The 144,179-nt window shown below is 47.3% G+C and overlaps 3 protein-coding genes and 1 gene segment (V, D, J or C); 2 read left to right on the forward strand and 2 right to left on the reverse strand.

Annotated features, from left to right (window-relative positions):
- Window positions 1-6,138: 6,138 nt before the first annotated feature.
- On the forward strand, window positions 6,139-30,888 carry stap2 (signal transducing adaptor family member 2). Its single transcript, NM_001292843.1, is given in 12 exon segments — window positions 6,139-6,358; window positions 12,557-12,628; window positions 19,415-19,531; window positions 19,940-19,996; window positions 22,868-23,037; window positions 23,427-23,558; window positions 24,162-24,231; window positions 25,181-25,283; window positions 26,245-26,334; window positions 27,611-27,667; window positions 29,321-29,389; window positions 30,526-30,888. Coding segments are annotated over 12 exon segments (1,128 nt in total). The 5' UTR covers window positions 6,139-6,253; the 3' UTR covers window positions 30,612-30,888.
- A 4,617-nt stretch (window positions 30,889-35,505) lies between these two features.
- Window positions 35,506-51,466, reverse strand: fsd1 (fibronectin type III and SPRY domain containing 1). Of its 2 annotated transcripts, none has more exons than XM_042342703.1 (13): window positions 51,250-51,466; window positions 46,771-46,866; window positions 45,411-45,542; window positions 44,719-44,820; window positions 43,830-43,852; window positions 42,282-42,403; window positions 40,894-41,103; window positions 39,771-39,869; window positions 38,791-38,950; window positions 38,091-38,173; window positions 37,367-37,618; window positions 36,967-37,055; window positions 35,506-36,273 (listed from the first exon to the last, which is right to left on the reverse strand). In XM_042342703.1, exons 1-13 carry the CDS (start codon window positions 51,265-51,267, stop codon window positions 36,163-36,165), a joined length of 1,497 nt encoding a protein of 498 aa, XP_042198637.1. In that variant the 5' UTR covers window positions 51,268-51,466; the 3' UTR covers window positions 35,506-36,162. The 2 variants fall into 2 exon arrangements, with proteins under 2 accessions (XP_042198637.1, XP_042198638.1); XM_042342704.1 differs by lacking the exon at window positions 51,250-51,466 and adding an exon at window positions 49,267-49,295.
- A 5,857-nt stretch (window positions 51,467-57,323) lies between these two features.
- LOC103183582 lies at window positions 57,324-63,638 on the forward strand. The segment is given in 3 exon segments: window positions 57,324-57,382; window positions 62,977-63,330; window positions 63,544-63,638. Coding segments are annotated over 3 exon segments (498 nt in total).
- Window positions 63,639-73,896: 10,258 nt separating this feature from the next.
- LOC103183581 (SH2 domain-containing adapter protein F) overlaps window positions 73,897-144,179 on the reverse strand; it is an 84,246-nt gene continuing 13,963 nt past the window's right edge. The window contains exons 2-6 of the mRNA XM_007901150.2: window positions 130,526-130,649; window positions 110,414-110,629; window positions 95,583-95,760; window positions 90,573-90,692; window positions 73,897-74,083 (exon numbers count right to left, since the gene is read on the reverse strand). Coding sequence (XP_007899341.1) covers window positions 73,897-74,083; window positions 90,573-90,692; window positions 95,583-95,760; window positions 110,414-110,629; window positions 130,526-130,649 — 825 coding nt within the window. The remainder of the gene's footprint in view (window positions 74,084-90,572; window positions 90,693-95,582; window positions 95,761-110,413; window positions 110,630-130,525; window positions 130,650-144,179) is intronic.

Below are 144,179 nucleotides of genomic sequence, written 5' to 3' on the forward strand. Positions count from 1 at the left end.
AAGCGAACGATCAATTTAATTGGAGGATTGTTGGCCGGGGGACTGGGAGAAACTCCCTTCTCTTTCCAAATAGTTATTCGACGGCTCAACCTGAACAGAAGATGGACCTTCAGTTGAGCATCTCGTCCAAAGGATAGCACCTGCAACAGTGCATTGCAACCCCACTGAAATATCAGCCAAGACAGTGAGCTCAAAGTCCACAGATTAAACCCTCAACCAGAAGGGTGGAGCACAACCGACTGAGGCACGTTGATACTCGATATGGCCGCTGTTGTATTCGCTGCTATATGTTGAAATTAAATCCTGTGGGGAGTAGGAGGAAGTGGTGAATTTACGACCAGTGGACTATTCATGGGCAGTAAAGTGTGTTGATTGTTGGCAGTAATAAATAGGCAGGAACTCAGTCAGCAACAGAGTAATATCGGGGGGGGGTCAGTGTCCAGTTGGCAATGAGGTGCCGGCTGGGGTATCTCCTGCCCCTCACTGGGTGGGTCTGGGACTCCAGTACTGGCTTCATAACAACAACAACTTGCTCTTATAGATGTTGAAACTGATGGATTTCCGAGATAATAATATAATAATAATAATCCTTGCATTTGATATAGTGTCTTATCACGTCTTCTCGATGTCTCAAAGCGCTTCACAGAATATGCTTAAAGTGAATTGACCGTATATTTCTGGGCGAAACGGGGCGGCCAATTACAAACAGCAGTGGATTGAAAATGACCAATTTATTATTGTTTTGTTTTGGAGGGATTATTATTAGGTGTGTGGAGTAAGGAAACTTGCCCAAGGTTGTGAACCCAGGTCTCTCGCTTGCAAAGCGAGTGCTCTAACCACTGAGCTACAGGACTCCAGCGCGACTCTACTACAGCAATAACAACTTGCATTTATGTAGCGCTCCTCATGCAGGGAGGCATCCTAGAGCGACTCAACAATAACAACAAATTACATTTGTATAGCGCCTTTCGCGTCAGAGGGACGTCCCAAGGTGCTGGTCAGCTAACGATTTGCACACTTAACTGGACGTCTCGTGGAGTCCTGTAGCTCAGTGGATAGAGCACTTGCCTCGCAAGCGAGAGGACCCGGGTTCGGGCGAAACGTTGGGAAAGTTTCCTTACTCCTTTGTTCAAGTAGGAACCTGGTTGTTAGTCGATTGGCGGATCGCTTTTCCAGGGGTAATAATTCCTTCAATAAAGAAATAAATAAATAAGTAAAAACAAATTGGTCACTTCAGCCCACGACTGTTTGTGGGGACGCTGCGGTGCGCAATTGGCTGCCGCGTTTCGCCCATAAATACGCAGTCAATTCACTTTAGAGTATATTCTGTGAAGATCTTTGAGACGTCTCGAAGACGTGATATGGCGCTATATCAAATGCAAGGCTCATTACTATTATCTCATTATTATTACCTATGTTAGATATACTTCATCTACAATATCTTAGTTTTTTTATATAAAAGCATTTTACCGAGCCTGACTGCAGTGCCTGTCGTGCCCAGCAGTGGGCGCTCTAATATTGCCATAAAATAAGAATAAAGCAGAGATTTTTTTTGATAGTCATATCTCTGGATCTCTTCTGTCTCCAGACACGCATCTACAACAACAACAACAAGATTCCATTTATAAAGCATCTACTTGCTCTTTACACCCATTTAACCACCCCTGCTTTACAGTAATGACCATTGCTGGTAATTTGTTTATTTTTCTTTCCCTTCTTCCTCAAACCTGCCTGGCTATTCAACTCTTCAATACACGGAGCAATTTGCCCGGATCAATCCTCTTCATTATCTTCAGAACGTCATATACAGAGCTCTGGTCAGACCACACTATGAGTTACTGCGTATAGTTCTGGTCACTGCAGTGCAAATGCACCGTAAACACAAATTGTTGTTGTTGCACATTGCTTGATGCTGGCACTGGGTACCAGGATTAACAGGGGGGTTATACGCAGTACAACTGCGACCATTCTGTGTAACTCATTTGCTGATATGAGCTAAGTGCTGCTCCGCAGGATTTGGTGGAATCGTCTCTGTGATCTTTTGATGTCAGTCTAAAACAATATCCAAAGTATTAATAACAATAATGGATAAAAAAACGTCACGTTTCTTAACAGATCAGATAACACATCGAATGTGTCAAGGACCATCGTAGGGGTTGGGGTTGGGGATCTTTGGGACATCCTGACGACATGAAAGGCGCTGTGTAAATGTAAATTAGTATTATGCTTTCTTGTACGAGGAAAATCTCAGTCAATCATATGCGACAGCTATTCACAGCAATTCATTCATTACACAATTTGCCCGGAGCAGAGAAGCCGCCTGTGTTATTGTATAAACCCAAACTGTAAATGTCACAGTGACACACATCCTCATATTTGGCATTTGGCACAACAGCCTCAAGCTCGAACTTCCCAGCAATGCCTTGACAGCAGCAGCAAACACTGCCAAAAAGTATGTCTTTGAGACGTCTCAAAGCTCTTCATAGAATATACTGTAAAGTGAATTGACTGTATATTTTGTGGGCGGAATTTCTCTTTATAATGGTTAAGGGGGTGGTGGGGGGGTGGTGGAGAAGGGCAAGAAATCGTCAAGGTTGAAAGGACTTGGAGAAAGAATGGGATAATTGGAGAACCGGTGGATGAGTAATAATAATAATAATGCTTGCATTTGATATAGCGCTTTTGACGTCTTCTCATCGTCTCAAAGCGCTTCACAGAATAGACTGTAAAGTGAATTGATTGTATATTTATCTGCGAAATACGGCAGCCAATTGTGCACAGCAGTGTCCCACAATCAATCGTGGTTTGAAGTGACCAATTTATTATTGTTTTATTTTCTTTAGGGATTATTATCAGGCGTGTGGAGTACGGAAACTTGCCCAAGGTTTCGCCCTGACCTGCCGGGAATCAAACCCAGGCCTCTCACTTGCAAAGTGAGTGCTCTAACCACTGAGCTGCAGGACTCCACGGAAAGCTTGGGTTTTAAAGGGTTGGAGATTTGGGGGATGGAGTAGAAGACTGAGCGAAAGGAAGAGTTTGGTAGTTTAGATTTCCCGGGGAAGAATGAATAAAGTAGGAGAAGAATGCGATGAGTTACCATTTTAAAGCAGCAAAGATACAAGGAGGAAGGGTGTGGTTGTGTGTAATGTAATTTTGTTTTTGTTCTGTGTGGGGGTGTGTGTGTGGGGGTGTGTGTGGGGGGGGCTGTGTGTGGGGGTGCGGTGAGGGAATATAGTGAGATCTGCAGTTCAGGACATTCATGGGCTAATCACACGCTTCCTTGCCACTCTTCTCCTGGGTGCTCAGCTGATAACAAAAATCGATTTAATGTGTGATGGCTCATGTCAGGCAAGTCAGCCCCACAGCAAACATGAAGACGGTGTTGCAATCACGGCTGGTTTCGACTCTAAATTTATTTCCTTGACTTCAAAGTTATTGCTGTGGAACTTTGCATTTGCTCTAATGGCTATAATGTTGAAAAATCTCAAAAATCCTTCACTGCTAATTGCTGTAAAATGCATTGACTGTGTATTTGTAATCACTTTGCTTTTTGAGTAACGCCAAGGGGGGTTTTTAGAGTCTCGTCTGACCAGGGAAACAGAACTTTGGTTTAACGTTTTATCTCAATTTCTCCACCTCGCCCCATCCTCGCCCTTCTTCAGATCGCACCTGAAGACTTTCCTCTTCGATCGTGCACACGGTTACCTCCCCTCTCTCCCTGCCTTGGAAGAAACTCCCAAATTAGCAGGCAGGTTGGTTTTATAATAATGCCAGTTTATGAGCCACTTAATTCTTTCTGTGTGTGGGGTTTTTTTTTTGGTCAGCCAGAGATGTCTGCTCCCCCCCAAAAAAAAAACCACACGCAGAAAGAATGGAAACCCAGCACGAAGCTTAAGTGGCTCCAAATCAAACGCTGAGAATTCCACACTTGTACCATCTACTCATAGAAGTTTTCCCTGGATCTGGAATAGAATGTGCACTCATTCCCCTTTGACTTGCAGGATTAACAGGAGCTGAACTAGGAGTATCCCTGCTCCCAGTGACTGGTCTGCCCTTCCAAGTCCTACCAGTGAGCCAAGGCTGACTGGTCTGTCATCAGCAATGCCCTGGAGTCTGCCAACCTGAATCGGACTTCAGAGACCACTACGGAGGGCGCACTCAATTCCGACATTCCATTGCCAGACCTTTGGAATCAGTTCAGCTCCAAGGAGGACAGTCGTGTGATACCTGTCCCTTAAAGGATGTGTTTTATTGCACATCCTTTAAAAGCTCGGTGGTTTAGAGCGTTCGCCCCACAAGTGAGAGACCTGGGTTCGATTCCTGGCAGGGTGAAATGTTGGGCAAGTTTCCTTACTCCAAATGCCTGTTTACCTAGCAGTAAGTAGGAACTCGTTTGTTAGCCGATTGGTGGATCGCTTTTCCGGGGATAATGATTCCTTCAAAAAAAAATTGGTCGATTCAATCCACGACTGTTTGTGGGACACTGCTGGCTGCCACGTTTCGCCCACAAAATATACCATCAATTCACTTTACAGTGTATTTTGTGAAGCCTTTGAGACGTCTCAAAGATCTGATAAGGCGCTATATCAAATGCAGGGATTATTATTATTAATGCCATGTCTCAACCAAGGGATGCGTCCTTCAGATGAGACGTTAAACATGGGTCTTGTCTGCCTATTCAGGTGGATGTTAAAGGTTCCATGGCACTATTTGAAAAGAGAATTTCTCCCGGTGTCCTGGCTAACAAATCCCCAAGATAAAATTAATCACTCACTCCATGGCTATTTGTGGGACACTGCTGTGTGCAACCTGTCTGCCACGTTTCACGCGCACAATACAGTCAATTCACTTTACAGTAATTCCTGCGAAGCACTGTGAGACGTCTCGCCGACATGAGGTGCGAGGATTATTATTATCATTTGCTTGACAGATAAGAGCAGGGAAGAATGAGGATGTTATAGAAACAAGATCAGATCTTGATCCTTAATGATATGCCAGATATGTGTGTCACATCCCCTGAAAGTTATTCAATGGTATCGAATGAAACCTCTATAATAATCCTTGCATTTGGCATTGCGCCTGATCACATCTTCTCGACGTCTCAAAGTGCTTCATGGAATATGCTGCAAAGTGAATTGATTGTACATTTGTGGGCGAAAAGCGGCAAGCGGCCCCGAAAACAGTCGTGGATCGAAGTGACCAATTTCAATATTGCTTTTTTTTTTCGGGAGCGATTATTATCAAGGCATATGTGAGAGTGTGTGTGTGTGTGTGTGTGTGCGCGTGTGTGGGGAGTAAGGAAACTTGCCCAAGGTTTCGCCCTGCCTTGCCAGGAATCGAAGCCAGGTCTCTCGCTTGTGAGGCGAACGCTCTAACCGCAGTACATAAAGTAAATTGACCTCTGAACGGGGTGTGGAGTGCGAGTCAGGAGGAAGGCGGTGGGGGGGGTGTGTGTGGGGGGGAAGGGAGGTGAAATTAAAGGTACTTTCCAAGAAGCCAGGTTAAACTTGCGCAAGTTTCCTTACTCCGCACCCACACGCCTCTCTGATAATAACCCCTCCAAAACCAAACAATAATACACCGGTCACGTTCAATGACGTTGAACGTTCACGAAGCTGTTCGTGTGGGGACATTGCGCTGCGCAATTGGCCGCCGCGTTCCGCCCACAAATCCACAGTCGATTGACTCGACGGCGATACCCTGCGAAGGGACGTCGAGAAGACGCGAAAGGCTCTATATCGAAAGCCAGGATTATTACTATTAGATTATATAAGTCAATTCACTTTACAGTGTGTTCTGTGAAGCGCTTTGGGACGTCCTCCCGACGTGAAAAGCGCTATATCAAATGCAAGGATTATTATTATTATTATTATTATTGTTATTGTTATTATTATTACTATTGTTATTATTATTATTATTATTATTGTCATTATTATTATTATTGTCATTATGATTATTATGATTATGATCGTTAAGGCGTTTGATTGACAGGGGATAGGTGGGGGGGTGGGGGCGGCCGGTGATTGACGTGGACACCGACCAATCAGCGGAGGCGGCCGGGAGCCTCCCGCCAATCAGACGCCGCAGTGGGCGGGGCGCCGGTCGCCCTGTGGATACATTTTCACAGCTGTTCCCTTCATCAGCACTGACACTGCGTTGAGTGGCACTGAAGCCACAGGTGCCATCCTCTGCCCCCCCAGTCCTGTCTCACTCTCTGCCCCCTGCCCTGCCAGCCCTGCCAGCCCTGCCAGCCATGGCATTGCCTAAGGTTACCCTCGCCACACCAGCACGATCCAGAGCCAGCCACATCCCAGGCTACTACGAGGGATTTGTGGAGAAACAGGACTCAGAAACCAAAGTAACTACAGATTTTTTTAATATATTGGTGACTTTGTTTTTTTCCCCCTCCTCCCCCCTGATACACCTTTGGAGAGCTCGATTGTTCCATTGTTGTACTGCAGTTGTTTGTCTCCCCCTTCCCCCCCCCCCTTCATCTTCCCCCCTCTCCCTTCATCTTCCCCCCTCTCTCCCCTTGTTTTAGTAACTGTGATTTTGTTCTGCAATGTGATTTGTTATGATTTGTTATGCCATTGACTTTTTTTTTATGCGCTGTGGAGGGGAGTTGGTCAGGAGTTTTATTGAGTTGGCGATGGGTTTACCTTTTGCGCTCAGGGCTGCCAAGTCTCGCAAGAATAACGTTTTGTAGCATAACCGTGCTTTAACTTTTTTTAAAAAATCCCTTTTTTCGGTTCTCAACTCGGTCTTTTTGGATTGATCGTTATTTTTTTCGACGCGGCGTTCACTTAACAAAAAGACGACGTCTCTGGAAGTTTGTTTGAAACGAAACTCCCGAAGAAACAGTCAGCCAGCCAGGGACTGACTCCGATTGAAAGTCAGCGATTAAACTTTCTTCCTTGGGTGTAGTTTTACAGAGAGAGTGAGTGAGAGAGAGTGAGAGAGAGCTTGGGGATAGATAGTTAAATGCAACGTTAGGATTTGGAACGGCAGCCAAGTCACTGGGGCAAGGAATCCTCCCACTCAGCCCCTGTTAACCCAAAATGCTTAACAGGTAGGGTGGTCCTAGCTGGACAAGCGGTGGGAAAGCTTGTCAGACAGTGCTTTCAATGGCGAGCTTTGTGGTTTTAGTTGGTTAGACTCCAGCAATAACACCAACTTGCATTTATATAGCGCCTTTCGCACGGGGCAGTGTCTCGGAGCTCTTAACAGCGAGAGACGGAGGGAGGAGGTGACCATAAGCACGGTCGAAAAGAAAGGTCTTTAGGCGTGATCTAAAAGAGGGGAAGGAGGGGGCAAAGCGGAGGGATTGGGGGTAGTTACCCAAACGCAAACTCTGGGATTCCCAAGCCTTTACTTTTGCCAACCTGCGCCTAATACTTTCTGGAATTAGGAAAGCAGGATACATACCTCCGGGGAGAGAGTGCGCATTCTATTCCAACAATCTAGTGCCGGAGTTTCCATGTACAGGTGGGCTGCATGGCAATGGTAATATAGTACTTGGTAATGACCAAATGTAGGATCGAAGACCGAGGTTTCCCTAGGGGGAGGGGGAGGAGAGCACAAGGCAAAAGCATTTTGTGGGAGAGCTTGAGAGGAGGTTGAAGGCTTGGCTTCTGCTTGTGGGACAGAGGGAGTGAGGAAATGAGATGGAGACCAGAGCTGGAAGGAAGCAGCATGAGTGAGGCTGGGGGAGATGGTGTAGGTGAGATGGTCAACAGATTTGAAATAATGGATGAGGACCTTCATCAATCACATCAGGACTTGGGACTCATAGTCCAGGCTGACGCCCCAACGCAGTGCTGGGGGAGCGAGTGGGGCATTGTTGGAGGAGCCATTGCTTGGATGAGATGTCAAACCAAGGTTCTGTCTGCCTGTTCAGACGACTGTTTAATGATCCCACGCAGCATGGGCAGAGACAAGGGAGTGTCTCTCTCTCTCTCCCAGCTCTGGCCAACAATCCCCCAGATAAAATTGATCACTCAAATGGGCTGTTTGTGGTACAAAACGGTGCCGTGGCAGATGTGGCCCCACCTACAGCCTGAGTATGATTTCATCAACAATAATAATATCATAAAAAAAATCCCTTTTTTCGGTTCTCAACTCGGTCTTTTTGGATTGATCGTTATTTTTTTCGACGCGGCGTTCACTTAACAAAAAGACGACGTCTCTGGAAGTTTGTTTGAAACGAAACTCCCGAAGAAACAGTCAGCCAGCCAGGGACTGACTCCGATTGAAAGTCAGCGATTAAACTTTCTTCCTTGGGTGTAGTTTTACAGAGAGAGTGAGTGAGAGAGAGTGAGAGAGAGCTTGGGGATAGATAGTTAAATGCAACGTTAGGATTTGGAACGGCAGCCAAGTCACTGGGGGCAAGGAATCCTCCCACTCAGCCCTTGTTAACCCAAAATGCTTAACAGGTAGGGTGGTCCTAGCTGGACAAGCGGTGGGAAAGCTTGTCAGACAGTGCTTTCAATGGCGAGCTTTGTGGTTTTAGTTGGTTAGACTCCAGCAATAACACCAACTTGCATTTATATAGCGTCTTTCGCACGGGGCAGTGTCTCGGAGCTCTTAACAGCGAGAGACGGAGGGAGGAGGTGACCATAAGCACGGTCGAAAAGAAAGGTCTTTAGGCGTGATCTAAAAGAGGGGAAGGAGGGGGCAAAGCGGAGGGATTGGGGGTAGTTACCCAAACGCAAACTCTGGGATTCCCAAGCCTTTACTTTTTCCAACCTGCGCCTAATACTTTCTGGAATTAGGAAAGCAGGATACATCTCTCCGGGGAGAGAGTGCGCATTCTATTCCAACAATCTAGTGCCGGAGTTTCCATGTACAGGTGGGCTGCATGGCAATGGTAATATAGTACTTGGTAATGACCAAATGCAGGATCGAAGACCGAGGTTTCCCTAGGGGGAGGGGGAGGAGAGCACAAGGCAAAAGCATTTTGTGGGAGAGCTTGAGAGGAGGTTGAAGGCTTGGCTTCTGCTTGTGGGACAGAGGGAGTGAGGAAATGAGATGGAGACCAGAGCTGGAAGGAAGCAGCATGAGTGAGGCTGGGGGAGATGGTGTAGGTGAGATGGTCAACAGATTTGAAATAATGGATGAGGACCTTCATCAATCACATCAGGACTTGGGACTCATAGTCCAGGCTGACGCCCCAACGCAGTGCTGGGGGAGCGAGTGGGGCATTGTTGGAGGAGCCATTGCTTGGATGAGATGTCAAACCAAGGTTCTGTCTGCCTGTTCAGACGACTGTTTAATGATCCCACGCAGCATGGGCAGAGACAAGGGAGTGTCTCTCTCTCTCTCCCAGCTCTGGCCAACAATCCCCCAGATAAAATTGATCACTCAAATGGGCTGTTTGTGGTACAAAACGGTGCCGTGGCAGATGTGGCCCCACCTACAGCCTGAGTATGATTTCATCAACAATAATAATATCATAAAAAAAAACCTTCAATCTAATATCAACAACAACAACTTGCACCCTTCACCCAGCCCAGCGTCCCGGAGCTCTCGACAGTGGCGGAGTCTGACAATGAGCCAAGGGGAGAGGGAGGGAGGGGGGGAGGTGACCGTAAGCACGATCAAAAAGGAACGTCTTTAGGTGGGATTTTAAGGTGGGGGGGGGGGGGGGGGGAGGGGCAAGGCGGAGGGATTGAGGGAGAGAGTTCCAGAGTTTCAAGGCGTTCCACACCTTCTGCCTTTCAAGTCGGAAGGTGTGTGTCAGTGTCGTATATTTCTGTAAAGTTTTTGGACACTCTCGGATTGCAAACGAATTGTCCCAATGACTGTTGGTCTTCTTTATTGCTGACACATTCCTTTGAGACTCCGAGTATGTGGATCGACCTGATTTATGACATATTCTGGCTGTGGCCCAAACATTGTGTTTTTGTTTCTGATCTCTCATTCCTGAGGCATTTCAGCCTCTCCAGAACATTCTTTCCCATGCCATTTGTTCCTCTTTCTGCCGACGATACCTACCTCTTTAACTCAGCCTTTGGCGCCTTTTCACTTGCTCCTTTCCACCTCACTCAGTATCTCTCACTGTCCAAAGGAAAACTCTATAAGAAAACAACAACCTGCATTTGTGTAGCATCCTTCATGCAGGGCAGCATCATGGAGTGCTTATTCCTCTGTGAAACACAGGTGTATGTGCGTCAGCCTGGTTCATGATGGTTGTGGGTTAAAGCCTCATATTGGTACTCTGATCTCATAGTCTAGAATGACACTCCAATACAGTGACGGGGGAGTTCTGCGTTGTCGGATGGTGGAGTTGTTAAACCGAGGTGGGGGGATTGTTATTCAGGACCCCCGGAGAATCTCCTTTCGAGTCGTGTCGTGAAGTCTTTAATGTCCGCCTGAACAGGCATCGGGGACCTCAGTTTAATGTAACAATGAACCGGGAAAGGAACAAAAGCGCCTCATATTCTGGCTTCTCTCGATAGTCCAGGAATGGACAATTGGAATGTCAAGCGACACACACAGACACACACACAGACACACACACAGGCACCCACACACAGACACCCACACACGATGCTGTTTGTGCAATGACTTCACAGCCCGTGTGCGTGAAAACGTTTTTCAAAATATAAAATCCCAGCTTTGCTCGCTTTGGGGTCAGAGGATTTTGGGGTCGAACCTCGCTGAGACCCCGAAGGTTACCAAGCAAAGCTTGGCTGGTTCACAGAAGCCAAGAAACTAAATTAAGATAGTGATTAAGATTAAGAGCACTCATCTCTCTCTGGAATGTACGTACATGTTGGCAGGTTAATCGGCTGAATATCAGACCTCAGGGCATTTTCAGTGTGTGATTTCCCGAAATCCATTCAAACCGACTTGTTTATTTATATATCAGAATCACTTTGTTTAACATAGTTGGGAAACTTGAAATGATTTGTCAGCGACCGAATCGCAATGCGACACAAAGAACAACATAACCAGAAACTGTCTCCTCTGAGCCTTTTGTTGGGGCCGATTACTTTCTACATTTGTGTACATTTGTATAGCGCCTTTCACGTCAGGTGGACGTCCTAAGGCACTGGATTCTATCTTAATTCTACCGAATTCCTTGCGCTTCCTCCTGTATTTTTGTGACATTTAATGATAATAAAACAAAAATAATAATCCTGATCCCAGCTCAGGTCCAAATCCTTGACTGTCCAGCGCTTTGGGACATCCTCCCGATGTGAAAGGCGCTATGCAAATGTAATTTGTCATTGATGATGATGATAAATTTTCATTTGATAAAGCACCATTACAATACACATTTACATTGTAAAATGTCTTTCATGTTGGGGGCATGTCTCAGAGAGCTTCATATCAATGCTTGATGGGTACCTGAGCTGAGGGTGGGGTAGGGAGGAGAAAGATGACTGAAAGAGCCGTCAATGAGACGAAGAGATTCTGAAACGGAATTGAAGACAGTCGAGACGGAATGACTGAAAGACTGTCCCCCGATGGGTGTGGGACACAAAGCTCTCTGAGTGAAGGAAGTGGCTGGAACAATGTGGTAACTGCAGTCAATGCAGTGATTGTATTTTGTAGGCGGACGCAGCAGCCAATTTGCATACATCATCATACCACAAACAGCCATAAACTGAGCGACCAATTTTATCCGGAGGGATTGTTGGCCAGGACACCAGGAGAAACTCCCGTCTTTTATCTTTTTTTTGAGCAGTGCCGTGGGATATTTTAACGTCCACCTGAACAGGCAGAACTTTCAACATTGATCTGAATGTTAGCACATTTGGTATTACGTGTTGGCGATGATAATTGATGAGGGTATAAACTATCAGACGTTGTTACACTCGACTCATCTGCACCAGATAATAAAAATTCATTGTAAAAGAGAGAGGAAATAAAGGGGGAAACAAGACCTTTGTGGACACCCTGGAGACCAGGCAGTGAAGACCAATTGCACTCCCGACTGAGATAAGCTAAGCACAGCCAGGTGTTTGACCCTGGAATCTTCCTAGACTGCATGGCTCGGCTTGTTAACTTAATTCATTCCAGACATGAAGGAATGGGCTTGGGTGTTTTAGCCTCTTATGTTGGAACACATCAGAGGCTAAAATATTCCTGTAGTTTAATGGTTAGAGCACTCACCGCACAAGCAAAAGGACCCGGGTTTGATTCCCAGCAGGGCGAAACCTTGGGCAAGTTTCCTCACTGCACACGCCTCTGTTTACCTAGCAGTAAATAGGAACCCAGTTGTTAGTCGATTGCCAGATTGCTTTCCGAGGGTAATAATTCCATAAATAATAATTTGGTCACTCAATCCGCGATGGTTTGTGGGACTCTGCTGTGCGCAATTGGTTGCCGGGTTTCGCCCACAAAATATACAGTGAATTCACTTTACAGTATACTCTATGAAGTGCTTTGAGACGTCTATATCAAATGTAAAGATTATATATCAAGCGTTCCGGAACGCTAACCTGTGTGAAGGGCACTATACAAATGCAAGTTTTGTTGATTATTATTATTATAACGTCTCACATTTCCAGTCTGTGTTTGATGGCCAATTTTTTCTCTTCTCTGACAGGATTACAAAAAGTTCTGGACGGTGCTACGAGGAAACCACCTGTGTTTCCAGGTGACCAGCAGGGAACCAACGGTAGGTCACAACCACCAGGACCCGGCCTTCTTACGAGAGGTTCAGGTGAAGAATTCCCTTCAGCCCATCTGATCTCATCCATCTAGAACAGTCACCCTACCACCATCCTCCCATCCAGCTCTTTTTTAAAATGAGTCCAAGTGTCCTGCCCTCAACCATCCCTTCCTGGCAAACCTGTTCCAGTCATTAATTATCCTGTGGCTAAAGAAAAACGTTCTGGGTGTCTGCCCGGAAATTGGCCCTTGCAACTCTCTTCCCCCCAATCCCTCCACCTTGTCCCCTCTCTCCCCACTTTCAAATCCTGTGTAAGACCTTTCTTTTGATCAGCTTACGGTCACCTCCCTTCTTCCCTCTCCAACTGACTCGGGGTCAACTCCGCCATTGTCAGGCATTCTGGGACTCTACCTGGCACTATATAAATGCAAGTTGTTGTTGTTAACATGTCTCCTCTTGTTCTGATGTCTCGGTGCGTCCGAAAGTGTTCTGAGTTGACTTTCTCAATCCCATTTCAATCCTTGTAAACCTCTATGAGGCCCCCTCTGAGATGCCTCTGTTCGAGCCTAAAGAATCCCAGCTTATCTGATGTTTGTTCGTAGCTCATTGAACTAACCCTGGAGATCATCCTCATTGCACTCCACTGCATGGCCTCTCGGGCTTCGGAAGTCCGCTTATGTTACTGTGACCAGTACCAGCGATGACACTTTGAGATGTCTTGACGTGATTGTTTGCCTATTGCTCCTGCTATCGGAGCCAGCTGCAAGTCACCCACCCAGGCTGCACTGATCTCCTGCACGCACTATTTATCTTCAGTTACCATCAGCATTTGCCTATATGCTTCTCTATTGCAAATGAAGGTTCGCCCATTAGAATGGAGGCACTGTATTGCACGAGCAAAATACCTACCTCTACATCAGATCGTATTTCTCTGCTCTAGTCCACCACAGAGGATGGTCAGATAAAGAAAGGCCCTTTGATCCATTTAATCTCCTCTTTTCAGAACACCCACTTTACTGTCCTCCGAGCTGCTTTTTAAATGAGTCCCAGGGACCTAGCCTCAACCAGTTCCGGTAGTTATTTACCCTCTGGATAAACAAAAATCTTCATGGAATCAGAGCTGCAATTGCCCTTTGCAACTCTAAACCTGTTCCTCTTGTTCTGTCGTCTCAGTGCATCTTAAAGGTTGTTACGTAAGATTAGGATTCATGGAATTAAGGGTAATATATTAGCATGGATCAAAGAGTGGTTAACAGGCAGAAAACAACAACAAGATTACATTTGTATAGCGCCTTTCACGTCGGGAGGACATCCCAAGGCCCTGAACAGAGTACAGCATTTCAGACCCGAGCTGGGGTCGGGGGGGGGGGGGAGGGGGAAGGGGGGTGGCCGATGGGAGGGTCTTGAGGCGGGACTTGAAGGAGGCTGAGGAGGGGGTGAGGTGGAGTGACGGGGGGATCGAATTTCAGAAGTTGAGGGCAGAATGGTTGAAGCCTCTCCTGACAATGTTGGGGCGGGTGGGTCGGGGGACATGGAGCAGCCAGAGCCGGCTGAGTGGAGGGAGCGGGCGGGTTGGTAGGGGGTTAGGAGGTCGCAGAGGTAGGATGGGGCGAGGCCATGGAGGGCTTTGTAAGTGAGGAGCAGGATCTTGAACTGATCCTCTGAAGGATAGGGAGTCAATGCAGTCGGGCGAGAGTGGGGGAGATGGGGTCATGGCGTTTGGTACGGGAGAGGACACGGGCTGCAGAGTTCTGGATTATCTGTAGCCTGTGGAGGGAGGAGTTGGGAAGGCCGACAAGCAGGGGGTTTGCATAGTCGAGCCTGGAGGTGATGAAGGCATGAACAAGAGTTTCAGCGGCCTGAGGGGTGAGATGGTGGCAGAGTCGGGCGATGTTACGGAGGTGAGGGAAGGCAGAACGGGTCATGGCTTGAATATGGGGGAGAAAAGACAGTTGAGGGTCGAACAAGACACCGAGGTTCCTGACTGGCTGGTGAGTTGTAGTGAGCAACCATGGAGGTTGATGCTGCCAGAGCCTGAGGTGCTGAGGCGCTGGGGCGAGCCACTCAGGAGGGCCTCAGTCTTGTTCACATTCCACTGTAGGAAATTTGCCCTCATCCAGGACCTGATGTCCGACAGGCAGTCTGTCAGGACAGCAGTGGTCCTGGAGTTGAGGGTGGGGGCAGAAAGATAGAGTTGGGTGTTATCCGCATACATGTGGAAGTTGACCCCATGTCCCAGGGGGAGCATGTAGATATTAAAGTGGAGAGGGCCAAGGACAGAGCCCTGGGGGATGCCAGATGTGACAGTGCGGGGGCTGGAGGAGAAACAGTTAAAGGCAACGAAGTGGAGACGGTGAGAGAGATAGGAATCGAACCAGGCAAGGGCAGGACCGTGAAGATTGAGTAAAGCGGAGAGGCGGTGTATGAGGATGGAGTGGTCGACAATGTCAAAGGCGGCAGAGAGGTTGAGGAGGACAAGGAGGCAGAGGGAGCCCCGATCACAGATGTTCAGAATATCATTAGTGACTGTGACCCCGGGGGCTGTGTGCAGCGTGGGAGCCGGATTGGAGGGGTTCAAAGAGGAAATGGTGAGAAAGAAAGGAGCGGAGCTGGGACGCGACAACTCATTCCAGGACCTTGGAGAGGAATGGGAGGTTAGAGATGGGGCGGTAGCTGGAGAGGACGGATGGATCCAGGAAGGTCTTTTCGGGAAGGGGGTACTGACGGCTGTATTTAGGGGGGTGGAAGAGGTTGATGACATTGGACAGGAGGGGGCCCTGAAGGTGGAGCTGGGTGGTGGGTTTGAGTTTGCGGACAGTCGTGGTGAGGGAAGAGGAAGAGATAGGGTCGAAGGAGTATAGGAGAGGATGGGTGGGGGGTGGGAAGGTGGACGGAGGAGACGGTTTGTGGTGGAAAAGAGAAGCCGGGGGTTGTCCTTTGCCTCCAAGATAAACTTGGAGTAGAAGGAGGATTTGGCGGAGGCAAGAGCGCAGCGGTAGATCTTGGTGTGGTGAAGCCAAATCTGCTGATGAATCGTTAGTTTGGATTTGGTCCAGGCACGTTCGGCAGCTTGCATTTGTGTCTTGAGGGAAAGGAGATGGCTGGTGTACCAGGGGGACTTACGGGAGTATGAGGTGGGGGCAAGGGAGTCCAGAATGGAGGAGAGGGAGTTGTGGAGAAAGGAGAGTGAGGAGGGGAGATCGGTTAGTGAGGGCCAGAGGTGTAGGCATTCAGATGACTCCAGGGAAGTGGAGAGGGAGAGGGAGGAAATTTTTTTCCATGGACAGTGTGTAAGGGTTGGGAAGGGGGAAGGGGTACTGAGGGTTTAAGGGAGATGAAGTGGTGGTCCGAGATGGCTTTATCGACGATGGTGATGTCCGAGACGGTGAAGCCCCGGGTTATCACCAGGTCAAGGGGGTGGCCACAGACGTGGGTGGGGGAGTGGATGAGGAGGGAGAGGTTAAGGGATGAAAGGAGGGAGGAAAAGTCGACAGAGGTAGAGCAGGAGGGGGTGAAGTGGGGGTTGAAGTCGCCCAAGATAAGGAAACGTTCAGAGCAGAGGGAGAGGGAAGATAGCAGGGTGGAGATGTCCGAGAGGAAGGTGGTGAAAGGCTTGGGTAAACAAGGAGGATTTTGGGGGAAAGCCTGGAGGGGTGGTAGAGGGTAAGGTGTTCAAAGGAGGGCAAGATTCCGGAGGAGTAAGGGGAAAGGCCGAGAGGGGACCGGGAGATGAGAGCCACAACACCGCCACTGCGATTAGGCCGTGGGGTTTGGTGAAAGGTGTAACCTGGAGGTGTGGCCTCAACTAGTGGGTGACCCAGGTTTCGGTGAGGGCGAGGATGTCGATATTTTCCTCGACAGTGAGGTCATGGATTGTGAGGGACTTGTTGGTTAATGAGCGGACGTTCTGCAGACCGATACGGAGGACAGTTAGTGGTGGAAGTGTGGGGAGGATGAGGGGCGGGAGGTGGTGGGCAGGCAGGTTGGATGGGGATGTGAGGGAGGAAAGCTTGGCTCCCGTGAGTGAGGGCCGGTGAGTCTTGCAGCGAGACTGGGGGAAGGGGCAGTCAGGATGGCTGTTGTAGGACAGCCGAAGATGTCTACCACGGTGGGCACGATGAAGAATGTGAAGGGAGGAGCAGAGGGAGGCCGTGGGAGACTCGAGGAGGGATAGGAGTCGGGGGAGGCGGAGGGAGAGGAGGGTTGAGCGGGAATAGTGGAAAGAAGGGGACGGGGTTTGGAACATCTTGGGAAAACAGCTTGGGTCAAGAGAGTAGTGGACTAGTGGAGTCCCGCAAGGATCAGTGCTTGGGCCTAAACTGTTTACAGTCTACATCAATGACTTAGATGAGGAAATAGAGCTTAATCTAAATTCGCGGACGATACAAAGCTTGGTGGAAAGTAAGCTGTGAGGAGGACACAAGGAGGATGCAAAGGGATACATACAAGTTATGTGTGTGGGCAAGAATTTGGCAGATGGAATATAATGTTATTCATCTAGGTAGAAAAAAATATAAAATCAGATCATTTTCTAGAGGGGAAGAGACTAGATAGTGTCAGTATTCAGAGGGATTTAGGTGTCCTTGTACATCAATCACAGAAAGTTAGTATGCAGGTACAGTAAGCAATTAGAAAGACTAATAGCATGTTAGCATTTATTGCACAGGGGTTAGAGTACAAGAGTAGGGAAGTCTTATTGCAATTGTATAGGCCTTGGTGAGACCGCACCTAGAATATTGTGTGCAGTTTTGGTCTCCTTATCGAAGAAAGGATATACTCGCCTTAGAGGGGGTGCAACTAGTTTGGTTCCTGGGTTGCGGGGGTTGGCCTACAAGGAGAGGTTGAGGAGACTAGGCCTATATTCTCTAGAATATAGAAGAATTAGACGTGATCTTAGAGAAATCTATAAGATTCTTAAGGGTCTTGACAGGGTAGATAGTGTGAGACTGTTTCCCCTGGTTGGAGAATCTAAAACTAGGGGTCATAGTCTCAAGATTAAAGGTCAGCCTTTTAGAACTGAGTTGAGAAAACATTTCTTCACTCAGAGGGTAGTGAATTTATGGAATTCTCTACCCCAAAAGGCATAATCAAGACTGAGATTGATAGATTTTTAAAAATTAAAGGGATTAAGGGATATGGGGATAGGGCAGGTAAATGGAATTAGATTAGAAGATCAGCAATGATTTTATTAAGTGGTGGGGCAGGCTTGAGGGGCCGAATGGCCTGCTCCTGCTCCTATTTCTTATGTTCTTAAAGTATTGTTCTGGGTTTACTTTTTCAATCTCATTTAAAATTTTATCCTGTGCAACTCTATAAGGTCCCCTCTGAGATGTCTTCTCAAGACTGAAGAGCCCTAACTTGTCTATTCACTGCTCGTTGCTCTAACACTGGGAATCAACAACAACTTGCATTTATATAGCGCCCCTCACGTGGGGTAGCATCCTGGAACGCTTGACAGTGGTGGAGCACGACAAATCATTCTCGTTGCTCTCCTTAACATTGCCTTTAGTGCCTGGCGAGGTCCCTTATGTCACAGTAACCAGAACTGAATACAGTACTCAAGGTGGAGGTTGTCCAGAGCAGACCATGGCATCTGGGCATCGAAACTCAACTGATTTAGCAATATAGTCCAGCAATGTGTTAGGCTGGTTTGCTGAAGACATCCCATTAATCACATGGAATTGCTGGGGATTAGCCTTGGTGCTCTGCCTCTAAGGCCTGGACAATAATAATAATCCTTGCATTTAATAAAGTGCCTTATCACCTCATTGAGATGTCTCAAAACGCTTTACAGGATATACTGTAGTGGATTCACTGAATTTTGAGGGTGAAACGCAGCAATCAGTTGTGCAGAGCGATGTCCAACAAGCAGCCATGGGTTGAGTAACCAATTTCATTTTGGGGATAGTTGTCCAGGACGCTGGAGGAAATTCCCTTCTCTTCTCAAATAGCGCCGTTGGGATGTTTAACACCCACCTGAACAGGCAGACAGGACCTCAGTTTAACGTCTAGCATTGAACAGCCCCCCCCTCACGTCGTGATTGGATAAAATTGACACAGTTCCTGAAAGACTTGGCGTGGGGTTTATGAGTTCTGTTACATTATTAGCTTTGTATATTGGTTTAAACACTGAACCGTACACATGTGAGTTACACTCCCCGCACACTGGCACGAGTTAGGGAATGAGGAATCCAGTTAGAATTCCCTTCGGCCTACACGTGTTCCCTGGTGCAGATATTGACCGGGTTGGGGCAGAGCTCTGGTGGGTCAGCATAATGTAGCCTGTTAATAAACACTGCAAATTTAGAGTGTAGCTCAGTGGTTAGAGCACTCGCCTCGCAAGCGAGACACCTGGGTTCAATTCCAGGCAGAGGGTGAAACCTTGGGCAAGTTTCCTTACTCCACACACAGCCTAATAATAATCCCTCAAGAAAAAAAGCAATAATAAATTGGTCACTTCAATCCACCGTGGTTTGTGGGACGCTGCTGTGGCAATTGGCTGCTGCATTTTACCCACAAGTATACAATTAATTCACTTTACAGTATATTCTGTGAAGCGCTTTGTGACGTCGAGAAGACGTGATAAGCGCTATATCAAATGCAAGGATTATTATTATTAAATTTCAACATTCCAAATTAGTAATGATTCCACCGCCCCCCCACCCCCCCAACAATCCTGCACCCCCTTAATATAAAATGACCTGCAGGCTAAGACCAATGGCTTAGTTCAAGGCGCGTCGCCCTGCCATGCCTGTGGATGCTCAAACTCTCTGATGGTCTCTGTCTTTTCAGTACCTTGAGAGAGTGGATCTCGATGAGTTTATTTCAATGGAAGATGACAACAAGGACAAGAGTCAGCCTGGAGCCAAACTCACATTGAGGCTGAAACGCAGAAAACTGAAGTTAAGGGTAAGACTTAGGAACATAGAAATCTACAGCGCAATCCTCTCTCTTGAAAGCTATGATGGACTTTGTCTCTACCATCCTACTCAGCAAGGCGTCCCACACCGCAACTATTTTCTGGGTGGAAAATCCCTCCTAAATTCCCCTTTCGCTGTTCTTGTGGCTATCTTATCACTATGTCCCCCAGTTACTGACCCCCCCCTATCAACTTGGCTAAAAGCCTGTCACAAAATCCAATAGGAATCTAAAAATAATCTTTACATTTGGAACAGCACCTTTCACTTTGAGAAGAGGGTCACAAGATATACTGTGAAGTGCAGTGACTGTGTTTTGTGGGCGAAGCTGCAGTCAGTTAGGTTGTGACCTTGAAGAACGTTGAAGGTTTTATACGTCTGCCTGTCTTTTCTTCTGCAGATGGATAGTGTGGAGGCACGAGAAGAATGGAAAGGGTTCATTCACACAGTCGTAAAGGTAAGCTTGCTTTTTGGGGGGAGAAGGGGAGGGATCAGTCAGATGTTGGATAGCTGAGATGCTGATATTGCTTGAGAGTAGTGCAGTCCTGTAGCCTATTGGTTGGAGTCCTTGCCTCTCCTCACAAGCCAGAGGAGCTGGGTAAAGATTCCCTGGCAAGGCGAAACCCTAGGTAAGTTTCCTTACTCCATACGCCTGCGTTTACCTAGCAGTAAGTAGGAATCTGGTTATTAGTCGATTGGCACGGATTGCTTTTCCGGGGATAATAATCCCTATTTTTAAAACAAATGTGGTCACTCAATCCACGACTGTTTGTGGGACGCTGCTGTGCGCAATTGGCTGCAGCATTTCGCCCACAAAACGTACAGTAACTCCACTTTACGGTATATTCTGTGAAGCGTTTGAGACGGCTCAGTGACGTGGTAAGGCGCTATATCAAACACAAGGATTATAGTATTACTAAAGAGTATCCATATCAAACAGAGTTCCGTGTATCCCACCTACACATGCCTCTATTATCCCCTCGGGCTCGTTCAGACGCGACACTTGTGACCCACGCTGAGTGAGGGCTGCGTCTAACATTGTACATTTAATTAGCTTATTTTTCAAAAATGCCGATAGCATGAATGAGTAAAGGTTTGAAACGGGCTTTGCTCTCGTATAAACTCCGGTTTGCATTCTGGTCCCATATGTAAATAATTTCAGTAAATCCCCCCTGGTTTATTTCCCCCTGAAACCCTCTGCTGTTTTATGACGTGAACGAGGGTCATATGCTTATCTGGAAAAGTAACTTATTAAGGTTCAGGGAGCTGACATTGTCCCTGGCACGTCCGCCTGATGTGAAAGGCACTATGTAATCTCAGTTTACTGTTGTTCTCAAAGTGCTTCATAGAATATACTGTAAAGTGAATTGACTGCATATACTTTGTGGGCGAAACGCGGCAGCCAATTGCACACAGTAGTATCCCACAAACAGTTGTGGATTGAAGTGACTAATCTATTATCATTATTTTTTTTCTTGAAGGGATTATTACCTTCAGAAAAGCGATCCGCCAATCAACTAACAACCAGATTCCTACTTACTATTATCACACTCCTCCTCAAAAAAAACTACCTTGATCCCTCTAATCTCGCACACTCCAACCTGCCCTTCCTTGCCAAAGTCCTGGAATGCACTATTGCAGCTCAACTTCGTTCACACCTCTTCCCCCACTCTCTCCTCGAGCCCCGGCAGTCTGGTTTTCGCCCCGACTGCCCACAGCACAGAGACAGTGCTTGGCAAACTTACATTACACGACATTTCTCTACCTGTGACCAGGATCCCTCTGCCTCCTCGTCCTCCTGGATCTCTCTGCCACGTTCGACACAGTCGACCACGTCATCCTCCTCCACTGCCTCTCCTCCCTCTTACACCTTAGTGGGACTCCACTCGCATGTTTCAAGTCCTACTTAACCATCTGCCTCCATTTCATCTCGGCAAATGGTTTCTCCTCCTGCTCCCGCCTGGTCACCTGCGGGATACCCCAGGGCCCCATCCTTGGCCTCTTCTTTTCCTCAACCATATGCTCCTTCTGGGCGATGTCATCCGCAGACACAAGGTAAACTTCCACCTGTTTGCAGATGACACACAAATCACATTGCCTCCTCCAGCACCAACTCCAGGTCCCCCCGATGTTCTATCAGCTTCGTCTGGCAGACATCAGGGCCTGGATGAGTACAAACTTCCTACAGCTGAATGTGGACAAGACGGAAGCTATACTCCTTGGCTCCCGTCAACATCTTCACTCCTGTGGATCTACACTCCTCAACCTCCTTGGGCTCTCCCTCACACTCACCGAACCAGTGCGCAATCTAGGCGTCCACTTCGAGCCCCAGGTGTCCTTCCTCCCCCACATCTGGTTACTGACCAGGATCGCCTTCTTCCACCTCTCCGACCGTACCTTACCCCAAAGCATGCACGAGGTTTTCGGCTGGATTACTGTAACGCATCCCTTGCTGGTCTCCCCAGCTCCACTATCCAAAATATCCAGCTCATTCAGAACTTTGCTGCCCGCATACTGACCCGGACCAAACTCCGTTCCCACATCTCACTAGTTCTGGCCCAGGCTCCACTGGCTCCTCAGCACCACTTAATGTAGAATTTTTTTTTGTTCAAGAGAATAAAAACTGGGCTGAATTCTGCGCTGGAGATTTCCACTGGATCTTTCTTTTGGGGGGTCAGCCGGGCGTCGTGAAACACATGGAACACCGAACGGATCGACTTCAAGACATTCAAATCCCTTCACTCTCTGGCACCTCACTACCTCTCCGACCTCCTCACTCCCCAATCCACCACCTGGCGCCTCCGCTTGACCTTCACCGGCCTCCTGCTCGTCCCTCGTACCCTTTGCTGCCCCACCATTGGAGGTCGCACTTTCAGCCACTACGCCCTGAAACTCTGGAACACTCTCCCTCAATCCCTCCGCCTTGCCCCCCCCCTCTCCCCTCTTTGAAGACCCGCTTGAAAACCTTCATCTTCGACTGTGCTTACGGCCACCAACCCTCTCTCACCCTGGCTCGGAGTCAGGCTCCGAGACTGTTAAGTGCTCTGAGACGCTACCCTGCATGAAGGGCGTTATATAAGTGCAAGTTGTCGTCGTTACTGCGAGGTAAACGGAGACGTGTAAAGTAGGGAACCTTCCTCAACATTTCATCCTGCCAAGAATCAAACCCAGGTCTCTCGCTTTCGAGACGAGTGCTCTAACCCACTGAGCTACAGGACTCCACAAAGCGCTTCTATATAAGGATTATTATTGTTTGTTATGTCGCTGGTGGAGCTGAGCCGAGGGGAGTGGGAGCATCTTACATTAATTGCATACTGTTTTTTTGCAGTTGGAAATCCCCAAACTGAGTCTCCTTCCCGGACAAATCCAGAGACTCCTCGCCATGAGAGACGAGGAGATAGACCGAAGAGCCAAGTTAACCATTAGTTCTCCTCCACGAAAGCAGGAACAAGAATCCAGCCAGGACTTCTACGATGATGTGGAAAATACCCTCCCCAGGTACAGACATGTGGCTGTTCTTCCCATTCTTTTCATGGAACTGTCCAGTAGCTAAACTTAGACAATGAGTTCAATTCCCGACGTGGGGCTTGAACCCGGAACCTTCTGACCCAGAGGGAAGGGTGTTACCAACTGAGCCAGGCTGACACGTCAGCAAGTGGAGACTGGGGAGGGTGGTCAAAGCAAATTTCAATGTGGTGTACATACTGGGGTCTTGCGTTGGTTAATTTCATATTCCAAAGTGGAAAATAAAACATTGCTACATGTATCAACGGACACATGTATACTGGACGCCCCAGGCTCGAGGGGCTGAAAGTTCCTACAAATGAACCTGAAGCTGTTGTTCAACTACCTTAGTGAGTGACGCATGGACAAATGCTCTCTTCCAGTTGTTACCATAAAGTCTCGAGGGTGGAGGCCGAGATGGTTCTGGAGAGGAACTCTGAGCTCGGGAACATCCTCCTGAGGCCGGGAAGTGATAACAAGAACTTCTCAATTACAGTGCGGCAAGTGGTCAATGGGTAAGAAAAGAGAGGCTTCAATTTTGGATCAATACCTACTGTTGGGGGTGAGGATTCTGCTGTCATGAAATGAAAATTGCTCAGAATCGGGGAATATTCTGAAAGTCATTCTTTTTGGAGAAAAACGAATTTAAGAATTTTCGATTTTTGGGGTTTTATATTTTGGCTTTTTTTAAAAAAAAACTAATTTTAAGACAAAAAGACTGAGAATTAGTTGGGCCTCGGAGTAGATGGTGACACCGAGAATAACAATAGGATCAAGGGTGGAGCTGCCATGGGCTGGTTGTTGGTACAGTCGAACCTCACTATAACAAACCTCCTCTGGACCGGCAGCAAAGATTGTTGTATCAGGGTGTTTGCTATAATAAGGTTTGGCCGTCAAAAAGGTGCAAAATTTGGGTCTTGGAGATGGGATGGTTTAAAAAAAAGGGTGTTTGTTATAGTGGCTCGGCCACTGTTGAGCGTTCTGGGACGCTACACTTCGCGAGGGGCGCTCTTTAAATGCAAGTTGTTGTTGTCGTGGTGGTGGTGATGGTGATGGTGGGGTTTAACTGTTTTGGTTCGGGACACGGTGCTGATTTTTTTATTAACGTTTGGTTTCAGGGTTGTGAGTGTGAGGCATTACCGGGTTCGCTGCAGTGACAACGGGTACATCATCGACGTTGATCAAGGGGTCAGTGAGCAAAGCTGCTCAGAGATGCTTCTTTTTCCCGCCTAAAGACCTTCCTTTTTGATCGAGCCTATGGTCACTTTCCCTCCCCCCCCCCGGTTTGGAGTCAGATTCTGCCCCTGTCAAGCGCTCCGGGGCGCTATCCCCCACGTGAAGGGCGCAAGTTGTCTTTGTGCTTTATTGTTAACTAATTACAAATAACTCTTGCATTTAAATAGCACCTGATCATGTCGTCAAAATGCCTCAAAGCATTTCACAGGATCTGGCTGTAGAGTGTAGTGACTGTGTATTTTGTGGGCGAACGCAGCAGCCAATTTGCGCACAGCGACGTCCCACAAAAAACACAAACGACCAATTTTATCTGGGGGACTTTATTGGCCAGGAGACTGGGAGAAACTCTCTTCTCGGTTTGAATAGTGTCACGGGATCTTTGACGTCCACCTGAACAGGCAGACGGGGCCTGGGTTTAACGTCTCATCCGAAAGACGGCACCTCCGACAAATGCAGCACCTCTCGCAGGACTCCGCTGAATTGTCTAGTCTAGTCTAGAGGGTTATTGGAGCTAAAGTGGTCAAAAGTGACATTAGAAAATCTTTCGGCAAACAAAAGGTGGTGAGGACGTTAGGCTCTCTACCCAGGAACGCTGCAGATACTGAAACAAATGATGATGTTCTCAAAGGGAGGTGGTTACGTGGGATGTAAAAGGATACGGAGAATAGGCAGGACAGTGTCTCGGAGCACTGCATGTGGGCGGGTTGGCTTGGACACCGGGAGACGGCGAGGGGGTGGGTGTGGTGGGGGGGCTGGGGTAGGGGTGTTGGGGGGTGACCATGGACATGTTTGAAGTGATGAGACTGAAAGATATGCCGCCATTTGACAATTAGCGTAACAGTTGGTGGACTGAATGATCTGCTCCTGACCCTAACGGGCGCGAATCTCTGGTGTTTTCCAGATCTTGCAGAGCAGTCTCCAGGGCGTGATCGACCACTTTGTGAAGTACACCAACGGGATTCTCAAGCCATTAGACAACTCCCAGGATTACGAGGAGCATCTGAGTACGTTTGTCCACCTCCCGATCCCATACAGCGTTTAAAAGATTTCCTGCCACTTCTAGACTTGCCGTACAATCAGACTTGCTCCCTTCCTACCGTGACTTAGATAAATGGGTCCAGTCTCAATATCTAATAATAATAATAATAATCTGTGCATTTTGTTACAGCTACTTTCACGTCAGGAGGTTGACTCAAAGCGCTTCACAGGACTTGCCTTAAAGTGTAGTGAATGTGTACTTTGTAGGTGAATGGGGCAGATAATCTTGCACACAGCGACATCCCACAAACAACCGTAGAGTGAACATCCAGGATAAACTGTGTAAATTGACTGCCCCGTTCGCCTGCAAAACACAGCGGCTACAATTTATGGTAGGCATTTGTGAAGCGCTTTGATATACCCTCCTGACCCGGAAGGCGCTGCAATGAAACATAAGAATTATTTTATTTATTTAAACTGGGGAATTGTTGGCCAAGGAACCAGGAGAAACTCCCTTCTGTTCTCACGCAGTTCTACGGGATCGTTAACCTCAGTCTTTCTAAGGACGGCACCTCCTACAAGATTGCCTTATCTCCAGCAATGAATTAGAGCGTCAGCCTGGACTATGAGTTCAAAGTCCCAATTTGGGGCTTGAACCCACAACCTTCTAATCTGAAGGCGAGAGAGAGAGAGATGTCTCTGCAAGGTTGACGTATATTATATTCTGATACTGTCCAAGAGATCATGACGTGTGAAGGAGAGAATGTGTGTGTTCCTGGATTAATATTCTTTTCTGAAAATCATAAGCTTCTCCCCCCACCCCCCCCCCCCCCCCCCCCCCCGCCTCATCAAGCAAGACCTGTGGCCGGTAGTTGAATGGTTCCTCAGTCCTGTAGGGACCAGCTATTGTGTTGGCAGTGAACAGAGAGGAACAATACAACTATCACCATTGTAACACTGCCCTACTTTCTGTGCTGCTCCTTCCAGCCATTTTGAAAAGGGACAACGAGAGCGGGGAAGTCATCAACGAAGAGCTTCCAGCAGCCAATACCGGCCCCTCACCACCGTCCAAGCCAGGTAAGGATAGATTGACTCTGGAGGGGGTGCAACACAGATTCACCAGAATCATACTGGAGCTAAAAGGGTTAAATTATGAGGACAGGTTGCGTAAACCAGGTCTGTGTTCCCTTGAGTTTAGAAGGTCGAGGGGTTGTTTTGCTACAGAGAAACTATTTCCTCCGATGGGGGAATCCAGAACCAGGAGGGGCATCATCATTAAATTAGAGCCAGGCTATTCAGGATGGAAATCAGGGGGTAGTTTTTCACCTAAAGGGCAGTGGAAATCTGGAAATCTCTCCCCAAACAGGCTGTGGATGCTGGATCCATTCACATTGTCAAGACTGAGGTGGATAGACATTTGTTAGGTCAGGGTATTAAAGGATACAGAACAAGAGCAGGTATTTGGACTTGAGGTCCAGATCAGCCATGATCTTGTAGAAAGGCCGAACAAGCTCGAGGGGCTGAATGGCCTCCTCCTATTTCTATTTAATTCTTCATTCTGTTGAGAAACTCGGGTGAAGAGTCGAAGCCTACAGAACTGGAATAACCCCAAGGAAGAGGGTGAGGAGGAAACGCGTCAAGTAGGGATTAGCTGATGCCCATTTTAACGTTTTGGAAGCCTGAATGCATTTAGTTTGCGACTTTTCAAAGTTCGAGGTCCATCTCTGTGACCGCTCTTTCGGTCATCTTTCCCTTCCCCATCCCCATCAGCTCCCACCTGCAGCTCGGACGTTCAGGCAGCACTCTCTTGTCTTGTCATGGCATTACCATGGGATCTTTGACGTTCACCTGAACCTGAGACCTCAGTGTAACGGGCACATGTGAAGGGCAGCACCTCCAACAATGCAGTGCTCCCCCTCGCACTGCACTGGAATGATCTCAAGTCCTAATGTGGGACTTGAACCCAGAACCTTCGGACTCCGAGGTGAGAGTGCATTGGCGGAGGAGGAGATTGTGCAATGAGCCTTGGTTTCACCACAATGGGGAGATGAGGAGGCAAAGTAAACTCTATACTTATTGTTTGTGGTGCATCCCGTAAATCCCTTTGCCTCATCCTCTCCCGTGACTCCTTCAAGGTCCTCCTTGGCGCCCTCCTACCCCACCCTCCCTTGCCGTGCAGCTCTCCTGATCCCAACCCCCAGCTTGGGTCCAAATCTTTAACTGTGCACCACCATGGGACGTCCTTCCGACTTGAAAGACGCCATGCAAATGTAGGTTGTTGCTGTTGTTGCATTCCCTCTACAACCCACAGCTCGGATACTCATCAACTTTGGGAAAACGCCTTTCTCCACAGGAAAGAAAGCACTTCGTCCAAGTAAACCGAGTCCTGCACCCCCCGATCGTCCTGACGGTAAGATTTTTCTCAGCCAAATATACTGGGAACGATCTTAGATTCTGACTGGGGAAGTGGGCAGACCGGGAGTTTGCAGATCTCAGTTAAAGCTGTGTTGCGGAGGCTAAATTAGCCCCCACGGTCCAGGAGGAGGAAGTCAGCTGGGTTTCTACTCCTGGGCCCTCTTCAGCACCTTCTGCACAACAACAACTTGCATTTAGATAACACCCTTCACACAGGCTAGAATCTCAGAGAGTTTACAACCAGCACTACACTGAGCACTGCTGTTCTTTGCCCTCCTCCTGTTTGATGTGCAGTGAGGTTTCCTGGATTTGGTAGTGGATCTGTGTACTGTTTGAGGAGAACTGCACACAGTCCTGTCAGTCCACAGCTGGTGAATCATTACCAGGTTCAGGCCTTGGAGTGTATCTTTATTGCTATTTAACCAAAGTCCGGATTCCTTCCTGAGAGGAGAAGCTCATTAATTCCCATGGGGACCAGTGTAAAGTCACACGGACTTACCTTTTATTAGAGTCAGCAGAGTGGACTGTTCGACACGGTTGCACAAACAACCACATGACCCGAGGCATTTTATGCTGAGCAGAAAAACTCCCCTTTGATTTCTCAATAAAAAGAAAATGTTTACTTACACAGCGCCTTTCACTACGGAGCCTGGCAGACTGATTTCCCCCCCCTCCCCCTCTCTCTCTCGTGAAAGCTTTATTGCAGAATCATATTACAGCACAGAAGGAGGTCATTTGGTCCATCGTGCCTGTGCCAGCTCTTTGGAAGAGCTACCTAATCAGTTCCACTGATTGGAACTGATTAGGTAGCTCTTCCAAAGAGCTGGGACTGTCCTCCCGATTGAAAGGCGCTCTATAAATGTAATTTTGTTGTTGTTGTTGTACCGACCCACCAGCCAGTGGAAGCAGTGGAACCTTGTCTACTCTATCAAAACCCCTCATAATTTTGAGCACCTCTATTAAATCTCGCCTTATCCTTCTCTGATCTAAGGAGAACAATCCCAGCTTCTCTAGTCTCGACACGCAACTAAAGTCTCTCATCCCTGGTATCTGGCTTTACTGGGACTTTACTGAGAGTCAGAACCCGCAGCTCATCTCTCAGCGTCACTGACCCCACCTGGGATCGTGTGTCTGGGTTTCATACGTGTGTGGATCTGGGTTGTGTCAGAGCTGCAATCTAGCGCTGTTCCATGAGTTACTGAGCGACACTTACAATAAGTGTTACAATAACGCACATCTCATTACAAGATATTCTCTGCCGTAATGCCATGGAGTCCCGTAGTTTAGTAATTAGAGCACTCGCAATCTAGAGGGTGGGGCAACACCTTAGGCAAATTGGCTTACTCCACACTCCTCTGTTTACCGAGCAGTTTTCCTTGTAGGAACTCGGCTTTTAGTGGATTGGTGGATCGATTTTCCGGGGGCAATAATTCCTTTAAAAATTTTTTTTATAAATGTTGTGGGACACCATTGTGTGCAGTTGACTGCCGAGTTTCACCCACAAAGTATACAATCACTACACTTTACAATATATTCTGCGAAGCGCTTTGAGACGTCTCGAAGACGTGATAAGGTGCTATATCAAATGTAAGTAGTAATATTATAATGGAAGGTCTAAATTTTATCTCTGGCTGTCCTTCTGTTTCAGATTACCCAGAAAGGTCGATTCCCCCTATACCTCCAAAAGTCTCAAAAGACATTTTTGGTTTATCCACAGGTAAGATGTTATACAGTAAAACTCATGCAAGTTATATCAGTCGGGACCATAACAAATTCATATGATTTACGTGAAGTGCGAGTTACAAGCAAACGTGCACAAGTCGTACCATATCCAATTTAATTTGGTCACTTCAATCCACGGCTGTTTGTGGGACGTTGCTGTGCGCAATTGGCTGCTGCGTTTCACCCACAAAATATACAGTCAATTCACTTTACAGTATATTCTGTGAAGCACTTTGAGACATCTCGACGATGTGATCAGGCGTGATATCAAATGCAAGGATTATTATTAATCAATAATGTACACCCCGCATGGGGACTTCAATGCAATTGGTAAGTACGGTGGAAGGGTTAGGAGATGATTTACTTTATAAAATATGTGTAGTGCAAAGAAATCTAAGTGTTTTTTGATAGGAAATGGAATGGGCCCTGGGTACCTGTATGATTTAGGCGATCATACGATTTATAAAGGTAAAACTTATGCGAGTTTTACTGTATTATCAACATAATATGCTAGTAATATCAGATATTTAAAGTATATTTGAAAAATGTGTTAACTCTAACAAGTTCTAAGACCTAATTACTTTTAAATGGATTTAAAGTAATTCTATATTGATAGAATACAAAAGTACATTTAGACAGCGACTTTCGCATTGAGAGGACGTCCTAAGGTGCCTGGATATGCTATAAAGTGATATAAAGTGAATTGACTGTATATGTGGAGTCCTGTAGCTCAGTGGTTAGAGCACTCGCTTTGCAAGTGAGAGACCTGAGTTCAATTCCAGGCAGAGGGCGAAACCTTGGGCAAGTTTCCTTACTCCACACAGAGCCTAATAATAATCCCTCCAAAACCAAAAACAATAATAAATTGGTCATTTTCAATCTACGACTGTTTGTGGGACATTGCTGTGCGCAATTGGCTGCCGCGTTCGCCCACAAATATACAGTCAATTCACTTTACAGTATATTCTGTGAAGCGCTTTGGGACGTCCTCCCAACGTGAAAAGTGCTATATCAAATGCAAGGATTATTATTATTATTATTATTTTGTGGGCGAAACTCGGCAGTTAGACAACAACGTGATAAGGCGCTATATCAAATCATTGTTAAACCCTGTTCTCATTACTTCAGCAGATGCTAGTCAGGAGCTCCACGAAAAGCTGATGAAAAGACGAAAGTATATCGAAGCCTCCGAATCCAAGGCCAAGTTGAATCCATGAAGAGACTAAAGAGAAGTGAAGAGATGGGACAGGTTGAGCACTTTTTTGAGCGCCCAGTGTCCAAATTAGGCATCGGTTTCTGTCACCAAATCCTCCAGTCACCAGGGACTTAATGACTGATAATTGAATGGACTTTTGACAGCCATTGTACTTCCTGCACAACTGAATAGTGGGAGGGTACGGGCAAGGTTGCACAGAGATTAATTTTAACAAGCAAACGAAACCCCCACATCTTGCTGTAAATAGAAATAAATTTAGAATAAGTTGATTTTAAAGCAAAGAAAATATGGCATGAAATGGTTTAATTTTCATTATGGTTGCTTTGGGGGAGGGTGGGTGGCGGGCAGTGGGGGTGGGGTGTTGAAAGAGGGGAAAGAGAGCGTTACTTTTAGTGGCTGACTCAAGGATTTGATTGAAAATGAATCACTACGTGCGTTGACTTTACAATGTGACTACTGGCAATCATTGTGTGTGTTTGAAGCACTAACAACTTCCACCTAAAGCATTTGGTTATCCCAACGGTGCTGATCTTGCAATGAAATGTACCTGAAATTGACCAGAATTGATTTAGAATCTTCCGCTAACCGGAAGCTCCCTGTGACCACCGGATAGAATGAATATACATAAATATATATAAATATTTGCTGTATATTTGAAAATTGTAGGCGATGCTAAAAAAACACTTTTTTATAGGAAGTCATTACGGTTGACAGTAATGACGTTTGTGAGCTGGGTCACAGAAATGCATATTTTTATTTCTTTTGTGTTCATAAAATGAAAATAAAAAGCTTTTTTTTAAAAAAAAACTTAACTGTTTTATAGATACAGCTGTGTTCCCTCCGCAGGGCAAAACGGTGGGCAAATTTCCTTAGGAACCCGGTTGTTGGTCGATTGGTGGATCGCTTTTCCGGGGGAAATAATTTCTTCAAAAAAATAAGAATAATTTGGTCACTCAATCCACGGCTGTTTGTGGAACACTGCTGTGTGCAATTGGCTGCCACATTTCACCCCCAAAATATGCAGTCAATTCACTTTACAGTATTATTAAATCCAAATCCTTGAAACAACCCCGTTGCCACCTTCTTCGTCCCCAGTCAATCCGTGTTCAATCCTGTGAGCCGCTAAGATATTACCCCTTGTGAAGTTGGTGGTGTCATTTGCACCTTTCATTTAAAAAATGTCTCACCAGAAAGAGCCCGTGGGTTCACTAATGAACGTGAGTTCACATCTCAACAGATCAGGGTCCTGTGTTACTTCTCTCACCCCCCGCCGCCATGGCCTTCGTCTCATTGTTGCATCCTGTAGCTCAGTGGTTAGAGCGCTCAAGTGAGAGGATCTGAGTTCGATTCCTAGCAGGGCAAAACCTTGGGCAAGTTTCCTTACCCCACACGCCTCTGTTCACCCAGCAGTAAGTCGGAACCTGATGGTTAGTCGATAAGCGGATCGCTTTCCCGGGGGTAATAATCTCTCCAAAAAAAATGTGACCACTCAATCTACGACTGTTTGTGGGACGCTGCTGTGCGCAATTGGCTGCTGCGTTTCATCCACAGAATATACAGTCAATTCACTTTGCAGAATATTCTGTGAAGTGCTTTGAGATGTCTCGATGATGTGATAACTCAATATCAAATACAGGATTGTTATTCTCTCTCCATACAGTCAAACGCGCCTAAAACATACCCTTCAAATGGCTGTGTGACACTCTGACATTACAACAACAACAACAACAACAAGATTCCATTTATAGAGCTCCTTTCACGTCGGGAGGACGTCCCAAGGCGCTGTACAGTTGGGTCAGGACCCGAGCATTGGGGGGAAATGGTCAGGGTGAGGGGAGGGAAGGGAGTGAGCGAGGAGGGGGTAGAGAGTCGAGAGGGGAGCTGAAGGCTCGGTCAAAGAGAAAGGTCTTGAGACCGGCCTTGAAGGAGGAAAGGGAGGAGGCGGCGAAGGCATTGGGGGATAGAGTTCCAGAGCCTCGGGGCTGAGAGGCTGAAGGCCCGGCCACCGATGGTAGGGCGGTTGGGAGGGGGGATGTGGAGCAGACCGGAGCCAGAGGAACAGAGGGTACGGGCAGGTAGGTAGGGGGATAATAGGTCGGAGAGGTAGGAGGGAGCGAGGCTGTGAATGGCCTTGTAGGTGAGGATGAGGATCTTGAATTACATGAAGGATGCTGTAAAACTGCAACTTGTTGGGCTGAGATAAGCAGCTCGCAGCCTACATCGATGCGTCAACACTGAAGCTAAACCATGCCAGATACCCACAACAGATAACTTTAACTGTGAGAAAGTGGTAGCGTGGTTTGGTTTATCTTTGAAGAGGTAAAACTTAAGACCCGACTCAGATCACCTTGTACTCAATTGATGCACTGATGCCATTACTGTGACCTCCACACACACACACACACACACACACCACCAGTCTTGTGTGTGTCTGTGTGTATATATATATATAAATTTAAAAAATCAGTGAGTGGAGGAATTCTTTCCAACAAAAGTGGCTCAAAAAACACTCAACGACACACACATCCAGTTTGTAGTAAGCAACTGAAATGAACAATCCTTAAATAAAGAAGGCTCACACCCCTGTATTTAAAGAGCCTAATTTGCACAGTGGAGAGCCCAAAGTGACTAATTCTCAGGGAACTTAAACATGCAGCGACAATGTCATTTAGTAAATAATAATTTCACAGCCTCCCTCCTGCCTGCTCCAGTTATATTCTAGCTCCTTGCACCCTACTTACCTTGTCTCAATGTGCTCGTATATTTGGACATCTAGTAATTGGAAGAAGAGATGATAATAAAACATTCAGCACTTTAATTAATGGCTGCTTTTGTAAATGCAAAGTGTTTTGTTAAGTGATCAATGTGACATGAGCACTGTTCTGACCATTCCATTACACCAGCAGGTTACTCTGCCGACAAGACCTTACACCCAAGACACTGTTACGTCGCACAAAGAAAGGATGAGAGAGAATTATTTGGGGAGGACGAGTTTGCAGGGTTTGGGAGAGAGCGCGGGGGAGGTGGATTGATTTGGAAGCTCTTTTCAAAGAGCAGGCACAGATACGATGGGCCGAATGGCCTCCTTCTGTGCTATATAATTCTATAGTTCTATGAGAGAGAAGGATGAGTGTGTGTGTGTGTGTGGAGGGGGGGGGGGATAGAGTGGGATGAGAAAAGGGAGCTGAAATTGCGCAAAACTGCTAGTTCTCCTGATTCTGCCATTGCACAACCTTCACCTCATCCCAACCCAGGAGTGCCACTGACCAGGACACAAGCAGCTTTGTGTGAGTCATTTTAATACAACAGTAAATGTTAAACAGTGAGTCACTGATTCCCCATATACATTCCACAAATTGGACATTGCAGCCAACGTATTAATAATTACGCCATAAACCCAGAAGGAAATTATTTTTTTTACAACAATATAATATAAATGACCAGGTACCAAACGTTCCCACCCAGCCTCCGTTTCGCTCTAAAAGACACCAGCAAGTATTAGTTCAGTAGAATTACAAGTTGCTTCTTATTTTTTTTAATAAAAGCCGCTAAAGTCAGTGTTATAAAAATCTCACTACCTCTGTAACCCCTCGGTCCTTCCCGATTAACATCTTCCTTCAGCGTCAGAGGGAGGGAGGGAGGGATTGGCTCTGCACCACTTGCGACGACACATGGGCAGAAATTCCATTCCGCTTCACTTGACATCTCCTCTGGCCACGGCCAATAACAGGACACGCCATTGCACCAGATGTAAGGCGCTATGCGGAACTCTGAATGAAATTTCCACCCGGTTTCAATGAGTTAGTCGGAAGTTGCCTACAATTTCCTACAAATGCAATGGCATTTCCCCACCTCCCACCCCCTTCTGGGACAATGCCTCTCTCCCAGAGATAATGGGACCAAACACCGGCTCCTCCCCACCCCCCTCCCCCCCCCAGATAATGTGGCTTCTGGTGAAATGACCCCTCTGGGCTATTTTATCAACAGCAGGTAGTGTCCTAGGCTCAGGTAATTGCCTGGTGACACAATCCAATGCAGCACAAGGTCCTGACCTGCTGCGTAACAGCAGAAACAGCCAGAAAAACAAATACATTCGTCCAAGCAGGAACTTTACTCAAGAGTCTCCGATTCAGCACAAACTACAGTCATCCGGACAGACACCCAACCCAGTGATCACCTGAAGTACCGGAACCGCAACAAAAGATCTAAATCGCTTAAAAATTCACCATGGTTACCAAGCAGCAAGCAGTTTAATCCACCAGGGTACAAATGGGCCAGGAAAATGTTAGACGGCAGAATTGGTACGTTCATCCATCCCCAAAACAGCAATCAATCCCTGTCAATAGTTACTCCAACCAGTCGCTCTCCCCCAGAACCAGTATCTTAATTCGACCAAAGAAATAATCCTAGTCTATGGGAAAGTGGCAAGTTCTTCAAAAACTAGATGTCCTCTTGGGACCCATGGTGTTTTGGTCAGGAAACGAGTCTTTTGGAAAGACTGAAATGTTGGGATTGTTTTTCTAGCTGATTTTACCTCCCACTACAATCTTAAGTAACATCAGGAGTCAACGAGGGATCAGTATTTATCCTCAATGTTTGAGTTGACTCCATATGAGGTGGTTGGTGGGGGGCAGAGGAAAGAAGGAAGAAGAAAGAGGAGGGACAATAGGTTTGGAAGAGCACTGAGACCCAACATAATCTTGGTTGGTGCAACCCATAAAAATGTCCTCCTGCGCTTGATAACTAAGGCGGGTTTTCTTAGACCCAATAATAATAAGGTGCTTTCACCAGAGCAAAGACTTTATAAAACAAGATAACAAGATGGTGGTAAAGACTTTCTAAAACAAGATAACAAGATGGTGGTGGGGTGGGGGGGGGGGGGAGGAGTAGGAAATGAAGAGGTTTCTTCCTAACCTGACTGAGAAGAGATAAGAATAGACATTCTCACAGTTGAATTGGAGCTTTTGCCAAACATGGAGTTGAAGATAACTGCTCAAGAGACTGTTGTTAAATGGGCTGCTCCCCCACTCCCACACTCATAAGAGATGCCTCAACTACCCCTGGAGGAGGAAAAAAAGACAAGGCCCTGAACGAGGTCACATGTATTCCTTCTTAAGTCTCCGAAAATGGACTGACGAACCCGGTTGGATTGGTTGCCCAGAACAATTTACAGAAATGGCCAATTCTTGTACAGTACATTGTGTGAGTTTCTCTTTTCCTATATAAAAAAAATCCCAAATACATTCCCAAATCCATTACGGACATTAAACATTCCGGTGCAGAAACCAAGACGCGGACTAGAAACGGAAGCTGGGTCCTACATTCTCCGTTTCGAAGGCTTCAAAATCTGTAGAGACTTTTGCGATAGCAACACATTTGGTTTTAAAGAAGAAAAGAAAGTTTTCCATCGAATCCAACTTCCCGCACCCCAATGGTGAACGCAGTCCTGGTTTCCCCGACATTCTCCCTACTCCAGGACCGGAACAAGTGGCTTTGCTGGTGTCAAGCCCAGTCTGGCGCGGTTGGGTGTTGGGGCTCAGGGTTGAGCAATGTTAGGTCAGGCTGGCATTGGAACTGCTGGTCCCACTGTTACGTTTCTGCAGGGATTTGACGACACTCGGCACTTGGAGTCCAGTGTGAACCACGAAGCTTCCACACCAGACCTAACCAGAGAGAGAGAGAGAGAGAGAAATATATATTATCAGCTCTAAAAAGATCAATCATCATCATTATCTTCATCAATCGTCAAAGCTTCCTCAACTAGGTACAGGCTCCTCGGATTCTCTCCAGTACCTAGCTTGGGATTGCCAGTTTCTCTGTAAAGCGCTTCAGGACATTCTATCCTACATGAAATACAATGCACAAGTGCAAACTGGGGTACATCAGTAGCCATTTCATTTCAGCACTTTTCCAGACTTAGCTTGCACGTCCGAAGACACATCTTAAAGCGTTTCGAAGTGTAAAATGTATAAACCACATTTTGCGTGAAAATATGGCAGCCACTCGACACACACCAGTGGCCCACAAAACAGCCATGAAGTGAATGACCAATTCTATCAAGTGGATTGTGGCCAGACATGAGAGAAACTCCCTATTTTGTAACAGCACAAGATCTTTAATGTCCACCTGAACATGCGCAGACGGGACCTTAGTTTAACATCTCATCCAAAGGATAGCATCTCTGACATTGCTGCATTCCTCTAGCATTGCAATGGAGCATCAGCTGTAGTCCCACATGCCACATCACTACATACATACAATGTATAATAGACATTATTGTTACTTTCCCACCAGTTGGGCAAATATTAGGAACAATGTCTTATTGTGGTGAAATTGGACACTGAAAGTCAACTCACCATGAAAGCAGGAAGCACGGGCTGTGTGAATTTTGCCTTGAACGAATGAATAAGCTGTTTAGTTCGAGCATTGTAGAACACCAGGTGACCTGAAACACCAGTGATAAGTTAGCAAATCTATTTCAGAAATAGATCACGCACAAACAACGTCAAGCCTCGATCTCCAAACATAATTAAGCCAAAAAGGGAAAGGTCATTGACCTGAAACGTTAACCCACTTTCCTCTCTCCATAGATGCTGCCTGACCTGCTGAGTGTTCCCGGCCACTTTGTTTTTTATTATATAATTAAGCCAAAAACTTCTGAATATTCATCCATCATTATCTCCACCACTCAACCTTTTTCCTTCCTCTCCCCCCGGCCACGATAAAGTAACAGAGCGGATGCAAGGATCCTAGTACCTTCATCATAATTACAGTAGACTCCAATCCTCTCGGGCACAATAATGTCCAGAACCTTTGCCTTGTTGTTGTGCTTTGCTGTGAAGCTGAGCTGTAGCCAGTTATTAAGGTGCAGACACCAGGAGGAGTTGGTCTTCCCCAACTGGTCAAACTTGCCCAAGCTCCTGTAGGCCACTCCTACCAGGAAACCCTTGCTCTCCTTCTCAAACGTGACCTCCCAGTAATGCTGGCCACTGTCAATCAAAGTGTCCCCTGTAAAAGAGAACCAAAGGACCTATAGTCACCCAACTCTAACATTTGACCATTTAATAATAAGCTTTGGATTTGATGTAGCACCTTATCACACTGTTGAGGCATCTCAAAGGGATTCGCAGAATATACTGTAAAAAGTGAATTAACTGGCTGACAATTCCCCCAAATAAGATTGTTCACTCACTCAATGGCTTTTTGTGTGTCTGCGGTGCGGAAATTAGGTGATCTGGGACAATACCCCATGTGAATGCACTATATCAACGCAAGTTATTGTAGTGTACAAGTACTGTCCCATCACCGCACGCGCAACATAACGACTGCAGTGAATTACGCACGTGCAGTGTCGGTTGATTAAATCAGGTTTTATACAAGTTTGCCTGCGACTGAGACTCCGTGTAAATCGTAATGAATGTTACGGTCCCGACTGGTATGACTAGTGAGATTTCCTGTACTCAGCCACGCTCCCGCTTACCCAACACGGTGTACGACTCCGCAGTGAAGCGGTCACGGCTCTGTCGTCCGGACGGTAATCTCTTTGGCGATTGAATGACGCTCCTTAAAGCAACAATGGGGAAAGCATCAAAACCAGAGACAAAGGGCCACAGGTGGGACACACTTAATGTCATGAAGTCATTCCTCGTCCAACGTGCTTATCGTCACTCTTCTCCTCTCCAACCTGGTTCGGTGTCAGGCTCTGCCACTATCAAGTGCTCCGAGGTTTAAAATAATAACGGGATTCGATAGGGTAGATACAGAGAAACTATTTCATCTGGTGGGTGGGGGAATCCAGAACAAAGGGGCATCATTTTAAGATTAGAGCTTGGCCATTTCGGAGTGAAATCGGGAGGCAGTTTTTCACCCAAAGGGTAGTGGAAATCTGGAACTCTCTCCCCCCAAAAGGCTGTGGATGCTGAATCCATTCACACCCTCAAGACTGAGGTGGCTAGATATGGGTTAGGTCAGGGTATTAAAGGATACGGGGCAATGGCGGGTAATTGGACTTAAGGTACAGATCAGCCATGATCTTATAGAATGGCGGAACAGGCTCGAGGGGCTGAATGGCCTCCTCCTGTTTATATCCTGACCCTGAATGAAGCGAGAGCACTACTGACTGAGCCAGGCCGACACCTCTGTCAAGTTGGTGCATCCCTCTCGAGTAACCAGATTCCTACCGTGCAGGGGAATTGGCCGGAGAAGCCGTTCTGCTGCGGTTCTCCTTGCCTCGGGCCTTGATCTCTTGGACTTTGCCCCCCGATGCATCCCACTCCACACTGTGCTCCTCCACCTTCAGGTTCTGGTGGGCTGTCACAGCGTCCAAATTGAAACTAAACGCTGCAAAAAAAAACAAACAGGAAATATCCAGCGGTAACACAATACAACATTACAATTGCACAGCAGCGCCTTTCACGTCGGGAGGATGTCCTAAGGCGATGAACAGTCAGGGATTAGGATCTGAGCTGGGGGCGCAGTCGAAGAGGAGGATTTTGAGATGTGCCTTGAAGGAGGCAACAGAGCGAGGGAGGCGAAGGGGACGTGGAATGGAGGTCCAAAGGGTGCGGGCAGGGACAACCATATAGGTTCAGTCAATGATGTCTCGTAGATGCCATGGCAATGGGGAAGCTCCAAGCCCTACTTAGAAAAACTACCTGTATGGATTTGCTAATAGGGCTGGCAATGTTGTCCTCACTGTAAACATTAGTGATCAGGAGTTTAGTGATGTCAAATTGAATGCGGATGTATGCGGAAGGATTAAAACAAACATAGATCCTATAATCATCGGTACAACTGGGACTGTTGATAAGACTATTCAGAAATGGCTTGACAAGATACCTGATGGAACAAAATATCAATCTCTTAAGGAAGTTCAAATATACTAAGAAACGTAACCTTCATTCATATGGAACGTGGCAGTGTTATTGGTCTGGTTAACCATCACTGAAAACCACTTAGAAACTGCCTCTGCAAAGTGATTTAAACTATAATAACACAATAATAATAGTAACAATAAAAACAGCAGTATTTGATACAACACCTTTCATGTCGGGATAACATCTTTTTGACCCAGATGTTGTTTTGGAAGTTAAAAAAAGAAAGATAATTAATAATAATAAGTTGAAGTTATTAAATTAAGAGTTCAGATCAATCTACAAACCTGTGGTCTCCAATATGATGGGTTCAGAGAATTCTCCAGCCACAGCCTTGTTACAAGCCCTCACACGAACGTTGATGTATTTTGTATCAAATTTCATCGCTGGTAGAAAACAAACAACAACTTGCATTTATTATACCGCCCCCCCCACCCCCCCATACAGGGGAGCATCTCAGAGCGCTGGACAACGGCAGTGGTGGAGAAACACAATAAAATAATTCACTAGACGAACGAAGAGCAAGGTCCATCCAATTCACCTTCCATCATCTTGACAGTTGCGTGACATGTTGTGTCCCAAATTATAGATTATATCCCCAGATATTATTTCCCAACAGAAATAGACTGAGTTTGAAAACTTCCACACCCGACAGAATCCCTTGTGCCAGTTAACGGAAACCAACAAAAGTAGTCACAAGATGCAAAACATGCAAAACACACGATGTAAATTAGTCCAATTGAAACACAATCGTAATAATAATAACCTTTAACAGAGTGCCCTTTTGCATCCAACTGTCTCAAAACCCTCCAAGATTTGTGTAAAGGTGTAGCTATTGTATATTTTGGGGGCAAATACAGCAGCCGAGCCACACAACACATCCTCACAAGAAGTGTATCCAATGGTATTTGGACTGTTGGCCAGGGCACCTGGATTCCAGTACAACAGGATACGTGAACAATACAGTAAACCTCACACAAGTCGTATCAGTTGGGCCCGAACCCTTAAGACGACTTATGCAAAGTACGAGTTATGTGAAACTTGCACCAGTTACATGAAATTCAATCGGCCTTGGACAGATGAATGACTCAGGCGATTAAACGATTGATAAGGATCAGACTTGTTTGCTGTATACTCTGATGCTGTCGATGGCTCGGGATCTGTCCTGGATCACACTCGACCCTCAGGAATCAGGAAGTAATTTTCCACGAAAGCCTTTTGCCCCTTAATTGTCTGTATTTAAATTTTTTTTGATATAAACGACTGCACCAAGGAGGGGAGTGAGTGGCCAAGATGGTGGTGGGGCTGGGTTTGGAGGAGAGGGGGTGTGTGTGAGGGGAGATGGGGGAAGACAGAGGGAAAGAAAGATGTGCAAGTGTATATTAGGAGGGAAGGGGAGTGATTGATTACCTGACAGAGTAAATTCCTTCTCTTTGATCCCCTCCATCACCATCCAGGGATTGTCCTCCTTCAATCTGGGTGCTCCCTCATGGTTGGTCTTGCGATGTTCTAGCACATAGTGATCGATCTTATTGTCCTCCTCAGGCATTCGCCAAACCACAGTCACACAGTTATCAGCGACCACACACTCGGAAACGTCGATCTCAGGCATGTCGGGCACTGAACACAACAAACAAGAACTTAATAATAATACTAAATAAATACAGGGTGACCAAAAAGTCTTATTTTTCAGTTACCCTATTATCTAAAAAAAAATCATCATTTCTTTAAGATTTATTGGACATTGTAAATGACATCATGACTTTTCGGTCAACCTGTAATAATAATATTAATAATAATAATTCTGTGGGATACTGAACCACATCAGTTATGTAGCTGGTTAGAATCCAGCAGTTACCCCAACGCACACTCTGGGATCCCCACCAAGCCTGGGCTCTTGTCAACCTACGACTAATACATTCCAGAATTAGGATAAGCAGGAGTGTCCCTCCAGGGAGTGAGCGCTCATTCCATTCCAACAACCTATCTGAGGGATTTCTGTAGGTGGGATGCATGGAATTTCCAGCTTGATTTGGATTCTTATAAGCACGGTGATGGGTTTCCGTGTGCCTCAGACACCCGGCTGACCAAAAAAAAATCACATTGAGATGTCTCAAGGCACTTCACAGGATATTTGTTTTTGTTGGGAGCCAGTTTGTACACAGCAATCCCCCACAAACAGCCATGAAGTCAGCAAACAATTATATTTTATTTGATGGTGTTGGAGGTGGGGGGGGGGGGGAAAGAAATCGATGGGCAGGACTTGCATTTATACAGCGCCTTCACCAACGCAGTGCAATTCTCTGAGCAAGGGAGAAGGGAAGGAGGTGACCGTAGGCACGGCCAAAGAAGATGGTCTCACGGTGTGATTTTAAGATGAGTTAGACCCTCACGTTGAGATCATTTTGCTCAGCTGTGAAGGCTGTCACACCGGCAAGACAAGAAAGTTACACTAACTTTGCACTTGTCCATTGTCTATTCAAGTCACGGTGAGTCACTGCTTTGTGCTAAGGAGGTGCAGTTGGTGGTGGCTACCAAGGAGTTCTATACATGTCTGGTCTCTATTGTCCAGTGTGGAGTGCACACACTCCTCAGAGGAATATACTTTGCTTAACAATCCCAGGACCTGGGGGGAGCCTAGAGTGTGTATTGGGGTACCACCGTAGTTTAACCAGCTAAAGCAAGGCAGTTGCCATCACAAAACAGGAGAACAAAACAGCGAAAGGGACGACGGTTCAGGAGAAAATTCACAGGAAGCAAAGGCGGAAAGCCGTTTTTAGTTTAGTTTACGTTCTCACCCGGCAAAAACTTCAGGGAGTGTAGAATCTTCCTCTCCTGTGAGAAGTCGACCATTAGGTGGCTCATGTTGTCACTGGCTTTGGCCTTCAAAGACAGCCGGAACGCTGGTGCCATGGTAACGCTGCGGAGAAAAATTATAATAAACAGTCGCTCAAAACACTTTTATTGTCAACTCAACCTTCCCTTCCTTTCAGTTAGCAACGAAGCTCAAATCTGCCAAACACTTGATCACTGCTTCCCACCACCCCCGTCAGGAAAGGCACTTCTATCAACCTCTGGTGAACTCCTAGACAGGAGTGAGACAAGACGACACCAACGCGTTTTATTCAGGTGCGAAACACTTCCAACATTCTCTCGATTTATTTAGACAGAGGGTTAAAAACAAGGCCTAGCTATTCAAAGTGCTCAGTGTGCTTTCCTGGTCTGCCTTACATTTTTGGGGGGGCGTTTGGGGGCGCGGGGGGTGGTCAATCGGGTGTCTGGCACTCGCGGAAACCCATCACCGTTGCTTAAGAGTCTCCAAACCAAGCTGAGAATTCCATGCATCCCACCTACACATGGAAATCTCAGAGATAGGTTGTTTGAATGGAATGTCTCTCTGTCTCTCTCTCCCTCCCTCCCTGGAGGGACGTATCTTGCTTACCCAATTCCGGAAGGTATTAGGCGCAGGTTGGTAAGAGCCAAGGCTTGGGGGGAGCCCAGAGCGTGGGTTGGGGTAGAGGAGGAGACGGATGGGTTAGTCCCAGGTTGTCACATACTAGTGCCTGAAATGAACGCACAGCCTCGATGGCCACATGTACTCATGGGAGTGGCTGCATTCCAGACTCTCGTAGGAAACCTCGCGCAGATTATACAAGCAAACTCTCGCTCTTCAAAGCGGATTGAAAAAAAAAGTTAAAACGGAACAAGACATGTGGGTTTATCAATGGTCAATTAAGGCACTTTTTTAAAAAAAAAATTCAGTCCAGATCACTCCAATGGAACCAAAAGACCCCAGTGAGAAAGTCACTCCAAGAACCTTAACCCTTTCTGAAGTCACCCCCCCACCTACATTAAATTACCTACATTATAATCACCCGGGGGTGGGGGGGGTGGGGGCGGGAGTCGAGATATGACAGCGAGTAAGGGAAACGGAAGAGCTGCAGCGGAGTGTACTCTTCTTGATCGCTAACTAACCTTTGCTGTAGATGACCTGGGAGTGTGGACAGACACTAACACTGAGTTGTGCAAGTGTTCGTTCGAACACTCACGAGCACTTATTAAATGATCACCGGAGGCATAAAGAAACTGTGGATTTTAATTCCTGAGAAAATGATGCATCAGGAACGACGACTTTTTAAAAATAAAAAAGTGTAACCAGCGTCGGAAATCAAGCTCCAACAGCAATTTAGATCGAACAGAAAAAGACGTGAAAAAGATACAGGACTTGAAGGGTTCAGCTTCAAGCAAGTGTTAAACAGGCATTTAGAACAACAGATGAGAATGACAAGCAGTCACGGGTTAGAGTGATGAGGAATATAAGGAAACAAAATAGGAATTTACAATACCTATCTTTAATCTGCTTGGCAGCCTTTCAGGCAGAGAGAGAGAGAGAGAGAGAGAGAGACAGAAAAGAGTCAAACATGCAAATCAGCAAAACATGCAATTAAAATCAAGCTTCTTCTAAGAGGCACTCACACGACACACTACGTCTCCCCTTTCTCTCCCTCCCACGCGCACATAACATGTGATACGGCGCCTTTCACATGAGAATAATCTTTGTGTTTCGCCCAAATATACAGTCACTTCACTTTACAGTATATTCTGTGAAGCCCTTCTCTGGTCAAAGCTGTGATAGGGCGCTAGATCAAATGCAAGTATTATTATTATTAATTGATACAGCGCCTTGTCAAGCTGTTGAGATGTCTCAAAGTGCTTCACAGGATATAGTGTAAAGTGGATTGACTGTGTATTTTGTGGGAGAAACATTAAGAGGATGACTTAAAATGTTTCTTATTATTTTATAGTAAAATGCTGTGAATGTAAGGGAACATGGCACCCAATTTGTTCACAGTAACGTCTCACAAGCAGCCATGAAGTGAGTGACCAACTTCATTTGGGACCAGGACACCGGGAGAGAGCGTCATAGGATCTTTAACATCCACCTGAACAGGCAGACGGGACCTTGACTTGAAGGCTCCTCCAAAGGATAGAACCTCGTGACAGTGCAGCAATTTTCCAGCACTGCATTGCAGTGACAGCTTAGCCCTAGACTACAACATGTTCAAAATCCCCACCTGGGGTTTGAACCCAGAATCTTTTGATTCAGACCTACCGACAGACATCCAACCACCCCAGGCACACTACACCCACAATACTCCCCCAGGTTCACTCTTTTTTTAAAATAAAAATAACTAAATTCACAGAGATAAAGAAAGATCTCAGGTGACGGACTACCTGATCCAATCCTTCGCAGTTCGCTTTGCCCAGAGTCTGGTCTGCAAATTCCAGCAGCTCCTCAGAACTCTCCAAAGCCTTGTTGCAGGTACACAGCTGATTCTAATGTGGCCAAAGAGAGACGTTACTAGACATCACCCAGTCACCAGACATCTCTCACTCACCCAACAACAACAACAAATTACATTTACACATCGGAGGATGTCCAAGGTGAGGGATTTGGAATTGAACTGGGTGACGGGATCAGGATGGGTGAAGGGCAGGCAGGGTGGGGGTAGGAGGGTAACCAAAGGCGTAAAGAGGGAGGTCTTGAAGGAGACAAGGGAAGGAACGAAGTGAAGGGACTGTGGGATGGAGTTTCAAAGGTGGGGACAGAGAGGCTGAAGGCCCAACTGTTGATGGTGGGGTGGACCAGGCGGCGGACATGGAGCAGGCCGGAACCTGTTGAGCAGAGGGAGCAAACAACTCCCCCGCCTCAACCACCCACCACCACCCCAAGCCAACCCAGCACCAACCCACCCATCACAGCATCGAGCAGTTTCTGCTAAGCCCGATTTCTCTTCATAAAGAGAAACGTCTCGGTGTCTGTCCTCAATCCAAGATGTTGGCGTGCTATTAAAACACTGTTTCCTTCAACACAATCTGCTCAAGGGTGCTGGGTTTGCAGGGTTATTGTGACCAGAATCAGCTACCTGTAACTCGTAGGTTTTACTGGCTCGCTCCTGCTTGATCTTTGCGATCATGTCCTCCTTCAGCTGGTCTAGAATGAAGTACAGGGAAGTGTATTCCAAATCCAAGTCCTTGAGAGCTTTCTCCGAATTCGCCTGAAACACATAAAGAAAGTGTTTGGGAGCGAAACTTCAGCCAGGATCTTCTCCTCCGCACCCACTCTTTCTGTGACAGGTTTCTGCAAACTCTTCTCCCGCAACAGAGGCATTTGCAGAGACTTGTCTCGGAGGAGAGGTGCCGAGGAGATTTATTAGCAATGAAGGGTTTCGCAGTTGGAACAAAGTAGCTTGAGAGGCTCAATTTTTTATGCGGCCTAAAGTGGTAAATAATAATAATAAAAATAATATTTGATATAGCGCCTTATCACGTCTTCGAGATGTCTCAAAGCGCTACACAGAACATACTGTTAAGTGAATTGACTGTATATTTTGTGGGCGAAACGCGGCAGCCAATTGCATCAGCAGTGTCCCACAAACAGTGGTTGATTGAGTGACCAAATCATGAATGAATCAGATAATGTAGATGCATTTAAGAGGGAGTTAGATATTCACATATGGGAGAGGGGACTAGAAGGGTATGGGAGGGAATAAGGAGTGGGTGGGAGAATCAGACGGAGTATAAACATTGGCAATGGACTGGTTTGGCCGAACGGCCTGTTTCGGTGCTGTAAATCTGTGCAAAAATCAATGTAAACTGTAATGCATCGAGATCGCACGGTGCAATCATCACACTCTAACTGTTTAAATGCTTAAGTGTTTGACCCGCGACTGCAGGGGAGTTTGTGGGCCTGGAGCTTCTAGACTTCTCAAAGCACTTCACAGAATATACTGCAAAATTAATTGACTGCATATTTAGTGGGCGAACAACAACAACAAGGTTCCATTTATAGAGCGCCTTTCACGTCGGGAGGACGTCACAAGGCGCTGTACAGTTGGGTCAGGACCCGAGCATTGGGGGGAAATGGTCAGGGTGAGGGGAGGGAAGGGAGGGAGCGAGGAGGGGGTAGAGAGTCGAGAGGGGAGCTGAAGGCACGGTCAAAGAGAAAGGTCTTGAGACCGGCCTTGAAGGAGGAAAGGGAGGAAGCGGCGAAGGCACTGGGGATGGAGTTCCAGAGCCTCGGGGCTAAGAGGCTGAAGGCCCGACCACCGATGGTAGGGCGTTTGGGGCGGGGGATGTGGAGCAGACCGGAGCCAGAGGAACGGAGGGTACGGGCAGGTAGGTAGGGGGATAGTAGGTCAGAGAGGTAGGAGGGAGCGAGGCCATGGAGGTGAGGATGAGGATCTTGAATTCGAGGAAACCCAGGGGCGTAAGTATCAAACACACCTCAACGTTCTGCAGCGTTTGCTTCAACACGTAAATAAAGTTCTGGATTTCTTCATTCTTGACAGCCAGGGGGGTAACAATCTTCCTCAGCATCTCCTGAAGGACATCAAGAATTAATTATTATTATTTTTTTTATTTGGTCAACTGGGTGTCTGACATGTGCGGAAACCCATCGCCACGCTTAAGGGTATCCAAACCAAACTGAGAATTTCATGCATCCCACTGACCAACACGTGGAAATCCCAGAGACGTGTACTGGAATGGAATGGCCACTCTCTCCCTGGAGGGACGCATTCTGCTTATCTACTTCCAGAAAGTAAAAGGCACAGGTTGGCAAGAGCCAAGGGTTGGGGAGTATACGGTGGGGTAACTGTTGGAGTCAGCTAAACCAGTTAAAACTACATAGCTTGCCATCCAGAGCACGGCTTGGCAAGCTTTCCTGCTGCTTGTCCAGCTAGGACCACCCTCCCCGTGAAGGCTTTGGCTTGCAGGGTTAATGGGAGCTGAGTAGGAAGACTCCCTGCCACCAGTGCTGGTCTTTCCTTCCAAGTCCTGCCGATGGGCTATGGTGTGCTGTCACCAGCAGTGCCCTGGAGTACTGCGGACCCACCTGGTTCAGGAACTGGAAGATCAAGACTGCCGCAGAGGGTTGGCTCAATTTCTGCTGCCAATCACGTAACATTTGGAGCCAGTTCAGCTCCAAGGAGACACCGCTTATCTCCCCTCCAGGTGGATAGTCACTAGTAGGTCATTTGACATTCGATATAAGTGGGTTTGAGCCCCCACTAAGTGGTTGGCGGGTACCAGGAACTGGTGCCTGTGAGCTTCCTTGTGGGCAACACAGCAACTACTACAACAACAAGATTCCATTTATAGAGCGCCTTTCACGTCGGGAGGACGTCCCAAGGCGCTGTACAGTTGGGTCAGGACCCGAGCAGGGGCGAAATGGTCAGGGTGAGGGGAGGGAAGGGAGGGAGCGAGGAGGGGGTAGAGAGTCGAGAGGGGAGCTGAAGGCACGGTCAAAGAGAAAGGTCTTGAGACCGGCCTTGAAGGAGGAAAGGGAGGAGGCGGCGAAGGCACTGGGGGATGGAGTTCCAGAGCCTCGGGGCTGAGAGGCTGAAGGCCCGGCCACCGATGGTAGGGCGTTTGGGGCGGGGGATGTGGAGCAGACCAGAGCCAGAGGAACGGAGGGTACGGGCAGGTAAGTAGGGGGAGAGGTCGGAGGGAGCGAGGCCGTGAATGGCCTTGTAGGTGAGGATGAGGATCTTGAATTCGATCCTCTGACATACTATTTTCGTTAGTACTATTATTGCTACCACCATGCTATTATTACCATGAAAGGAAGCATTGAAGAAAACACACACACCCTCAGTAATTCGACTTTTGACTTTTTCCCCTACAGAGGCATTGGGATCCTAAAACACCTCACAATAGCTTTAAGCTGAGTTAAATTTGTGCTCAGAGCAATTTGTGATAGGAGAGTCAGTGACTAAGGGCCTTAGTTATAAAGATAATAATAATAATAATAATAATAATCCTTGCATTTGATATAGCGCTTTTCACGTCGGGAGTCCCAAGCGCTTCACAGAACACACTGTAAAGTGAATTGACTGTATATTTGGGCGAACCCGGCAGCCAATTGTGCACAGCAATGTCCCACAAACAGTCGTAGATTGAAAATGACCAATTTATTATTGTTTTTGGTTTTGGAGGGATTATTATTAGGCTCTGTGTGGAGTAAGGAAACTTGCCCAAGGTTTCGCCCTCTGCCTGGAATTGAACTCAGGTCTCTCACTTGCAAAGCGAGTGCTCTAACCACTGAGCTACAGGACTCCACAAAGATAACCACAAGAACAGTGAAAGGAAGGATATTTTCACCGAGAGAGTTGCTGGGATATGGAACAGTAGGGTCCACGTTAGCTTCCCTTTCAAGAGGGAAGTAGGCAGGAATATGAAGGAGAAGGGCAGAAGGGGAAAGGGGATAAGGTGGGGTAGTGTGGCTGAATTGATCTCCTTGCTCTGTGAGCCAGTGCAGGTTTGACGGCTCAACTGACATCCTTTTGTGCTGCCGATGTTTTCCGTCCTAAGATTCCACCCTTGAATCCTGAGCTACCTGTTGGCAATAGCCCAAACATTTCTGCCTAATGATACGCTCAGACCGATCCTCTTGTGGTGCACTGAGCACCAGGCCAAATGGGAAGCCACAGGTTCAAATCCCAACCTGGGCTGAGTTTTGCCCCCCCCCCCACCCCTCTAAGCCAGGTATCAGTTGGGGCAGCAACTGGCCTCAGTGCCCCAGGGATGGGGGAAGAGGGGGAGGGAAAGGGGAAATCAGCCATGGTTTCTGCTCATGATTGCTATCTAATGACCTTCCTCCCATGTCTCTCCCTCTTCCCTTGTGCAAAGCACTTTGGGACTTCCTCCAGACGTAAAAAGGTGCCATATAAACACAAATGTACAATCGCAAGTTGCTTACAATATAAGAATAATCCTCACATTTGGTATAGCTCCTTATTACATCGTCGAGACATCTCAAAGTGGAGTGACTGTATATTTTGTGGGAAAAAGGTGGCAGCCAGTTTGCGTACAGCAATGTCCCACAAAGAGCCGGGGTGCACAGTTGAAAAGCCTTCAGCCTCAGTCACCGATAATGCAGTCAGCCAGGTATAATAATAATGATATGGTTATCACCGACTCGCACTCAATTCACAGTCATAAATTAAACAAAATGCATCAGACTACAAGCCACTTATTCTTATTCAGCCCGGAATCAGCCAGTGACAGTCTCCCTTCCCCCTCCACCAAAAAAAAATATTGGCAGAGGTTCAATCTTAGGCTATCTCAAGAGCTAGGTAGGCCCTGGAAACCACCGCACACAGTATTAACCACACTCTTTAAAGTAAATGAAAGGATTAAATAGGCTACGTAGGCAATCTTGCTTTCAATTCACTTAAGTGAAGGCAAGATGCTCAGAATGATGCTTTCATTAGCGTGGGGGGGGTTGTGGATGAGGGAAGAGAGAGGCAAAGTAAGGTAATGGGGGAGGATGTAATTATAGAGAGAAGAGACACTAGCAGTACTGTGCTTTTCTGGCCTGGACTCGGGCTGTACTGTATTTGTAAATGTAATAACAAGAGCAGCCACGAATTATAATTAACGCAGTCAATGCATTATTGCACAACCCCTCATTGAAGGCCAGCCAGTAATTCATAATTGATTGAACCCCACGTTGAAAGCGCTGGGGCTTTCTTTATTTATAATATATATATATATACATATATATAAATAAACACACACAAAACAAAACACAGAGAGAGAATGGCAGTGATGCACGTTTGCGAAACGCAAGATTTGCAACGGAATTTGATTCAGGGCAATTTTTTTAAATAAAAGGATAAATAAAGCACAATTTATTAAATATAAAAATAAGACCTTGGATTTGTTTGAAGGTTTTCTTTTTTTTTGGGGGGGGTGGGGGGTGGGGAAGGGGGAGAGGGTGCAAACTGCCTACAATTGGCCACAGCTGATGCTGAAATTGACGAGGAGGCATGTCCATTTTACCTGTGACACTGGTAATAGGTGGAACTCAAGTCATTTGGGTTTAGATACTTGTTAAGCAGTGGTAAGAATGGGTTTCCTGTGTATGTGTCAGACACCCCACACCCCGCAATTAAATAACCACTCTTGTTTCTTTGCCGGGATCTCCCCACCTTCCTCCTCTCCTCTCCTCTCCTCTCGGTCCCTATATTCTATAGGGAATGAGATTAGTTGCTTTCACACAATGCGATGGACGAAACAGAACAGAACCCATTCACCTTGGGTCAAATACATTTGCCAAACAGGAGCATCTCTCCATCTCTATTATTATTATTATTATCATTATCTCCATCTCTCCATCTCTATTATCATTATCTCCATCATCTCCATCTCTCCATCATCCCCATCCCTCCATTATCTCCATCATCCCAATCGTTCCATCATCTCCATCTCTATTATTATTATTATTCTCCATATTATTCTATCATCCCATCCTCCATTATCTCCATCATCCCCATCGTTCCATCATCCCCATCTCTATTATTATTATTATTATCCCCATCATCTCCCATCATCCCCATCTCCCCATCTCCCCATCTCCCCATCTCTCCATCATCCCCATCTCCCCATCTCTCCATCATCCCCATCTCCCCATCTCTCCATCATCCCCATCTCTCCATCATCCCCATCTCTCCATCATCCCCATCTCTCCATCATCCTCATCTCTCCATCATCCCCATCATCCCCATCTCTCCATCATCCTCATCTCTCCATCCTCTCCATCATCCCCATATCTCCATCTCCCATCTCTCCATCATCCCCATCATCCCCATCTCTCCATCATCCCCATCTCTCCATCCTCTCCATCATCCCCATCTCCCCATCCCCCCCTCTCTCTCTCCGCCCTGTAACCCCCCCCCCCCCCCCTCCCCCCTCACTCACCTTATTGTAATCCCCCATCTCCGGGGTCCGGTTTGTCTGATTGATGGCAAAGTCTTTCTTTCTTCTTCTCCCACTGAGACCTCCACAGGAGAGTGGGTTCCCTTTGCATTCCCTTCTCCTCCTCTCTCTCTCCCCCTCTCTCTCTCTGTTCCTATTTAGATGTATATATATATATCACAGCGTTTAAATAAAACCACGAACAAAGCGCAGCGCCGCCCAGAGAGAGAGAGAGAGAGAGGGAGAGGTTTATTAGCGAATCGAGTCCGAAACACTGCGCAAAATCAGCTCCAACACAGACACACGGATTCTGGGAACTGTAGTTACTGATCAGCTGTGGGGAGGCTTCACCTCTCCTCTCCTCCTTCCTTTCTCTCCCCTCTCTTTCTTTCCCCCCTTCTCTCTCCCTCTCTTTCTTTTTTCCCCCCTTCTTTCTTTCTCTCTCTCCTCTCTCTCTTTCCCCCCTTCTTTCCCTCTCTCCTCCTTTCTTTCTCTCCCTCTCTTCCCCACTTCTTTCTCTCCCTCTCTCTCTCTCTTCCCCACTTCTTTCTCTCCCCCTCTCTCTCTTCCCCACTTCTTTCTCTCCCTCTCTTCCCCCCCTTCTTTTTCTTCCCTCTTCCCCCCTTCTTTCTCTCCTCCCTCTTTCCCCCTCTTCTTTCTCTCCCCTCTTCCCCCCTTCTTTCTCTCCCCTCTTCCCCCCTTCTTTCTCTCCTCCCTCTTTCCCCCTCTTCTTTCTCTCCCTCTCCCCCCCCCTTTCTCTCCACCCTCTTTCCCCCCCTTCTTTCTCCCCCTCTCTTTTCCCCTCTCTATTTCTCCCTCTCTTCCCCCCCCATTTTCTCGCCCTTTCTTTCCCCCCTTCTTTCTCTCCCTCTCTTCCCCCCCTCCTTTCGCTTTTATTCCCTTCCCCTTTTTTCTTCCTCTCCAGTGGTACCTGTGGTGGTTGCGAATCCTGATTAAACCCACACCCGGTCAAATAAATAGCCAAATGGCATTTTCTTTAAAAAAAATTGATCTCCTTCCCTCCCATTCCCAGACACACACACACACACACTGCAATTAATTGACAAAAACATGTCTGTTTCATTTCCCAAAGGAGACACAAAACCCCAGACTTATCCAACCCGGTTTAAGGTCAGGAGGAAAGGCATTGCTCCTTTCTTTAAGCCACAGAGAGCTTCTAAAAATGTCCCAGGAACTGACTAAAGCTTTAAAATCCTTCTGCTAACGAAGGAAAGTCTCTGTTACTCTGTTAGATTAGATCAGGTCACTTTCCAACCAATTACTGCTTTGGATGGGCAGAGAGTAACCCTCTCTGTACCAATTTTTCAAACCATTCACCTCCAGGGTTGTCCGCCCCCCCCTTCAAAATGTTGAGTAATAATAATAATTATGTTACAGAACCCATGGCACTGCTCTAAAAGAGAAAGGTGTTTCTCCCAGTGTCCTGGCCAGCAATCCCTCAAATAAAATTGGTCACTCACTTCATGTCTGTTTGTGGGACGTTGCTGTGCCCCAAATTGGCTGCTGCGTTCACCTACAAAACACACAGCGACTGTACTTCACGGTAAGTTCCCGCAAAGTGCTTTGCTGCCACCTCCTCCCGACGGGAAAGGCACTATACCGAATGAATCGATCCCCTGTGGCAGTCTCGGTAGTTCAGGTTGCTGAGCCAGGCAGGTCCATGGTACTCCAAGGTAATTTTGACGACTGCGGAGCCAGCCTGGCTCATCAGCAGGACTTGTTGGTGCAGGCAAGCCTCAGGAGGCTGGAATTCATCTCATTCCTGTTATATCCTGCAAGCCAAAGCTTTAATGATTAGGGTGGTCCCAGGAAGTGGGAAACATACCGATGTTTGCAGTAGAAAGCTGGTTAAACTCCAGCCTTTATCCCCATCGCACACTCTGGAGCCGCGAGGGCCTTGGCTCTTGCCAACCTGCGCCCAATGCTGTACACTCTGGGATTCAGTGAGCAGGGTGTCAACCTCTGTGGAAACAGTTAATAATAATAATAATAATAATAATAATCCTTGCATTTGATATAGCGCTTTTCAGGTCGGGAGGACGTCCCAAAGCGCTTCACAGAACACACTGTAAAGTGAATTGACTGTATATTTGTGGGCGAACGCGGCAGCCAATTGCGCACAGCAATGTCCCACAAACAGTCGTGGTTTATTTGGTTTGGATACTTTGGATACGTGGTAATGGGTTTCCGTGTGTGTCGGACACCCGAATGACCCCAAAATACCCTCTTTCTTTTCTGGGATTACGGAACCCCCCCCTTTCACTCCCTCCATCTCCCTTTTCCGCCTACACTCTACACTGGATGAGGTTAATCTTGCTTTCACTTTCTTGCCCCACATATCACTGACATCATCAACCTGTCCCTCTCCTCTGGCTCTGTCCCCATTCCATTAAAAACTGCCATCATCACGCCCACCCTGAAAAAACCCTCCCTTGATGCGTCGCAGCTATCAAGCTACCGGCCCATCTCCAACCTCCCCTTTCTCTCCAAGGTCTTGGAAAGAGTTGTCGCCTCCCAACTGCGCTCTTTCCTTTCCACCCATTCTCTTTTGAACCCCTTCAGTCAGGTTTCCGTGCTGCTCATAGCACAGAAACTGCCCTGGTCAAGGTCACCAATGATATCCTGACCATCTGTGACCAGGGCTCCCTCTGTCTCCTCGTCCTCCTCGACCTATCGGCAGCATTCGATACGGTCGACCACGCTATCCTACTCCACCGCTTGTCCTCCCACCTCAACCTTCAAGGCACTGTCCTTGAATGGTTTAGGTCGTACCTTTCTCACCGTCTTCACTTTGTCTCGACGAATGGCTTCTCCTCCACCCCCCGTACTGTCTCATGTGGTGTCCCTCAGGGCTCTGTCCTCGGTCCCCTCCTCTTCACCCTCTATATGCTCCCCCTTGGTGACATCATCCGCAGACATGGGTTAACTTCCACATGTATGCGGATGACACCCAACTCTACCTTTCCTCCTCTACTCTCAACTCCACGACCACCGATGTCCTGACAGCTGCCTGTCCGACATCGAGTCCTGGACGAGAGACAACTTTCTTCAGCTCAACGTGCGAAAAACCGAGGCCCTCCTGATTGGCTCACGTCAGCGCCTCCGCACCTCAGGCGCTGACACCATCAGCATCCAAGGCTGCACTCTCCACCTCTCAAAGCCAGTCAGGAACCTCGGCGTTTTGTTCGACCCTGAGCTGTCCTTTCTCCCTCACATCCGCACCACAACTGGCACCGCCTTCCATCACCTCCGGAACATCGCCAGACTACGGCATTACCTCACCCCTCACGCTGCTGAAACCCTGGTTCACGCCTTTGTCACCTCAAGGCTGGACTATGGGAACTCTCTCCTCGCCGGCCTTCCCGCCACCTCCCTCCACAAGCTGCAGGTCATTCAGAACTCTGCAGCTCGTGTACTGTCCCGCACCAGGCTTCGCGACCACATCACTCCCACCCTCGCTCGCCTCCACTGGCTCCCCATCCCCCAGAGGATTGATTTCAAGATCCTCATCCTCACCTACAAGGCCATTCACGGCCTTGCTCCCTCCTACCTCTCCAACCTACTATCCCCCTACCTACCTGCCCGTACCCTCCGTTCCTCTGGCTCCGGTCTGCTCCACGTCCCCCGCCCCAACCGCCCTACCATCGGTGGTCGGGCCTTCAGCCTCTCAGCCCCAGGCTCTGGAACTCCATCCCCCAGTGCCTTCGCCGCTTCCTCCCTTTCCTCCTTCAAGGCCGGTCTCAAAACCTTTCTCTTTGACCGAGCCTTCAGCTCCCCTCTCGACTCTCTTCCCCCTCCTCGCTCCCTCCCTTCCCTCCCCTCACCCTGACCATTTCCCCCCTCCTCGCTCCCTCCCTTCCCTCCCCTCACCCTGACCATTTCCCCCCTGCTCGGGTCATGACCCAACTGTGCAGCGCCTTGGGACGTCCTCCTGACGTGAAAGGCGCTTATAAATGGAATCTTGTTGTTCTTGTTGTTGTTTCACGCAAAGCAATGGACGAAAAGAAACTTGTATTGGTTCGAATTCATTTGAGTTTGTTTGGTGTCGTCCTTTATTGGGATTTACCGAGCTTTCTCTCCGCACACACAAACCCGAGGGGACGTCCCTTTCTTTGGAATATCAAATCTTTGAGGATTGAGGTGAAGATCAAATTTGTTTGAATCAAATTAAATTATAATCTCTTCAAATACAAGTAGAAAAAATTGGCTGCTTGTGGGAAATTACTCGCGAAACACACATACACCACACTTTACAGTAAATCCTTTTACAGTAAATGTGTTTCGCCCACAAACTATACAGTCAATTCACTTTACACTATATCCTGTGAAGCCCTTTGAGATGTCTCGAAGATGCGGTAAGGTGCTGTATCAAATGCAGGGATTATTATTATTTGCTTTCAATCGACATTGCATTGAGTATTGGAATCAGGGAACATTCCCACTGAGCCATCATTGCACACAGCTCAGAACCTGGCTCTTCTCTGTACACGTTTCTTTCAAAACTCGCCCTGCTGCTGTGTTACCCAGATCAGAACAACAAGAACATCTGGTACTAGAAATCTATGACAAACTCAAGGAAGTGTGAATGATGTGAGAAAGAACGACATTGTTAAGATCTGATCAACAAAAAACGCCGCTGATAATACAGGTGATAAGAGGGAAATCAGAGATTCAATCCTGAGATATATGCATCGTCAAAAGATCTTTGCAATGCCCTTTACAACTCTGAATATCGTTTGTTTACTCAATCCACGACTGTTTGTGGGACACTGTTGTGAACAATTGGCTGCTGCGTTTCGCCCACAAAATACACAGAGGATAATTAACGACAGGAACCACAGCAAAAAGATTTCATTTGTATAGCTCCTTTCACATCGGGAGGACGTCCCAAGGTGCTGGACATTGTACAGCATTTCAGACCCGAGCTGGGGTCAGGGGGGAAGAAGGGAGGGGAGGGGAACGGGGGTGACCAATGGCATGGTCGAAGAGGAGGTTTCCAGGAAGGGTGGTTGAGGTTAGGATATTGGGACTAATTTAAAAAGCAGATGCAGTGATGGGGATGGTAGTGTGAGTGTTTTGGAGCGATGAGATCAGATGGGCCGAAGTGTCTTCTTCATCCAGGCCGATCCTGTGATCTTGTACCTCCTTCCATCTCAAAATAATAATAATGATAATCCTTGCATTTGGTACTGCGCCTTTCAAGTCAGGAGGACGTTTCGAAATGTCTCACAGGACATACTGCAAAGTGGAGTGACTGTGTATTTTGTAGGCAAATGCGGGAGCCAATTTGTGATAAGCAGCATCTCAGCAACAGCCATGAAGTGAATGAGCAATTTTATTCAGGAGATTGTTTGTCAGGACTTTGGGAGTAACTCCTTTCTTTAAAATCCACCTGAACAGGCAGACAGGACCTCGGTTTAATGTCTCAACTGAAGGCATCTCTTATCAGAGAGAACTCTCCCCCCAACCACACCCCAGCCTAGACTGTGAGCTCAAAGCCTGCGGGAGAGAGTTCCAAAGCTTCGGGGGCATAGTGGCTGAAAGCACGACCGCTGATGGTGGAGCAGAAGTGATGAGGGAGGAGCAGGAGGTCATAGCCAGCCGAGGGGAGGCAGCGGGTAGCGGAGCGGTGAGAAAGCCTGTCGGAAAAGTAGAGAGGTGTCAGGGTCTGAAGGGGTTTGTAGACGAGTGAGAGGATCTTGAATGAAATCGGACCATTTCATTCAGCTCTCTGAGGAAGCTTATTTATTTATTTATTTATTCTAGGTACGAGTGAAAACAGAGCAAGAGATACACTCAGTAAAATGTCATAGCAACCACCAGATATTGAAGTGAGTCGAACCGCGAGGCGTCTCACACAGGAACTTTGTGGCAGGATGTTAGAGGCAATGATAAGCCATACGCGTCTGCACAGGGAGGTTAGGGCTCATCTCCACACATTCTCAAACAGGGGTGCAATGGGCTGAAATAATGCAGTGAATTCACATTTAGTTTCTCAACAAAACTACACACGAAAACGGTTCTCTCTTTCCGAACGGGATTCCCGATCTGAGCCGCTGTCCCCGGATGGATTTACTGAAGAAACTCTTCACGTTGGGGCTTTTGCTGTGTACAGGTGAGTGTTTTAAAGCTCGAGAAAGCATGGTTTCACATATCCTTGGCCTTTCATTACATTCTCTTCCACTTTCTAATTGTCTAAACCACACTGTATTCCCTTAGTACAGGTCTTCCCCACTTTCCTCTTGCCCTGCCTCCCCCAATCCTTGTCTGCTTGGAGTCCTTTAGCTCCGTGGTTAGAGCACTCGCCTCACAAGCAAGAGATCGAGGTTCGATTCCCGGCAGGCTAAAATGTTGGGTAGGTTTCCTTACTCCACACGCCTCTGTTTACCCAGCAGTAAGTAGAAACCCGGTTGTTAGTCGATTGGCCGATCGCTTTTCCAGGGGTGATAAATTCCTTAAAAAATAATAAATTGGTCACTTCAATCCACAACTGTTTGTGGGACGCTGCTGTGTGCAATTGGCTGCCGCTTCACCCACAAAATATCCAGTCAATTCACTTTACGTTATATCCTGTGAAGCGCTTTGAGACGTCTCGAAGACGTGATAAGGTTCTACATCAAATACAAGGGTTATTTATTATTATTATTACTTCTTTCACTTCTCTAAGAATGTAAGAGTGTTTGGCCATATTCCTGAGGCTATATTTGGCAGATATATTCTCTGACTTTAACCAGTACAAACGTTAATATAATTAGCAACTGAGGACATTTTTTGTCCTCAAATACTAATGATATCAACGTTTGGTTGAAGAAACATCTGCACACTAGTTGGTATTACGTAATAACAGCATCTAACACACTCCAGTTCATGGCTGTTTGTGGGACATTGCTGTGTGCAAATTGTCTGCTGCATTTGCCAACAAATCTACACAGTCACTACACTTTACAGAAAATTCTGTGAATCGCTTCGAGATATTTCAATGCCGAAATAAAGCTATATGTCAAACATTATTAAACTCTTGATCTACGTGGATTGAAAAGGGAAGATCATGCAGAAATTGTGGATAAAATTCTTAAAACAGCGGGGAAAAAAAAGCAAGTTTCAAAATTACGGTTAAGTTGTAAGAATTATCCAAAATTCTGCATGACCTCGAATTTTAAGAGGGCCGCCATGATGAAATCGTAGCCCAGGAGAGGGAAAATACAAAAGCAGAATAAAACAAGGCATAAAGAAGAACAGAAACACACAAAAATAAAACTGTCCAACTTCTTCTTCTGTTAAACTCCATGGGATCTTAAACGTCCATCTGAAACGGGAAACGGGACCTTAGATTGACATCCCACAGGCAGCCATGAAGTGTATGACCATATTTGCCACAATATGTGCCGTTTCGGAGAAACGTATCATCAAAAAGAACAATGAGGTGTTGGAAAATATACTATGGCGGGGCAACATAATCCAGGTTTTTAAAGAGTTGGTCTTAATGTGCTCGGACCATTAGGCATCGTGGAGCTGTGTCGGATCTGTAGTCCCATCCGCCACCTTTCCAGTATCTTGTACGAGCAATAATAACGATAATAATAATCCTTGCATTTGAAATAGCGCCTTATCACATCTACGAGACGTCTCAAAGCGCTTCACAGGATATACCGTAAAGTGAATTGACCGTATAGTTTATGGGCGAAACGCGGCAGCCAATTGACATCCCACACACAGCCGTGGATTGAGTGAGCAAATAATTTCAATTTATTTTGAAGGAATTAGAACCCCCGTAAAAGCGATCCGCCAATTGACTAACAACCGGGTTGCTACTTGCTGCTTGGTAAGCAGAGGCGTGTGGAGCGAGGAAACTTGCCTAGAGGTTTTGCCCTGGCCTGGAGTTGAACCCAGGTCCTCTTGCTTGCGAGTCAAGTGCTACAGGTGTCCACGTGATGATTCTTCATGTGTGAGCCAAGATTGTGAGTGTCTGACAGGGTTTGTGACTTGTGGGGGCATCGCAGCCAAGACAGATCCTGTCCTCACCCACCGTGCACACGTGGAGCTCCTGGCAGAGGACTCTGGAGAGCCATTTGGGAACAAAAACCTTGCGGAATTTCCCCCCTCTCACAGACAGGAGGGGGAAATTGAGGTCAATTGCAGTGCCTTGCTCTGGCTCGGCTGAGATCAGCAATGCAGAGCAATGCTCAAAGCGTGTCTCTGTGCAGCTCAGTTCCAGGTCACAGAGAGGTGCTTGTCGTGGGGGGGGATGAATATATTTCGCCCACAAAATGTACAGTTAATTCACTTTGCAGTATATTTGACGTGATTAGGTGCTAGATCAAATCCAAGGATTATTATTATTATTACTACTGGCAGTAAGTAGGAACCCGCTTTTTAGTCGATTGACGGATCACTTTCTGGGGGCAATAATCCCTTAAAAAAAATGATAATTTGGTAACTCAATCCACTACCGCGATTCGCCCAGAAAACATACAGTCACTCCGCTTTACAGAATATTCTGCGAAGCGCTTTGAGACGTCTCAAAGACGTGATAAGGCGCTATATCAAATTGCAAGGGTTACTATTATTCTTAATGTAATGTTATAAGAAACTTCAACTGGGTTTCAGCTCACCAGCACTGCTCGAAGAGACCGCTGAACCTTTTGAGTTACTGTCACACAAGTTTCCCGTCAATTAGCACAACATGCCTCGAGCTCGTGGTTAAGGAGTTTGGTAGTTGACCCACTGCTGCCTGACCAGACAAGCCTGACTGCGGAGAAAGTGTGACGAGTGTGGTGGGTGCAAAGCTGCTCAGAGGAGCTGTCGGTCTACAACACCATTGCTTTCAGCTGTCTCTGCAGTGTTTAATGTGGGCTGCACACAGCCAGACTTGTTTTTTTTTCCAATCCACGTTAAATCGCATCGCAGCAAAAAGCGCCCTGGGACCCTATGCTGTATGAGGGCCTACATATTATAATAATAATAATTATAATAATAATCCTTGCATTTGATATAGCGCTTTATCATTTCTTTGAGATATCTCAAAGCGCGTATATTTTGGGGGCGAAACGCGACAGCCAATTGCGCACGGCAGTGTCCCGCAATGCAAGTTGTTGTCGTCGTCGTCGTTGTAGTACGGGGTGACCAAAAAGTCGTGATAACTACCCTATTATCTGAAAAAAAACGCCATTTCTTTAAGACGTATTAGACATTGTAATGGTATCACTACGCTTTGATCACCATGTATAATGCCAGTTACTGATGCTTTAATAGCCCACGTTTTAACAAAATAATAATCCTTGCATTTGATACACAGTGCCTCTCGCATCCAGGGTCCGTCTCAACGTGCTTTCAGACATTCTGTCACGTTCCCTCTGAAACGCCAATCTTCTGACTTTCAAAGCCCACCTCAAGACGTATCTCTTTGCACACACTTTCAGCCATCTTTCCCTCCCCCTCCCCAACCACCACTTCATCTCCCACACAACCACCCACACCCCCCCCCCCCACCCCACCCCCACCGGAGCCGGCAGTGTAAAGCACGTGAGAGGCACTGTATGAATGTAAACTGCATTACGTGTGACCTTTAAAGAGATCGTGACGCGGTGATATTTTGTTGGCCTCTTACGCAATAATCAATAGGGAGAAATTATTTCCACTGATCAGTGAGACAGTGTCTGGAGGCATTAATTTAAAATAATTAGCTGAGGGGAGATTAAAAGGATTTTTTTTTACAGCGTTGTTAGGATGTGGAATGCCCTTAGAGTACAGTGGCCAAGGTAGTATATACGTTAACTCTCGAGAAGGCAGTAGATAGATAATACTACTAATAATAATAATCCTTGCATTTGATATAGCGCTTTTCACGTCGGGAGGACGTCCCAAAGCGCTTCACAGAATACACTGTAAAGTGAATTGACTGTATATTTGTGGTCGAACGCGGCAGCCAATTGCGCACAGCAATGTCCCACAAACAGTCATAGATTGAAAATGACCAATTTATTATTGTTTTTGGTTTTGGAGGGATTATTATTAGGCTCTGTGTGGAGTAAGGAAACTTGCCCAAGGTTTCGCCCTCTGCCTGGAATTGAACTCAGGTCTCTCACTTGCAAAGCGAGTGCTCTAACCACTCAGCTACAGGACTCCACGAATATCAGAATGTGGAGAGGTATGGGAGGAGGTGGGGTGGAAAGGCAGGTTGATGGGACTAAAATGATTGCCCTTTCGAAGAGCCACCACAGACACGATGGGCAAATGGCCTTCTTCTGTGCTGTAACGTTCTAAAGGAAGGAAGTTGATATTTTTTAAGGACTCGTTCTTTTCTGTGCAGCAGTTCAATGGTCAATAATTGTATTAATTGTGTGTCAATAAGTTTCTCTCTCATGTGGTATCCTGGCCGACAATTCACCCCCCACCGCGATATATTTGGTCACTCACTTCATGGCTGTTTGTGGGATGTTCCTGTTGGCTGCTGCATTCGCCCACAAAACACGCAGCGACTATGCTTTACGGTGAATCCTGTGAAGCGCTTTGGGACGTCCTCCCTTCAGTTATTGGAACAATTAAAAACAGAATTGATTAGTGATGGTAACTGCTCTACGAGTGGAGCTCCAGGCAAACTCTGGACTGCTGCCAAGTAAACCTTGTGGTCTGTGTATCCCTTTTTCTGCATAATATGTGAATTGAATATGGTTAACAGCTATAATAACAATAATAATCCTTGCATTTGATATAGCGCTTTTCACGTCGGGAGGACGTCCCAAAGCGCTTCACAGAACACACTGTAAAATGAATTGACTGTGTATTTGTGGGCGAACGCGACAGCCAATTGCGCACAGCAATGTCCCACAAACAGTCGTAGATTGAAAATGACCAATTATTATTATTGTTTTTGGTTTTGGAGGATTATTATTAGGCGCTGTGTGGAGTAAGGAAACTTGCCCAAGGTTTCGCCCTCTGCCTGGAATTGAACTCAGGTCTCTCACTTGCAAAGTGAATGCTCTAACCACTGAGCTACTGGGCAATTTACAGGAGATGACGTAAACAAAACCACCGCAGGTCTGCAGCTCAGTGGTTAGAGCACTCGCCTCGCAAGTGAGAAGCCTGGGTTTGATGCTGGCAGTGCGAAATGTTGGGCAAGTTTCCTTACTCCAGACGCCTCTATTTACCGAGCAGTAAGTAGGAACCTGGTTGTTAGTCGATTGGCGGATCGCTTTTCTGGAGGTAATAATTCCTATAAACCAAAATACTAATGTGTTCACTTCAATCCACGACTGTTTGTGGTGACGCTTCTGTGCGCAAATGGCTGCCGTGTTTCGCCCACAAAATATACAGTCGCTACACTTTACAGTATATTCTGTGAAGCGCTTTGAGACGGCTCGAACACGTTAAAAGGCGCTGTATTAAATTCAGGGATTATTATTATTGTTGTTGGAACTTATGTTTTCCGTTCAGTTAAATAATAATAATAATCCTTACATTTTATATAGCGCCTGATCACGTCTTCTAGACGTCTCAAAGCGCTTCACAGAATATACTGCAACGTGAATTGATTGCATATTTTGAAGGACGCCACCTCTGAGAATGCAACTGCATCAAATGCAAGGATTATTATTATGACAATAATTTGTCTTGGCACATTAATTAAGTGTTTGTGATGGTAATTATTTTTACACAGGACCATTGAATAATTCAATGTCTTCAGATTCCTCACTTCTGCTTTCTTCACAGTGCAGAGCAATCAGTTCCTGGAAGTCGTACAGACACCAGAGAAGTTATGGCAGGAACCAGGGGGCTCGGTAACCATGGTCTGTAAGTTTAACAGCTCGAGCAAGGATTTGCGAATAGAATGGAACAAGCATTGGCCAGAAGGAAGCTTAACAGTGCTGACCGCCAAGAATAAAATGAGCAAAGCCTTCCAAACTTACCAAAACAGGACACAGCATAACTTTAATTCCACGTTTGCCTCCCTCACTATCTCTGATGTCAATCCTCACGACAGTGGCCTGTACGTCTGTGAGGTTTTCATTGAGATACCTTCCTTGCACAGAGACTCCGGCAATGGGACAAGCCTGCAAGTGTACGGTACGTGTTGTTCAGCCAAATTATTGGTCCAAAATACCACCCAATCTTAGCGTGTAAGAAAGACCATTTTGTCTTTGAAATGTAAAATTGTCAGAATTATAAATTATCTTAAATTCCATGCAACTTATCCAATCGCGTTGGGAAGTCCTCCTGGCTTGAAAGATGCTATACAAGTGTAAAATTGGTACTGAATCCAATTTATCCAAGTCTTAGGTGTCAACCTGGCTCTGTCGATGGCACCCACTCTTCTGGATCAGAAGGTAGCGGGGGGTCAAATGGCACCTCGAGACTTTGAACTCACAGTCTAGGCCCACACTCTAATGCAGCGCTAGGGGGAGAGCTGCATTGTCGGAGGTGCCTCCTTTCAGATGAGACGTTAAACCGAAGTCCAGTCTGCCTGTTCAGATGGACGTCAAAGATCTCCCGCTGCTATTCGAAATGGAAAGGATGTTCTCTCTCCCGGTGTCCTGACCATCAACTGCCCAAAATAAAAACATTGGTCATTTGTTTCATGGCTGTTTGTGGGACCTTATTGCGTGCAATATTGCTGACACTTTGCTTACAAATACATATTCACTCCATTTCACATTAATTCCTTTGAGACATAAGAACATAAGAAGTAAGAGCAGGAGTAGGCCATTCGGTCCCGCCATTCAATAAGATCATGGCTGATCTATTCTAACGCCACCTACCTGCCTTAATCCCTTTATCCACAAGAAATCTATCCATCTCAGACATCCTTCTGACGTGATAAGGCACTATACCAAATGCAAGGATTATTATTATTATTATCCAAAAGATGCATCCAGCAATGCAGTGCCCACCCTGCACCCCCACTCCCCCAGTACAGCACTGTCAGTCTCATCTGTGAGCTCAAAGGCTCAATGTGAGGCTTAAACTCAAAACCTTTCGAGCAAAAGACGAGAGAGCAGCAGTCTGAGCAAGTAGTCCCTGCATATGTTTGTGGTGTCATTTTACTCTGTCGCTCTCCCTCCCTCCCCACCCCAGCCCCGAGTTGTGTAAGTTTGCAGACACAGAAGCGGGAAATACACCAGAACAATCAATGTCAAGTTTAAACCTTCAACAGAACCAATTAAACCCAGAAGAATCCTTGCATTTTTTTTTTGATTGAGCGCCTTAGCAAGTCATCGAGACATCTCAAAGCACTTCACATAATATTGCTATCAAGTGATGTGACTTTCTGTGTTTTATGGGCGAACGGGACAGGCAATTTGAGTACAGCAATGTTCCGCAAAAGGCCATGAAGTGAGTGACTTATTTTTATCTGGGGGATTGTTGGCCAAGACACCGGGAGAGAGAGAGAGAGAGAGGAACTCCCTTTTCTTTTCGAACCGTGCCATGGGAATCTTTAATGTCCATCTGAACAGGCAGAGATGGAATCTTGGTTTAACGTTTTATCCAAAGGACGGTAAAATAAAACGAAGATCAGAGGAAGTGGTTGAGAGATCAATATTTACAGAGAAGCAGCTAATGAGATACCTGCAGCGAGCAAAGTTCTGCAGAGAGATGTCAATGCTGTTCTCAGGCACAAACCTCACCGCAGATACTGGAAACGAAAAACACACCAGAGCGAGATACAGAGTGAGGGAGATAAGAGAATGAGACTAACACTTAGCGAGAGGATTTAACAGGAAAATAAATTTCCATTCATTTGCAAACCATTGTGCGTTTCCAGCGAAGACCAGGTGACCATCCAGAACTCTGCAGCCTATGTCCTCTCCTACAACCGAGCTGGGGGTTGGGGTCAGGAGGGATGAGGGTAGGAGAGTAACAGAAGGCGTTGTCGACAAGGAAGGTCTCGAGACCTCCTCTCCTCTCCACAATTCAGGGGGGGAGAGAGAGAGAGAGAGAGATAGAGGGAGGAACTCAACTAAATGAGGTTTTGGGGCCGAGGAACAAGGCAAGGAGGTGCTTCACTCAGAAACAGCAGCTCTTGCTGAAGCAAACAACTAAAGATGCCTGATGTGTCCGCAAGCTGAGGCGTTAACTTTGCTTTCTGCTGCTTCCTCCCACTGAGAAACATTTCCTTATTATTTCAGCCATCTCACAAAACAGAACTGATTCATTCACTAGCAAAGAAGGTACGCAACCTCTAAATTACACAACCATAAATATATACTGTCAATGTTACAATTCTTCTTCTATGTATGCGCTGTTACAATTAGGCAGCCATTTCTGATCTGCGTTTTGCTCCTCTTCCTCTACTATTTTTGCGACCTTAAACAAAACAGTTCACAGAAAACTGCTGTAATGTGTAATGACTGTGTATTTGTTGGCTAACACGGCAGCCATTTTGCGCACATCAATGTTCCGCGAAAAACTAGGAAGTGAGTGATCGATTTTGCTGCAGGACAGGACAGAGACTTGGGTAGTTATTGAGTTACTGAGCAGTTGGCCACAGGCAAACAGGACCTTGGTTTAACATCTCATCCGAAGGTGACACGCTCGTCAACAGGGCTATGACCTAAACTGCAGGACCTTAATGGAACATAAACGTAGGAATAAAGGAAAGTAGGGCAGGAAGGAGGCCATTCAGGCCATCAAGCCTACTCCAGCAGTTAATTAGATCTTGACAGATCTTTTAATCCCAATGTCTGTGCCCTTTCACCAAACCCCATTATACCGCTACTATTCAAGTCTCCGTCTGTCTCTCTTTTAAACGTTCGCATTGATTCCACTTGAGCAGCCTTCTGGGGCAGAGAGTTCCTTATCCTCACAAATCTCTGTGTGAAGAAATGCTTTCTGATCGCAGTTTCTAACTGTCCTGATGTTGATGTTAAGACTATGAACATTCTGACCCAGAGGCAGGACCGATACCGACTGAGCCAGGCTGACATCTTGTCTCAACATAAATTCAGAGGAGATTCTCCTAAAGCAACTGTGTGTGTGTATGCATGTGTGTGTATGCATGTGTGTGTGTATATATATATGTGTGGGTGCTCCATATCCTACTCGTGCCTGTTCCAACCCCTCAGAATGAAATTCACCCACCAGGATATAACTCTTTGACAGCGCTTCTGGTCACCTTTCCCCTCTCGTTTCCCTCTTCACTCCCTGCGGTTCCCAGGGGGTGAGGGTGGGGGAACTGAAGACCCAAAGCGCAGCGGTCAAGTGCTTTGCGACGTCCTCCCGATGTGGAAGGTGCTGTGTAAATGTAAACAAAACCGTATTGAATCACTGTAGGTGCAGCCATCTTCGCAACACAGTTCTCGTTGTGCAGATGTATGTTCTGAAAACGTCCTCTGAAGCGCTCACTCTGACCTCCTGTTTCTTTCTAGTACTCTCCACCAACACGACAACTGACAGTTGGGATACCAGGAGCCCAGGTCCCAGTGAGCAGCCCCCACAGAACGGTATGGCTTTACTGAACGGAGATTGCTGCTTTCGAGACTCTAAAGGGTTAGATTAACGTCCACCATGTCAGGCTGTTTCATCTTGGCCAGAACAGTAGAACCAGAGGAACATGGCCTGAGATTGAACTGGAGGGGGCATTTCAAAACCAATCTGCGGGAACACTATTTCAGTGAGCGAGTGGTAAATCCATGGTACAGGCTCCTTAGGGAGACAGTGGAAGCAGAAAGTGCCGATTCTTTCAAACGCAAATGAGATAGATTTCTTTTTAGAAAATGGTATTTTGGGATCCAGTGGATGAGTAATTTGAGACATGTTGTTTAGTAAATTGTTGTATACTTGGAGGAATCAGCCAACTCTACTATTTTGCCCACAAAAATATACAATCAATTCACGTTACGGTATATCCTGTGAAGCGCTTTGAGACGTCTCGAAGACGTGATAAGGCGCTGTATCAAATGCGAGGATTACTATTGTTATAACTTTGGATCTAAGCTTCCCAAAGTTTTCTACTCTGTTGAAGGCTAATCCAAACATAATTCATTGCTATTAACATCTCCATCATTGTAGCATGCAACTACCAGGATGGTAGAAGGCAAACTGCATGGACCTTGATCCTTTTTTCGTCTAGCAACTTCTATGTTTCTATAGATCCACACTAAGGATTGAGTTAGTTACAGCTGAGCTTCTGCCCGCTCACTGAGCTCCACAGGAGGTTGCAGTTCCAAACACAGTTAGCTGTTCACGGACCTGAGTGGCATTGGAGTGGGGGCTTGCGTTAATAATATTAATGATAATCCTTGCATTTGCAGTGAGATGTCTCAAAGCGCTTCACAGAAGATACTCATTGTAGACTCAGGGGTTAGAGCACTTGCCTCGCAAGCAAGAGACCTGGGTTTGAATCCCGCCAGGGCGAAACCTTGGGCACGTTTCCTTACTCCACACACCTGATAACAATCCCTCAAGAAAAAAAAGCAACAATAATAATTTGGTCACTCAATCTACGACTGTTTGTGGGACGCTGCTGTGAGCAATTGGCTGCTGCATTTCGCCCACAAATTATACAGTCCATTCACTTTACAGTATATTCTGTCTCGAAGACATGAACAACTCTACACCAAATGCAAGGATTATTATTATTATTATAAAGTGAATTTTCTGTACATTTTGAGGGTGAAACGCGGCAGCCAATTGCGCACAGCAGTGTCCCGCAAACTGTTGTGGATTGAGTGACCAAATTATTATTGTTGCTCAGAGTGTGAGCCGCTGAGGCAGGTAGACACCGCAACCATACGCTTTATTATCAGTGCAATCAACGGCAAGCCAATTGCTCACAGCGGTGTCTCGCAGTCGTGGATTGAGGGACCAATTTTTTTTGAGCAGATCTACCCCCTCTTCCTGGAGCTCCACTCTGGAGTCCCCTGACTCCCATCGCTCCCTCCCCTCTGTCAAGGCAGGTCTCGAAACACCATTTCTTCGACCTCGTGTTCGTTCATCTTTTCCCTCCCAAACCCTTTGGGCTTCTACCCCAGGCCCATCCAACCCAGCAGCAGTGTTGAGACGTCCCTCTGATCTGAGAGGCGCTGTGTAAATATAAGCTGAATTGATCACCTAACTTTCTTTTGTTCATAGAGCCAACAAGATGGATCCTGATTAGCTGTGTCTCTGTTGGTGCAGTGTTCCTGTTGGTCGCTGGCTTCCTTCTGGGGAGGAAGTTAATCGCGTATAAAAACAGTAAGGAAGGACCAGGCTCCATTACCTCTGCTCCTCCGGTCTCCCGCTCTGCTCAGTGAGCTCGGACTTGCTCTGCGTCCTCCGTCCTCTCCGCCCCACTATGAGTGGCCGTGCCTTCAGTTCCCACATCCCAAAACTCTGGCACTCCCCCTCTTCCTCTCCTCTACCTTGAAATTCCATCTTAAAACCTACCTTTTTTGCCTGCAAAATATATACAGTCACTTTACAGTATATTCTATGAAGCGCTTTGAGATATCTCGAAGGCGTGATAAGGCGCTATATCAAATGCCAGGATTATTATTACCTCTTCTACCGATGATTACAGTCACCTCCCACACCCCCTGGCTCGGCGTCCAACTCCACAACCGTGAAGCACTCCGAGACTTTACCCCTAAGTGATGGGCGCGGTGTAAATCCAAGTTGTTTTTGTTATTTGCTGGTGTTGTCTGAGGTGGCCATTACCTCACAGCCCAGCGAAGGTCCTTGGTAAAAAACCCAAGTCTAAGCTGAACCATTTGATCAAACTCTCCGGTTGGGAAGCAGTCGGGATCCTTGACAAATGGCTACAGAATCGGAAAACCCTGCCTGTGTTCTGGGCACTCTCTCAACTCCAAGATTGTTCACAATTTAAAATTAGTAATAATAATAACTGATACGGGCCCTTTCCCAAGAGCAGGACATCTCAAAGCACGTCTGGGGACTTAGTGTAGAGTGCAGTCACTGCACATTTGTAGGCCAACTATGGCTAATTTGTGCACAGCAATGTCCCACAATCAGCCGAGATTTGGATTTTTAGTTCCAGACTGTCAGGACAACAATAATAATGATAATAATAATAATACTTATATTTAGTATTTCATGTCAGGAGGATGTGTCAAAGACCTTCATGGGATATACTGTAAAGTGGAGTGACTGTGTGTTTTGTGAACTGGGGACTGGTCTCATCTGTCCACAGGGGATCCTATTTACGCCAACATACACTTCAAAGGTGGTCAGAAAAATTACAGACCGACAATCGAGAAAAAATGTGATCTATACGGTCAGGTAAAGGACCCTAGAGAAGGCAGAAGGAAGTCATTGAACCACACTGCCCACTGAACCTGGACGAGAGTGAACTGGAGCTGTCTACAGCGGCTCCAATCCCTTACTCCATCCTCAACCGAGACACTCCAGAGTATTGAAAGACAGTTGGTGGATTCATTGCATCTGCTCAAGGTTCATCCACCAACAACTGAGAAATGACCGAAGACGAAGACTACAAACGGAAAGTAGGAGAGAAATGGGAAAAGTACAACAACAAATGACATTTACACAGCGCCTTTCTCGTCGAGAGGATGTTCCATAGCGCTGAACAGTCAATGATGCACCCGTGAGGAGGGTCTTGAGACGGGCCTTGAAGGAGGCGAGGGAGAGGGGTTAATACAATTGACACCTTATACAGAATTTTTTACATCTTTGCATTTGATTCTTGCATTTGGTACAGTGCCTTATCACGTCTTCGAGCCGTCTCAAAGCGCTTCACAGAATATACTGCGAAATAGATTGACTGTATATTTTGTGGGAGAAACGCGGCAGCAAATTGCACACGGCAGCGTCCCACACACAGTCGTGGATTCAGTGACCAAATTATTATTTTAAAATCTTTTTTTGAAGGGATTATTACCCCCGGAAAAGTGATCCGCCAATCGAACAGGGTTCCTAGTTACCTCTAGGTAAACTGAAGCAGGCGTGTGAAGTAAGGCAACTTGCCCAAAGTTTCGCCCTGGCTGGGAATCGAACCCAGGTCCTCTCGCTTGCGAGGCGAGTGCTCTAACCATTAAGGTACAGGAGTCCACATACTCCTTCCCTCCCTCCCATACTCTGTAGGACTCCTGTCTTCCTCAGTTTCGGAGTGTTTGATGCACAGTGTAGAGCGAGCTCTACTCTATCTCTAACTGGGGCCTGAGTTGGTAAAGTTTAGATTCCCAGCACTAACGTCCTCACCTTCAATAGCACAAAATTCAACCGAGCAGTACAGTAAATCAGTTGAACACAAGAGCCAACTGGAGTGAGATTTGATGAGCTTTTAGTCAGTAATTATTTTCTTACAGAACGGTATTCCACACTCTGTTCACCGCAAATTCCTAAACTCAAATAAATACCGACACATTTGAAGGCACTGTACAGATATCAGACAGAACGGGAGCATATACAAATGAATTTAATATTGTACAATCATGTCAACAAGGTTCTTTTTATTATACATAATCCACATCAACAACAGTGAGGCCACAACAAACATAGCCCCTCACTTACCTTGCTTAGTTACCTCCCTTGTTGTCCTGAAGTTGCTGACAGACATTACGGTGCAGATTCAAGGGTATCTGACACCCTACACTCTTCCCCCCAGTGATGTACCTCATGCATGAATATACCCGGGGAGTGCAGTCAGGCTATTTAACTATGGAGGGAATAGATGGGGAGAAACACCATAAGTTAAAGCCAATTCCGTCCTCATGCTGTGTCCGCACATTCCAATAGGGTCAAAAGCCATCAGGAGCACGGCTTCTGGCTAATGTCTTGCCCTCTGTAGCCAGGGGGCGGGGAGGGTGGGGGGAGAAAGGACCCTGTGGTCAAATGTTGAAGCCTCAACACTGCCCCTTTCCATGGCTGAGATCATCTAAATCAATGGATCAAAACCTGGCTCTTTTCTAACACCTGAACTGGAGCATCTTTAAGGACGTGATTAGGGCAGACGACAGGAAGTATTTCTTCACACAGGAATGGTGCTTGAGGCAGGGAAATGGAATTTATTTAAGAAACAGCTTGATTTCCTGTGATGGAGAGATGGTAAGCTTTGTGTTCTGGAGGAAAGAGATGTAATGGACCAAAGGGCCTTCTTCATCTGAACTTCTCTTGTGAACCAAACGTGGGCCAAAAGATATTTTTTCTTTTGTACGTCTCTGTCACTGTGCTACACGAACTACACAAATGCCCACAGCAGGTTGGCAGGTTTACCTTGAGACCTCGGCAGCTTGGGCTGAATCCAGCCCAGATTCACGGACAGAAAGTCTCCCCGTGTCTGTTGGCTGCGAGGGTCCCTGTGTAAGGAGTTTGGGGCCGATCTGAGGCCAGTGGGTGTGGGGATCACAGCACAAACCTGCCCCAAATTCACCCCCAAATTGTCAATCTCGCTCCAAGAGGCCACAGGACAGCTTATATACAGGGGAACAGAGAACGTCAGCCCGGTGTTGGGGCGTTCTTCTGAGAATGGGGCTGAAGTACAGATAGGAGTGACATAGAGGGAGCTTTACTCTGTCTCTAACTTGCGCTGTCACTGAACTGGGAGTGTGGCCGGACAGTATAGAGGGCATTTTAGTCTGTTTCTAACCCGGGCTGTAGCTGATAAGGAAAGTTCGATGCTCGAAAAGGGGCAATTTTCCATTTCCCAGTCGGAACAACACCCAAAAAGAATCTTATTGTAACAACCCAACCTGGATTCCTGTGAGAGGGCGAAAGATCATATTACTGGGAAACAACTTGCATTTATATAGTGCTCCCTCATGTAGGGTAGCGTTCCAGAGTCCCCGCTTGAACGATACCATTTATATCATTTAACCGGTTGGGGTAACAGTCATTTTTTAAAGAAAAAGATTATTATCTGTACTGTGTAAGGCACTACCTCCAATAGCGGAGGTACTGCATGAGACAGACTGTTAGGAAGCTCTGTGGGATGCAGTCCTGACGTGAAAGGCGTTATACAAATGTCATTTGTTGTCATTATTAAGACGGTCACAGTCTGTTTTAAAGCAGCCGCCGAGCTGTCCGGACTGAGGTTGAAGTACAGGTTCCTCGCCAGAAGGGGGGACCCAAACTACACACATTACAGGCAACGCACCAAAATGGAACCAAGTTCAGACTGCAGGCAAGTGGAAAGTTTCACTGGGACCATCAGCGTAGCAGGTGGTTGAACAAACGGCCAATATCTCATGCAAAACCCTCTGCGTGTCTTCGAAACACAAAACGTGTCACATCTCGAATCGCTCAATCAATAATAATAATAATAATCCTTTTTTTTGGCACAGCGCCTTTCACGTTGGGGAGGACGTCCCAAAGTGCATTCCAAGAAATTTACCGTAAAGTGCAGGGGCTGTTCTGTTAAACAGAATGAGGTCAACCTGAGTGCCCTGACCTCTGAACAGGCTGAAGCGGATCTCTGAGACATCAAGACCCAATCTCGTCTGTCTCGAAACCTGGGCAGGAGCTGCTCTTATTACTGGGAGGTGAGTCGGCAGCAAAGGGACCTACAGGAGTTCAGCAAGATTGGGTTGTGTAGTGTTCGTAGCCACTAACCTTTCACCTCAGTGCCCTGTGCTTGAATCCAGCTGAGACCAAGGGGCTGAAAGTCTCCCTGTGTGTGTTGGCTGTTCCCTGTGCGAGAGGAGTTTGTGCCCAGTTCCCAGTGAGTGTGGGGGGATGGAGAATGTCAGTCTGGTACAGTAGGGGTGCTCTTCTGCATCTTAGGGACAGCGTAGGGGGAGCTGACCTGGGAGTGTGGACAGACTGTGTAGAGGGAGCTTTACTGAGTCTCTAACCCTGATCTGGGAGTGTGGACAGATGGTGTAGAGGGAGCTTTACTGTGTCTCTAACCCTGACCTGGGAGTGTGGACCGACAGTGTAGAGGGAGCTTTACTCTGTCTCTAACCCTCACCTGGGAGTGTGGACGCACAGTGGAGAGGGAGCTGTGCTGTAGCTCACCGAGGAGTGCTGGTATGTGACGCCAACCCACGGATACGGGATTGTGCGCTGGGAAGGACTTAACAATTGAAAAGCCAATTTAGTGGATATTAAACCTGTTGATCTCAGATTAATTGAAACCACAATTGGTCTGAAGGATTATCTGTGCTTGGAAAGTGCCAGGGAACTTCCTAAATTGATTTAAACCTTAAATCTTATCAGCCAGAAACAGAAAGAGGGAGAGAGAGGGGTAGAAAGAGGGAGAGATAGAGTGCAACAGAGGAGAGTAGAGAGTGTGGGGGGAAGAGAGTGCAAGAGAGGGGGAATGAGAGAGAGGGGGGGGAGAAGGAGAGTGTGAGAGGGTGCAAGTGAGAGAGCGTTTGTGTGTATATATGTCAGGCGACGGCAGGAACTGGTTCCCAACCAAAGCAGCCCCCCTCCCCCGCCCAGCCCCCCCCCCCCTCCCCACACACACATTTCCCCACTCCAAGGTCAAATAATCAGCCACATGTACATGAAGCACGAGCGGTGGACGAGGTTGTCCGTGGAATCGTCCCATCTTGTGCCTCCTCCTGGATGGATGTGGGGGGAATAACAAAATGATGTGTTTCAGTCGCCCTCAGGAGGTTCGTGGCAGCATCGTAGTCTGATTTCCCTGCTATTGGGAAGGACATAGTGTTCGTTCGCTGCCCCCTCTCCCATAGTTGGTGAGGGCCCAGGGTGGAAGTTGGAGGGAGGGGGGGGTCACAGGGTCTGCACGACCACCGGGAAGAGCAGAGAGAGATGTTCGGCACCTTTGATGGGCAGCTTGCGGCTGGTATAGTGTTCGATCACCTCTGGGATACTGTCAAAGGGAGCGCTATTCAGGCCCAGAATGTATTTGGAGTCTTTCGTTCGGCTGAACTTCATGTGCATAAAACCCTGGCTGCTCCTGAGTGGGGTGGGTGGGTGGGTGGGGGGGGGGAGAGGAACAGAAGAACGGTTAGTTAGAGAGATATAGAGAGAGAGAGAAAGAGAGAGATTGAGAGAGAGAAATAGAGAGCGAGGCAACAACAACAAGAAGATTATAATAATAATCCTTGCATTTGATATAGCACCTTTCACGTCGGGAGGACGTCCCAACAGAGAGAGGCAGAGAAAAGGAGAGAAAGATTGAGGGGCATAAACGAGTTAGAGATAGAGCGAGATACGGATAGACAGTTAGAGAGAGAGTTATACAGAGATAAAGAGACGACAGCAACAACATTATATTACATTTACATGGAGCCTTTTACGTCGAGAGGACGTCCAAAGAAACTGGACAAGTCAGAGTTTTGGACCCGAGGTCGGGGTCGGGATTGGGGAGGGTCTGAGGAAAGGGGGAGAAGAGGGAGATGGAAAGCACAGTCGAAGAGGTGGGTCTTGAGACGGGTCTTGAAGGAGGCAAAGGAGGGGGCGAGACGGAGGGACTGCGGGATGGAGTTCCAGAGAGTGGGGCAGAGTGGCAGAAGGCCCGCCCGCCAATGGTAGGGCGGGCGAGGCGGGGGACGTGAAGGTAGCGAGTTAACAGTTAGAGAGAGTTAGGGAAAGATAGTGATAGACAGTTAGAGATAGGGAAATACGTGAGTTGGAGATAGAGAGAATCACGGTTAGAAAGACATTTTGGGAGAGAGAGGCAGAGAGAGATAAAGAGTAGAGAGACAGTTAGACAGTTAAAGAGATACAGAGAGAGATAGGGAGAAATAGAGTGAGGCAGTTAGAGAGAGAGAGAGAGATAGAGTTAAAGATAGAGAGTGAGACTCAAAAAGAGAAATGGAGAGAACTCGAGAGAAATAAACAGAGAGAGATATAGAGTTAGGGAGAGGTAGAGTTAGAGAGACGTAGAGTTAGAGAGGAATAGAGTGAAACAGTTGGAGAGATAGAGTGAGAGAGAGAGAGAGAGAGAGAGAGAGATTGTGCTAATGTGTTGTTCACTCCAGTTTGGGGTTTGGCTAATTGGAGTCTGTAAGGTTTCCATTAGTCGTTGCCTCATTGCGACAGCGATGGAAACAGACATCAGGCATAAACGCTTTGCTCTAACACGCACAGTTAACACACGAGGTGCCACTGGTTTCCACGGCAACTGACGGGCCTTTCTCAGGCTTCAAGTGCTCCTAAGCGATGTCTCCATTGAGGCTTCAATTGGTAAAAGCACCAAAGCACCACACAAAAGTTGCCACAGAGCTAAGAAGCTCCAGATTAGTTGTGGCCGTTTAAAGATACGGAGAGAAAATCCTTTCTCTTTTCGCGCCGTGCCTCGGGGTCTTTCACATCCACCTAAACGGGCAGATGGGACCTCGGTTTAACGGCTCATTCAAAGGCACCTCTGACAATGTGGCACATTCCTCAGCATCGCGTTGGGGATGTGATTATATATTATTTATTAAATACGTAAAAATATATTAAATAATCGCCTCGCAAGCGTGAAGACCTGGGTTTGATTCCCGGGCAGGGGCGAAACACTTTGTTACTCCGCACGCCTCTGTTTACCTTGCAATAAGTCGGAACCCAGTTGTTAGGCGAATGGCGGATCGCTTTTCAGGGGGTAATAATCCCTTCCAAACATTTTTAAAAACTGGGTCACTCAGCCTACGACTGTTTGTGGGGACGCCGCTGTGCGCAATTTGGCTGTCGCGTTTCGCCCACAAATTATGCAGTCAATTTACTTCACAGTATATTTTGTGAGGGGGGGGGGGGGGATCGCAACACAAAAACAGCCAGCACCCACGCTCCCCTCGCCCTCCCTCTCTTTTCCGCGTAACACACTGAGAGCTTTGCAGTCTCGAAGAGCACAGAAAGTTGCCGGGTGAATGATTGCAAGAGATTAACGGATGGAGGAGACATTCAGCGAGGTCAGGGGTGGGATGAGCGAGTATCAGAATCTCTTCACGCTGGGCTGGTTCTGTGCGAGCTCATGTTATGGCCGGGCTCAGGCTGGTAATCTGCCGTCAACCGGGCACCCAGGGACCCTACCCTGCGGGAGGGGCGCTGTATAAACACGAGCTGTCGTCGTCGTCGATGTTATAGTATCAAAATCGAAAACGCTATCCTAAAAATCCGAGTTAACTCCCTCCCTCCCTCGCTCGCTCGCTCGCCGGTCTGTATACATACCGTGCAGTCGCGATCTGGGGAGGGGTGGGCGGGCTGTCACCCTGGATCAGTTACTGCTATAGATCGGGCTTGATAATTCTTCCCCATTACCCCCTCCCTCTGTCTGCTGTTTGTGGGCATTTACTGGCAATGAGAATACTGCTCAAACCACTAACGGGAGTGAAACGGCTGCTATTAATAATAATAATAATTTAATAACCCTTGCATTTGATGCAGCGCCTTATCGGGCCGTTGAGACGTCTCAAAGTGCTTCACAGAATATATTGTCAAGTGTAGTGACTGTGTATTTTGTGGGCGGAACGCGGTAGTCAATTGCGCACAGCAGCGACCCACATACAAACACCCAAGACAATATTACACCTTGGGTGGAAACTTAATGGCAGGAATCTATGAAGGGCGGGGTCCATAAAAGGAGGAGCCTGTGAGGGGAGGGGTCCATGAAAGGAGGAGCCTGTGAGGGGACGGATCCATGAAAGGAGGAGCCTGTAAGGGGAGGAGTCTATGAAAGGAGGAGCCTGTGAGGGGAGGGGTCCATGAAAGGAGGAGCCTGTGAGGGGAGGGGTCCATGAAAGGAGGAGCCTGTGAGGGGAGGAGTCTATGAAAGGAGGAGCCTTCCATCAAAGGAGGAGCCTGTGAGGGGAGGGGTCCATGAAAGGAGGAGCCTGTGAGGGGAGGGGTCCATAAAAGGAGGAGCCTGTGAGGGGAGGGGTCCATGAAAGGAGGGGCCTGTGAGGGGAGGAGTCAATGAAAGGAGGAGCCTGTGAGGGGAGGGGTCTTTGGAAGGAGGAGCCTATGAAAGGAGGAGCCTATGAGGGGAGGAGCTGTGAGAGTAGGCGTCTGTGATGGGGAGGAGTCTATGAGGGAGGGATTGGGTGACAGCAGGAGCTGATGGAGGAGGGAGGGAGTGAATGGATGGAGGAGGAAGAGAGGGAGTGGTTGACAGAGGGAGAGAGAGAGTGTGGGTGGAGGAGAGAGAGAGAGGGCATGGGTGGGCGGGCGGAGGGAGAAAATGGATGGAGTGAATGGAGGGAGCCAGGGAGGGGGTGTTGGTGAGAGGGAATGGGTGATGGAAGGAGAACGGGAGTGGGCGATGGAGGGAGAGAGGGAGTGGGTGGAGGAGGGAGAAGAGTACGACGAGGATAAAGCTACAGGTGACAGGATCGAACACACAGGCTGCGGAGTAGGGCGGACGGCAGCCGCTGCACAGCTATTAGTTTCTCGGGCAGCTTCGAGCTACAATCAATCGAGCGAATGAGCCTGTAATTCAGACAGAAACGCGAGGTAGCTGCTCTGAGCCATACTGAATCACTCACTTACTCACTGCCCTGAGAGGAGAGCGTAATCCGAACATCATCTCCTTGAGCACTTTTCCCCCCTCAGTCGGTCTGACACGCACAGCACTGTACTGCTTACAATTCAATCTAAAGAGGCTCCGTATTCAATGGGTTTCTGCTCCCTTTAACGCAGACAGTGTGATTGACTCACTTAAGTATTCATTGATGCTCCACTTCACCTCATGTGCGTAACTCCTATTGCTTTCCCTTCTTCCACGTCTCCGCTGGCTTCCCATTACCCACCCACCTCTTGCGGATTGAGTTCAAGGCGCAGAGTCCTGTGGCTCAGCAGTTAGAGCGCTTGCCTCACGAGCGAGAGACCCGGGTTTGATTCCCGAGCGGGGCGATACGTTAGGCAAGTTTCCTTAATCCACACGTTTCTGTTTACCGAGCAGTAAGTAGGAACCCGGTTGCCGTGCCTTCAGCTCCCCCCTCGACTCTCTACCCCCTCCTCGCTCCCTCCCTTCCCTCCCCTCACCCTGACCATCTCCCCCCAATGCTCGGGTCCCGACCCAACTGTCCAGCGCCTTGGGACGTCCTCCCGACGTGAAAGGCGCTCTATAAATGCAATCTTGTTGTTATTGTTGTTGCTGGTTGGTTGGTGGATCGATTTTCCGGGAGTAATAATTCCTTCAAAAAATAAGAATAATAAATTGGTCGCTCAATCCAAAACAATCTCCGCTCGCAGGTGAAAAATTATCACGTGGACTTGACTCGCAAGGGAGAGGACCTGGGTTCAATTCCTGGGCAGAACGAAACGTTGGGGGAAGTTTCCTCGCTCCACACGCCTCTGTTTACCGAGCAGTAAGTAGGAACCCGGTTGTTACTCAATTGGCGGATCGCTTTTACAGGGGTAATAATTCCTTCAAAATAAATGAAAATAATTTGGTCACTCAATCCACGGCTGTCTGTGGGACGCTGCTGTGCGCGATTGGCTGCCGCGTTTCGCCCACAAAATATACAATCGATTCACTTTACGGTATATTCTGTGAGACTCTAGTGCTAATGTAGCGCTTTGAGACATCTCGAAGACATGATAAGGCGCTATATCAAATGCAAGGATTATTACTAATAATATTATTAAAATCTTTGTTCTCCCGTTTAAATCCCTCTGTGGTCTCGCACCCACACTCCTTTTCCACCTCCTTCACCCATACAATGCTATTTCCTTTGCTCGGCTGATACTTGCCTACTCCCCGTCCCCTGCTCTATCCAGCGCACCATTGGTAGGAGGGAGGGCGGGCGGGTGCACACTCTCTAGAACTCCATTCCCAGGACTCTCCAACTCCCTCCCTCCCCTCTTTCAAGGCACTATACCTAAGTATAAATTGTAGCCTAAACACGAATAGGCAACTGCTAATGACAGCACCGCCAGCCTGGCTCATCGGCAGGATTTGGAAGTGTAGGCCAGTCACTGGGGGTCAGGAGTTCTTCCCATCAGGTACTGTTGACCCTGCAAACCAAAGCCCCAGTGTGGAGGAGGCAAGGGGAGGAGAGGGTGGAGCCCGGTCTCAAGACCTACCTCCTTGACCTCACTAGCTCCAGTCCTAAGGTAGGGCTTGAAATCTGCAACCTCATGATCCCAGAGCCCACAGCACAACTAACTGACTGACTGAGCCAGGCTGAGAGGTGGTGGAAAACTAAAGGCACAACTTGAGATTGTCCTGTGGTTGAGACGCTGTCTCTATGTTCCATTCCACAATTATTTTGCTTTGTTCATGGTTAAACGTGCAGTGAGGAAGCATTGTCTGGGGTACAAAGGCATGTGAAGCTTATTAGTTCTGCAACACTTGCCCTGAATCCAGAGATATTTTCTACCTAGTGCACATTTCAACATCGATCATCTCTCTGGACGGCTGAGTTTCTCCAACCACCCCTGCCCCCCCGCTCGTCTTATTGTTCTTTTAACTTCAAAATCGAGATTTATAATAATAATAATCCTTTCATTTGATATAGTGCCTTATCACGTCTTCGAGACGTCTCAAAGCGCTTCACGAAATCGACTGTGGAGTGACTGTACATTTTGTGGGTGAAACGTGGCAGCCAATGGCGCACAGCTGTGTTCCACAAACAGTCGTGGATTGAAGTGACCAAATAATTTTTTTTAAGGGATTATTACCCCTGAAAGGTGATCTGCCAATCGACTAACAACCGGGTTTTTACTTATTGCCAGTTAAAACAGAGGCGTTTCGAAGAGCTTCACAGCTGACCTGGGGCCTGAGCTTGAGGTGAGGAAGCTGCTCTTGTTCCAAGATAAGCTCTGTGGTGAGTGGGACATTGAAGCCCCCACTTTATCAACGTCCTTTCTGTCCCAGGGATGTGAAGTGGTGGTGGTGGTGGTGGGGGAGGTGGGAGATTAAATTGGAATAAATGCTACACAAAACCATCCAAAGCCATACCTGGAGATGCTGCTGAGAATTCCCTGTTGGGACCCCCTGTATTACACCAGTGCCAGACACAGAGCAGACGGGCTGGAGCCGTGTACTGTCTACAGGCTGCTGCAAAGCTCAGGAGCTGGAGTTTCGTAAGTCGGAAGTCTTCGCACTGGCCTCTGTCCAGTTTGACTTACGATAACGACGACGACAACAACATCAACAACTTGCACAGCGCCTTTCACGGCGGGAGGAAGTCCCGAGGTGCTGGGCAGTCAAGGGTTTGCACCCGAGCAATGGGCTGGAGTTAGGAGTGGCGGAGAGCAAGGAGGGGTGGAGGGAAGATGACCAAAGGCGCGTCGAAGACGAAGGTCTTGAGACATGCCTTGAAGGAGGCAAAGGACGGGCTCCGGGATGGAGTTCCAGAGAGTGGGGCTAATGGCCCAACCTCCGATGGCAGAGCGGGCAGGGCGGGGGACATGCGGCAGGCCAGTACAGAGAGCAGACAGTAAAACAATCTTTGCAGGTGACACAGCGCCAAAGCACTTTGGAGGATATACTGTAGAATGTAGTGAATGTGTGTTTGTAGGGACTATGTATTTGTAGCAAGCCCCCGCTCCATCATCGGCAGCCGTGCCATCAGCCACTACACCCCAAATCTCTTGAAATCCCTGCCTCAACCCCTCTGCCTTGGTACCTTCTTTGTCCGTCAACCGATTGCATCAACCTATTGCATCCGAAGACTTCCCTCTTCGACTGTGCCTGCAATCAGCTCCCCTTTCTCCCTGGCTCGGGGGATGGGGTGGGGTGGGCCACACTACAGTCCTGTGAGACGCTCCGAGGCGCTAACCTGCGTGAAGTGCACTGCATAAGTGCAAGCTGTTGTTGTAGGGACTGTTTAGCTGTAGCAAGTCTCAGTAGCAGACTGTTCACTCGGCTCCTGTTCACTCACAGTTGAGTTCTGGTTTGATTCCATTCTTCTAGGAAGGTTTCCATTAGTTCAATGTTAAATCCTTTCAATCCCATTTATTACGCATCTGGTTATCCCGTCTTACCCTACATCTCCCCCCCGCCCACCCCGGTTTAGCGCCAGGTCATGTTGAGGTCAGGCACTTTGATCACGTGCGGATGGTTTGATCTGAATTTGTGGCTGCGGATTACTGCACACATGAGCGGAGCGGTGTGTGAGGTCTCACACTCCAGCTGTTCCCACAGCCAACACTGAGCAGAGGAACAGAACCATACAACAATAGCTTGTATTTATATAGCACCCTTCATGCGCGGTAACGTCTCGGCGTGCTTCCACCACAGGAAGAGGCCATTCGATCCATCATCCCTCTGCCAGCTCTCTGAAAGAGCTCTCCATTTAGCCGATCAGCCCCATTTTCCTGCCTTTCCTCCCCTCACGTCCTTTTACACTTCCCCTTACTTCCCTCCTAAAAGCTTTCCTCCAGCTCTTTGCCAGTCTCTGACTGTATCTCGCACCCAAAACAGCCGAAACCCCCGTCCACACTTTCATCATCTCCGAGCTCGTCTATTCCAATGCCCTCCTCGCCAGTCTCACCAGCTCCACTATCCAGAAAACCAACTAATTCAAAAACTCCGGGGCCCGAATACTCACCCGCTCTAAACTCCGTACCTCGTACCCTCCCAGGACTGGCGTGATGGAGTTCTGTGATCGGGAGCCTGTCCCGGTTCCCTATCACAGAACGGATCAACTTCAAGATCCTCACACACATCTTCAAATCTCTTCATGCCCTGGCACCTCCCTCCCTCTCCGACCTGTTTACACCCCACTCCGCCACCTTCCGCCTCCGCTCGGTTGGCTCCGGTCTTGTCTCTCATCCCCTCCACCCCACCATTGGTGGCCATGCTTTCAGCCACTATGTCCCTAAGTTTTGTCGCTACCACTTAATTCATCGTGCTGTCAGTATCCCGGCAGATTCATTTATGTGTTTATACACATGCCTGACTCATCCCTCTGGATAACTCGTCGCTGAGCTTTTTCCTCCTGGAGTGTCGAGTTATCAGGAGTTTTCTGTATTAAATGTAATAATTTAATTAGATATCCCTGAATCACACAAGGCAAAGCTTACAGCCCACAGCTTTCTACTCTAATCCTATTTCCCTTCTTGTCTCTATCTTTGTATCTTTTAATATTATTTTGCCTCAGGTTTCTTTCGTTCCATGTGTAGGTGGGATGCAGTTTGGTTTGGATACTCTGAAGCACGGTGATGGGTTTCCGCACGTGTCAGACACCTGGCTCACCAATACACATTTGTTTTTTCCACTTCAAGTATTTGTCCGATTCTCCAGTAAAAGCTGTTATGGACTTGCAAAGCGGTGCAAATGCGTTGAATTCAGCCTGAAGCTGGAAGTTCTTTTGCTGTATAAAAACAGCTTGTAAATTAGGACTGAATTTAAGTTTTCCAAAATTTTGCGCGATCGTATATCATAACAATCCTTGCATTTGATGCAGCGCTTTTCGCATCAGGAGAAAAGCGCTTAATAATATTATGATTAATAATAATAGTCCTTGCATTTGATATAGTGCCTCATCACGTCATTGAGTCATCTCAAAGCACTTCACAGGATATACTGCAAAGTGGATTGATGGTTGTCTCAAAGCCCATCACAAGATTTATTATCAAGTTTTGTGACTTTATATTTTGTAGGTGAATGCAGCAGCCAATTGGCACACAGCAGCGTCCCACAAACAGCCATGAAATGAAAGGCCATATCTTTCTGGGGGGGGTTGGGGCCAGGACAACAGGAGAAACCCTTTTTATCCGAATAGTGCCATGAGGTGGGATCTCTATTTAACTACTCAGCAGAAGGATACCACCTCCACAACACAGCGCTCACATCCCCTCCCCCCCGCCAGCACTGCAGCATCAGCCTAGACTAAGTGAGTTCGAAGTCTCCAACCTGGGGCTTGAACCCACAATCTTCCGACTGAAAAGGCGAGAGCGTGACCGACCGAGCCAGACTGACACCGCCTGGCAGTCGGAGACTAGGTGGAATTTTGTGGTCGAGAAACAGATACTTGCTGAGCCGACACACAAGACAAGGGAGGGTGTGTGCGCATTTTGGAGGGTTTAGTGGTTATCTGTGCCCCTCCACATTAATCAGTGTCCGCAATCCAGCCTCCCTCTGGGTGGGTGGCTGCATACTGAACGAATAGCTAATTGTTCCTTTGTAAGGCTGCGTATTGTGCTAAGCATGCTAAATTCACCAGCTGGGTGTGAAAAATCCTTTAAGATATCATATGTTTCATTCACCCTCCAGAGAGGGAACGCAGATGAACTGAAGGAAGTGTCCGTGCCTGGGGTGCTTTTTGCTAATTAACTCCAACAAAAGTTGAAAGCATGTGTTAATAATGGACAGCGCTCAATTCTCCTCACTCGGTCCAGAGAAACCATCCCACTCCCTCCTTTTCTTATTTACTAATGTGAGTGTCGATTAAAGTAATTAATTGGGAAATTTCATTATATTAAATCTGTTCCTTTGCCAGCTGGTCTCCTCGGCTTCTGAATTCAGAAGATGTTTGTAGTTATAATAATAATAATAATAATAATTCTTGCATTTTATATAGCCCCTTATCGAGGCAACCAACTGGCACATAGCAATGTCCCACAAATAGCCATGAAATGAATGATCCATTTTATTTGGTGGAATTGAGTGACCAAATTATTATTATTATTTTGAAGAGGTTGTTATCCCCAGAAAAGCGATCTGCCAGCCGTCTAACAACCGGGTTACTGCTAGTTAAACAGAAGCGTGTGGAGTAAGGGAACTTGCCCAACGTTTCTCCCTGTCCGGGAATCGAACCCGGGTCCTCAAGTTTCGAGGCGAGCACTCTAATCACTGAGCTCCAGGTCTCCACGGGACTCCCTGCTCCTGGTCCACAATTGTGTGGACGTCAGGTGATTTCCCATCCACCACCCCCGGGGGGAATCTGGTCTGGAATAGCTGCCGTCACTGTGGAGAAACACACCTGAAGATCTCGTCACTAGGATTGTTTTACTGTGTTCTCACAATAAGGTCACGTGCACGAGGTTGGTAAATTTAATGGTGAACAGAAGCCCCCACCCCCCACCCCATCCCCACCCAACCAGCCCCCACCCCACCCCAACCCTCACTCTCTGCAGTCTCTGAGTAGAGTGTGTGTCAGAGGAAACACTTCAAAATGTAATCTACCATCATTTCTCCATCTCCTCCGCGCAATCAGAAGAAATCCATCAATGAGCTGTGTGACAGCCTGTCTTCACCGGGTGTGTGTGGGTGTGTGTGGGGGTGGGGTGGGGGGTGTGGGGGGAGACATCAATTTACCAGCTCAACATAACAAAAGACAAAGCCCTGCTCACAGTAATCACATGGGGGGGTGGGGGGGGGGAAGTGGGGTATGAATAATTCAGGAGCTACAGTGGAACAAGACAAGAGGTGTCTCTAAGTACGGAGAGGAGGTTAATGGCTGATTTCCAGCGTCTCTGGGGACCAGAGCAGAACAAACAGCGAACGGCCCAGGAACAGGATTCTCCATTCAGTGAACACGAGTCTTATTATCCTAATCCACTCACGCTGCCCGGCAGTCATTAATTACAGGGGGCTCGAGCGTTTTTTTTATTACCAGTTAAACCGGGAGCCCACCTACAATAATAATAATAATACTAAATAATCCTTGCATTTTTTGCGGTGCTTTTTTCAACGTCGTTGAGACGTATCGAAGCGCTTCACAGAATATATTGTAAAGTGTGTAATTTGTGGGCGAGACTAATTCTATTCCGAAAAGAGTCACTCACGGACGGAGAGGTTTGTTTTTTTGCTCAGGGCGAGGGGCCGGGGAATGAAGATGGTTCCTAGCTTGGGTGTCACATTTCAGAGTCACGAAGCCAGGAGAGGTCACGCAGCGCGGACATGATTTGGTGTTTTACGTGTGTGTGTGTGAGTACACTTGTGTGCCCATGTGCATGTGTGCGTGTGTGCACAGGTGTACATATGCCTGTGTATATACCCGACGTGAAAGGTGCTGTAATGTAATGTAATGTAATTTCCTTGTTGTTGTGTGTGTGGATGCAAGTCTGTGCGCACGCGCGTGTGTGCGTGAGTTCGCGTGTGGGTGCACATGTTTGTATGTCTCCATGTGCGTGCGATTTTTCCTCCTTTCCAGGCTGTTCTGATGCATTAGCTGACATCATAAATCTGCCAACACAACCTACTGTATCTTTATTACATCGAAGCCAACTCCTTATTCTTCCCTCGTGATCCCAGCTATTGCAAACCTGATCGTGTTCTCAGTCAATAGCCACACACACACACAAGCTCTCACATACATCCTCCAGCAAGGGGCACTAGATGGTAATCACGATCCATGTTGCCCCTTCACTAAGCCAGGGGCTGCAATTGGATCCAAAGATGGGGGCCAACCGCAGCTGTAGTTGCTGTTCCTGTTCCGCATATGGGGAGATGGGGGATTGGGGGGGTGGGGGGTCACACAGTCCAATATTCCCTTTGCAACTCAAGCGCATTTATGTCAATCAGTGCACCTCAATTGGCTGAGATCAGCAAACCCAGGGCTCAGCTCCTCAATGGCCAGCTAACTTAGCAACTCAGCCATCCTATGTCCTCCAGACAGGAAAGGAACTACAACAACAACAAGATTACATTTGTATAGCGCCTTTCACGTTGGGAGGACGTCCCAAGGCGCTGGAAAGTGATACAGCATTTCAGACCTGAGCTGGGGTCGGGGCGGGGGAGAAGGGAGGGGAGGGGAAGGGGGTTGGCTGAGGGCATGGTCGAAGAGGAGAGTTTTGAGGCGGGACTTGAAGGAGGCTAAGGAGGGGGCGAGGCGGAGTGACTTGGGGATGGAATTTCAGAGGTTGGGGTCAGAGTGGCTGAAGGCTCTCTTGTCAATGGTAGGGCGGGTGGGTCGGGGACGTTACACCAATTGCAAGGATGATTATTATTATTATATTACTATTATTATTATTGGAGGAGCTTTCTCCATAGGAAGATTAGATTATTGCTGCCCGTGTTCTCCGGCACGTTCTATTCCCTCATATTCCCCCGCCATTACCTTCCTGGGGGAACTCTGGATTTCGAGTCGTTCAATCAGAGGCCTTTTTCTCTAGGAGTGATATCACTGGGATTACACCAGTCCATTAGTTCACTGACTAAAGTGCTGAGGCTGTTTTTTACTGAGGTCACTTTGCAACCCCATGATTCACTCATGCCTCTGATCCGATTCATACAGTAACGTCACAGCATCAAATGGTAGCCACGAATGAGCTCATCACCACTCAATCATACAACTCCGAGGGGAGATTCACATTTTAAATGGGATTTAAAAAGTAAAACCGATCAATAATTTAGGATGCTCCAAGATAGAAGAACGAGAGGGTAGAGGTTTAAGAGTTGCAAAGGGTATTTCAGGATAGACACCAAAAAGTTTTTTCTTTACCCAGAAGGTAATCAATCATCATAGTAATAATCCTTGCATTTAGTGTAGCGCCTTTTCGCGTCGGAAGGATTTGAACCCACAACCTTCTGACCAGAGTCATGAAGTCTGTGCATGTAGGTGACTCTGTTTAGAGAGTGTAGATGTGTGTGTATTTGAGTTTGTGTGTGTGAGTTTTTGTGTATGTACAGGTATGTGTGTCTATGGGTGTTGTGAAAATATGTATATGTATTTGTGTATGAGTTTAGTGTGAGTGTGTACGTGTGAGTGTGAGAGTGTAGGTATGAGTGTGTGAGTGTATGTGTGAGCGTGTACAAGTAAGTGTGAGAGTGTAGGTGTGAGTGTAGATATGAGTGCATCTGTAAGTGTGAGTGGTACATGTGTGAGAGTGTAGGTATGAGTGTAGGTGAGTGTGCGAGTGTATGTGTAAGTGTGAGTGTGTTTACATGTGAGTGTGAGGGTATGAGTGAGTGTGGGAGAGTACTTGGGAGTGTGTACGTGTCAGTGAGTGCGAAAGTGTAGGTGTGAGTGAGTACGAGAGTGGAGGTGAGTGTGAGCATGTACATGTGAATAAATGTGAGAGTGTACGTGTAAGCGTGAGTGTGTATGTGTGCGAGTGAGTGAGTGAGTGAGTGAGTGTAGGGAAGGGAAAGAGTTACATTTGGGAGACAGCATGATTTGAGATTCACACAAATGGTGTGTGTGAGGGGGTGTGAAGGGGTATTGTTGGGATGGGGTTGTGGGGGGGGAGAGGGGGGAGGTGGTTAGGGACAAACCACCCACGCTCCCTGGCCAGGCTGCTGAGTTTGTTGCAAATTAATCCCAAACAGCAGGAGGCTCTCTCCGATGGGAGCCAGAGACGGCAAAGAGCAAGCAGAGGTTCCAGTGATTTATTTTTAATGCGCAAATGCATTAAACTGAGACAGAGAGCATGTCAAACCCCGAACAGCGCACAGTGCAGCGTTCGGCAAGGCGACCTATTTAAAGGAAAACCGCTGTTAATTTTTAATATTTTGACAGCGGGCGCCTGGGAGAAGCGATGCTTTATGTAGAATTTTTTTTTTGTACGAGAGAATAAAAACTGGGCTGAATTCTGCGCTGGAGATTTCCACTGGATCGTCCTTTTGTAGGGGGTCAGCCGGGTGTTCGTGAAACACGTGGAACACCGAACGAATTGACTTCCAAGATCCTCGCTCTAGTGTTCAAATCCCTTCACTCCCTGACACCTCCCTCCCTCTCCGACCTCCTCACTCCCCCAAACCACCACCCGGTATTATCGGAGGTCGCGATTTAGGCCACTACTCTCCAAAACTCTGGAACACTCTCCCTCAATCCCTCCGCCTTGACCCCTCTCTTCCCTTTTTCAAGTCCTGCCTGAATACCTTCCACTTCGACCGTGCTTATGGCCACCCCCCCCCCCCCCACCCTCGCCGCCCCCACTGCTCGGAGTCAGGCTCCGCCACTGTTAAGTGCCCTGAGACGCTACCCTACGTGGAGGGCGCTATATAAATGCAAGTTGTTGTTGTTGCAGAGGGGAGAAAACAGGCCATATTTGTGATAGTAACAATAGTAATAATCCTTGCATTTGATAGAAACAACTACAGCACAACTTACACTTGTATAGCGCCCTCCACACAGGGTAGCGTCTCAGAGTGCATCAATTTAATAACGAACAAACGAGCAAATGGGTAGGGTGGGAGAAATTTTTTTGCGCCGGTAGAGTGGTTTGGATCAGTTCATTGAGATGCCTCAACACGCTACACAGAAATATACTGGAAAGTGAACTGACTGTGCATTTTGTGGGTGAAACGCATGAGGAGATAAATACCTAAAAACAGAGTAAACTACAGGCATATGGGGAAAGGGCAGGTAAATGGGACAAAAAGGATTGCTCTTTAAAAGAGTCAGCACCGACATGATGGGCAGAATGCCCTTAATCTGTGCCGTGCATTTCTATGGTCCTAATACAGGAATCCTGATTTCACCAGGTTCTGAGGCTCGAAATTCCACTTGGATTTATTCTGCGACTTCTGTCTTAAAATTTAGGATCGGGTGGAAAATTCTTAAATTCGGCCTTCAATTGAGAGATGGATTTATTTGTTAATGACGTGCAAAAAAAAAAGCTGCCAAATTAAGAATGAATTGAAGAGACAATTCCACAATTACTGTCCACTACAATTTAAATTTATATAGTGCCTTTCAGGAGAATGTCTCAAAGGGCTTGATTCGGTTCTGCACCAACTTAAGTCTTAAGGCAATTTTTAAGGCTTGAAAGACTAGGACTAGGTGGAATTTCGGCCCCTCTATCTGTACCAGACACAGTACGCATTCTAAATTCCCTGCAAATAAAAGGATTTATTTAGGGATTAAGCAACGGGAGATAAGACAGCACACACATGCACGCACAAAAAAAGATTGCTATGTCCTAACATTTCAGACTGACAATGGATTTAGTCTATTCAAACTTACAAAAGAATCGGCTGTCATTATCATTGCAATTACTGAATGACTGCCACTTTATAGCCTATTCAGTGACTAGCGGATTCCACTTAATTGACACACGGCCCTTTCAGGGAAGGACGGATGTATGCAGATGAAACTGCTGCCAAGGGCAACCGTGTTGATCCTCTTATCAGATGATAACATGCCAGGCATGTCAAACAGGGCATCCGTTTTGGTAAACGGTTGCCCTGGCAACATGGGACCAGGGGTGTGGGGAGAGACGCTGCCACGATCCTGGGGCCAGTGTGTGTGTGTGTGTGTGTGTGTGTGTGGGTATCACTTGACAAGAGAGGCGACGGGACGTGGAGAGCAGCGAGGCGGATAGAATGGCCTGATATCGGGACAGACTGGATGAGTGGTACGCTGCTCGGTGCACGGACACTTGGTGTCCGGACACGGACACTTGTGAGGTCTGGTGTAGTTAGGCGCCAGGTTGGCTCAGTCCGTAAAACTGTCTCTCGCCTCCGAGTCAGAGGTTGTGTGTTCAAGCCCCAAGTCAGTAATTTGGAACCCTATCGTCGAAGATGACACCCCGATGCAGCGTTGGGGGAGTTCAGCATTTTCAGAGGCGTCGTCCTTCAGATGAGGCGTTAAACTAAGGTCCTGCCTGTCTAACTGGGAATTAAAGATCCCATAGCCCCATTCAAAATCAGAAGGGAGTTTCACTCTCCCTGTGTCCTGCCCACAATCCCCCAAATAAAATTGGTCATTCACTCTGTGGCTGTCTGTGGGACATTGCTGTGCGCAAATTGGCTGCTGCATTTGTCCAGAAAATGCACAACGCACTCCACTTAATGTTATATTGCGTGAAGCGCTTTCAGATGTCCTCCTGACCTGAAAACTGCACAACAGAAATAGCAGCAACAGAAACCCTTCACAGACACCCTCCTCCTCTACCTCCTCCTCCGAAAGGCATTGAATCAAATGTAAAGATTATTATTATTGTGAATACTGTGAAGATTATATTGCGATGATTTACTATGATGAAAGCACTATTATTATGCTAATGATTATTGTAATTATATTATTAGTTTTACGCAGCTTAAGCTTCAGTGGTATGAGGAGGCAGTACTGCAAACGCGGCATTTCTCCAGGATTTCTCTCCCGCTCCCAGCCCTCCTGCCAGGGAAACAGCAACAGCAGAAACATTGTCTGAAACACGGCAAACATTCACAGTTAAAGGGACACATCATATCTGTGCCGGCTCCCTGAATACTGCAAGCAGTCAATGGGGCTGCAATCCTTTCAAGGTGTCTGCCCTTTCCCCCCCACCACACCCCACCCCACCCCAACTATCTCTGTCTCTGTAAAGCACTTTAAGACGTCCTCTTTTGTGAAAGATGCCGTAAAAGTAATTGTTGAGGTACTTCTCACGCTCTGCATCCCAATGTTGGGGTGGGGGAAAGGGGAGATCATCATCATCAACAACAACAACAACACCACCTTGCATTCTGGAAGGACGAGATCAAATGGGCTGAAAGGTCCTCTCCAGCCCCGGAAGCCCCTCTTGTGAACCGAACCTGTGGCGCCTCCCGTAAGAGGCTCGGCTGATTTCTAAACGGTGACGGGTCCAGCGCTGACCCGAGACGGCATTCCCGCAAAGCCGGGCGGCCGTCTGCCCCTTACCTGAGCGAGAGGGAATAATCGTTGCGACTGGTCTCACTGTTCCGCACGAGGTAACTGCACTCCTTACACAGCATCAGCAGGCTCTCTGCTTCTGCGCGACTCACTGCTCCGTGGTACCATCTGAGAGAGAGAGGGAGATGAATAGTAATAATAATAATAATAATGGGGTGGGATGGGGAGGAGGCCAATTTGGCCAGCATTTATTATTAATCATAATAATAATTTAATAAATCTTGCATTTGATACAGCACCTTATCACATCACTGAGATATCTCAAAGCTCTTCATAGAATATACTGTACAGTGAATAAATAAGACTATATTTTGTTGGTCAACCGCGGAGGCCAATTGCACACAGCAGTGTCCCACAGTATCCCAAAGAGGGATTATTAAAAAATTTTAAACACGGATAATATTAATAATACTCATCCTTGCGTTCGATGTGGCACCTATAAAGTTGAAACACTTCCAAGCGCCTCACAGGAAATTTCGTAGAAAGTGTGTTTGTAAGCAAACAAGGCAGAAAGTTCTGCACGCACAGCAACAAGCCCACAAACAGCCCTGAAATAAGTGAGTGAACGATTTTATCTGGGGAATTGTCGGCCAGGACACCAAGAGAAACTCCCTTCACATTTCGAATAGCGCCACGGAGTCTTTAACATCCACCTGAACAGGCAGACGGGACCTCGGTTTTGACGTCTCATCTGAAGGGTGACACCTCCGACAATGCAGTGCTCCCCTAGTATTGTGCTGGACTGTCAGCCTAGACAGTGGGCTCCAAGTCCACATATTGGGCAACCTTCTGACCCACCAATTGAATGGAGGCTCTTCGACTCATCTGATCTCACCCTTCTAGAAAACTCATCCAACCATCCTCCTATCACAACATCAAACTGTTTCTTAAATAAGTCCACTGTGCTGCCCTCAATCACCCTTTCTGGTAACCCTGTTCCAGTCAGAGTCCTGTAGCTCAGTGTTTAGAGCACTCGCCTCACAAGCGAGGACCTGGGTTCGATTCACAGCATTTGATATAGCGCCTTATCACATCGTTGAGATGTCTCAAAGCGCTTCGTAGAATATACTGTAAAGTGAATAAATAGACTTTGTTGGCCAACTGCGGCAGCCAATTGCACACAGCAGTGTCCCAAAAAGGTGAAACGTTGGGATTGAGTGCCACTCAAACCACAACTGCGTGTGGGACACTGCTATGCCCAATTGGCTGCTATGTTTCACCCACAACAAACACAGTCACTACACTTGACAGTGCATCCTGTGAAGCGCTTTGAGACGTCTCGAAGACGTGATAAGTCGCTCTATCAAATTAGCAAGGATTATTATTATTTATTCTCTGGGTAAAGAAAAACTTCCTGATATTTAAAACTGAAATTTCCCTTTGCAAAAACCCCCAAAAATCCTAAACCCATGTCTTGTGACAGTGTTTTGGTGCATCCCTGGATTTATTGTTCTGGGTTTATTTTTTCAATCCCCATTTAAGATTTATAATAACTCAGATGGGCACCTTTATGAGTCCCCATCTGAGTTATCTGCTGTCAAGGGTGAAGAGCGCTAGCTTGTCTAATCGTTGCTCTTAGTTCATTCCTCTAACACTGGGAATCATCCTTGTTGCTCTCCTCTGCACTGTATGTAGAGCCTGGACAGCCCTCGGAGGTGATTGTGACCAGAAGTGATTACACTACTCAAGATATGGTGTAACAGAGCGCTATCCGGCTCACATACAATGGGGTCCTGCAGGTGACAGACACCAAAAAAAATTCAGGTACGAATCTGCTGAGAAACGGTAAATTTTCGCCTTGTTGTTTGGCGTGAAAGTTGATAGGAGGTGTATCAAGAACAACAACAACAACTTGCACTTATATCGCCCTCTCCACCCAGGGCAGTATCTCAGAGCACATCAGCCTGGCTCACTCTCACCTCTGAGTCTATTCAGACAACGAAGGGACTTTAACAAGCGTTAAACGCACCACGAATATAATTTGCCAAAGGTACAGTCCTCAGTCAGTGCCTCTATCCTCCTCTTCCCGATTTCCTGGGACTTGTTTCACCCAGAGCGGCTAATTAATTGGATTCTGTGATTGTCCGTGATTTAAAGATACAGAAATGTTAATTAATCATCACTGGTTCCTCCTGTCTAACGCGTTAATTAAAGACCATTTCAGGGGACAGGGGAGGGTCAGGTGCAGAGATGCAGAGATGCAGAGCATTTTATCCAGAAAGATTTTATAATGATAACAATAATCCTTTCATTTGATATAGCGTCTTATCACGTCACCGAGAAGTCTCAAAGTATGTCACAGTATATAATGTAAAGTGGATGGACTGTGTATTTTGTGGGTGAAACCCAACAGCCAGTTTGACATGAAATGAATGATCGATTTTATTTGGGGGATTGTTAGACAGGACACTGGGAGAAACCCCCTTTTTTTTTGAATAGTGCCGTGGGATCTTTAAAGTTCACCTGAACAGGCAGACGGGACCTTGGTTTAATGTCTCATCCGAAGGACGGCATCTATGACAATGCAACACCCCCCCAGCCCCGCATTAGGGCGTCAGTTTGGACAATGTGATCCCGACGTGAGGTTTGGACCCACAAACTTCTCACTCAGAGCCGAGAGCGCTACCACTGAGACAGGCTGTTAAACTCAGGTAGGTAACCACACACACACAGTCTGCAGACACGAATGGGGTCCTGACCTTAACCAGCCTTTCTTGGCAAGAACCAGGGAATAATTCTGCATCCATCCAGTTCAAAAACAAATTGAAGCCTATTCTGGTCAATCACCCTGGAGAATGGAGTCATGGCTGACATTCAGGAGCACCAGAGACAGACAGAGATAATTCCTTAGGCTGGAAAAGGGCACAGGTTTTGCTTGCGATTAAACCTCATCGGGAAATAAAGTGGAGATAAGATTGCCGTCACTTTGAGCAGAGGATTATCCAACCACGAGGACCCTGGATGGGAATGATACAGTCAAATGCCCTCCCTGGGTTACTCGTTGCTAAGATATCCAGGCAGGAGGCACATCCCACGCGTGGCTGGGCTAGGTTTTATATGACAACGTAATCAGTTTTCATTTACCCAGCTACACAAGAGTAAGTCTGCTTATGAGAGACTGGGGACACTGAGGATGATTTGATCGCCACCCACAATGGGGTAAACATTTGCTGTGTTGCTGAAGCATTCCTTAACGCTGGGGCTAATTTAAGGAACGTGGCAAATTTTTACTGTCGCCCTTAAAGGGGCTCTGTCGAAAGGCAATTTCGGCTTGCCAGCCACAAATCCTGATGTCCACAAACTGCCAGGCCACCAAAATAATATTCCTCGCACTTGATGTAGTTCCTTTCCTGTCGGGAGGACATCTCAAGTGGCAACTGTGATATGTAATGACTGTATTTTGTTGGTGAATGCAGCAATTTCAAAACTTGCACACAGCAATGTCCCACAAACAAATTTTAGTTGGGGGATTGTTGGCCAGGCTATCAGGAGAAACTCCCTTCACTTTTTGAGTGGCGGAATGGGATCTTTAATGTCCACCTGAATAGGCATCAGAAGCTTGGTTTAACATCTCAGGAACTGCTACGTTTGCTTACAAACATACAGTCACTGCACTTTGCAGCATATTCTGTGAAGCGCTGTGAGGTGTCCTCGTGACATGAAAGGCGCTATACAAAATGCAATGATTATTATTATTATCATGTTGTTCATCTCTTTATCGCCCTCACTTCCTCTCTATCTATCTTCAAATCCTACCTAAAAAACAACCTGTTGAACCGTTCCCATTCCCCTTTCCGACCCCGTCATTGTGATCAATCCTATTTGAAGGGCATTGTCTAAATGCAAGTTGTTGTCGTTATTTTTGTGTAAGCTCCCGCCTAAGATGTCTTGTTTCCAGTCATTTCCCGTAGCCCATCGCTTTGAGACCGAATGAATATCATCCTCATAGCTCTCCTCTGCACTGCCTCATATGTGGCAGAATCATCTTGAGCCAGTGCTGTGCGATAAGGGACAAATTCACTGTTTCATCACTGAAAGGGAGATTTGTTCTGAACCGGTGGATGTGTTTTTTTTAATCATGGAAAAATAAAGAAACTTCTCTGTCGTGCACTGAAATGAATAATTTAGAATGGTGGGCATTAAGCTCCCGGTCCCATTAAGCTTTTCAGGTCAAAGATTTTACAATGTAAGCTTTCATTTGAATGCCCTTCTCTTGATCTGATGACCTTAAGAGACTGCTCCAATACACAGAACCAGAGAAGCACAGCCTGTTGTGTCAGTGCTGCCTCTTTGAAAGAGCAATCCATCCACAAGGCTTTCAACGTAGGTGAATTAGATGACACTTTTGGGACCTTTCACACAACTGCTCCACTTTTAAAGACTTTTTTTGTTACTTTCGTACCCAATATCCATCCAGCTACCACAAGTCAGCGACACCACTGGCTAGTGACACAGTATAGCTCACTCTACACTGGCTATCCGTCCACACTCCCAGGTCAGGGTTAGAGACACAATAAAGCTCCCTCTGAGCCATAGCTTCTCAATTTGCTCCCCCTTCTGTTAGAGTAGGAGACAGTGCAATAAGTTCTGGATAAATGGTTTGGAGTAATGTGTGTGTGTGTAGTGCGGGGGGGGGGGGGGGGGGGGGGGGGGGGGGGGGGATGGTAATAGCAAATGAGCGTACAGGACAATGATTTGGGAGGAAAGGATTAACAGAAAGACCCAGGGGGGAAATCTCTAAATCAGCCTCACAAACACACATTCGAAAAGCGAGTTAAAATGACGTGTCCTGACCAACAATCCCCCAAATAAAATCGTTCGTTCGCTTCATAGCTGTTTGTGGGTCATCATTACTCTGCGCGGAATGGCTGCTGCGTTCGCCCACAAAACACATACGTTACACTTGGCAGTAAATCCTGTGAAGCGCTGAGAGTTGAAGCACGTCTTCCAGGCAGGAAAGGCGCTGGGTTACATGTCAGGATCATTGTTCAGACTTACACTTGCTTCTCCAAGGGTAACGTGGGGTCCACTCTCTCACCCAGCAGCGTGCTGTGCTCTGGAGTCTGCGGCTTAGTGTATTTGGATCCTGCGGTGAGCGGGCTCAGCTGTTTCTGCTGCTTCAGGCGTTCTTTGGTGGGTGGCGATGACCGGTCCCAATCGCAACCCTCAAACTGAACTGTAGGAAGGCACAAGGCCAGGCGTTAGCGCTCGGGGCCGAGAGACACCGGGACGTAAGTCAATGGGAAGCAACTGGAAGAATCCGACTGAATTTAATATTAATAATAATCCTCGCACTTGATATAATGCCACGTCACATCGTTGAGACGTCTCAAAGCACTTCACAGAAGATAACTACATATAGAAATATATTTCGCCCACAAAATATACAGTCAATTCACTTTACAGTCTATTTATTCTGTGAAGCGCTTTGAGATGTCTCAATGATGTGATGAGGCACTGTATTAAATTTAAGGATTGTTATTATTATAAAGTGGATTGACAGCCGCGTCTCACAAACATTCGGGGATTGAGTGACCGATTGTTTTTTGGAGGGAATATTATCCGCAGAAAGCGATCCGCCAAATGACTAACAGCCGGCTTCCTATTTACTGCTAGGTACACAGATTTAATCACTGACTCAGACGAGAGAGCCCACAATTAACCTCTCGGGACAGAGGACATCTGCTCCACAAATTAATGGCGTGTGTTTTAAGTGCAAAAAGACTCTCTGGCTTTCTCTCTTCCTCGAGCACATTTCCAGGGACCTCGCTGACGTTGCCTCAAACACCCCTCCTGGTATCCTATTCCATAGCCCCTCTGTGTAGAGAAATCGGGACCCTCATAGTCCACGGATACACAAGCCTTTCACCCATCAGCCTGGATTAGTTTGAAGTGACCTGTTGACATTCAGGGACTAGATTCACACAAGGAAAATGACTCCCATTGATTCTTCCACACCTCCACCCCCTCAGCCCCGCCTAGGGATACAAGTCACCGTCCTTCCCCCACCAAACCGTTAGATAAATTAAAGACGTTTTGGTTCTTGTGCCAACCTTTGTGGTAACAAAGATCAAAAGGTGAAGCATTTGGGATTTGTGCGAGACGTTACGTTTGATTGTTAACAGAGTTTGTTTTATTTATTCAGTCTATTATGTATTCATATATAATTACTGCCTTTCGAGATATTTCTATATGTAATATACAATGTGAAGAGCCACCAATTAATTCCCTGAGGAACTTTGGACGTGAAGGAGATGCAAAGGGTGGTTGGTGCATTGTGAGGGCAATCCATGCAAGCAAGCTTGTGGGGAATGGGGTTGGGGGGGTCGGGCAGAGTGTGGGGTCTGAGTGGGGGAGGGGTCAGGGGTGGGGATTGTTGGGAGGCGCCAGAGTTGGGTGCGGGTCAGAGTGGGGGAGAGGTCTGGGGGTGGTGAATTAAAGGGGGGGGAATGAAAACAAACAGTCACCTTCATCGCTCAGTGTCTCATCATCTAGTTGTCCTACAGGAGGGGGCCATGGGAGCTCTTTAATCTCCTTAATCTCTACTGCCAATGATGAACATGGGAAGGATTCGAACGAAAGAGGGAGGGAGACAGAAAAACACAAGAGGAGGAGACACAAAGAGAAATACAAGCTGAGCGAGGTCAACATGAAGGCTGTGTAGCTCAGGCCTGAGCTGTGCAGTGGCTTTTGGTAAGGATGTCAACAAGTAAATAGCAACGTGACAAAACAAGATGGTCCCAACCTCAGCTCCCATGACACCCAGGTCTAGACACTCGCCTGCTGCGCTACTGGTTTTGTGGTCTTAATTCCACCTGCAATCGGGCTTTGTTATATTACCTGAGTTGTGTGTGGATGTGTGTGTGTGTGTGTGTGTTGCGGGGAAGGTATAGTTCCCCTCCCTAAGGCCAAAGCCTGAGAGTGTGTCACAGTGTGAGAGTGAGCCAAGGTGAGAGTAAGACACAGTGTGAGAGTGAGACACAGTGTGAGAGTGAGCCAATGTGAGAGTAAGACACAGTGTGAGAGTGAGACACAGTGCGAGAGTGAGTCAGTGTGAGAGTGAGATACATTGTGAGTAAGATACAGTGTGAGGATGAGACACAGTGTGAGTGAGACAAAGTGTGAGAGTGAGTCAGTGTGAGAGTGAGACACAGTGTGAGAGTAAGATACAGTGAGAGTGAGATACAGTGTGAGACACAGTGTGAGAGTGAGACAGAGTGTGAGAGTAAGATACAGTGTGAGAGTGAGTCAGTGTGAGAGTGAGACACAGTATGAGAGAGACACAGTGTAAGAGTGAGACACAGTGTGAGAGAGACAGTGTGAGAGTGAGACACAGTGTGAGAGTGAGACACAGTGTGAGAGTGAGACACAGTGTGAGAGTGAGTGGGAGGGGGCCGCTTGCCCACTCTCTTGCCTGACAAGCAGCAAGTGGCGAAACAAATCATGTGAAAAAACATCTGTACAAATAAAACAAGATTGCACGCCGTGGAGTGAAGGCTGCAAATAATCCCTCAGCCCAGAGAAGGGTTTAGCCGAAAAGGGGATAACTCTTCCCACTCACACGAAGCATTAATTTAGTTTGGTGTGTGCCATGAGCAGTCACCGGGAAGGTTCGAGTCAGTTTGAGTCACTGTCAGCTCGATGTGGCTGGCGCAAGACTCCTGCTGAACAGTTAATCCTTCAATTAAAGAGACAGCGGCTGAGCAAGTGGAGTGTCTGTTAAATTGATGATAGTCCTGGCGATCAAGGGTGAAAGTGAAGGTGAACTCCATTAATCATTCATCGCATCTTCCGATAGTCTGAGGTGGGATTCACACATTATTGCTGTTCAATCACCCAGAGGCTGAGAGGTTTTCAATTCAACGCTTTTCAAATCAATATTTTTCTGTGTGTTTTATTGTTTCGTAAACAAGGGTTGATGGCACTCCCCAAGCAGTGGACAATAGATTCGTTAACTTTCCTTACAATCCTTAATAATAATAATAATCATAATAAAAATAAAATAAGCCGTGCATTTGATAAAGGGCCTTGTCGTGTTGTCGAGGCGTCTCAAAGCAATTTGCAGGGTTTTACTGCAAAGTGTAGTGACCTTGGCAAATGTTCTCCCAGCACTGGATTGCAGTGTCAGTTGAAATAATAATACTATAATGATCATTGCATTTGATATAGCACCTCGTCACGTCCTTCGAGACATCTCAAAGCAGTTCACATCAACTCTATATTTTGTGGGCGAAACGCGGCAGCCAATTGAGCATAGCAGCGTCCCACAAACAGTCACGGACTGAGTGACCACGTTTTTTTTAGAATTAGCTTAGACTATATGAGTTCAAATTCCTGCCGTGGAGATTTGAGCCCACAGCCTTCTGACTCGGAGGCGAGAGCGCTATCGACTGAGCCAGACTGACATCTCATTGCCTCAAATAGCTCACGGCTTGCTGGTGCAAATAGCCAGCAAGCCGTGAGCTAATAGTTTGTCTCAAAATAAAGTCATCGCAATCTCACAGCGATCGCTATGAAGCCCGTTGAGATGCTTGGTAACGATAAGGTCTCATAAAAATGCAAGTTCTTTCTTTATAGAGTAAACATCTCCCACTGTGAAAACTCACCATGGTGGGAATATCATTCCACAAAGCCGAAACAATTTACAACGTGTGCATGAATCCTTATCAGACTTGTACTGCTGGTGCTCCAGAACTGAAGTCAGTAACCTGCCACTGACAATGGTTTCACACTGAGTAACAAGTACTCTGTCTTGGCACAAGACAAAGTGGGTCTGAACCATACAGAAACTCCTGGTGCTATGGAATTTGTTCTGTTTATATTCTAACATGTACTTCCATCACAAGAGCAATAGACAAACTTACTGCTATCCCCCTCAACCCGTGACAGGCTGAATCCCACCTGAAGTGACACATACATACACACTCACATATACACACACACACATACATACACACATACTCACACACCACACACACGAGCATACATATATATATACACACGCACACACACACACAATGCACACATACTCACACCACACATAAACATGCATACATACACACACACATATATATTCACTCACACAGTCTGGATTGAAGCTTAATCCCCACTCACTGCCGAAGCTCACGTATTGAACAATGGCCACTTCGATAGGGAACCAGAGGGCAAACAACACCCATGGAATGGCACCCAAACAAGATAAGTGGAGACTGGGAGAGAGACTGGGGGAGAGAGGGAAAGAGAGAGACTGGTGGAGAGAGACCGGGAGAGAGTGGGTACTATTCTCCACACACCTACATGCGTCGTTAAAGATATGCACAGAAACCGAAGAGACAGATCTACATTTCTTCCAATCCAAATATTATGAACCATATTAATAATAACTCTTACATTAGATACAGCGCCTTTCGTGTCAAAGCACTTCACGGAACATGCTGTAAAGTGTATTAGTGGCTGTATGTGGCAGACAATTTGTGCACAGAAATGTCCTCCAAACAGCTGTGAAATAAAGGTTTTATCTGGGGGAGGGGCTGTTGGTCTGAACACCAGGAGAAAGTCCCTTCTCTCTTTTTTTAACGCCCACCAGAACGGACTGATGAGAACTCGGTTTAACGTCTCACCCAAAGCACGGCACCTCAGAACATGCCTCTTCAATCGCCCTGTCGTCTGCAAAATATTACTGTCAATTCACTTTACAGTATATTCTGTGAAGCGCTTTGAGACGTCTCAACGACGTGATAAGGCGCTATATCAAATGCAAGTATTATTCTTATTATCCAGCATTGTGTAAGAGTGTCAGCCAAGACTGTGAATTCAAAGTCCTGACATGACGCTTGAATTATTGTTATAATATTACGTACAGTATTCACTGAGCCATCTGATCTCTGGACTGTAGAGAATCTCTCTCTCACACTATAAAGATATATATATATATATATTGCACGACAATGGCATTTTGAAGCTGATTGCTCACAGTGATGAGCACACAGGGAACTTGTTTGGAAGCCTTTGTCTTTCTTCAGTGGAGAGTTTCCAGTGAATGGCTTTAACACCGATGGAGGGGTAGGGTGTGAGGGTGGGCGGTAGAGAGAGATGGTACTTTTGGGCTTAAAGTAATGCTCTTTCACGTTTCACTAATGCTCGATGTTGACATGGAGTCCTGTAGCTCAGTAATTAGAGCACTCGCCTCGCAAGTGAGAGATCTGCGTTCGATACCCAGCAAAGGAGAAACGTTTCTTACTCCCAGGGACGTCCTCCCGACATGAAAGGCGCTATACAAATGTAATTTTGTTGTTGTTGTTACTCCACACACCGCTGTTTACCTAGCAGTAAGGATCCCGGTTGTTAGTCGACTGGCGGATCGCTTCTCCAGGGGTAATAATTCCTTCAAAAATAATAGTAATAATAATTTGGTCACTTCAATCCATTACTGTTTGTGGGACGCTTCTGTGTGCAACTCGCTCCCGTATTTCGCCCACAAAATACCCAGTCAATTCACTCTACAGGATATTCTGTGAAGCGCTTTGAGACGTCTCTGAAAACGTGATAAGGCGCTGTATTAAATGCAAGCATTATTATTATTTTTATTTTTATTATTATTATTATTATAATAAGCGCACCTGAAATGAGATTCCTCGCTGGGAAATATTCCTGCTCTGTTTTTTTTGGCCCGTGTGTGTAAAAGGTAGTTAGGCGACAATACAGCACAAATGAGCTCCCCGCTCTCAGAGAGCTGGCCAAGTACACCTGGGATTCTGCAAAGCACAGCACGTCCCTACATTCTGGAGTCCCTCCAACCCCTTCTCGCCTCCGCCCACCACCTTAAAACTTACCTCTTTGTCTGAGCTTTTGGTCATGTTTACTCCCCACCCCCCCACCCACCATCACTCTCTTTAGCCCCCCTCTCCCCCTCCCTAACCCTAATCTTAACTCCCCATCCCCGGCCGTGCAATGTGCTTCCTCCCCACCCGAAAAGAGGTATTGTTATTATATTATATATTATTATTTCTGTGTCATGACGCTAATTGTAGCCCCACCTGCTGCCCTGGTTGAGATCAAATAACTCTGAAATCTGCCCACTCTGTGTCTGTCTGAGTTTGTGTATGTGTGAGTGTAGGTGTGAGTATATGTGCGCGGGTGATGTGTGTGTGTGTATGTCTGAGTATGTGTGTGTAGGTGTGTGCGCGTATGTTTGAGTATGTGTGTGCATATGTGTGTGGTGATGTGTAGTGCGAGTATGTGTGTGTGGTGTTGTGTGTGCGAGTATGTGTGTGTGTGGTGATGTGTGTGTGAGTATGTGTGTGGTGATGTGTGTGTGTATGTGTGTGTGAGTATATGTGTGGTGTTGTGTGTGCGAGTATGTGTGTGTGTGGTGATGTGTGTGTGAGTATGTGTGTGTGTGGTGATGTGTGTGTGAGTATATGTGTGATGTGTGTGAGCATGTTTGTGGTGATGTGTGTGTGTGGTGATGTGTGTGTGGTGATGTGTGTGTAAGTATGTGTGTGTGAGTATATGTGTGGTGTTGTGTGTGTGGTGTGTGTGGTGTTGTGTGTGTGGTGATATGTGTGTGAGTATATGTGTGGTGTGTGTGTGAGTATGTGTGTGTGGTGATGTGTGTGAGACTCAGGCTGAGAGAGACACCAGGCCAGTCTGCTACCCTCACCATAACCTCCGGTCCCAAACTCAAGCTAATAAAAGGATTCGCTCTCATGCTTGACATGAGGAGACAATTAGTGGGTTGGCAGCCGTGTGGAGTATTTCGGTGCTGATGATGGATTGCTCTGTGCCCGCGCGGCAGCTCTTTCTGAGAAGAGCATCGAGATAATGAAGGAGTCAGAACCCAAGTTACCTCATTAAAAGGAACACCCTCACCCCGTGGAGCGGAGTGTGGGGGGGCGGGGGATTACGTTGTCTGTTGGGGGCTCGTTCTACAGGTCCGAGAGGGAATTATGGTCTTGTTATGGGATTCCAAGCAACCAGGAATTAGGGATAACAAGGGATTAGCTACGGAGAGTAATTCTCACCTCCCCTCTGCATTGTTTTCCACTTTTCTGATGACTCTGACCCCTAGATTGGTTTCATACCTGCCACACACATGTTGCCCCCTCTCACTACCTCACCCTTGCTTTATCTGCCGAGACTTTTACCTCCACCCCCCCCGAACCTCTGGAGCTCCCTCCCTCTTTCTCTCTGCCTCGCGCGCTCTCCAGGGTCTGACCCGCGAGGTTTGCAAATCTCCGCAACTCTGCTCAGCCCCCGATTTGTCAGGGGTCTTCATTCCTTTAAGTCTTCAAAAGACTTGTCACATTTGCTCAACTGCGGCTCTGATTCCCCAAAACCATCAATTCTCTGGGGTTGCAAACAGATTAAGCAAGAATGGGGAAGAGGGGGAAGGGGGTAATTATAACCATAACAAACTGAAACAGCAGATCATCACAATGAAATGTCTCAAACAGCTCCACAGAGGAATTACTGTATGGTAGTGACTGTGTATTTGCAGGCAGATGTGGCAGCTACTTTTTCACACAGCAACGTCCCACGAACAGCTACGGATTGAGCGACCGATTTTACCTGGAGGATTGTCGGCCAGGACACCAGGAGAGATAGGACACCCTTTGCCTTTCGGATAGCCCCATGGACAATGACCAGTAACGTCCACCTGAACGGGGCAGACTTGGTTTAACGTCTCATCTGAATGACGGCACCTCAGGCAATGCAGCTCTCCCCCCCCCCAGCATTGGGCTGGAGTGTCATCTTAGACCATGTGAGCGCAAGTCCCGGTGTTGGATCGTCAGAATAGGAGAGCAAATTAGAGGGGAAGGAGAAACTCTGTTCTCCACAGCTAAAATCCTCGTTCTTTAACAGGCAAAGTTGACCCCACATTGCTGAGGAGCAGAAGGAGATAATTCTGTGAGACAGCAGAGACCCACAATTCATAAATAATTCAATTCAGCAAAGTGCAGTACCATGTCGAATTAATAATAAATCACAGCGTAGACGCAGAGAGACACAGTCAGCTTTCTCTCCTCTCACTGTTACCATTATCCTTTTAGAAATTACCAATTTTGTCAAGGGTCAACTATTTTTCGACACTACTCGCTGATAGGTATTATTTGCGCTCGTGTATTTACTTGAAAGGAGCCTCATCTTTTTCTCTTTCAGGCTTGAATGAGCTAAACTGGATAAACTAATTAAAGTGGTCCCTGGATTTACGGGTACGAAAGGCACTGCAACCAGATGTCTGTGCGTTTTGAGTTTCCTGCCTGGCTTGTCAGCGGAGCCCGCCTACCAAAGTCGGAGGATGAGTTTAGTGGGTTTCCTACTGGGATAATAGATGGAGCTCTGTACTGCTGTGGGACGTGGCATTTCGGTGGAATGGGAATGATAACTTGCCCCATTAAGGAGGAGCGGAACTGGGCCACAAGCATTTTCCCTTGCTCTCCTCAGCAATTCCTTTCCAGTCCAATTAGACACAAAGACACCAATCTATCCAGAACCCCTGTTATCCAAATCCTATTCACTCCCACTGGACAGAATCTCAATGCCCTAAATCTTCGTTCCCCATTCACTCCCAACATAATAATAATAATAATCCTTAAATTTGGGACAGCTCCATTCACCGCAGGAGAACGGCCCAAAGCGCTTCACAGGATATACTGTAAAGTAGATTGACTGTGCATTTTGTGGGCGAAACGCAGCAGCCAATTGCGCACACAAACAGCCATGGAGTGTGAGTGATCAATATTTATTTGGGGGGGATTGTCAGCCTGGACACCGGGTGAAATTCCCTTTTCTTTTCGAACAGCATAGTAGGATCTTTAACGTCCACCTGAACAGGCAGACGGGACCTCGGTTTAACGTCTCATCCGGAGATCGGTACCTCTGACAATGCAGCGCCCTCCCCCAACACTGCACTGGAGCGTCAGTTTAGACTGTGTGATTCCAAGTCCCGACGTGGGGCTTGAACCCACAACCTTCTGTCTCAGAGGCAAGGGTGCCATCACTGAGCCAGGCTGACACACACGCCTTTCATGTATGGGATAACGTCTCAAAATGCTTTACAGAGTCAGAGCGGGAGCCTGAGCAGAGAGAGGGATGGGAGATGAGGGTAGGAGGGACGTGACCAAAGGTGGTGGCATAGAAGTAGGATTTTTGGATTGTTTTTTGAAACAGGGAGGAAATGTGCGGGGCGGAGGGATTTGGGAAGAGAGCTGTGGAGCAAAAGGAGCACAGTATCTGAAAGCGCAGCTCCAGATGGTGGGACGGAGATGGCAGGGGAAGTAGAATTGGCCTAATGTTAGTGGGTATCAAGGGATATGGGACAAAGCTGGGTCATTGGAGTTGAGGTACAGATCAGCCATGATCTAATACGATAGCGGAACAGGCTCGAGGGGCTATGTTATGTGTGGAGGGAGGGAAGTGGGCGGGGGAATAGGACCAGAGGAGATCACTGAGCTAGGGTGGGGGCAAGGGCGTGGAGGCATTTAAAAGTTAGAACAAGGAGCTTGAGATGGCCCCAGTGTCACGCTCTGAGTCGCCGTCCGGCGTGGAGGGCGCTATATAAATCCAAATAGTTGTTGTTGTTGTCGAGATGCAGAAGAAGATGATATATAGGTGTGTGTGTGTGTGTGTAAAAGTAAATATCAACACATGGAATAAAATGCAGAGCAGAGTCCTCAAAAATGTAGAATCTAGGTTACTCGAAACCCAACACGTTAAATAATGCAACAATGTCAAGAGAATCAGTTCAGGGGAATTCTTATTTGGCAATGTAGGGACAGGAGCCGCAGAGCGTAAGGGGCAGCTCGGGAACACGCGGCAGATCGAGGTTATCTGGGAGACGTCAGATGGCAGGAAGCTCCATTTGTCTCTCTCTGGTCCCAGTGAGATTGCTGGGTTATGATTATATTGTGTGCTGATGGGGCCTGGCGGCTGGATAAACTGCCTGCCGTCTGCGCTCAGCTTCCTCCCATTCATTTTTCATCTGCTATCTATTTTGCCGCTGCAATGGGCGAGGTTCGGCTGGTCTGGGTGTTACTCAGTCACAGCTGCTTTTCTTCCCCGGCTCCTACAATGGTGCTGACACCATCCACATTCAGAAGGATGATGTCAGCCCCTATCAGTCAGTAGCACTCTCGCCTCTGATTCAGAAGGTTCGAACCTCCGTGTCGTGACTTTGAGCTATCATTCCACTGGGGGAGGGCGCGTGTGTGTGTGTGTGTGGGGGGGGGGGGGGTGGAAGGGAGGGCGTGGGGTTGGGGGGAATGCTACTGCATTGTTGGAGGTAACGTCCCTCCAGATGAGGCGCTAAACTAAGGTCCCACTGTGCGCAAACTGGCTGTCGCCTTCGCCTCTAAAAAAACATAGTCACTCCACGTCACAGCACGAAAGACGCTGTATAAAACGTAAGGCTTATTACAATGCTCCCTTAAAAAAATTAATGTGATAATCCCTTCAAAAAAACAACTTGGTCACTCAATCCACGACTGTTTGTGGGACGCTGCTGTAGCGCAATTGGCTGCCGCGTTTTCCCCACAAAAATACACGGTCAATTCACTTTACAGTATATTCAGTGAAGCGCTTTGGGACGTCTCGAAGATGTGATAAGGGGCTGTTATTATTTTATTGACACAAGCCTTCGTCACTGCTACAAAATAGCCTAACAGCGAGTGCTGGTTAATAAAGCTGTCAGAATGACTACGTTTGCTCCTTTTAGCAACGCCACGTGCTCAGACCTCAACAAACACCGCATTGTATTTTCTTCTTTTGCACAACTTGCGTTTAATCTCCGCGAAGCATTAAAATAATGAAGCGGAGTGTTCCATCGAAAATCCCCAGGTCAGGGCGAGGTGATGTTTCATAAATAAATTAAACGCTAGCATTGATTCCCATTTCCCCCTGCTTGAAACTGTTCATTTAGCGTTCCTCCCGAGATGTGCTCCAGATCTATAATCCTTTCTGCTCTCGTGCACACGGCCTACACTTTAGTATTAAAGTATCAAATGTACCAAAGTGGCAGCTCGGCTTGCAGTATTAACGTATTCGCAGGGGAAGCAAGAATAAAGCAGGAATGCTTTCCCGACAGGCAAGGGTAGTGTGTATAGTCCCCGGAGACATCGACACAGATAGTGTCACTTCAGCACTCTGCTCAAATTCCTATTATTGTAACACGCTTATTAGCTTTCAATTAGCTTTCAAAATGAAACTAGATAAATACCTAAAAAGCAGTAAACTACAGGGTAATTCTTGAGGGCTGATAATTGGGACTGAATGGATTGCTCTTTAATGGGCCGAACGGCCTTCTTCAGTTTTAGTATGCGAGTTTCTGTGGTTCTATATTTCAGTCTGAAGTTTGTGGGTTCAAGCCCCCCACGTCGGGGCTTGGAATCACATAGTCTAAGTTGACGCTCCAGTGCAGGGCTGGGGGGGGGGGGGGGGGTGTTGCATTGTCGGGAGGTGCCGTCCTTCGGATGAGATGTTAAGCTGAGGTCCCGTCTGCCTGTTCAGGTGGATGTTAAAGATCCCACGGTGCTACTTGAAAAGAGAAGGGAGTTTCTCCCGCCAGGTGTCCTGGTCAACAGTCCTCCAAATAATAAAAATTGGTCACTGACTCACTGTTTGTGGGACACGGCTGTGAGCAACAACAACAACAGTACAACAACAACACCAAGATTCCATTTATAGAGCGCCTTTCACTCGGGAGGACGTCCCAAGGCGCTGTACAGTTGGGTCAGGACCCGAGCATTGGAGGGAAATGGTCAGGGTGAGGGGAGGGAAGGGAGGGAGCGAGGAGGGGGTAGAGAGTCGAGAGGGGAGCTGAAGGCACGGTCAAAGAGAAAGGTCTTGAGACCGGCCCTGAAGGAGGAAAGGGAGGAAGCGGCGAAGGCACTGGGGGATAGAGTTCCAGAGCCTCGGGGCTGAGAGGCTGAAGGCCCGGCCACCGATGGTAGGGCGGTTGGGGCGGGGGATGTGGAGCAGACCGGAGCCAGAGGAACGGAGGGTACGGGCAGGTAGGTAGGGGGATAGTAGGTTGGAGAGGTAGGAGGGAGCGAGGCCGTGAATGGCCTTGTAGGTGAGGATGAGGATCTTGAAATCGATCCTCTGGGGGATGGGGAGCCAGTGGAGGCGAGCGAGGGTGGGAGTGATGAGCAAACTGGGTGACACATTTCGCTCACAGAATACACATTCAATCCACTTTACATTATATCCTGTAAAGTGCCATTCAGCCCATCAAACCTATTCCACCAGTGAATCAGATCTTGGCAGATATTTTAATCCTGATACCTCTAGTTACCCCCACATCTCTGTCTGTCTCCCTTTTAAACATTCCCTATTGATTCCACCTTTACAGCTTTCTGGAGCAGAGCATTCCATATCCTCACAAAACCTCTGTGGGAAGAAATTGCTTCCTGACCTCACTGCTAACTGTCCTGGTGTTGATTTTAATGCTCTGCCTCTTGTAATGATTCCTCTAACAGAGGGCAGAGTCGGGCACTCTCTAACCTGTCAAGTCCTGTTATTATTTTAAGCACTTCAACCAAATAACCCCTTCACATAGACGATATTTCGCCCAAAGGCCAGTGTTTGCCTTATTGATCTCTTCCTTATGCCACTACTCTTTGTTCCAATGCTCCTGGGCTTGGTGGGTGGGTGGGTAGGATTGGGGGGGAGGGGCAGTGATAGAAACTAGGCCAGGGTTCCTCCTCTTGACGCTTTGTACTGGAAAATGGATGTGCGTGGATGTTGTCTGCTTATCACACATGCACATGCGCGCACACACACCCACACACACGTGCGCACAGACACACCATATAGACACGCAGACACAGATAGACACACGCGCACACAAACACATACGCAAACATACACGCACGCACACACAGACACATCACATAAAAAACACACAAACACAGACAGATACATGCACACGCACACACACACACACACAACCACAGTTGAATACTCTGCCCACACATATTGCCTGAGCGTAAGCATGAGGAGCGGCCAGTTGTGTGAGGAAGAGGAGGCAACACAGGGAACTGTACTCAATCATGAGTCAGTGCCTTTGAGAGGAAGGAAGGCTGAGACCTGAACAGAGTCAAACACCAGAAAAATAGCAGCTCTGTTATCAAACCTGCGAGACTCACTGGGATGTGAAAATCAGGCCTGTGAATCTTACACTGATGAAACTGAGGTTTGTCCTGTAAAACATCAGCTACTGCAGTCTGTTCTGGTTGTTAACTTGTTAACATTATTCTCCGGTGTCTCGCCAGCAGCGAGGTGGGGAATTGAAGATGTGTCAGTCAGTGCAGGACAGTAACGCAGGAGCCACACTGCTCACAGGGAGGGGAGCGACTGACAGCAGATCACACAGAATGAGGGAACAAACACCTGCTATAGCTCTTAAACTTCCTCTGGGAAATGAATCCCTCCCATCACCACACACACACAGGCCTACCTGTTTATGCCAACATTGAAGGGACCGAGTGAATTTTTAGTTGAAATAAGCGCGTTGTTGACATAATAATAATATTAATCCTTTCATTTGATAGAGCGCCTTATCCCGTCTTCGAGACATCTTAAAGCGCTTCACAGAATGTACCGTAAAGTGAATTGACTGTGTATTTTGTGGGCGAAAAGCGATAATAATACAATGTACTAACGCTCTTAGGGACTTGAAAAATTAGCGATCATTTTGTCGATTCCCCCGGTCCCCCCACCACAGACTCTGGGAAAAGGTGTTAATCTTTTAAATTTGCTGCTTTCTATTTCCTTTTTAGTGTCAATTTTTGGTTCCATTCAGAAGGGCGACCACAGGCTCCTTTGCTGACGTGGGAAGAATGTGTGGAGGAAGTTGGTACCTTCAGGGGTGGGAGTGGGATTCAGATCCTGTGGGATGAGATCTGTGTGGATTCAATCACCAGGAAAAGACTAATCTCTACTCTTGCTCGAGGCTTTATCATTCTCAAACTGGTTACCTGTTAGCCCTGCGTTCTTGTTGTGGAGTCCCGGAATGTGGTAGTTAGAGCACTCGCCTCGCAAGTGAGAGGATCCGGGTTCGATTCCCGGGCCGGGTGAAACGTTGGACAAGTTTCCTTTCTCCACACGCCTCTGTTTACCGAGCAGTAAGTAGGAACCCGGTTATTATTCGATTGTCAGATTGCATTACGGGGGTAATAAGCCTTCAAAGAAAAATTGGTCACTCAATCCGCAATTGTGCACAATTGTTTCGCCCACGAAATACAAAGTCAATCAATTTTACCATATATCCTGTGAAGCGCTTTGAGACGTCTCGATGACGTGATAAGGCGCTATATCAAATGCAAGGATTATTATTATTATATCATGTCCTTTGCAATCTTAATTTTAATTTCTCTCTGACCGGAACCCCCACCTCTCCACACAAACAAAGTCCAATCCCTCACCAACAACCACAGCAAGTAACATTTACACGGCGCCTTTCACGTCGGGAGGACGTCCCAAGTCAGTGATTTGGACCCGAGCCGGCGGTTGGGATCAGGTGGGGTGGAGGGAAGGGAAGCTAACAACAACAACTTGCATTTATATAGCGCTCTCACGCTGTGTAGCGTCCCAGAGCCCTTAGACGGTCGAAAGAACCAGGAGGAAGGATTTCGGGGTGTTGTGGCTGAAAGCTCGGCTGCCAATGGTGGGACGGAGGGCACGAGGGATTGTGCAGAAGGCAGGAGCTAGTCGAGCGGAGGCAGCGGGTTGTGGGGCAAGCAGGCCTGAGAGGTAGGGAGGTGCCAGGGCATGAAGGGTCGGGGCTTAAAGGAAAAGCGTTTAGGTCAATCAGCGGCTGTCGACGTTACCGGCAAAGGCTTTGGAGATGTGATCCTTCTTCCACTCCCAGGGCTGGTCGTACTCGTCTGCGGGCCGTTCGTCGTCCTGAGGCAGACGGCTTTCCCGGGTTTTCTGAGCCGTCGCATTCTCCGTGTCCGACTCCTCGTCGTTCCCCCGGGGCTCGTAGGGAGTGTCGTAAAGCTGGAGACCCTTCCCCAGCTTCTTGTCTCCCTTTCTCTGGAATTCTGCCGGGGGAATGGGTGGGAAAGGACAGAAGAAAATGACTGAGATGGAGGGTTCCTGACACAACGCTCTCAGTCAATAATCCTCATCACGTCGGAATATCCTAAAGCGCTTCGCAGTTTTCTGTTACATGCAGTGACTGTGTACTTTGTGGGTGAACTCAGCAGCCAATTTGCGCCCAGCACTGTCCCACCAACAGCTGTGAAGTGAGCAACCGATTTTATCGGGGGAATTGTTGGCCAGGACACCGGGGGAGAGAGAGAAAAACTCCTTTCTCTTTTCAAATAGCACCGTGGGATCTTTGACGTCCAGCTCAACGGGCAGACGGGTCTTTAAGACCACGTTCCCCTGCGCAGAATGTTCCTCGCTGGCAGGAAGATGCTAGAAACCACACTATCGATCTGCACGATTGATCAACATGGCCATAATTCCTCGAAACAAACTCCAGACGTGACCATCGTCTGCAATCGACCAATCACCAGCCCGGGATAACAGGTCACGCACGGCCAGTTGACCTCCAGGTTACGACTTCTTTTTGGTGAGCAGTGCAGAGGATTGGGATCAATATTGCCCCTCTCCTCCTCCTCCTCTCCTCCCCTCTTCTCTCTCAACTTCGCTCCTTTCCTCTCCCTGCTCTCCTCTCCTGAGGAATCTTACTGACCTTCAAACCAGCCCCTTAACCCCCCCCCCGCCCCCGATGTGAGGCCGGGCAGAGAAATATCACCACTGACACGACCCAAAACAGCCGAACATGTATACACACACGATGGGAGAGTGGGTACTTCCTGGGTTACATAGAGAGGGAACATTTTAGGGATATAAGAATTGCTGGACGGAGGGCCAAGGTCCGTCCAGCTCGCCTTCCACCAACCTATTAGTCGATTGACATTTTGGGGTACTCCTCATACGCTGTACCCCAAAATATTATTTCCTAAAAGAAGTCTATCTAATTTGCATTTGAAAGTATCGACACTTTCTGCTTTCCACCGTCTCCGTCTCCCTCCAGGCTGTGGTGTCCCAGTCACGTACCATCAGTGACCATTTTTGAGGCAACGTCTGGCACGGGAACAACAACAACTTGCATTTATATAGCGCTCTTCGCGCCGGACAGCGTCTCGGAGCTCTTGAGATGAGGAACAAGCGGGAAGCAGGGGCCAGTCGGGCAGACAATACTATTGGAAATTATGCATCCCCCCCCCCCCCCCCCACACCACCTCCTCCCACTGGGGAGAGTCAGTGGCCTCGGGAGAGAAGGGCAGAGGACACATCGCTGAGCAGCGGGACCCAACTGTGCCAAAACCCATCCTTATTCTGATCACGCAACACACACTCGCTACAGCATTGGTACCTGCTCACTGTTAACGTGCTGTCAGCCTTTGGTTCTATCACTTGTCATCGTAACAAAGACAGGTACCTCAGTCTATTTTTCAACCAATTTGCTGCTTTCAGCTACTGTCTCCCTCTGTCAGTTCACTTTTCCTCAGTGAGGACAGGCTAACTGAATGCTAAGCACCGCATCTCGGCAGCACAGATAACCTCGCTCATGTCATCTCCCATTTTTTCAAGAGGTATTCAGTGTTTTGCGCTTAGCAAAGCCGAGGGATGTCACTGCTGGAAATGGAATCCTTTCCTCCATTTCAGGCCCCAGCACTCCTCAGGCAGTCACAGCACGGGTTAGAGACAGAGTAAAGCCCCTCTACACTGTCCGTCCACGCTCTCAGGTCAGGGTTAGAGACAGAGTAAAGCCCCTCTACACTGTCTGTCCACGCTCTCAGGTCAGGGTTAGAGACAGAGTAAAGCCCCTCTACACTGTCCATCCATACTTCCAGGTCAGCTACAGCACGGGTTACAGACAGAGCAAAGTAAAATAATAATTCTTGCATTTGACATAGCGTCTGTCACGCTGGGACATAACTCGACTCAAGGCGCTTCACAGAATTTACTAGAAGCTCCCTCGTCTGTTCCGATAACATATCAGGATCTTTAACGACACTCTGAAGAGGGCGGTGGGACCTCGGCTTAGCGTCTCACCTGAAGGACAGCATCTCCGTCAATGCAGCCCCTCGCCCTCCCCCCAGCACTGCGCACCACCATCAGCCTGGACGGTGCGCTCTGAAGCATAGGAGGTGCCATTGTTGTGGCAGTGAGAGGGTTAAGCCCACGCACAGCCACGATGCTCCTCACCACTCAGGCCGAAGGCCAACACAGGTTCCCTGGGATTCCTGGTCGCCGTGGCAACCGACATCGCCTTATCACCTTCAGGTGAAGCGGAGTCACTGTGAAAGGCCGACTGGGGCATCATTCCCTCCTTAACCCTTTCCTGGGCCCGGCCGAGTCCTGCTTCCAACCACTGGAGACAAGTGGCTCCAGGTTGTAGCGGAGAACGTCCGTCTTTGGCTGTACTTTGCCGGTCTTCAGATCGCACCCGGAGCCTTTTCTCTTCAATCTGACTCCGACAACTCGACAAAATTCCTATCGACTAAGCCAGACGGACATGGAAAAGTGCCACGGGGCGTCCCGTACCGGAGTACAGTCCCATAGCATGGGGGTTAGTGCACTCACCTCACAAGTGAGAGGACCTGGGTTAGATTTGATTAGCCTAAGGCAAAAACTTAGGGTAATTCCATTACTCCGCCTGTTTATCCAGCAGTAAGCAGGAATCCTTCCAGAAATAAACTGGTTTGTGCAATGCTACTGTGTGCAATTGGCTGCTGCGTTTCGCCCACAAAATATTCACTTTACACTTTACAGTGTATCCTGTGAAGCGATTTGAGACATCTCAAAGACGTGATAAGGCGTTATATCAAATGCAAGAATTCTTCTTATTAAATTATTATGGGATGTTTAAAGTCCGCTTGAACAGGCAGATCGGGACCTCGGGTTTCACATCTCGACCAAAAGACTGTTTATTGTACGCAATAAACTACAATACAATACAGCACAGTATTGCTATTCTCTTCACGAGAAGAGGCCACAGTTCAGACCTCACTGAAGGCTGGTAACCCACTTGCACTCATTTCCTATTTACTTTGTCCTCAGAAACACAGTCCCAAGAGATGTACAATCACAGCTATTGCTGCCACTTTCACAGTTTACTGTCAGAACGATTCCATTTGATGCCTGACATTTACCCAATTCTGCCTCAGTATCTGCTCAGCTCGCTGGGGGTGCAGGAATCCTTCCAAAAAAGATATGAAAAAAATAACTTAAAAAAATAATAATTTGGTCACTCAATCCACGACTGTTTGTGGGACAACAACAACAACAACAACAAGATTCCATTTATAGAGCGCCTTTCACGTCAGGAGGACGTCCCAAGGCGCTGCACAGTTGGGTCATGACCCGAGCAGGGGGGAAATGGTCAGGGTGAGGGGAGGGAAGGGAGGGAGAGAGGAGGGGGAAATGGTCAGGGTGAGGGGAGGGAAGGGAGGGAGCGAGGAGGAGGAAGAGAGTCGAGAGGGGAGCTGAAGGCACGGTCAAAGAGAAAGGTTTTGAGACCGGCCTTGAAGGAGGAAAGGGAGGAAGCGGCGAAGGCACTGGGGGATGGAGTTCCAGAGCCTCGGGGCTGAGAGGCTGAAGGCCCGACCACCGATAGTAGGGCGGTTGGGGCGGGGGACGTGGAGCAGACCGGAGCCAGAGGAACGGAGGGTACGGGCAGGTAGGTAGGGGGATAGTAGGTTGGAGAGGTAGGAGGGAGCAAGGCCGTGAATGGCCTTGTAGGTGAGGATGAGGATCTTGAAATCAATCCTCTGGGGGATGGGGAGCCAGTGGAGGCGAGCGAGGGTGGGAGTGATGTGGTCCCGAAGCCTGGTGCGGGACAGTACACGAGCTGCAGAGTTCTGAATGACCTGCAGCTTGTGGAGGGAGGTGGCGGGAAGGCCGGCGAGGAGAGAGTTCCCATAGTCCAGCCTTGAGGTGACAAAGGCGTGAACCAGGGTTTCAGCAGCGTGAGGGGTGAGGTAGTGCCGTAATCTGGCGATATTCCGGAGGTGATGGAAGGCGGTGCCAGTTGTGGTGCGGATGTGAGGGAGAAAGGACAGCTCAGGGTCGAACAAAACGCCGAGGTTCCTGACTGGCTTTGAGAGGTGGAGAGTGCAGCCTTGGATGCTGATGGTGTCAGCGCCTGAGGTGCGGAGGCGCTGACGTGAGCCAATCAGGAGGGCCTCGGTTTTTTGCACGTTGAGCTGAAGAAAGTTGTCTCTCGTCCAGGACTCGATGTCGGACAGGCAGGCTGTCAGGACATCGGTGGTCGTGGAGTTGAGAGTAGAGGAGGAAAGGTAGAGTTGGGTGTCATCCGCATACATGTGGAAGTTAACCCCATGTTTGCGGATGATGTCACCAAGGGGGAGCATATAGAGGGTGAAGAGGAGGGGACCGAGGACAGAGCCCTGAGGGACACCACATGAGACAGTACGGGGGGTGGAGGAGAAGCCATTCGTTGAGACGAAGTGAAGACGGTGAGAAAGGTACGACCTAAACCATTCAAGGACAGTGCCTTGAAGGTTGAGGTGGGAGGACAAGCGGTGGAGTAGGATAGCGTGGTCGACCGTATCGAATGCTGCCGATAGGTCGAGGAGGACGAGGAGACAGAGGGAGCCCTGGTCACAGATGGTCAGGATATCATTGGTGACCTTGACCAGGGCAGTTTCTGTGCTATGAGCAGCACGGAAACCTGACTGAAGGGGTTCAAAAAGAGAATGGGTGGAGAGGAAAGAGCGCAGTTGGGAGGCGACAACTCTTTCCAAGACCTTGGAGAGAAAGGGGAGGTTGGAGATGGGCCGGTAGCTTGATAGCTGCGACGCATCAAGGGAGGGTTTTTTCAGGGTGGGCGTGATGATGGCAGTTTTTAATGGAATGGGGACAGAGCCAGAGGAGAGGGACAGGTTTATGATGTCAGTGATGTGTGGGGCAAGAAAATGGAGCTGGGAGATAAGGAGTGGAGTGGGGATGGGGTCAAGGGAGCAGGTGGTTGGTTTTAGGGATAGGATGAGTTCAGTGACAGAGGGTGGGGAAACGGGTACGAAGGTGTGTAGGGGAGGATGGGTAGGAGTCGGAGTGTGGGAGGGAAGGGGTGGGTGGTGGGTGGAAGTTGGAGGGGAAGTGACCGCGGAGCGGATTCCCTTGATCTTGGATTCAAGGAAATCCAGCATCTCCTCGCAGTGAAGGTTGGAGGAGATGACCTGCGCGGGGTGGCGGGGGGGACGGAGGAGTCGGGATGTGGTGGAAAACAGTAGCCTGGGGTTGTTCTTCGCCTCCAGGATTATCCTGGAGTAGAAGGACGACTTGGCCGAGGCTAGAGTGGAGCGGTAAATTTTGAGGAGGTCCAGCCAGATTTGTCGGTGGACCGTTAAGCCGGATTTGACAAAGGTGCGCTCAGCAGCCCGCACCTGGCATTTCAGTGAGCGGAGGTGGGTGGTGTACCAGGGGGAGGAGCGGGAGTAGGAGACAGTGCGGGAAGTGATGGGGGCAAGAGTATCGAGTGTGGAGGAGAGGATATTGTGGAGGAGGGAGAGAGGAGAAGAGGGGTCGGTGAGGGTTGAAGGCCAGAGGGAGAGGAGTTCAGAGGACTCCAAGGCATCGGTTAGGGATTGTGGGGGTAACTTCTTCCAAGGGCGGTAGAAGATGGTGGTGGGTCTGGTGGAGGTGGGGAGGGGGGTGGAGGTGGTGAAGGAGATGAAGTAGTGGTCGGAGATGGCCTTGTCGGTAATAGTGACATCCGAGACACTGAGGCCCCGGGTGATCACCAAATCGAGTGGGTGGCCGTGACTGTGAGTGGGGGAGTTTATGTGTAGGGAAAGGTTGAGTGAGGAGAGCAGGGAAGAGAAGTCTGTGGAGATGGAGCAGGAGGGGGTGAAGTGTAGGTTAAAGTCGCCCAGGATGATGAGGCGATCAGAGCAGAGGCAAAGAGATGTGAGGAGTGTTGAAATGTCAGAGATGAAGGTGGGAGAGGTTTTAGGGGGCCGGTAGAGGAGGAGGATTTTAAGGGAGAGGAATGAGGGGTGGGAGAGGGTGAGGTGCTCGAAGGAGGGGAAAGAGCCAGTGGAGTAGGGGGAGAGGGCAAGTGGTGTCCTTGAGATAAGGGCAACACCACCGCCACGGCGGTTGGGGCGGGGGATGTGGTGGGAGGTGTAGCCGGGTGGCGTGGCCTCCGTGAGGGGGAAGGTGTCGCCTGGGGTGAGCCAGGTTTCTGTCAAGGCCATGATATCAACGTTCTCATCAAGGATGAGATCGTTGATGACCAGGGCCTTGTTGCAGAGGGAGCGGACATTTTGCAGTCCGATGTGGAGGGAGCGGTTGACAGAAGGGTGTGTGGGAGGGGAGGGGGGTCCAGGTTGTGAGGCAGGGGTGGGGGGATGGGGATGAGGGAGGAGAGGTTGACTCCCCGGGTCTGTGTCCGGGGTGGCTGGCGAGAGTGGTGGGGAATGGGGCAGTCGGTGTGGCTGCTGCTGGACAGCCAACGCCGAGTGCCACGGTGAGCCCGGCGGAGGATTCCCAGACTGGAACAGAGGGAGGTTGTGGGAGGGTCAAGTGGGGATAGAAGACGAGAGGGACGGAGAGAGAGGAGGAGAGAGCGGGAGAGATGGAGAGGGGGGAGGGTTTGGGGGGAGAGAGGAGGGGGGAGGGAGGGAGGGGGTGAGGGGGCTCGGGTCAAAGCGGCAGCCATAGTGCGCACGCGGGGACCGGGAGCGAGCGGTCAGGTGGATGGCATTATCCCGCAGATTGGGGCATCGAACCCAACAGGACCATAGTGGGCTCTGATGTGAGCCCTTGGGGGGGGGGGGGGGGGGGGGGGGGGGGTTTTTTTTTTTTTTTGCTGCTGCTTCGCGCACAAAATACAGTCACGTCATTTAATAATTTGTGGAGTCCTGTAGCTCAGTGGTTAGAGCACTCGCTTTGCAAGTGAGAGACCTGAGTTCAATTCCAGGCAGAGGGCGAAACCTTGGGCAAGTTTCCTTACTCCACACAGAGCCTAATAATAATCCCTCCAAAACCAAAAAAAAACAATAATAAAAATTGGTCATTTTCAATCTACGACTGTTTGTGGGACATTGCTGTGCGCAATTGGCTGCCGCGTTCGCCCACAAATATACAGTCAATTCACTTTACAGTGTGTTCTGTGAAGCGCTTTGGGACGTCCTCCCGACGTGAAAAGCGCTATATCAAATGCAAGGATTATTATTATTATTATTATTATTATATCCTGTGAAGCGATTTGAGATGTCTCAACGACGTAATATATCAAATGCAAGGATTATTATAATTATTATTAACTCATCCCAAGCTGAACAGACCACAGGGCCGCAATCTGATTCAGTTGTTCTCGTCCTAGACAACACCTCTTTGTAAGAGGAAAAAATTGCAAGGCTATGGGGAACGAGCGGGGGAGTGGGAGTAATTGGATAACTCTTTCAAAGGTCTAGCACAGGCACGATGATTCATAATAATAATCCTTGCATTTGATACAGCGCCTTATCATGTCTTCGAGACGTCTCAAAGCGCTTCACAGAATATCCTGTAAAGTGAATTGTATTTTGTGGGCGAAATGCAGCAGCCAATTGCGCACAGCAGTGTCCCACAAACAGCCGTGGATTGAAGTGACCAATTTATTATTATTAGGTTCGGGATCTCAGGACTTGGGGGGCATTAAAATCCCGAAATCCTGGAATTCCAAAAGAGCAATCCCTACTGACAATACCCCTGATTAAAACTGGTTCATCCACTCCATCCATGGTTGTTTGAGGGACGTTGCTGTGGCACAAACCTGCAATCACCTACAAAAATACAGTCACGACACCCTTTGCAGTATATCCTGTGAAGCACTTTGAGGTGTCTTCCTGACGAGAAAGGCGTTACACCAAATGTAAGGATTATTATTATTATTATTATTATTATTATTATTATTATTATTATTATTATTATTATTATTATGACAATCCTTGCATTTGATCGAGTGCCTTGGATTTGACACAACAGTGATGTGGAAACTTTTACCAAAGAACTCCCAGAGAGGCAGCCCAGCTCCGCCGTTCAGGGGGAAAGAATGCTGAGCGAAGCTGAGTTGTGTCTTGATCAAAACACAAAACACTCAGTAACCAACGGAGCCAGACTGTTACGAAATGTCATGGCTCAGTAAACATGCAAGTTATTACCTCCTTCGCTGCATTTAGAGTTAATCCGCTGATCTTAATAAACAAGAGGGGTATAGTCCAAACCAAATCAGCTTCATCTGATACTGCATCAGCCTCATCCTAGTCACTCATCCCAGCAGAATAATGAATAACCCCCTCGTTTGCTACAGCCACGAAAAATGTCCAAACGTCTCCAAGTGCTTCGCAGGGAATTGCTGTCGAGTGCAGTGACTTCACATATTTGTAGGCAAACGCACAAGCTGATTTGCACACAGCGAAGTCCCGTAGACTGCTATGAAGGCATTGACCCATTTACCTGCCTAGGATGTTGGGAGAATCTCCCACCTCTTATTGAATAGCGCCGTGGAATATTTAACATCCATCTGAACAGGCAGACAGGGCCTTGGTTTAACGTCCCATTCGAAGGACAGTTGAAGCCCCATGTTGGTGCTTAGACAAGGCTACGTGAGTTCAGACACTTCAGTCGGGGGATATATAATAATAATAATCCTTGCATTTGATACAGCGCCTTATCGCGTTTTCTAGACCTCTCAAAGCCCTTCACAGAATATACTGTAAAGTGAATTGTGTATTTGTGGTCGAAACGTGGCAGCCAATTGCGCACAGCAGCGTCGCACAGACAGTCGTGGATTGAAGTGACCAATTTATTATTGTTTTTTTCTTGAGGGATTATTATCAGGTGTGTGAAGTAAGGAAAGTTGCCCAAGGTTTCGCCCTGGCGGGAATCAAACCCAGATCTCTCGCTTGTGAGACGAGTGGTCTAACCACTGAGCTACAGGACTCCGTATGCATGGCATTGACAGAAACGCCATCCTTCAGGTGAGATATTAAAACCAACCCCCCATCTGTGACTGTTCAGGTGGTCATTAAAAATCTCATGGCACTACTCAAAAAAAAGGGAGTTTCTCTCTCCCTGTGTCCTGGCTTACGATCCCCCTGGTTTACGATTTGCGCACAGAAAAGTCCCCATAACAGCCATGGAGCAAACAACCAATGTTTTGGGGACATTGCTGTGCGCAAATCGGCTGCTGGGATTGTCTACAAAAATACCACAGTCACTGCGCATTACGGTAAACCACGTGAAGCACATTGTGGGACATTCTGCTGATGTGAAAGGCCCTATATCAACGGCAAGGATTATTATAAATTTACTCCCAAATCTCAACTCGGCTGCTTCTCTCCTGGCTGTGTTGCTGGGGCAGATTGGGTTTGCCTGTAAAATAATATTCACTTGCTTTCTAACGCATGACATCTTGTACAGCCCAGCGAGACGTTTATTTTCACATGAAAGAGGGGAGCTGCGTTAACATGAGTTATCAGTATTTACCATCGTCCATTGATTCCGCGCTGATTCCTGATGTTGCGATCAAGACTCCTTTTGCAAACCTCAAGCAGGCAGACAAACATGCCCGGGCTTTAATGTACAGGGATTGGTAGCAACATGGCACTGCTATTAGTTACATGCGGCTGAGCCATGCTGTTAGCAACACAAACAGGGTAATTTGAAGCCTGCTTTCTGAAGCAGAGAAACTAAATGAGGATTTCAATATTACTTTGAAAAAAAACAGGCTGACGGGAGGCTCCAGACTGGCTACCGCTTCGCACTGCAATGAAATTCTGTTGAAATAGGCTAATAAATTACTCCAAGCCATTCCGAGGAAGACAGGAGACAATTTTAAGGGGCCTGAGACAGCTGTACGTCGCTAATAGCCTCTGCGTTCACGCACACTGCCGAGAACAACTAGATTTTTCAAAACCTTTCACAGGAAATTGCTGCCAAGTGCAGTGGCTGTGTGCGCGCGTGTGTGAGTGTGTATGTGTGTGAGAGTTTACATTGCAGTCGCCATTGGCAAACAGCCATATCCCCTAAACAGCCATAAAGTGAATGACTAATTTTATTGGGAGAGAGAAACTCCCTTCTCTTTTCTATTAATGCCATGATTTCTTTAACTCCCAACTGATCGGGCAAACAGGACCTCGGTTGCACATCTGATTCAAACGATCAGACAAAACAGGTAGACGTTAAAGATCCCGCGGTGCTATTCCAAAAGAAAAGGGAGTTTCTGTTCTGGCCAACAATCCCCCAGATCAAATTGGTCGCTCATTCCTTAGCTGTTATGTGGAACGTTGCTGTGCACAAATTGGTTTTTCTGTTCAACCACAAAAAGGAATCACATTTTACAGTACATGTTTCTCTGAAGAGCTTTAACACTCCTCCGGAGCTAAACGGATATTTGTTGTCTTAATTGGAAAGCAAGTGGATGTTCTTGTACACGTGAACGTTACACCAAAATGTAATAATAATAATCTTTGCCTTTGATCACGTTGTTGAGAAGTCTCAAAGCGCTTCACAGAATATACTGTAAAGCGAATTGACTGTATATTTTGTGTCCCACAAACAGTCGTGGATTGAATGACCAAATTATTTATTTGTTTATTTATTACTCCCAGAAAGCGATCCGCCAATCAACTAATAACTGGGTTCCTATTTACTGCTAGGTAAACAGAGTAAGGAAACTTGCCTCAGGCTTCACGCCGCGCGGGAATCGTGCCCAGGGACTCTCACTTGTGAGACGAGTGCTCTAACCACAATGCTAGAGGACTCCAAGGGGTTGGGATTATATTAGGATGAACTATTTGCCAATGATCGTGAAAGAAAAAGTGGTTTGGGCACCAAGACTGGATGGTATCTAGGCTCCCATGTACAAAGGATGTCCACTTGCCCGAGAGGGAACTGGGCAGTTAGTACTCACCTAACTCTTGCCTCAGTGCTCTACCACTGAACCCTTTGCAGAGAAAAGGAGAGACATTGGGAAGAGGATTTAAATTAATGAGGTTTTAATATAAAAAAATTAACTTCCCATTTGCATTATTTACGAACAATTACATGCCAAGCTGTTCAGAAATCTGGCGTTGTCAATAAGGCATTAAGTTGGCCTCTGTGGCTGCAACAATGACTCTCCTCTGTTTACAGCTGGTGGTTTAATAATAGATAAGGAACAGCACCACACATGTTAGCCAAGTGCTGAATTCCTGCCAGCGATTTTTTTTTTACTGTCGACAATTGGCGTATGACATTGAAGGAGCAAAATTATTCTGCAGATGTTAAAGCCATCACTCTCGTTCCGTCCCTTGGAACTCTTTGCTTCCTCTCTCCCTGGTTTCAATAAACTCCTAAAAATATCTCCGCTGGGCCGCGCTATGTCCTTAAACCGCTTATTCCCCGGGTCGATGTCCACCTCTGCCTTTGCCTGAATTCACGGTCACTACACGTGCCAGCAATTCTCTGTAAAGCGCCTTCGGATATTTTAACATCCAGGCACTGTATGAAACGCAAGACTTGTTATTATATTATTACTTATGTGTCAGCCTGGCTCAATCAGTACTCTTGCCTTCGAGTCAGAAGGTTGTGAGCTCAAGACCCAGCTCAGGACTTTGAGCTCAGAGTCTATCCAGGCTGAAGCTCCAGCTCATTGCTGCGAGGGGATTCTGCTTTGTCGGAGGTGGCGTGCTTCAGATGAGACATTAATCTGGGACCCCATCTGCCTGTGCAGGTGGATGTTAAAGATCCCACCCCACTACTCAAAAAGAGTTGGGGGTTTTTCTTGGTGTCTGGCCAAGGAATTGGTCACTCACTTCACGACTGTTTGTGGGACATTGGGATGCGCAAATTGGCGCACAGCTCGGGCCTTCAGATCACTGACTGTCCAGCGCCTTGGGAAAGGCGCTATACAAATGTGTTTTCTTGTTGTTTTCTAACATATTTAATGGGAATTAAATAAACCCAGAATAATACTACAGAATGTACCGAGACTGTGTAACAGGGTACAGGTTAATAGTTCCACAGGGTAATTTCAGGCCAGACACCAGGAAGTTTTTTCTTTACTCAGAGGGTAATTAATGACTTAACTTAGTTGCCAGGAAAGGTGGTTGAGGCCATGACATTGGAACTCATTTAAACAGCAGCTTGATGCTGTGATCGGAGGACGGTAGCGTGAGTGTTCTGAAGGAATGAGAACAGATGGGCTGAAGGGCTTTCTTCATCCCAACCAATCTTGTGATCTTGTGAAACACACAACCTTCTGACTCAGAGGTGAGAATACTCCTGACTGAGCCAGGCTGGCACCTTGGCACCTACTGGGGATTGGAAGCTCAGAGAATTTCTGGTCTGCGGGGGCTGGGATACACATAGGATAGTGAACACAACAACTTGACCTCCGAAAACTAATAAGAGAGACCTGCAGGAGATGAACAGAACCCAAGATAGTGCCAGACCCCAGGGCAGATACCGAGAATACTGACATTTCCGATATCCCCCCTTCCCTCTCCCGCCCCAAGAGGGGCTCATCCTGAGAAGAGGAATGAGAACATAGGAACAGGAGGAGGCCATTCAGCTCCTCGAGCCTGTTCCGCCACTCTCTTAGATCATGTAGATCTGTACCTCAACTCCAAATATCCGGAGTCGTCCCATATCCTTTGAAATTCTGACCTAACAAATATCTATCCACCTCAGTCTTGGAAATGTGAATGGATCCAACATCCACAGCATTTTGGGGGAGAGAGTTCCAGATTTCCACTACCCTTTGCAAGACTGAGGTGGATAGATTTTTGTTAGATCAGGGTATCAAGGGATATGGGACAAAGGTGGGTAAGTGGAGTTGAGGTACAGAACTACGTGATCTAATAGAATGGTGGAACAGGCTCGAGCAGTTGAATGCTTCCTGATTTCACTTCTAAATGGCTTAGTTCTAATGTTAAGCTTATGCCCCCTTGTTCTAGATACCCCCCACCCTAGAAGACAGAGAGATATATATAGGGAGAGAGAGAGAGAGAGAGAGAGAGGGAGAGAGAGAGAGGCCCACACAAAAACACAAAGACAGCGGGAGATAAAGAGACCACAATCTGAATCTATCTAATCCTCGATCTACACAAACAAAACTGAAGTGAGGTTTTATTCAATTTCCTTGTCAAAATGAAAGCACTTTCAGGGTTTCTAGTCTAACCTAATTATATCGGTTTCCACTGGAACTGAAAGCAAACCCTGGGATAATGGAAGTAGCCGGCAATCACAGAACTGGCTTGATAACATGGGGAATATCATTACAGGGCCTCGTGGGTGCTTTTGCCCAGGACCAGACTGACTTGGACAGCAACAGTGTTAATATCAACCTGTACCTTATCTTGTTTTAAGGAAGTGGTATCGCTTTTGTATTTTGTCTCAACACTTGACAAGTTCTGGTCGATGCGTGTGTATGTATTAATGTGCGTGCGTGTATATTTTTGTGTGTGAGTTTGAATATGCTGTATATATATGTAAGTGTATCTGTACATGTTTATATTTGAAGGTGTATTTATCTTTGTGTGTGTATAGGTATATTGGGTGTGTGTATATATTTGTGTGTATGTATATATTATGTGTATTTGTATGTGTGCGCAGACCTTTCTCTTTAACCGCACCTCACTTATCTTTTCCCCAACAGAGAAAAAAAAACTCAAAACATCTTCCCATGCAGGGGAAGGGGCGAGGGAGGGAGTGGGGGATGGAGAAGGGGAGATGGGAATGTAGAGACTTCTACAGGGAAAAACCCAAATTGAATGAAAATCCATTGAAATAACTCAAGCTTGACAAATTACCCTAATAACACAGATGCCGTTCACTCTTCCTGCCCGTGAGCAAGGTGCAGGGCTGGTAAACAGATTGCACGGTCGATTCTGATCGATAATGTTCAGTTCTGTGGGAATTAAACAGTGTATTTAATGACCTGTCACTCAGTGGGTGAGAGCTTTAGCACAGTCACGTGCTCAGAGGCGGGGGGGGGCGCTGGGCCCATTTGTCTGAGATTAATTATTAATAATAATTATCCTTGCATTTGATATAGCGCCTTAATCACGTCATTGAGACGTCTCAAAGCGCTTCACAGAATATACTATAAATTGGATTCACTGTGTATTTTCTGGCCGAAGCACGGCAGTCAATCCTACACAATCGTGGATTGTGTGACCAAATTTGTGTTAATTTTTTTAAAAGGGTTTATCACCCCCGCCAATCGACTAACAACCGGGTTCCTACTTACTGCTGCGTAAACCGAGGAGTGCGGAGTAAGGTAACGTATCTAAGGTGGCCCGGAGAAGGTGGTTGGGTGGGGTGGTTGTTGTCAGAGGAGGCTGCGGTGGGTCTGCTATTTAAAACTCGACAGTCCTCACGAGGTGCTCCCTGTGATGTAGTTCAGTAAAGAGCTCCTTAGAATCATGTCTCAGAAAGTGTTGGGGGCCAGGCAGTAAGAGTGGGTGGGTGGGTGGGGGGAAGCAGGACAGAGACGCAATCTGGCTTTAAACGCTGAAATATCGTGGCCTGCAGCTGAATTATGACCTATAATTATAGCGGGGAAAATTTTTTGCATCTAGATTATGGCCGTCGTAAATTATTCATAGCTTAATAAGTTCTTTTACACATGATATCGGGTGGCTCCTTCCACATGCACGGAACTTTGCTTCATCGATTGCAGCTAAAAGTCTTTTGGCAGCCAGCAATTAATTTACTCCCCCCCCCACCCCCTCCTCCCCGCCCACATCGTTAAAAAGAAAAATTTACTTCAATTAACTCTGCATTTGAAAGAATCAGCCTTTGTATTAACAGCGAGAGCGCGAGCATTAAACAGTCACTTGGCTTCACAAAGACCCCAGTTGGGTGAAACACAATCTCCACTGAGAACTCGCTCCGAAAAGGACAACAACAACAACAAATTACATTTCCGCAGCGCCTTTCACATCGGGAGGACGGCTCAAGGCGCTGAGCACTCAAGGATGTGCGTCCGAGCAGGGGGTTGGGATCAGGAGGGGCGGAGGGCAGGGAGGGCAGGGGTAGGAGGGTGACCGAAGGCGTGATCGAATAATAAATAAATCGCAGCGAGGTAGAGGGAAAAGGAGGTGAAGGTCAGGCACGAAAGAGTGTGAATTAAAGTTCGGAGAAAAGCAAGCCAATGTGAGGGGAAATCAAACACCGGAGCATGAGCCTGAGGACTGTAAATTGCACAGGAACAGTCTGCGGGGATTATTTGAGTAAGAGGATCCAGCGTGCAAATTCAAGCATTTAATTAGCTCCAAATTAACAATGCTGAGCGCGATGGAAAAGGTGGAGTTTTCCCTTCCTGTTCCCTCCCGCTTAGAGGAGTTTGACTCCTTTTTTTTCCTTCTACTGGGTTTCAGTTTTGCAAGCTGGTTTAACAATAATCATAATAGTCCTTACATTTGATACCGGGAGGACGTCTCAAAGCGCTTCACACTGGACACTGTGAAGTGGAGTGAATGTGTGTCTTGTGGACCTAATTTGAGTAAATTATTAAGTTAGCTGATCTGGGACCTAATTTGAGCAAATGATTCCATCTCTTTTCAAACAGTCCAATGGGATCTTGAATGTTCAGCTGAACAGGCAGACGGGACCTTGTTTTAATGTATGTTCCAATGGCACCTCCGACAACACACCAACCCCCAGCACCGCATTAGATTGCCAGGTTAGAGTATATGAGTTCAAAGTCCTGATGTGGGGCTTGAACGCACAAAATTCTGACTCAGAGGAGTCAACTCAGTCAGGCCAGAGGGTCTGTTTAATTTCATTTTCTCCTTTGGCATCTCTGCGTATTGCTGATGAATTGCTCATCTATATTATAATGTGCTCGGGCTCTCTTCACACTGAAGCAATTTGGTTTGCAATTTTAATTCAATATTTTGGATTAAATGCCCACAGGAGGAGAGAGCACAAGTGATTTCTGAGAAAGAGGAAGAAAGGGCTCGCGTTTCTAAGGCACTTTATCGTGAACCAAGTGCTTCACGGGTATTTACTGCCAAGTGTAGTAACTTTCCGAAGCAGTCACTAACAGCAGAAACCCTGCCTTATTTCTGCCTTGTGCTGATTTGCTTTCAGAGGAATTATAGCCTCCTGCTATGACTGCCATGATTGAGATGCCTCCCTCCTACACTCCACAACACTCCTCACCTCCCTCACTCTTCCCTCCCTCCTACACTCCACAACACTCCGCACCTCCCTCACTCTTCTCTTCCTCCTACACTCTACAATACCCCTCACCTCCCTCATTCTTCCCTTCCTCCTACACTCTACAGGATTCCTCACCTCCCTCACTCTTCCCTTCCTCCTACACTCCACAGCACTCCGCACCTCCCTCACTCTTCTCTTCCTCCTAAACACTACAACACTCCTCACCTCCCTCACTCTTCCCTCCCTCCTACACTCCACAACACTCCTCACCTCCCTCACTCTTCCCTCCCTCCTACACTCCACAACACTCCGCACCTCCCTCACTCTTCTCTTCCTCCTACACTCTACAACACTCCTCACCTCCTCCCGATGTCTCTTGTCTTCTCTACTCCTATTTATTTCAATCTTGCTGTGACTCCTCACTTGGATTGTTGACCAGGACACCGGGAGAAAGAAACTCCCTTCTCTTTTCGAACAGCGCCACGGGATCTTTAACGTCCATCTGAACAGGCAGACGGGACCTTGGTTTAAGTCTCATCCGAAGGACGGCATCTCTGACAATGCAGCACCCCCCAGCCCTGCATTGGAGCGTCAGCTTAGACCATGTGGGATCAAGTCCCGATGTGGGATTGGAACCCACAACCTTCTGACTCAGAGGGGAGAGTGCTACCACTGGGCCAAACTGACACAAAAACGGGGGGTGCCGTTTTGGATTGATTTAATATTCCTCCCAACCATCTGCATAATCCAGTGCGTATGCTTACAACTTTAGCAGGATATAATTCTCAACGGATGAGGCACCAACAGACGGGCATCTTGTAAATCAATGTGCAATAAATTAATGTCATCCTTTCATCATACCGCACGGCTCCAGTAAGCAGAGAGTGAGGAACCAGGTTCATTTTATTCCACCGTGATTGAAAGGGACATAATTAATTTTTTTTCACAACGCATCAGATCATGCCTTGGGAAGCAATTAGGCTTGAATGAGCTAATTCGCCAGCAACTTTGTGGACCTCTTAAGACGCCTGAACCTTGCTTCAGCCCTAGTGTCTAAAGCTTCATTAGGAGAGGGAATTGAGGTGGCGGTGAGGGGAAGGTGGCGTGGGGGTGGGGGGTGTGTGTGGTGGGGGGAAGAGTGGTAGTGGGAATTAACAAAGCATTAATTCATTAACAGGAGAATGTGGGTTCCGTACATTACTGTGGTGAAGCATTGCATTGTCGGAAGTCTGTGCTTCACCTACAAATACACAGTCACTACACTTCTCGGTAAAATCCTATGAAGCACTTTGCGGCGTCTCGACGACGTGATAAGACTCTGTATCAAGTGGCTAATACGGCTATAACACGCTTAACAACTGTCGCTTTGCAACAACCCTGGAATTTTACACAGTGCCTCTTTCGCCAAAACGTCTCAAAGTGCTTCACAGGGAATGGCTGTAAAGTATAGCGACTGTGTATTTTGTTGGTGAATGTGGCAAGCGCGGCAACGTGCCACAAAGAAGCCACGGCATAAACGACCAATTTTACCTGGGAGATTGTCGGCCAGGACACTGGGGGAGAGAAACGGCCTTCTCGTTTTCGAGTAGTGCAGTGGGATCTTTACTCTGAACCCTGAACAGGCAGACCAGATCAGCTTAACGTTTCACCTGAAGGCTGGCACCGGAGCAGAAGTTAAGAAGGAATCTTATGGAAGTCTTATGGAAGCTCAGGAACGGAAAATTCGGAATTGAGAGTATAAAACAGAGGCACGTTATTCCCACTGCCAACAGGCTGTTTAAGTCAGGAATTTTACTGAAGAGTTATTGGGAGAGATCAGAAATAGTTATTTTATGCAAGTGGCTTTGGAAGCTCGGATTCCAATACAATACAATTTACATTTACACAGCGCCGTTTAATGTCAGGAGGATGTCCCAAAGGGCTTCCACACTGCAGAATGGGCACCTGAGCCTGGGATGAGAGCTGAGAGGTCGTGGGGAGGAGAAAGATGATAATAATAATAATAATAATCCTTGCATTTGATACAGCGCCTTATCACGTTATTGAGATGCCTCAAAGCGCTTCTCAGGATATACTGTAAAGTGAATTGACTCTATATTTTGTGGGTGAAAACGTGGTTGAAGAGCTATGTCATGAGAACGTACCTTGAAAAAGAGGAGGGAGGGAGAGAGGGAGGGAGTTAGAATGAGGGGAGGGAAGGAGAGATTGTGATGGGTAAAAGCAAAAGAGTGCCAAATATTTGAAGGTGAACAGAATAAAACGGCAGAGGGAAAGAGCGAGGAATACTGACAGCTCCATCGGTAAGGAGTAAGGGGGGGGGGGGGGAAGGGAGCTTGCACAGGTTTGACGCTCCAAATGGTCTCCTTCAAGACTGTAAATGTCTACGTTTCTTCAAAGAACACCAGACGTGCCGGTGTTGTTCAAACAGAAAAAAAAAAGATCGTTATTTTTCTTCTTCAAAAAACAAATCCTGTTTTTATTGTGCAGGAGAAATCCCAGGCACAGTGAGAGGCAATCCAGATCTGAGAAGCTCTACAAAAAAGGGCCTGCAAATAGATCTTTTGTCAAAAATGTAACGAGCAAAAAAAAAAAATCAAGGGGGAGGAGACAACGAGAGCTACATCTCTATCACTGGGAGACTGGTTCCTTGGCAGTTTAATGACACTGCTGGATAGTCCTGGATTAATGAGAGCATTCAGAAATAGGCTGCGATTATGTGGTGCTTGAAATCTTAACAGTACAAATTACATTTACATCGCCCGAGGTGTCAGCCTGGCTCAGTTGGTAGAAGGCTCTCCCACAAGTTCAAGCCCCACGTTGGAGAATTTGAACTCACACAGTGACCAAATGACCTTGGAGTCCCTTAGCATAGCAGTTAGCACCCTTGCCTTGCGAGCGAGAGGTCCCAGGTTCGATTCCCAGGCAAGTTTCCTTATTCCACACTCCTCTGTTTACAGAACAGTAAATAGGAACCCGGTTGTTAGTCAACTGGCGGATTGCTTTCTGGGAGTAATAATTCCTTAAAAATAATTGGTCACTCAATCCACAACTGTTTGTGGGACACTGCTGCCACTCACCCACAAAACACACAGTCAATCCACTATATAATATATTCTGTGAAGTTTTTTGAGACGTCTCAACAACGTGACAAGGCGATATATCAAATGCAAGGATCATAATTATTATTATAATTTATCTGGGGGATTGTCGGCTACACAGTAGTCCAGGCTGACATTACAATGCAGTGTTGGGGGGGGTGGGAAAATGCTTCGTGGTTGGAGGTGCCATCCTTTGTTAAACTGAGTCCCGGTCTGCCTGTTCAGCTGGACATAAAAGATTCTATGGCACGAATCAAAAAGAGAAGGGAGTTTCTCTTTCTGTCTCTCTCTCTCTCCAGGTGTTTTGCCCAATAACCCCCCCCCCACTTCCACAGATAAAATTGGTCTCTCTATAACACATTGAAAGTTTGTTGGAACTTTCGACCAGCAATTTTTGTGTTCTTCTGGGACTCAGACATGGATTAAGATTGAACCAGAAAACCTCCATTAGCTTCCATTTAACTCCCGCACTACCTCCAAACACTCCCCCCCACCCCCACCACCCCCCACCCTGAGCACCACCCTGATTGCCCCCTACTGCCCGTCCCACTCCGCTTGGCACCCTCCCCCACCGTCCCCAGTACCCCATCCAAACTTACCCCACATCCAGACCCCTTGCCCCCAGCCAGCACCACCGCCTCACACAACGACACTTACCTACTATGACTCTTTGTGCCTCATAGGGTTCCATGTAGCCATTATTCTCCACTTCCTGCTTCTCGTTGGCTTCTCTTCTCGCCTCGTGTCTGGTGTCAAAAGGGTCAGAGTAGTCGTCGTCGGTCTGGAAGGAAGAGGCAGATTCGTCGGGTTAACAGGAGCCTGTGTCCCCACGCACCGTGTCAGCACCTTATCAATCATCGAACAAGTGTCAAAGCGCTTCACAAGATAACAATAATAATAATAATCCTTGCATCTGATATAGGGCCTTATCACGTCTTCGAGACGTCTCAAAGCGCTTCACAGAATATACTGTAAAGTGAATTGACTGTATATTTTGTGGGCGAAATACGGCAGCCCATTGCGAACAGCAGCGCCAACAAAGAGCCGTGGATTCAGTGACCAAATTTTTTTTTTTTCTTTTTTGAAGGGATTATTAAGTCCGGAAAATTGATCCACCAATCAACTAACAACCAGGCTCCTACTTACTGCTGGGTAAACAGAGGCGTGTGTGTGGAGTAAGGAAACTTGGCCAGTGTTTCGCCCCCTGCCCGGGAATCAAACACAGGTCCACTTGGTTGTGAGGCGAGTGCTTTAATCACTGAGCTACAAGATTCACTGTCCACGTAGCTCTCACCTGGTAGGTCTGTAAACCCAGCCATTGGGAAGGCCCACAGACACCATTGACATTCCTGAACAGGAATGTGGACCTCGGTTTAACGTCTCATCCGAAGGACGGCACTTCCGACGATACTCCCCCCAGCGCTGTCCTGGAGCGTCAGCCTGAGCCTTGAGCTCAAAGCCTTAACTGGAGTTCAAAGAACACACGATTTTTGGAGGGGAGGGGAGAGAATGCGAGCGACTGAGTTGGGCTGAGACCCAGGAGAACGGAGAAAAGACAGCAGATCCGACAGCGAGGCACACACACACACACACACACACACAAACAAACTAAAGTAGCTGTAAACATTCCCCCCCCACCACCCCACTCCCTCCCTTCCCCTACACAGAAATCGGCGCAAATTGAAATCCATCTGTTGTGACCAAGCTGGTGAAGCCGGCCACAGTAGCTCGCAAGCTGAGGTTTGCACGAGGCAATGCGCTGGAGGGCTGTCACTCGGTCTCCAGGGGCTTTAATGAGAGCAGTGACATTTCCTTTCGGAAAAGTCCAGTAAGATACTTGACGTCTAATCCAATCTGAAAGCACTGTAGCATAGACAAATTCTCTCCACGTGCGCGACGGAAAGGTTCGATGATGGAAGTCACAAAGGCAATATCGTCACGATCTGCACCTCGCACAAGTCTCAGCGTTACCGCACGCCAGCCAGAGAATGAGTAGCTGTTAGTTAAATCAGATCAGCTGGAATCCGGGGCACAAATGTGGTCGACAGAACCGTTGCACGGAGCCGTTCTCATCCACTAAGGAGCATGGGAACAGGAGGAGGCCATTTAGCCCTTCGAGCCTGTTCTGCCATTTAATTAATTAGATCAAGGCTGATCTGTAGCTCAACTAAATCCTTTCAATTCCCCATTTTCTCCCCATATCCCTCAATGCCCTGACCTACCAACAATCTATTCACCTTATCCACGGCCTTTTGGGGGAGAGAGTTCCAGATTTCTACCACCCTTTGAGTGACAAAATGTGGCCCACAGACAGCCATGGAGCGAGGGGTCAATTTTTATCTGGGGGATTCGGAGACGAGGGGAAGTGACGGAAGGAGACAGCGGTTGAAATAATTCCCTCTGGGGGTATCTTCGGGTCCAGAGATATAATCTTCTCCCTGTAGCGGTTGTCGTTTTTGTAGGAGGAAGAAAAGGAAAGTTCAAATGAAATGAGAACTAACAATAAATTGAGAAAAGAATTACAAGATCAGTTTTCGCTGAAATGTTAATCCTAAATTCTAAATGTGTCAGCCTGGCGCAGTAGTAGGGTTCTCTCTCGCCCCCGAATCAAGAGGTTGTGGTTTCAAGCCGCACATCGGGACTTGGAATCACAGAGTCTAAGCTGAGGCTCCAGTGCAGTGTTGTGGTGGGGGGTGGGGGGGATGTTGCATTGTCGGAGGTGCTGTCCTTCAGGTGATAGATTAAACCGGGGTCCCGTCTGCCTGTTCAGGTGAATGTCAAAGATCCCGCGGCTCTATTCGAAAAGAGAAGGGAGTTTCTCTTTCCCGGTGTCCTGGCCAACAATCCTCCAGATAAAATTGATCACTCACTCCATAACCGTGTGTGGGACACTGCTGTGCGCAAACTGGCTGCCACGTTCCCCCACAAATGCACAGTCAATTCCCGTGACAGTATATCCTGTGAAGCGCTTTGAGACGTCTCGACGACGTGATAAAGCGCTGTATCAAATGCAGCGACTATTATTATTTACTGTGTCCCACCCTGCTCGGGCTCCCATTACATTTCTGTAAAGGGCCTTTGAGACACTTTTCCCCTGTGAAAGGCTCGGTATGAATATAAGTTGCTGCCGTCTTTCTTTGAACGAGCGCTTGAGAGTTTGACACAGAATTTTAAGAAGAACGAGTGCAACTTGCAAACTTTTTTTTAGTCACCAGGCGTCTGACACTCGTGGACACCCATCATTGTGCTTAAGAGTATCCGAAGCAGACTTGAGAGTTCCACACATACCATCGACAAATGGAAATAATAATGATAATCCTTGCATTTGCTATAGCCCGCTTCATGTTTTCTATCAATTGATAGTATATTTGTGGGCGAAACGCAGCAGCCAATTGCGCACAGCAGTGTCCCCCAAACAGTCGTGGATTGAGTTACCAAATTATTAATGTATTTTTCTTTCTTGAGGGATTATTATCAGATATTTGGAGCAGGAAAACTTGTCCAAGGTTTTGCCCAAGCCGGGAATCAAACCCACGTCTCCCGCTAACCACTGAGGTACAGGACTCTCTCTCTCTCTCTCTCACACACTCTCTGTCACTCTCTCATATTTTCTTTACTCTCACACGCACTCTCTCTCTCTGACCCCCACTCTCGCGCTCTCTCTCTCTCTGTCTCCCTCACGCTCTCTGTCTCGAATATAGAAATTCCTATACCTGGAATGGAATGTGGCCTCTCTCACTGGATGGACGTACCATGCTCACCTAATTAGGCGTAGGTGGGCAAGAACCAAGGCTTGGGGACCCCAGGGTGTGCGTTGGGACAACCGCTGGAGTCTAACCACCTAAAACCACATGGCTTGCCAATGAGAGCACTGTCTGACAAGCTTCACGCTGCTTGTCCAGCTCGGACAGACTGTAACCATTACGCCTTTGGTGTAATATTTACGCCATTTTCACTAACAGGAGCTGAGTGGGAAGAATCCTTGCCGATAGTGACTGATCTGTCCCTTCCAGTCCTACCTATGACTATGAACCTGTGGAATTTCAGTGCTCTGGAATACTACAGTCTTTAAAGGGAGAAAATAAACTGGCAATTTGACACCAAAATGGGACACCTTTTTCCAAAATACCCTGGGTGTTGATTAAATGAAGTTAGCGGTGGTAAAGTTATTGTAAGCCTCTTTATTGCACACAGTTATTAAAGCGCGAAACAGAGGCACACAGACTGGGATTCGAAGCCTTTTTAAAATACCATCGCCTGATATCTTTCACGCCCCGATTTCACCGCCGTCAGAACCCGTCCAATTCTCGCTTCAGTAAAAGGGCGCCAAGAAACTGGCTTCGGTGCTAACAGCGATCGTTATTCAAGCATCGAAGTCGATATTTAACACTTTACGGCTCAGCGATTCCACCTAAGTCAGCCTGCTACGCCATTCTGTCAGAAAATGGAAGATAACTGTAAATGAGAAATGGGAGGTAACTGGGCACGATCGCGTTTCACCCACAAAATACACAGTCAATCCACTTTACAATACATTCTGTGAAGCGCTTTGGGTCAACTCAATGACGTGATAAGGCACCATGTTAAATGCAAGGATTATTATTGCTATAATAATATTGCTTCGTTTGCTATCGAGTCTTATCAAGTCATTAAAACGTCTCAAAATGCTTCCTCCGCGGGATTATCCAGTGAAGTGTAGTGACTGTGTATTTTGCGTGCGAACGCGGCAGCCAATACACGCACGCGCCGCCGCCCCACAAACAACCGGGGAAAGGGAGGGAGCGGAGAATTGATGACCAGGACACAGGGAAAGAAACTCCCTTCTCTTTGCCAATTGCCCGTTGAATTAAAAGAAGATTAAATTACAGACGTTCGCACCCAACCGCCCCCACCCACCCCACCCCCACCCCCCACCCCTACCCCCTGCATTTCTCCCATCAATAGATTTGTTCTCTTTATAGAATCTCTGAAATACATCGTCGCTGGTTTCATGCCACTCAGCCCCCGTGGCTGGGCTCAGCTGCCAGATCGTATCGGACAAACACAAAGCAAATGATACTCGGGAGACACTGTGAGCCGGGGCGGAATCTAAATTTGGTTCTGAGCTGAGCTGCTCCCTTGGGGATGAACCCACGAGGTACAGCGCAACATCAGACAGGTCTCAGATGTGATGCGGAATATATTTGGACACAGCCGAGCAAATCCGAGAAGCGTCCTTGCTCCGTTTTCTCTTGAAGTCGTCGCAGGAAAGAAATTTAAAAAGATGCCAAAAAAAGATTAACGGCTCCAATTTTGCGGTATTTTTCCTTTATGAGCAACCGTTTTTTTTCGGGGGCGGGAGGGGTGGCGGGGTGGGGGGGGGGCAGGGGCCGGAGAGGGGTGGGGAGTACTGGCCACACACTACGTCGCTCTTATCCCGTATCAATTTCAATTGTGTGGAGAGTATTTCAAACGCGCACAATTCTCTCGGCTACCAGAAATATATTATTACAATTATAAATGTATTAGAATTATTATTATTATTAAATGGCGAACAGCAAAAAAGGACATATCTGTAACTGTGAAGTGTTTCTATTGAGAGGAAGACTTTATTAATAATAATAATCCCTGCATTTGGGACGTCTTCCCGACGTTAAAGGCACCACACAAATGTAGCTTTGTATTGTATTTTGTATTGTATTTGTTATTGAACCTTATAATGTCATCAAAAACGTCTCAAAGCACTTCACAGGATTTACTGTAAAGTGCAGTGACCGTGGGATTGTAGGCGAACACGGCAGCTAATTTTGCACACAGCAATGTCCCGCAAACAGCCACGAAGTGAGTGACCAATTTTATCTGGGGGGGAACGGTTGACCAGGAAGAAAGAAATTCCCTTTGAATAGCGCCATGGGATCCTTTAACGTCCACCTGTACAGGCAGACGGGACCTCGGTTTAACGTCTGATCCGAAAGACGGCTCTTCTGCCAACGCAGCACACACCCCAGCACTGCACTGGAGGGGCAGCTTAGACCATGTGAGTTCACAGTTTGAAGCTGAACTATCTCCAAGGTGACACATTTATCAATGGAACATCGGAATCGAGCCCACCCTCTGTGGCGGTTCTCCAGTCTGGTTGTTGAGCCGGGCGGGTCTGCAGTATTCCAGAGCACTCGCTGCTGATACAGCACAGCCCAGCCTGGCTCATCGGCAAGACCTAGAAGGGCAGACCAGTCACTAGGGGCAAGGAATCTTCCCACTCAGCTCCCGTTGACCCTGTAAGCCAAAGCCCTAACGGTAGGCTTCAGTGCACAAGCAGCGGGAAAACTTGCCGGAGAATGCTCTCTCGATTTGGTTCGGATACTCTTAAGCATGGTAATGGGTTTCCGCGTGTGTCAGATCCCCGGCTGTGGAAAAATAATCCCCTCAACAACGTCTCGATAATTACTGTAGGGTCGTGTAATTTTCTTGGTCAAAAGCAGCTTCATTGAGATCGAACTGTGGTAACCCTTGTCCATTTAGCTTGGATATAAATGGTCCAAATTAGCATGACAAACCTCACTGTGGCAGCATTAGCATGTGAAAAAGCCTCGCTGCTGATAATCCTTTAATCTCCGCTCACCTGTTCCACAGCTCCCACCACTCCCTCCATGACCCGGTTCACTGCACTGAGGCTCTGTCGACCTGAAATTCCACCTGGCCTCAGCCCACAGTCGGCAGAAAACCCAGTCTCGACCAAGAAGTTGGTTTCATTTTAAGAATTTAAATGCTTAGAATTTCTAAGTTAAGATTGGATTGAAGAGTTTTACACAGTTCTGCGCTACCTTAAACTTTAAGGCAAAATGGTCTTACAGGCTAAGACTAAGTAGAATTTCATTCCACGTGCTTGGTCTCAGTAGCCCTAGACTTGGGAGTAGAATGTGTAGCGCTCTCGCCTCTGAATCAACATGGGGACTTGGAATCTTAGTCCAAGATGACACTCCAATGCAGTGCTGGGGGATGTGTTGGACTGTCGGAGTTGCCGTTCTTTGGATGAGACGTTAAACCGAAGTTCCAGTTAATATCCACACTGACCAGGCAGGTGGACCTCGGTTTAATCTGAAGGACAGCACCTCTGACAACACAAACCGCACCCCCCCCAACCCCCCAGCACACACAGAGTTGCATTGGAGCGTCATTTTAGACTGTGTGATTCAGGGATTATTATGAAACCTTAGGCAAGTTTCCTTACTCCACACGGCTCTGTTTACCTGGCAGTCAGCAGGAACCTGCGTTGTAGTCGGTTGAAAAAATTAATAATAATGTGGTCACTCAATTCCGGGACTGTTTGTGGGACGCTGCTGTGCGCAATTGGTTGCCGCATTTCACCCACAAAATTTTACAGTCACTTTACAGTATATTCTGTGAAGCGCTTTGAGACGTCTCAATAATGTGATAAGGCGCTACATCAAATGCAAGGAATATTATTATCATCATCATTATTATTATCTCTTAGCCGTGTTGCCGAGTTGGGAACGAGAGCCCCTGACGCTGGTTCAGGCAAGGTAAGCATGTTTGTTGAACATCAAATAGAAATGACAGAACCTCGAACTTGATTTGCTTCACACTTTTAAAAAAAAGACATCTTGCTGCAGGCTAGAGATATCAATACAAGACACAGATGTGAAGGGACATGACGCACAGAGCTGGACACACAGCTGATTGTGGTATTCTCTTTAACTGCATTCCCTCCCTTTCCCCACAAATGTCTCTCCTCTTTCTCCTTGAGGTGTTTCACACTCATGGATTCTTGGACCAGAAATAATAATAATCCTTGCATTTAATATAGCGGTCATCGAGATGCCTCAAAGCATTTCACAATATATATAATAATAATTCTCGCATCTGATATAGCGCCTTATCACGTCTTCGAGACGACTCAAAACACTTCACGGTTTATATCTTAAAGTGAATCGAATGTGTATTTTGTGGGCGAAACGCAGCAGCCAATTTCGCACAGCAGCGTCCCCACAGAGAGTCGTGGATTGAATAACCGCATTATTATAACTTGTGTCTTTGAAGGGATTGTTGCGCCAGGAAAGCGAATCCCCACATAAAAAGGTGTGTGTGGGACTGAAAGGATTGCTCTTTAGAAGAGTCATGATGAGTCAAATGGCCTATCATGTTGGATTGACTGTTGGGTTTCCGCTCACAAAAGACAATCGCTATACTTTACGGTATATACTGTGAAGCACTTTTAGAGACATCGCCACGACGTGTTAAGACGCTACATCAAATGCAACCATTATTATAGGATTATTATTTTGTGGGCGAAACAGGCGTTCTCGGTTTAATGTCCCATCTGACTACATCTCCGACAATGCAGCAGCCTCCCTCTCCCACCAACGCTGCATCGCAGTGTCAGGTGAAACTTTAGGAGTTCCAACTCTCGACGTGGGGCTTGAACCCACAACCTTCTGACTCAGAGGCAAGAGCGCTACTGACCGAGCCAGGCTGACACAAGGTACAGTGTTTGGACGGAGCCGGGAGGAATTTCAGTGACCTCTAATTGTTCTCTGCCGTTCCTGGATCCAGTTGGCCTGACCCACAAAAGCCATTTTAACCCTCCACCAACACTGCCTTTTGATGAGCGCAAAATGCGCACCATAACAACACACATCAACGGCAACGAGGACGACAACAAAAGCAACGGGAGTTTGCAACAGATCAGAAATATAATGAAAATTCCCATCAGATTTTGCTAGTCATCAAGCAGCAGAGTTAAGCCTGAGGAATCGACGCTGTGCCTATTAACCACATTATGATATGATGATGCTGGAGACAGCTGAGGTCACATTGAATGAACCGTCAAAGGAAGGCACAGCTGAAACCGCCTAAACGTCCTGTCATCTCGGATTAAGCGAGGCCTCATTTACACCTGAGACACGTTACCACTTCGTGGCCTGTCTCGGGAGAGGGACGAGGGTGGATTCCACTGCTTCAAAACTTTAGTGGCTTTGGCTCCCAAGTGTAGGGTTGTGAGGCACAAAATCTGGCAATAAAACCTGCTCAGAGAGACCCCAGGACCTTGACGGGGAAGGACACAGTAGGGGTGATGGGGGTGGGTGGTGGTAGGGGCGCTGTTTCTTTATATATATATAGTTATCTATACACTGTAAAGTGTAGTGACTGTGCATTTTATGGGCAAAACATAGTAGCCAGCCATTTGCACACAGCAATGTCCCATAGCCATTTTTGTTTGGTGGATGTGGGGTGGTGGGGGGTAGGGTTGCTGTTCCGAGGTTAAGGGCCTGGAAACAATGTCAAACTAGTCATTGTGTTAACAGAAACTTTGATTTTTGGGGTCAGGGGGGGAGAAGGGAGGGGAGGGGAAGGGGGGGTGACTGACGGCATGGTCAAAGAGGAGGGCGAGGCTTATTGCGCCCCAGAATTTAAAGCCTGTGAAATGCCTCCCTCATCCAGTCTTCCCTCCCTCCCACACTCTACAACACTCCTCACCTCCCTCACTCTTCCCTCCCTCCTACACTCTGCTGGTGTAGACACAAGGGGCTAAATCGCTTCCTCCTGTAAATTTCTATAATCCTATGACTTTCAAGTCAGGTGGATGTCCTAAATTGCTTCACAGGATATACTGTAAAGTGAAGCTGACTGTGTTTTGTGGACGATGCAGCAGCCAACTTGCGCACGGCAATGTCCCACAAACAGCCATGGAGTGAACGACCAATTATTTTTATTTGAGGGATTGTTGGCCAGGACACTGGGAGAGAGAAACTCCCATCTCTTTTTGAATAACCCCCCGGAAAGTTTAACGTCCACCTGAACAGGCAGACGGGACCTCAGTTTAACATCTCATTCGAAGGATTTGCGGATGGGGTGGGGCTGTAATCGCTCCGAGAAAAAAAATGCGGTCAGTCAACCCACGGCTGTTTGTGGGACACTCACTCCTATGCCCAGGTGCCACAAAATACACAGTCAATTCACTTTATAATATATTCTGTGAAGCGCTTTGAGACGTCTCAATGACGTGATAAGGCGCTATATCAAATGCAAGGATTATTATTATTATTATTATTCGCTCCTGCCCATTAGATGTGCCTCACACCGCTGGGAAGCCCAAAGCTCATCATCTCCACCAGACTGACCTCAATCAGAGCTCCCGTCACACACAAGTCGCCTCCAATCCCAGAGCCAGAAGCACAGCTCGTGAAAAGCAATCTCCCAGCAATAGCACACGGTAATGGGAGCTGATTGGAAAGAAGAGGCAATTTACATATAATGAGGCTTACAATCAATAGGTGAAACAGAAGATGGGACAAGGTTTCCGCATTGTTAATACGTGTATTTAGACATTCAGCTATTTCCCCTACAATTTCGGATATTTCAGACCTTGTTTCTACAGGATCCGTTTCAAATAATAATAACAATAATAATCCTTGAATTTGATAAAGCAAATTTCATTTCAGGGAAAAAGCACTTCACAGGTTTTAAATGTAACTTTGTTGTTGTTACCGTCAAGTGTAGTGATTATGGATTTTCTAAGTGAATGTGGCTGCCGATTTGCGCACAGCAGTGTCCCCTTAACAGCCCTGAAGTGACTGACCGGTTTTATCTGCGAGATTGTTGGCCAGGACGCCCATTCTACCAAACCCCAGTCCTCAGGAGAGGAAGAGGAGGATAACATTGGCAAGAGAGTGGCAGCAAGACAGCAGACGTGCTCCGAGACGCTGTCCAGTGTGAGGAGCGCTATATAAATGCAAGCTGTTGTTGTTGTGCACACAGGATAAAACAACCCTGTGTGTGTGTGTGTGGGGGGGGGGGGGGTCTAACCTGAGATATGCACAGAAGAAGCGGTTTGAGACGTCTTGAACACGTGATAAGGCGTTATATCAAATGCGAGGATTATTATTATATTATTATTATAAGAACCAGGATATCTGGAACACTGAGCAAAGTAGCCCAGTGTTCCAGAGAGCCACAACAAGAACAACAACTTGTACTTATATAACGCCCTCCATACAGGGCGGCATCCCAGAGCGCTTAACAGTGGCGGAGCCTGACTCCGAGCCGGAGGGAAGGTGGGGGTGGGAGGTGTAAACCCATCACCGTGCTTAATGCAACAGCATCCAAACCAAACTGAGAGTGCCATGGACGCCATCTGCACATGGGAAAGTCCTGGAATGGAATGCGCAGTTTCTCTCCACCACAGAGACCCAAGAGCCAAGGCTTGGGGACCAAAGGAGTGTGCGTGCTGGAGTCTAACCAGCTAAACCCGCACAGCTTGCCGTTGAGAGCGCTGCGTGGGAAGCTTTGGCTGGACCTGGATCAGGCCTTTTCCTAAAGACTGACAGCCTCCCGTGAATGTATGGATTTTTCATGATAACCGGCTTGTGAAGCTACTGAGTCTACAGTCGTGGACCTGATGTGATGTACAGTGCAGTGATCAGCTCTCCCCTCAGGTCACACGAAGGTGGAGGCAATCGATTCGCACATGTCAAACAAGCCAAAACATTGGCTGGCCTAAGTGCTTAACCCTTCGTTTGCCAAGCGTCCTTGTGAGACCCAGCCGCAGCTCCGACCCCTGCCCGGCTGTAACCAGCACAAGAGAATTGCATTCACAGAGAGTCTTACTTCCTTCCTCAATCCACAATCGTCTGTGGGACGCTGCTGTGCGCAATTGGCTGCTGTGTTTCACCTACAAAACACACAATCACTACACTTGACAGTGTATCCTGTGAAGCGTTTTGAGACGTCTCAAAGATGTGATAAGGCGCTGTATCAAATGCAAGGATTATTATTATTAGCTCAAAGTTCTTTGCAATAATTGTTGTCAAGTGTGACGGCTTTTCTTTTTAATAGTCCAGCTCAGTTTCACACATGGCAAGCACAGAGAGGGACCACAAGCAGCCATCGAGTTTCAGTCAAATATACAGTCAATTCATGTCCAACTGAAAATGGGAAGACGGGACCTCAATTTAATGCCTCTTCCAAAGGACGGTGCCTTGGACCGCTGTCTGAACATGACCGAAGATGCGGTCAAAGAGGAAGGTTGAGACCGACCTCGAAGGATCCTTGCTAAGTGCAAGAGTGGATTGCATCGAACTCAGAACTGTTCCAATTCCCTTTTCCGCAACAACAACCTGCATTTACACAGCGGCCCTCACGCAGGGTAGCGTCCCAGAGCGCTCGGCACGCCGAGCCGGGTGAGGGCGGGGTGGGTGGAGGTCACCGTTAGCTCGGTCGAAGAGGCTAATCGTAGGGCGCGACCTGAAGATGGGAAAGAAGGAGGGATAGAGGAAGAGTGTTCCAGAGCTTCGGGTCGTAGCGGCTGAAAGCGCGGCCAGCGACGGAGGAATGGAATTTTTTTCCTCCCGCTCTTCCACAAAATTCCTTTGGATTGGGCCTGGCTTTCCCGTAATGAAATTCCATCCCATTTGCATTGCACAGCGGTGATAAAACGCCGCGTGATTCTGTGTTGCAGCCGCTCTCTGTCTCTGCTCGGCTGGTGTCGATGAGCTTTGTGGTGATGTGTGTAGTGTCATGTGCAATCTAGCAATTGGAGGCATGACAGCCCCCGAGCTGCCTCCTGCTGCTTCGCAGATCAGCCTGGGCTTCCACAACATGACAACTCTCTCTCTCCTAGATTATTTTATGAAAACCATATTATTAGCTGATAATTCGTAAGCGACAGCCGTGTTTCAGACAGCCAGCAGCGAGAACGAGCCTTCCTGAGCTTTCCTACCAGGGAGGAGAGGGGAGTGGGGAGCGAGTGGCTTTAATAATAATCATAATAATATTCAAAACATTTGATGTAGCACCTTATCACGTTCTTGAGACATCTCAAAGCGCTTCACAGAATATGCAGGGACCATGCATTTTGTGGGCGAAACGCGGCAGCCAATTGTGCACAGCTGTGTCCCACAAACAGTCGTGGATTGAAGTGACCAAAGTTATTATTTTTGTGTGGTGAGGAATTATTACCTCCGGAAAAGCGATCCAACCTTTGTTGATCTGTGACAAGACTTGGCTGATAAAACAATCGATCTGATCTGATTAACAATGATGGGGACAGGGATTGCAACAATACACACACACAATATATAATATATATATAGTATGAGACACAGACACACATACAGTATATAAAACAACTTGCATTGATATAGCGCCCTTCACATTGGACAGGGTCTCGGAGTGCTTATACACCGTGTATATATGCAGTTCTAGAGACAGTGCCTAGTTTTAGTACTTTAATATTGCTGTTTGGGTATAGTGTTGTAATGTGTGTGCGTGTCTGTGCATATGTGTGGTGTATGTGTGTGTCTGTGTGTGGTGTGTGTGTGGTGTATGTGTGTGGTGTTTATGTGGTATGTGTTTGTGGTGTGTGTATGTTTGTATGTATGTGTGGTTGTGTGTGTGTGTATCTGTGCATGTGTGTGGTGTACGTGTGTGGTGTCTATATGGTATGTGTTTGTGATGTGTGTGTGGTGTGTGTATGTTTGTATGTATGTGTGGTGTGTGAGTGTGGGTGCCCGCGCATGTTGCACATCTCCTTTTGTCCATGACGTCTATCTGTGGCGACTTAGCTGCTGACTTTAATCATCCTTCCTCAATAGGTGAGAGGCTTTTCATGCTTTTACATTATATTTAGAAAATGAGAAATAAAGATGTAACTTAATGATTCAAGCCCTGAGCAGCAAGGCGCTGTGTTGTAGCTTTCGGTGCTGGGTCAAGAGGACTCGCTGGATCCACTGGCTTCTGTCATCAATTGGAAGAGTCAGGCAGCAGATGGCTTGTGTATTGTTGTTCCCCGAAGAAATTAAATGAAAGCGATCATCAAGCAAATACTTGTACAGGGCTCCCCGATGGCTGGGTGACTTTGCAAATAATAATCCTCGCACTTGGGTTATAATACAAACTCTAATCAAGTTTACAATAATAATTCGTGTTCCTCATCATCACAACCATGGAAACGTCTCAAAGCGCTTGACAGGATTCACTGTAAAGTGTAGTGACTGTCTATTTTGTTGGCGAATCACACGGCAAAGTCCCCCAAAACAGCCGTGAAATAAGTGAATGATCAACTTTGTCTGGGGGATCGTTGCCCGGGTCTCTTTTCATGTAGCAACAAGAATCTTTAACGTCACTCAGGATCTCGGTTTAACATCTTATCTGAAGGGCGGCACCTTCAACAACGCAGCCTCCTCCAGCCCCGCACTGGAGGGTCAGCCGAGACTGCGTTCAAAGTGCTGACGTTGGGCTTGAACCCACAACCTTGCTGGAACAGAAGCGAGAGCACTACTGACTGAGCCCGGCTATGTGAGCGCTCGCAAGG

Source organism: Callorhinchus milii, unplaced genomic scaffold (genome assembly GCF_018977255.1).
Source record: "Callorhinchus milii isolate IMCB2004 unplaced genomic scaffold, IMCB_Cmil_1.0 Scaffold21, whole genome shotgun sequence".
Lineage (NCBI taxonomy): Eukaryota > Metazoa > Chordata > Chondrichthyes > Chimaeriformes > Callorhinchidae > Callorhinchus > Callorhinchus milii.

What these genes read in the sequence shown, in the direction of transcription:
- fsd1 (XM_042342703.1), bottom strand. An exon ending in ACTGCGAAGGATTGGATCAG is followed by an intron (nt 43,853 to 44,718) that starts GTAGTCCGTCAC and finishes TCTGCCTGAAAG; the next exon opens with GCTGCCAAGCAGATTAAAGA. An exon ending in CCGGCCAATTCCCCTGCACG is followed by an intron (nt 38,174 to 38,790) that starts GTAGGAATCTGG and finishes TGTTGCTTTAAG; the next exon opens with GAGCGTCATTCAATCGCCAA.